Source organism: Bufo gargarizans, chromosome 4 (genome assembly GCF_014858855.1).
Source record: "Bufo gargarizans isolate SCDJY-AF-19 chromosome 4, ASM1485885v1, whole genome shotgun sequence".
NCBI lineage: Eukaryota > Metazoa > Chordata > Amphibia > Anura > Bufonidae > Bufo > Bufo gargarizans.
In genome coordinates this window covers 466145446-466289624 of record NC_058083.1, presented here as the reverse complement: position 1 = coordinate 466289624, position 144179 = coordinate 466145446, and the positions used below count along the sequence as shown (strand labels likewise).

At 42.8% G+C, this 144179-nt stretch overlaps 1 protein-coding gene across 1 annotated transcript; it reads right to left on the bottom strand.

Annotated features, from left to right (window-relative positions):
- Window positions 1-29634: 29634 nt before the first annotated feature.
- On the bottom strand, window positions 29635-85511 carry ISM1 (isthmin 1). The gene is made up of 6 exons (XM_044292218.1): window positions 84825-85511; window positions 49512-49733; window positions 37980-38244; window positions 35816-35959; window positions 30929-31018; window positions 29635-30327 (listed from the first exon to the last, which is right to left on the bottom strand). The coding sequence occupies exons 1-6, from the start codon at window positions 84939-84941 to the stop codon at window positions 29810-29812; spliced, it is 1356 nt and encodes a 451-aa protein (XP_044148153.1). The 5' UTR covers window positions 84942-85511; the 3' UTR covers window positions 29635-29809.
- Between the last annotated feature and the right edge of the window lie 58668 nt (window positions 85512-144179).

Below are 144179 nucleotides of genomic sequence, written 5' to 3'. Positions count from 1 at the left end.
CAAAAGGGAAGGGGGGTATGTGAGACAGTGACAGGTTTCACGCAAGTTGGAGGCAAGGAAGGGTTGGATAGTGCGGTCCACGCCCCTATTTCACCACAGGTGAGACCAGATGGAGGTACTCAGCCTGGCATAAAGCACCTCCCAGAATGTCAGCAAGGGGGGAGTGTGTTACCTGTGGATAGAGGCCTGGAGGCTCTGTCAGTGTGCTCTCAGCTGGGCAAGGCTGCGGGACCACAAGTCTGGGAGTTGGGTGACAAAGCGACGCCTGGGAGGGTCGCAGGGCTATAGTCGGGCGAACTACTAAGCCCCAGTCCCCCACAAGAAACACTGAACTGAAGACAGTGGGCGTACTGGACTCTGTACAGCCAGGAGGCTGTGGGACATTGACAAAGCCGCATGGGTTCACAGGGTGTGGACTGTGACTTAGGTGAGTCCGAAACTTCATGTTCAGTTAAAGCCCAGCAGGGCAGGTGTTTATTTAGTATTTATGTTTGGTTTGCTGAGGCGCAATAAATGCACTGTTTGAACCTGAAACCTGGTGTCCTGAAGCCGTATCTGTGAGAATGACCCCTGGAGAAGAGCTAACCCCCCACAACCCATTGACTTCAATAGGTCTGCGGTCAGCAGTTTGCGGCCAAATTCCAGGCATGTTCTATCTTTTTGCAGAACGGACATACAGATGCGGAAATATGCCTAAATGAGGAGTATTTTTGGCGCAGATTGTAGCACAAAGGTTCTGCAATCTGAGACTTTTCCCTGCTCAAACCAGGTTTAAAAAAGTGGGTGTGGTGGGGAAGGGGACAGGCCAGCCAGGAAGCAGTCTTACATTTAGAAGCGACGGTGCATCTGCCGAAGTTATGGATCTGCTCCTCTTTATAGCTCCTACGGATCCACAGCCAGGTATAAGGCTTATTAAGACTGGGGTCTAAAATGCCAGTCTTAATAAATGTGCCCCTATGTCTACAAAATACGGAGATTGAGCAAAACTGGCGTAAAAGAAAGCTGGCTTAGGTGCCCAGAGCAACCAATCAGATTACACCTTTCATTTTTTCAGCGCTCCTTTTGAAAATAAAAGGTGGAATCTAATTGATATGGTACAGTTTTCCTTCACGCCCGTTTTGATAAATCTACCCCTGTGGGTCTGCAAATAAAATGCGGACAGCACACGGACCGCATTTGTATTTTGTGGACCACAAAACTAATATGGTCGTGTATATGGGTCCTAATGATGATTTTTGTTGCAGATATGTTTTATACCATTATAAAATCAATATTCTACTTGATACTACACAGAAGGGTAAAGTAAATCCACCCTGGCAAGGGAACATGATATTGTTTTAAAGGGCATCTGTCAGCAGTTTTGTACCTATGCCACTGGCTGACCTGTTACATGTGCACTTGGCAGCTGAAGACATCTGTGTTAGTTCCATGTTTATATATGTCTGCATGGCTGAGAAAAATGATGTTTTAATGTATGCAAATGAGCAATGGGGATGTTGCCATTACACCTAGAGGCTCTGCAATTGCCGCACCCTCTGCATTTTAATTGACAGGACCAGGCGTGATGGTGGTATCACTACCTGGCCCTGCCAATCAAAGTGTAGAGGGTGCGGCAGTTACAGAGAAAACTGAGCCTCTAGGTGTAATGGCAACGCCCCGGGTGCTCCTAGAGGTTCATCTGCATATGTATAGGCTTCTGTATAGGCCTTATTCACGCATCCGTGTTTGGTCAGTGATTTCCATGATTGTGATTTCCGTGACTGTAAGCCAAAACCAGGTGTGGGTCAAAAACACAGAACAGGTACAAATCTTTCTATTATACCATACCTTGGTAGAGGATCCACTCCTGGAAATCACTTAAAAACGCTAAGGGCTCATGTTGCGGCCCGCAATGCACAGGCACTGACTATGTTGCCGCTGTATGCGGATGTGGACCCATTCACTTGACGGTCCACACCGCAAAAAAGTAGTGCATGCCTTACTTTTTTGTAGTTCTGAGGCACGGACAAGAAACCACAGAAGCACTCTGTAGTGCTTCTGTGGGTTTCCAATCCATGCCTCTGTTCCGCACCGTATCTTCTGGATTGGGAAACCCATTCAAGTCAATAGGTCCATAGCGTGATACGATGTGCACGCAGCCGATGCCTGTATATTGCGGACCCGCTGTTTGCGGGCCGCAATACAGGCACAACCGGGCAACGGCCCTAACTATGTGAATTAAGCGTTACGTTAGACTGTTTTTTGGGGGAACTGAGGAGTTTTCTAAACATTTTGGGAAAGCAGGGACTGTTGGGAAGGTGAGGGAGTTTCTAATTTCCTGAAAAAATTTACACTTTTTGTATTCACATATGATACTGTTCATTTACTCAAACACATCATATTATATAGCGAAGGGTACGCTTTAAATAATTTAATACCTACTAATCATGCTCAACAATATATAGACCACTGATGATACACAACCAGATCTAAATGATAACATTAAATACTCATAGCTTGTAGCCTATATGACTATGTAAGGAAGTAAGTGTCCTCCAATACAAGGCTATCTGCATCAGTAGCTACCCTTGCAATTGCAGTTTTCCTGCTGATCTGATGACCTATTCTATGGTCCGCTATACTCCGCTCCAACAACATTCTCTGACATTGTGATCTTTTCCTTCTTTCTCCAGCTGCGAGGGTTAAGAAACAAACCGACTCTTCACGCATATAATAACTAGGCAGAGAATAGAAAAGGTTAATACAATGGAAAGCCAGGGATTGTACTGCTGAAATGTGCACTAAAGCCTGCTCTGCAGAAAGTGAAGTTGGCTGCGGAGCTTTGATCATGAAGTTAAGACAGATAAGGCCTTTTTTCCTTGTCCATGGGAACCATCCCAGGTGCAACGTTTGATCCCTGGCAATCTTAAATGCAGAACAGACTGGAGTACCCGGTGATCAAAAGCAGCACTCAAGCAAATGTATGGACAACCTCAAAAGAATTAACACAGCATAAAAAATAAAAATAAAACTTGCAATAACTACTCCTTTCAGTAAGTGCCACATGAGCTCAAAGCCTTAGGGACATGAAGGGCTCTTCACCATTATCTGCACTAGGATGGGGTCATAACAGTGACCCAAAAATAGAGTAAACTAAAAACAAAACAAAATAAAAAATCTCATACGTTTTATGTACGTTTCTATGATCATCCAATAATCCAGAATATTTTAAAATCTGGTTTTCATTTATGCTAGATTAAATGAACTTTATTTTCCTTTCCTTCCTTGGCTCCTAATGAATATGATTTATTAACAGGATGAGACACATTTCCTAAGACTGGCTTTTTACTTGTTAGTATCCTCCATGGACTGCCGATATATGCGTCTATTTTATGATGAGGCATGCACCTCCTCATAAATTAGGAGCATCTGTGACGCCTGGCGTACAACATTTGCGTCAGTTTTAAGGCATAAATGTTAGTAAATTTCTAACTATTTTACGCCTTGATATCTAATATGTAAACCTTTACGGGCACATTTTTTAAGACCAGTGGCATTTTAGACACCGCTCTTAATGAAGCCCTATAGCTGGTGGAGGATCCACTAAAGTTATGAGGAGGTGCCGGCCGCTACATAACTTTGCCGCATCCAGCGCCAGTTCACACTTTTGCCTCTCCCTGTATCTATATTATACAGTAAGAGATGAGTGGGAGGAGGAGGGGATGATGCTACAGTCTCTCTGTACTCAAAGATGAGTCCTCCCATTTAGCATATTTTAAGAAAGAACAGAAAAGGAAGGAAAATACCCCAAATCTGCACAAAATTACTAGCTGTGGTGGTTCGGCCAAAGCTGCCTATTTTTTTTTATTTTGCTGTGATGATTACTTGCGCAATTACATACTGCTTTTATACACTGCCTGTCCAAAAAACAGTCGCCGCCCAAAAAAAAGTCCCACACTAATATTTCATTGGACCGCCTTTAGCTTTGATTACGGCGCACATTCGGTGTGGCATTGTTTTGATAAGCTTCTGCAATGTCACAAGATTTATTTCCATCCAGTGTTGCATACATTTTTTACCAAGATCTTGCATTGATGATGGTAGAGTCTGACTGCTGCGCAAAGCCTTCTCCAGCACATCCCAAAGATTCTCAATGGGTTTAATGTTTGGACTCTCTGGTGGCCAATCCATGTATGAAAATGATGTCTCATGCTCCCTGAACCATTTTTTCACAATTTGAGCCTGATGAATCCTGGCATTGTCATCTTGGAATATGCCTGTGCCATCAGGGAAGAAAAAAATCCATTGATGGAATAACCTGGTCATTCAGTATGTTCAGGTAGTCAGCTGACCTCATTCTTGGAGCACATACTGTTGCTGAACCTAGACCTGACTAACTGCAGCAACCCCAGATCATAGCACTGCCCCCACAGGCTTGTACAGTAGGCACTAGGCATGATGGGTGCATCACTTCATCAGACTCTCTTCTTACCTTGATGCACCCATCATTCTGGAACAGGGTACATCTGGACTAATCGGACCACATGACCTTCCATTGTTCCAGAGTCCAATCTTTATGCTCCCTAGCAAATTGAAGCCTTTTTTTTCTGGTTTGCCTCACTGATTAGTGGTTTTATTATGGCTACACAGCTGTTCAGTCCCAATCCCTTGAGTTCCCTTCGCATTTTGCGTGTGGAAATGCTCTTACTTTCACTATTAAACATAGCCCTGAGTTCTACTGTTATTTTCCTTCGATTTGATTTCACCAAACGTTTAAGTGATCGCCGATCATGATCATTCAGGATTTTGTTCCTGCCACATTTATTCCTCGAATACGATGGGTCTCCACTATCCTTCCAGTTTTTAATTATGGGTTGGACAGTTACCAACCCAATTTTAGTAGTTTCTACAATCTCCTTAGATGTATTCTCTGCTTGATGCATGCCAATGATATGACCCTTCTCAAACAGACTAACATCTTTTCTACGACCACAACCATCTTTCGACATGGTTGTTTAAGAACTGAGAAGCAACTCATTGCACCAGTTGGGGTTAAATAACTTATTACCAGCTGAAAGATAATCGCCCATGCAATAATTATCCAATAGAAGGCTGATAACTATTTGCTTAGTTAAATCCAGGTGGCGACTTTTTTTTTGGACAGGCAGTGTATGTCAGTCTTTTTGAGGATCACACATGTTTGAGGTGGCACCTCAACCTTCCACTAGAGTACCAGCATGGGATTTCTTCATATCATCTGTAGTCAATTGGTTTTGAACTGGTTGAGCAAATTAGAATTTCTTAGAACTGTTTATTAATACAGCAAATGCTTCCTTCTGGATGTAGAACACGGTATCAAAGCTATGGCAAGAACATTATAAAAACAAAAAAGGCCAGAACTGGTCCTAATAACCAGGACCAGCCAGCAGCAGGCTTTCCAACCTTTCATGTACTGTTGTGTTGACTGTTCTCTTTACTTTTTCTTCTGTTTTGATGCTCTTGTGGCTTTTTGTTGGTTAGTGGACATATCTTTTCTTCTTCTGGCATATTTCTTGTGTTTTTGAAGGTTGTATGCCAATTTTTGCTTCTATTACTGTGAGTTATATTGAACAGATGGTAGTCATCTCATGAATGTGTAAACTACAGGGATGCGAGATATGAGACGGGGTGAAATATGGCGTGCTTACGTGCAAACAAAGAGATTTTGTGTAATGAGAGAAGTCAAAGCTTTAATTGGAGTAGACATTTAGTCTTCGGACGTTCTTGATTCCTTCATAGCTTTAAGCTAGCGAGCTCACGCACCATAAAGATTGGTGTACTCAAGCAGATTCTACCTAAGAAAGAATTGTCCAGAACAATGTAATTGTGTACAGCAACCCTTAACTATTGCTGGGGTGATTGTGCTGGAGATGCTCTGCACACTCTCTGGATCAGCCGCCTTATGAGAAGCCCTTGTTTAAAGTGTTGAAACCACTTTCAGGGTACATCCACACAAGATGCCGCCCCAGATTTGTGTATAACCGAAACAATTATCACAAAGATGAAAAGCTATGTGTGAAAATATACTCAATATTACCAAAAAAACAGAGACACACATACAGTCCTGATCAAAAGTTTAAGACCACTTGAAAAATTGCAAAAAAATCTTATTTAGCGTGGCTGGAGCTTAACAAGGTTCCAAGTAGAGCTTCAACATGCAACAAGAAGAAATGGTAGTGAGACAAAACATTTTTTGAGCATTCAATTTAATGAAAACAACGAATAAACTGAAACAGGCTGCTTTTCAGCTGATCAAAAGTTTAGGACCACATGCCTTTTAAAAGGCAAAATCTGTGCAAAGATGTGGATTTATTGTCATTTTCTGTAAGGTAGTCACACGTTGTGATGGCAAAGGCAAAAAACTCCCTTTTTGAACATGGTCGGGTTGTTGAACTGCATAAGCAGGGTCTCTCACAGCGTGCCATCGCTGCTGAGGTGGGACGCAGTAAGACAGTCATTTGGAATTTCTTAAATGATCCTGAGGGTTATGGAACAAAAAAGTCAAGTGGAGGACCCAAAAAAATTTCATCAGCACTGAGCCGGAGGATCCAATTGGCTGTCCGTCAAGACACTGGACGATCCTCGACCCAAATTAAGGCCCTTACTGGTGCTGACTGCAGCCCCATAACCATCAGACGGCATCTGAGATTTAAGGGCTTCAAAAACAAAATGCGTCTTCAAAGACCTCGTCTCCTTGAACGCCACAGAACTGCTCGTTTGGACTTTGCAAGAGAGCACCAAACATGGGACATTCAAAGGTGGAAGAAAGTTTTATTCTCTGATGAGAAAAAATGTAACCTTGATGGTCCTGATGGTTTCCAACGTTACTGGCATGACAAGCAGATACTACCTGAGATGTTTTCTACTCGCCATAGTGGTCTGGGGTGCTTTTTCCTTCAGTGGAAAAATGGAGCTTCAGGAAGTGCAGGGGCGTCAAACGGCCACTGGCTATGTCCAGATGTTGCAGAGAGCATTCCTCATGACTGAGGGCCCTCATCTGTGTGGTAACGACTGGGTTTTTCAACAGGACAACGCTACAGTACACAATGCCCGCAGGACAAGGGACTTCTTCCAGGTGAATAACATCACTCTTTTGGCCCATCCTGCGTGTTCCCCTGATCTAAATCCAATTGAGAATCTTTGGGGATGGATGGCAAGGAAAGTTTACAAAAATGGACAACGGTTCCAGACAGTAGATGGCCTTTATGCGGCCGTCTTCACCACTTGGAGAAATGTTCCCACTCACCTCATGGAAACGCTTGCATGCCAAAACAAATTTTTGAAGTGATAAACAATAACGGCGGAGCTACTAATTACGGAGTTCATGTTTGGAAGTTGGATTTCTGTATTTCGGGGTTTTTTTTTTTTTTTGGAGGTGTGGTCCTAAACTTTTGATCAGCTGAAAAACAGCCTGTTTCAGTTTATTCATTAAATTAAATGCTCAAAAAATGTTTTGTTTCACTACCATTTCTTCTTGTTGCATGTTGAAGCTCTACTTGGAACCTTGTTAAGATCCAGCCATGCTAAATAAGATTTTTTGCCATTTTTCAAGTGGTCTTAAACTTTTGATTAGGACTGTATATGATAATAATACATTTTATTAGATGACATCATAAAAGACAACATATAAATAAATAATTGTATGAATATTGAATAGCAGCAATGCAGTTAACTATGCGAATCAGCAGCTCACCAGTAGGTGCACAAGGTAACAATACCCCCTAAGAACCACTGCTTGGCTTAGTAGCAACATGCATGAGAAGACCTCCTCAACAAGCCAGAGGAGGGAGTATGTTGCAATAATCCAGGTAAAAAACAATGCAGGCAAGAACCACAGAAGTTACAACAGCCACAGAAGGGTAAATAAATAATAGCATCGAAAAACAATTGCATAATGAGACCCATATAAAGCCTAATAACAGCAGATAACAGATCAATACCTGATAAAGTAGGGGAAGAAACCTTGGATCTGGAGAGCGCACCCCGACGCTTTCGCTCTGATTTTTCAAGGGCTGCCTTATGAGAATTGTGTGCAGCAAATCCGCAACACTTTAACAGTACCAGCAGGGTGAATGAGATTTTAAAGAATCACATCCACATGATGTGAAAAATTAAAATCTGCAGCATAAATTGGCCATGTAATCTACAAAAAAAATCTGCGGCTACATACATACCACCGTCTGTATTTTGTAGTCTGCAAAAAACAGATGACGGTTGTGTGATGTCTGTTTTGCATCAGTTTTTTTGCAGACACATTGGCTTCAATGGGTTCACGAACCACATTTTGTGGCCAAGTATAGGACACGTTCTATTTTTTTGCAGAACACTAATGATCCGTGTGATTTCGGCATTCCGTTCTGCAAAAAATAGAACATTTCCTATACTTGGCCACAAAATGCAGTTCACTGACCCCCTCAATTCAATGAGTACGCAAAACCCACTTATTTATCACAAAGTGCCCACACGCCAATTTTAACCTGAATACTACGGTTCAATATAGTATATCTTCCATGTACTTTATCATTTAGCTATAATAGCCTGCCTGCATTCAATGAGCTGCCTGTGCTATTCATAGTGCCCCTGAGCTGATAAATGGCAGGAAAAGTCTAAGGCATACTGGTACACAATAGACTTTTTACAGGATGCAGGTGCCCACAGAGAGGGCTCTGAGTGCCGCCTCTGGCACCTTTGCCAAAGGTTCGCCACCACTAGCATAGGGTGATGTATAGCAAAAATAGTGTGGTACCGTGTAAGACTGCTTTCACATCACCATTTAGTATTTCTGTTCTTCTGCTGTATTATAGGAAAATAACAGAAGTGCTGGATTTGGCACATAACTGACATGAACGGAACCTAACAGATCTCATTGACTATAATGGGATCGGTTCGGGAGGACTTTTCTCTCTGCCACTTTTCACAATTTCTGTGACAGAAGCCCCAAAAGGAGTCTTAGCCAGAAAAATCTATGCAATGTTAAATAGTTTTGCGCTAAAAAAGACAAAAGTACTATAGCAGTGATCCCTATATTGACTAACCAAAGGCTCCTTCGTCAGGCTATACAGGTCCTTCTAAAAAAAATTGCATATTGTGATAAAGTTCATTATTTTCTGTAATGTACTGATAAACATTAGACTTTCATATATTTTAGATTCATTACACACAACTGAAGTAGTTCAAGCCTTTTATTGTTTTAATATTGATGATTTTGGCATACAGCTCATGAAAACCCAAATTTCCTATCTCAAAAAATTAGCATATCATGAAAAGGTTCTCTAAACGAGCTATTAACCTAATCATCTGAATCAACTAATTAACTCTAAACACCTGCAAAAGATTCCTGAGGCTTTTAAAAACTCCCAGCCTGGTTCATTACTCAAAACCGCAATCATGGGTAAGACTGCCGACCTGACTGCTGTCCAGAAGGCCATCATTGACACCCTCAAGCAAGAGGTTAAGACACAGAAAGAAATTTCTGAACGAATAGGCTGTTCCCAGAGTGCTGTATCAAGGCACCTCTGTGGGAAGGAAAAAGTGTGGCAGAAAACGCTGCACAACGAGAAGAGGTGACCGGACCCTGAGGAAGATTGTGGAGAAGGACCGATTCCAGACCTTGGGGGACCTGCGGAAGCAGTGGACTGAGTCTGGAGTAGAAACATCCAGAGCCACCGTGTACAGGCGTGTGCAGGAAATGGGCTACAGGTGCCGCATTCCCCAGGTAAAGCCACTTTTGAACCAGAAACAGCGTCAGAAGCACCTGACCTGGGCTACAGAGAAGCAGCACTGGACTGTTGCTCAGTGGTCCAAAGTACTTTTTTCGGATGAAAGCAAATTTTGCATGTCATTCGGAAATCAAGGTGCCAGAGTCTGGAGGGAGACTGGGGAGAGGGAAATGCCAAAATGCCTGAAGTCCAGTGTCAAGTACCCACAGTCAGTGATGGTCTGGGGTGCCATGTCAGCTGCTGGTGTTGGTCCACTGTGTTTTATCAAGGGCAGGGTCAATACAGCTAGCTATCAGAAGATTTTGGAGCACTTCATGCTTCCATCTGCTGAAAAGCTTTATGGAGATGAAGATTTCATTTTTCAGCACGACCTGGCACCTGCTCACAGTGCCAAAACCACTGGTAAATGGTTTACTGACCATGGTATTACTGTGCTCAATTGGCCTGCCAACTCTCCTGACCTGAACCCCATAGAGAATCTGTGGGATATTGGGAAGAGAAAGTTGAGAGAGACGCAAGACCCAACACTCTGGATGAGCTTAAGGCCGCTATCGAAGCATCCTGGGCCTCCATAACACCTTAGCAGTGCCACAGGCTGATTGCCTCCATGCCACGCCGCATTGAAGCAGTCATTTCTGCAAAAGGATTCCCGACCAAGTATTGAGTGCATAACTGAACATAATTATTTGAAGGTTGACTTTTTTTGTATTAAAAACACTTTTCTTTTATTGGTCGGATGAAATGTGCTAATTATTTGAGATAGGAAATTTGGGTTTTCATGAGCTGTATGCCAAAATCATCAATATTAAAACAATAAAAGGCTTGAACTACTTCAGTTGGTGTGTAATGAATCTAAAACATATGAAAGTCTAATGTTTATCAGTACATTACAGAAAATAATGAACTTTATCACAATATGCTAATTTTTTGAGAAGGACCTGTATACAAAAAAATGTATGTGCCTGATGAAGGAGCCTCTGTGCTCTGAAAGTTTGCAAAAATAATTGTATTGGCTAACCAAAAAAGTATCACTGCTATAGTACTTTTGTCTTATATTAACAGAAAACTATTTAAAATCACAATGCATAGGATGATATCAACAGCAAATCCGCAACAAAGCATAATATAAGGGCTTGTTCACATTACCGTAACGTTTTTTGTGTTCCACAAAAAACAGATGCTGCCCGTGTGCCTTCCGCAATTTGCAGAACGGAACAGGAGGCCCATTATAGAAATTTCATTCAAATAAACTGATTTCCAGCACGAAGGAGATAAGATCTTACATGTTCTTGACTAAGAGTCGGCTGGCTCGAAACATGTCGGTCTGACCAGGGACATGGAGGGACCTCTTTCACTGCACCGTGTGTACATTTGGAGGCCGCCAATAGCAGTAGCAGCAGGATACATGGAGCTCCCGGTGGCCCTGCTCCGCCTAGCAGTGTGGAGCGCCGGCAGGAGGGAGGAATGATGAAGCAGAGAGCAGCTGGATGGCTCTCTGCTTCATCATTACAAGCAGCTGTCTCTGCTTCCTATGGAAGCAGGGACAGCTGCCAGAGAGTGGGACATACATCCCCCGTACCGGGACTGTGGGACAGCCACTTAAATCCAGGACTGTCGGAAGGTATGTGAGACCAAGATGACACCTAACAATTGATCAACACTACCTCGCCATTGCAAGGCTTCAAGCAGGATGTTCTCAGACAGAAGTGGCCATTGAGCTTAGAGTGTCACACAGTGTCATCAGCAGGTTGCAGAAGAGAAACAGAGAGACTGGAAGAATCACAAAAAGGCATAGTAGTGGACGTCCTTTTGCCAAATTCCACACTGATGACTGCTTCATTGTGAACAATGCCCTGCAGAATCGGATGATGAATGCCACACAACTCCAAGCATATTTGCGGGAGGTGAGAGGCCCCCAAGTGTCACGTCAGACCATTCGAAGCCGTTTACATCAGCTTGGTATACGTGCTATACGAACTGCAAGGGTACCTGACCACATCAACAAGCACAGGAGTCATCGTCTTGCATGGGCCAGGGAGCATCTACACTGGACAAGGGACTAGTGGGCCTCAGTGCTGTTCCCTGATGAAAGTCGATTCACGCTGAGCAGAAATTATAGTCTCCAACATCGTTGGCGACATCAAGGAGAGCACTATGCATCAGCCTCAAATGGAGTGGCCTGCACTTTCTCCAGACCTGACTACCATTGAAGATCTATGGAATCAGCCGTGTAGAGGCTCGTAACTCTGTACCCCAGAACCTCAATGACCTGAGGGCCACCCTTCAAGAATAGTGGGTTGCCATGCCTTAGCAGACGATAAGTCGACTTGACGTCGTACGATAAGTCGACTTGACGTCGTTATCAAGCTGTAATTGATGCTCAAGGTCACATGACAAGTTATTGAGACATAGACATTTTTTGTGGGGGTATACCCATCACTGTTGTTGGCTTTTGTTTCAATAAATTGTTCTAATTGTAGCCTGTTCTTCTACTTAACTGCCCTACTTTCATGAAATAATATCACTGTAGCGTGAAATTTTTACGCTTTCCATAAATTTCATATGAAAGCAAAGTATCCCTAACTTTTTGTGATGAGTGTGAGTAAAATCAATAAGTAAGAAAGTTCCACGAATTGTATATTTGTGGTGCAAATAAGGATTTATGCAAGCAAATGCAGGATGATGCTCTACAACAGGGATCAGCAACCTTTCCGCACTCCAGCTGCTGTGAAACTACAACTCCCAGCATGTACACTTCCTTGGCTGTTCTTGTAACTTCCATAGAAGTTAAAGGAGGATTCTGGGAGCCAGTGGCGTACCGCCAATATAGGTAGACCACGCCGTTGGTACGGGGCCCACAGCACAGGGGGGCCCAGAGCGCCCAGAGCGCGCCCCGTCCCCTATATCTACTGTGCACAGACAGTTTATTCATCATAGTTAATATTGGCCGGCGTTGAGGCCTACCCACTTGTATTCCTTCCCACTGCTGGCTGCGCATGTTCCTGCGCTGCAATCTGATACCCACTCACTTTTAAGTTACTGTTTGCTGTGGCCAAGACATCTAAATGGGATGCTGCTTGCTTGCAGCCAGGATGCGCTGCCCGCCCTGTTATCTCTGTGGGACTGACTCTGTGGGAACACACTTACCTGCGCACCGCCAGTGCTGCCATTAGGGAGACTTCGTGGGAGAGTGCAGAGAGCACCTGAGCAGTGAGCAAACCGCATTGACTGCTGTCAGTACTATTAGTGCCAGTAAGTTTTGGGGGTAAATAATGATGGGCTGCTGCTTGGACATAACATAAGATGAATAATAAGTGATTTGGTGGAGTGGGCATGATAAAAAAAATAATACAGTGCCATATAATTAAAGGGGTTGTAACATCTCAGACAATAGTGGCATATCGCTAGGATATGCTCCCATTGTCTGATTGGTGCAGGTCTCACCTCTGGGACCTTTACCTAAACCAAGAACAAAGGCTTGAAAGTCACGGTGGGCACAGGGCGCTTGCGCGGCTACTGTTCTCATTAATTTCCATTGGACCGACGAAAATAGCCGAGCCAATGCTCAGCTATTTTCAGCAGCCCCATAGAAATTAATGGAGGGCAAAAAAATTCCAAATGAGGTGGAATTTGAAACACAAACGCAATTCCTCCACCGTTTTACGTGTTTTGTTCCTACGGCATTCCCTTGGTGGCCAAACTGACATGTGACCTTCATTCTCTGGGTCAGTACGTTTACAATGATATCCCATATGTATAGGTTTTTTATGTCAAAATAGTGTAAAAATACATTTAAACTTTGAAAAAAAAAAATTATTTACTTTTTTCAATCACCAGTAGGTCATGTATAAATTTCTTTATTAGCAAATGGGGGTGTGGCAGGGGAGGAGCCAGGACAGGAGGTGGGATGGACCAGGGGTGGGTAGTGGGCAGGGTTAGGGGGCCCAATTCAGATTCTTGCTATGGAGCCCAGTGATTTCTATGCGCGCCTCTGCTGGGAGCTGTAGTTTAAAAACAGCTGGAGTGCCAGAGGTTGCTGATCCCTGCACTACAAGCTCAGAAGTGTACTATACAACACAGCACATGTGGACTTCAATAGGGCCCTGGTGTATTTCACCATACATGTCACTGATACATGCACTGAATGAGTTATTATAGAGATATCCCCCCTCTAGAAGCATTGCTTCTAGGGTAAAATATGTTGTAATATGTTGCCGTACAGAAGTCCCCATATGGCGGCATACAGATTGTCTTCAGCTCCACATTCTATAGCTGTTTGTACATCTCATATTTAACTGTAAGAGCTAATTTGGGCAGCACCAAATAAAATGACATATAAGATAATTAGTCTTATTTTTAGTGTTATGCCAGAATAACCTATGAAGCATTTGATGCTAGCTTTGCCAAAAGAAATATTTATTTTTGAAAGGGAGAAAACATAGGCCGAGTTGTAAGAAGTTTACCCTCCTTGCTTCCTCCAAGGTTTCTTTTGGCTGCTATATATTAGAAACAGTCATAGTCTTCATTCATTTTCATGGTCTGCTTGGGAGGGAGACTTTTGCATTAAGTGACTGGCAGCCTTTAAGCTTTATGTGTTTGAATGGCCTCTCTCTTTTACGTACACAAATTGCAGTCAAGAGGATATAAAAATGCAGAACACATCTGCTCACAACTGACAAACAAACGTTAAGTGTTCCAGATCTTCGGGATAATTTTCTCACTATGTCAAGTAAAATACCAAGACGTTAGTGAAGCACTTTCATAAACTCTGTCCATCCATTGACCTGCAGCTCTTCTAGAACATCCTCCTTTTTTTTTGTCTTTTTTTTTACAAAGCTTGGAGCTTTGTCAAGAGCCAAACAATTCTGTAAAATTCTTTGGCCGGCAATTGTTTGATGGTGACGTTCCAAGCGCTTTTACTAGCAATGCAGTTTGGAGTCTTCAAAGCTAACTATTTCTGTAGCTACTCCAAAAACGACCTACTCACATTCCTTTCGTAAATTTGCTGCAGGTGATTTTGTAAGGATACGATGGATGATATTGTCAAAAGTTGTGCAATTGCTCTCCATCTTGTACTTTTAAAGAATTATTAAGTGTTGAAAAATGGGAAAAAAATGATACAGTAATTCTGTGCTCACAGAAAGGATTTTCAGACCTGGATATTTAAAGGGGTATTCCGGTAAAGTAGCCTAATTTTGGAAAAACTGCATTAAGGCTGCAAGCTGTGACTCAACCAGAACCCATACCTATATATATATATATATATATATATATATATATATATATATAAAACCAGAGCTTCAATTTTCCTTCCATTTGTCTAGATCCTGTGTGAGCCTGCTACACACTGATAGTATCATGGTGCCTGATCTTCCCTCACAAAACTTCAAAGACTACAATCCCCACAATCCCTAGCTTTCCTGCTGTGAGTGTTGATCTTTACTGATTGGCTGCCTGATATCCAGTCCGGTCACGCCCCCTTTGTTTCACAAGACATTTAGCTAGAGAATTAATAGCAACACACTGAGCATGCTCGACCTGACAAAGGCTCAGAACTACAGGTCGATGCCATGGTAATTTATGAGGAAACACAGTGGGTAGCAGAGGAAGGAAACTACTTTTATAACTAATGAACAGTAAATATGTGAAATTTACATTATATTAGGTAATTATTTATGATGAATTAGTCTAAAACATAAGTTTTATTTATGATAACCGGAATAACCCTTTAGGCAGAGCAGTCGACTTTCCCTATGTATTAAAGGGGAACATTGATGACATATAGCTGGCATATGCCACCTCTGGGACCTGCTGCTATCTCTACAACAGGGCCCCAGGAGTGATGGAAGAGCAGCCGTGCATGCATAGACACCCTCCCTTCACCGCTATGGGAGTTCAGAAAATAGCCGAGTTCTGGCTTGGTTATTTCCAGCAGTTGCATAGCAGTGAATAGAGAGGAGGCTGCGCTTGCGCTGTTTGCTCTCTATTTACCGCTATAGGACTTCCTAAAATAGCCGGGCCAGCACTCATCTATTTTCGGAACTCTTATAGCGATGAAGAGGAGGGTGATTGTTATCAGAAGTCCTATATCAGTCAATGGAGAGGAAGCTGCGCATGCGTGGTTCGCTCTCCCTTACTTCAGGACTTTGTTCAGGAGATAGAAGGGATGGCATATCCTAACAATATTTCTTCAATGTCCTACATGAGAATACCCCTTTAAATGTAAAGGTATTGAAGATATGTTTAAAAGGAATGTATTATCAGAAACTGACCGATTATTTAAATCATGCTTTTATTATAAACCTTTTTAATATTTGGTGTTTTTAGTTTTTTTTTTTAATTTTATAAATTTTCAAAAATTCACATCTGGCAATGGAGCACATCCTTTATACTTTACTTTCATGATCCACTCCTGATTTTACCTTTTAAAAACAACATAAAAAAATCTAAACGTGTGGAGGCACCCTAAGGGTATGACCACACAGAGTTTTTGGGGCGAGGTTTTGAGTCAGATTTACCTGCAGCATTTTTTGCCAAAATCAAAAGTGGATCTGAACGGAATCAGAAATATAAAGGAATGATTTATACTTCTCCTTCCTGGTAAATCCACTTTTGGCTTTGGCTGAAAATCCTGCAGGCAGATCTGCCTGAAAACCCCATCCCAAAAAACTCTGTTGACAATTTTCTGTCCATTAACTCCCATTTATTGCAGTTGCCATAAAGCATATGCACCCTGGTATGCAACCTTTGCATAAAACGCATTGTATTTTTCGCCAGTATGGTGATTACAGCAGCCTCTGCACTGAGCCGTGCAGTATATGTCCGTGTACTAGGGAAAGAGTAGAAATAGAAAGCGTAATGTGATCTAGCAGGCTTGTAGAACTGGTTGACTGGGCTTATTTTCACTGTATCTGTGACATGGCAGACGATGATAATTTCCTGAAATTAAAGGATAGTTCTTAGTTCTGCAGCACAAATGGCTAAGCTATGAGGATCTAAGAGCACTGTAAGGTTTTTTTTTTTTTTACTTGACATATGCTTTAAAGTGCCCAGATCATAGGTGCATTAATGCCCTTTTTAATATAGACTAAGCATTTTAGCATCTGTTTCAAACCCGCACTGAAGTAAATGGGAACTGTCACTTGGTACATTTTATTATTGTACAAAAAATAAAGCTAAACAGCTAGCAAGAACAAGGCTTTACAAAATAGGAACAAAATTTAGTATTCAGAGGTGCAGAAAGATAGATTTATGGATGAAGTCATGTAAGCTGCTTGTAAAGTAAAAAATAAAACAGATTTTTTTTTTTTACCGTCCACAATGTTTTTTTCATTTTTTTTTTCCTAATGTACATTTCAGTACTTGCCATCAATTTATGTTCTTTGCGCATGCAATTCTTCGAGAGTAGGAAACCTGTCAATCATCAAAGCATTTCCAGAGTTTGTTTCCAAACAGTCTGAATTGCTCTTTTACAAATGCAGAGATCCATCAGCAGCCCGAGAGTGTGGCCGTCATTAAAATAGTTTTACTGGTGTTACCAGTGTAGTCGTACAGGAGTCGGCGAAACACAAGAGCACTCTGTGTCATGGACTCATGTTCTAGTAAGATATTTTATGGCTCTACCTGTGTGCTTTATTTTTCCTTCGCTGCATAAAAATGGATTCTGAAATATGAATGGATAAACGAGATGAGGAATGACTGGCTGAACGTCTGAAGCCGGAAAGGTAGAAAAAATAAATATGAAGTATAAAATCAGTCATTTCCACTTGAAACAGAAAGTTTGCTGTCACACTGCCAACAAAAATACAGGGAATGTTGTTTTTACGGAACAGAAATCTACTTTTATTGGCAGAAATGCCTTTACTGTGAATAAGGGCGTGATTGTCGTGTTAACGTAATACATGGAGGAATATATACAATTATCTATTAAAAGGGTGTAGGAAAGAAACATACACAAAAACATCACATAATGATACAAACCTGTAAGAGGATCGAAGTGGTTTTGCTTTATTTTTATTTTGTGGCTACAAGTATCTAAACTGGATGACCACTCAGTGTCCTATAGAGTCCCACCCCATCCCATCATGAATGGTCACAGTTGGTTACCCAAGGTCTGATCTCCAGATCAAAATAAATCAGATTTAATCATTAGCTCAGGATAAATACCATCAGGGATGTCTAGGAGACACTCGCATCTCCAGATTGTTTAGCTTAAAGGGAATGTGTCCATGTGAAAATGATCCTATGTTTAAATCACATTTTATGTTAAAGTGCATCAGCAGATTGGTCCCTATGACACCGGCTGACCTGTTACATGTGCGCTTGCATATATTAAATGAAGATTTAATATATGCAAATGAGCCTCTAGGAGCAACAGGGCATTGACATTACACCTAGAGACTCTGCAACTGCTGGGCCCTCTCCATTTTGACAGGGTCAGGCAGTGAAAACATAATAATGTCTGGCCCTGTCAATCAAAGTGCAGAGGGTGCAGTAGTAGCCTCTAGGTGTAACAGCAACACCCCAGTTGCTCTAGAGCAGGGGTTGCCAACCTGCTGCTCGCGAGCTGCATGCGGCTCCTCGCACCTTCATTTGCGGCTCGCAGAGGTGCGAGCTCTCCTCTACATATGCGGCTCGCAGGGAAGCGGGCCAGCTATTCCTGTACTAGGAATGTTGCAGGTATCAAAATATCAGCAGCACAGGGGAGAAGGAAGCAATCCCCCCCCTCCCCCTGTGGTGCTGCCGCCGCCGCTGCCACCAATGAGAACACGGAGGGGAGGGGCTGTGGCCACTGCCGCCAATTAAGTTAACTCACTCATTTATTCAAATACAGGAGACGGGTGCTGGCTGCAGAATCATATAGCCTGCACCCGACCTCTATGAGAGGTAGCTGAGATACACGGCAGTGCATCCCCTCTTAATACATGGAGGCCCACGCTCTGACCTGACGCTGTGCACATCAGGTCACTGTGGAGAGGGCACCACAGTCCTCAGAGCAGCAGCAGCAGCAGAGGTAGAATAAGCCTCCGACACATTATTTTTTTTTTTTATTAAAGTACTGATCATAGGGGTCTTATCTGACATGAGGGTAGTATGAGCTCAGATAAGCCCACAAAATAAGCCTCACATAAGACACCAAAAATCAGACACCCCATACTCACATCTCACCCACACCCACACCCACACACGATCTAAGAATGGGGTAGGGGTCATCTGAGCATGGGCAGGCAGTCATCTGAGCATGGGCAGGCAGTCATCTGAGCATGGGCAGGCAGTCATCTGAGCATAGGGCAGTCATCTAAGAAATCTTGAAACACATTGTGAAAAACAAAGATTGGCAGAAGTCTAACTAAGGCCTCATGCACACAACCGTAGTTCCGTGATCCATGTCCGTTTTTCCTTCTGTGGGTCTTCCTTTTTGGAGGATCCACGGACATGAAGGAAAAAGTCGTTTTGGTGTCCGCCTGGCGGTGCGGAGCCAAAGGGATCCGTGCTGACTTACAATGCAAGTCAATGGGGACGGATCCGTTTGACCTTGATACTATATGGTGCAATTGCAAACAGATCCGTCCCCTATTGACTTTCAATGTAAAGTCAGGAGTCCCTATTATACCATCGGATCAGAGTTTTCTCCAATCCGATGGTATATTTTAACTTGAATCGTCCCCATCACCATGGGAACGCCTCTATGTTAGAATATACCATCGGATTTGAGTTACATCGTGAAAACTCATATCCAACAGTATATTCTAACACAGAGGCATTCCCATGGTGATGGGGACGCTTCAAGTTAGAATATACTACGAACTGTGGACATGACTGCCCCCTGCTGCCTGGCAGCATCCGATCTCTTACAGGGGGCTGTGATCCGCACAATTAACCCCTCAGGTGTCGCACCTGAGGGGTTAATTGTGCATATCATAGCCCCCTGTAAGAGATCAGGGGCTGCCAGGCAGCAGGGGGCAGACCCCCCCCTCCATCCCCAGTTTTAATTTCATTGGTGGCCAGTGCCGCCCCCCCTCCCTCCCTTTATTGTATTAATTTCATTGGTGGCCAGTGTGCGGCCCCCCCTCCCTCCACTGTATTAATTTCATTGGTGGCCAGTGTGCGGCCTCCCCTCTCCCCCCCGCAGTAGCGCCCTGGTTGCCATGGTTACCGATCGGAGCCCCAGCGATTAAACTGGGACTCCGATCGGAACTCTCCGCTGCCACCAATGATTGGGGGGGGGGGAATGGGGGAGGCTGCACACTGGCCACCAATGAAATTAATACAGAGGAGGGAGGGGGGGGGCCGCACACTGGCCACCAATGAAATTAATACAGTGGAGGGAGGGGTTAATTGTGCGGATCGCAGCCCCCTGTAAGGGATCGGGTGCTGCCAGGCAGCAAGGGGCAGTCATGTCCACAGTTCGTAGTATATTCTAACTTGAAGCGTCCCCATCACTATGGGAATGCCTCTGTGTTAGAATATACTGTCGGATCTGAGTTTTCACGAAGTGAAAACTCAGCTCTGAAAAAGCTTTTATGCAGACAGATCTTCGGATCCGTCTGTATGAAAGTAGCCTACAGACACGGATGCCAATCTTGTGTGCATCCGTGTTTTTTCACGGACCCATTGACTTGAATGGGTCCGTGAACCGTTGTCCATCAAAAAAATAGGACAGGTCATATTTTTTTGACGGACAGGATACACAGAGGCGGATGACAAACGGTGCATTTTCCGAGTTTTCAACTGACCCATTGAAAGATAATGGGTCCACAGAAAACGGAACAACGGCCACGGGTGCACACAACGGTCGTGTGCATGAGGCCTCAAGCTGTCTACATTACAGGTAGGAAAGGTGGTTTAAATACACTTTTAAATGTTTGATAACTGAATTGCAGTAAACTGTCGTGTGCACGCATATTTGTGTAAATGTATAGCTTGTGGCTCCTGGCAGTCATACGTTGTTTTTTTCTGGCTCTTTGTGTCTGTAAGGTTGGCCACCCCTGCTCTAGAGGCTCATTTGCACATATTAAAACATAGTTTGGCACATATGACCATGGAACCAACACAGGTGCCTTATAGATGAAATAACATTTTACTGACAATCATCTGTCTGTATGGCCAGCTTTACCTTACCATCAAATACTCTCACCTGGTAGATCCTCATTTTCAAATAATTTCCTGGCCAATTAGTATATAACACTCAGAACTTCTTTTCCCTGTCTCAAACATAAACCAGTTTTGGGGTAAAATCCACATTAAGGTGTTGTCCAGGTTCAGAAGGAAACCAGACCCCCAGGTCAGCCTGAAATAAAAATAAAAAAAACAGGCAAATACTGACTGGCCTCAGTGGTGCACATCATGAGGCCAATGATTGGCAGCAGTGTCGTCAACGTGCGTCACTGCTGCAGCCAGATAAATACAGTGGAGGAAATAATTATTTGACCCCTCACTGATTTTGTAAGTTTGTCCAATGACAAAGAAATGAAAAGTCTCAGAACAGTATCATTTCAATGGTAGGTTTATTGTAACAGTGGCAGATAGCACATCAAAAGGAAAATCGAAAAAATAACTTTAAATAAAAGATAGCAACTGATTTGCATTTCATTGAGTGAAATAAGTATTTGAACCCCTACCAACCATTAAGAGTTCTGGCTCCCACAGAGTGGTTAGACACTTCTACTCAATTAGTCACCCTCATTAAGGACACCTGTCTTAACTAGTCACCTGTATAAAAGACACCTCTCCACAGAATCAATCAATCAAGCAGACTCCAAACTCTCCAACATGGGAAAGACCAAAGAGCTGTCCAAGGATGTCAGAGACAAAATTGTAGACCTGCACAAGGCTGGAATGGGCTACAAAACCATTAGCAAGAAGCTGGGAGAGAAGGTGACAACTGTTGGTGCGATTGTTCGAAAATGGAAGGAGCACAAAATGACCATCAATCGACCTCTCTCTGGGGCTCCACGCAAGATCTCACCTCGTGGGGTGTCAATGGTTCTGAGAAAGGTGAAAAAGCATCCTAGAACTACACGGGAGGAGTTAGTTAATGACCTCAAATTAGCAGGGACCACAGTCACCAAGAAAACCATTGGAAACACATTACACCGCAATGGATTAAAATCCTGCAGGGCTCGCAAGGTCCCCCTGCTCAGGAAGGCACATGTGCAGGCCCGTCTGAAGTTTGCCAATGAACACCTGAATGATTCAGAGAGTGACTGGGAGAAGGTGCTGTGGTCTGATGAGACCAAAATAGAGCTCTTTGGCATTAACTCAACTCGCTGTGTTTGGAGGAAGAAAAATGCTGCCTATGACCCCCAAAACACCGTCCCCACCGTCAAGCATGGGGGTGGAAACATTTTGCTTTGGGGGTGTTTTTCTGCTAAGGGCACAGGACAACTTATTCGCATAAACGGGAAAATGGACGGAGCCATGTATCGTGAAATCCTGAGCGACAACCTCCTTCCCTCTGCCAGGAAACTGAAAATGGGTCGTGGATGGGTGTTCCAGCACGACAATGACCCAAAACATACAGCAAAGGCAACAAAGGAGTGGCTCAAGAAGAAGCACATTAAGGTCATGGAGTGGCCTAGTCAGTCTCCGGACCTTAATCCAATCGAAAACCTATGGAGGGAGCTCAAGCTCAGAGTTGCACAGAGACAGCCTCGAAACCTTAGGGATTTAGAGATGATCTGCAAAGAGGAGTGGACCAACATTCCTCCTAAAATGTGCGCAAACTTGGTCATCAATTACAAGAAACGTTTGACCTCTGTGCTTGCAAACAAGGGTTTTTCCACCAAGTATTAAGTCTTTTTTTGTTAGAGGGTTCAAATACCTATTTCACTCAATGAAATGCAAATCAGTTGCTATCTTTTATTTAAAGTTATTTTTTCGATTTTCCTTTTGATGTGCTATCTGCCACTGTTACAATAAACCTACCATTGAAATGATACTGTTCTGAGACTTTTCATTTCTTTGTCATTGGACAAACTTACAAAATCAGTGAGGGGTCAAATAATTATTTCCTCCACTGTATATCCTGGCCTGGAGAACCGGAGTGGGATCTTTATTTCAGGCGGATCCGCAGTCTTGTCTGGTTTCTTCCTGATATACAAGAGCATCTATATTAGTAGTACTAGTAATAAGTCAGAGCATATGGATTTGTTGTATTTTTTCTTGAAAACATTTCACTAGTGATCAGACTGTCTTTCTCAGTTTGAATGACTAATGCAAGAAATCTCAGGCATTAAATAATTAAAGAGGAGCATGCAAACTCAGTGTAGTTACTACCCATATCAGATTAAAGCCCATGGATAGTTATTCAGTTTTGCGGTATCTGATGGCACTGGGTGTGGAACCACTGTGTCAACCAACAGTTTGACTTTGGGCTAAACCTAAGTGCTTTATTCTGGAAGTTCCCTGGTATTTATCCTTTAACCCCTATACAGGGATCTGGACTTTGCTGCTGGGAGCCACCAGGCCGCCACCCCCTGGTGTAGTCCTGGTGTGGTTGAAAGCTGACCCATGGGGGTCAGAGACTCCGGTGTGAAGGGACCAGGCAAAACTTGCAGTCCGTTACAGGCCGAGGTCAGGGAGGGCAGAGTACGTGCGAATCTGAGAAGTAATCCAAAAGGTCAAGGTCAGGCAGAAGTTGGTACACGGGCAAACAGATACAGCCCACCTTTGCAGGAACAAGCAAGCTAGACAACCTATTGCTCAGCCACCCACCCCTAGGGGAAGGTGCCTTAAATAGCCAGAGGTGGTCAGCCATAACAATACTTTGAGGGGTGATACTAATCTCCAAAGGGTGTTCACCTCTTTATACTGTAAACCTGGAAATGCTTTCCTCAATGCACGTAGTTGCCACCTAATCCAAACCAATAAAGCTATCCCCACAGTTGAATATACAGTCCTGATCAAAAGTTTAAGACCACTTGAAAAATGGCAAAAAATCATATTTTACATTGTTTGATCTTAACAAGGTTCCAAGTACAGCTTTAACAAGCAACAAGAAGAAATGGGAGTGAGACAAAACATTTTTTGAGCATTCAATTAATTGAAAATAACGATTAAACTGAAAAAGGGCGGTTTTTCAGCTGATCCAAATTTTAAAACCACATGCCTTTTAAAAGGCCAAATCTGTGCAAAGATGTGGATTCATTGTCATTTTCTGTCAGGTAGTCACACGTTGTGGTGGCAAAGGCAAAACAACTCTCCCTTTTTAAACGTGGTCGGGTTGTTGAACTGCATAAGCAGGGTCTCTCACAGCACGCCATCGCTGCTGAGGTGGGACGCAGTAAGACAGTCATTTGGAATTTCTTAAATGATCCTGAGGGTTATGGAACAAAAAAGTCAAGTGGAAGACCCCCAAAAATTTCACCAGCACTGAGCCAGAGGATCCAATTGGCTGTCCGTCAAGACACTGGACGATCCTCGACCCAAATTAAGGCCCTTACTGGTGCTGACTGCAGCCCCATAACCATCAGACGGCATCGGAGACTGAAGTGCTTCAAAAACAAAAAACTTCTTCAAAGACCTCGTCTCCAGGAATGCCACAGAACTGCTCGTTTGGACTTTGCAAGAGAGCACCAAACATGGGACATTCAAAGGTGGAAGAAAGTTTTATTCTCTGATGAGAAAAAATGTAACCTTGATGGTCCTGATGGTTTCCAACGTTACTGGCATGACGAGCAGATCCCACCTGAGATGTTTTCTACGCGCCACAGTGGAGCGGGCGCCATAATGGTCTGGGGTGCTTTTTCCTTCAGTGGAACAATGGAGCTTCAGGAAGTGCAGGGGCGTCAAGCATGCCGAAATGAATCTTTGAAGTGATTAACAATAACGGCGGAGCTACTCATTACTGAGTTCATGTTTGGAAGTTGGATTTCTGTTTTTGGGGGGGAGGGGGGGTTATTTTTTTGAGGTGTAGTCGTAAACTTTTGATCAGCTGAAAAACAGCCTGTTTCAGTTTATTCGTTGTTTTTATTAAATTGAATGCTCAAAAAATGTTTTGTCTCACTCCCATTTCTTCGTGTTGCATGTTAAAGCTCTACTTAGAACCTTGTTAAGATCCAGCCATGCTAAATATGATCAAGTGGTCTTGAAAAATGCATTAAAACGCATTGCACCCGCACGGAAAAAACTGAACGCAATCGCAGACAAAACTGACTGAACTTGCTTGCAAAATGGTGAAAATTTCACTGAACACACCCTGAACACATCCAGAGCAAATTTGTATCGTAGCCTTCACAAGCGGCAGATTTTGTGGCAGAAAATCAGTTCTATTCACCTAAATGGGGCTTACTGAAATCCATGTGCTTGCTGCCCCATTTAAATGAATGGAACCGATTTTTAATTGTGGAATTTTCTGCCACAAAATCTGCCGCTTGTGAAGGCACCCTAAAGAGGTGAAGTCAGGGCTGGCAGAGTTCATGTAAATATGCGAAACAGGTCTGAGGTCAGGGCTGGCAGCAGAGGCTCACCACAGTAAACAGGCACAGGTCGGGTCAAAATGCAGTAAACAGGCAGACGTCGGCGCATGGGCAGAAAATAGGAATAAACTCCTTATCAAAGGAACATGTAACTGATGTATATCGACATCACATGACCTAGTTGTAGCTCAGCCCCATTGAAGTGCATGGGGCTGAGCTGCAATACCAAGCACAACCACTATACTATGTACGGCGTTGTGCTGGGAAAGATTCCAGTGAGAACAGCGGCTTCCTGGAACAGTTGATTGGTGGGGGTGCCAGGACTCGGACCCCTGCCAATGTGATAATGATGACCCATCTATCATCAATTCCTGGATAACCTCTCTCCTAATAATTAAAAAACATTTTGCAAACTAAAAGAACCTCAGAGTTCGGAGGGGTAATATACGAAAATGAAGCATATCTGTGTTGAATGGGGTTTTGTATCCCATGAATGAGCCGTATATCAATAGCCAAGGACGGTCCAGTCGTGTGAGATAAGAAAACCGTACATTGGGAGACATGTTACATGATCTTGCACAATGAACTCCAGTCTAGTAATTTGTTCTACACGTAGAGCTGTAAACTGGTTGTGTCCAGATATCTTCAGAACCCTGAACCAGAATGTGCACTGGTAGACTTCTCAGAACCTCTATACTGAGCTGCTCCAAGGTAACTAGCAAGTCACATTGCCATCACGTATAGCACCCCGCTTCCAGTCTGTAGAAAATACCGTATTCTGGTTTCTTGGCCATATAATTGCCAACCAGATCTGCTTGCTCTGTGGTGAAGTGCCAATAGTAGTTTTCACTATTCGTCAAAGAGGAAGACACCGAGGTTAACCATGTGGCGTATTGTAAGCACTCTTTCACATGAGCGAGTTTTCCAGCCAGATGCAATGTGTGTAGCAAATGCACAGCATCTGGACTAAATTCTGACCCGTTCATTTCTTGGTCTGTGCACATGAGCGTTGTTTTTTTAGGCACTAACTTTGCATTCATATAAATAAATAAATAAATAAATCAAAAAAAATGTAAAAAAAAATTAAAAATAAAATAAAATCGCAGCATGTTCTATATTGTGCGTTTCACATACAGCTCTGGCTCCATAGAAGTGAATGGGGCTTGCGTGAAAAACAGAGGGCATTGTTATTCTTCACACGCGTGAAAAACTCATGATCCGAAACTGAACGGAAAAAAAACACACAGACACTGAACGAAATCACAGAAAAAAAAATTAATTAAACTTTACTGCAAACCATCCGTTTTCTCTTTGAACAGATCCTGACACAATGCAAATCGCTCATGTGAAAGAGGCTTTAAAAGGGGTTGTGTCACTTCATTAGTTATGTAGAGAAAGTTACTACAAGGCACTTACTAATGTATGGTGATTGTCTATATTGCTTCCTTTGCTGGTTTCATTTTTCCATCACATTATACACTGCTCGTTTCCATGGTTACAACCACCCTGCACTCAATCAGCAGTGGCCGTGCTTGCACACTATAGGAGAAAATGCCAGCCTGTCTGGTGGCCAGGACCATGAGAGCTCACATAGGCTGGTGCTTTTCTCTATAGTATGCAAGCACGATCACCGCTGATTGATTGAAGAATGGTCGTAACCATGGAAACCAGCAGCGTATAATGTGATGGAAAAATAAAGCCAGCCAGCAAAGGAAGCAATATGGAGATTCACAATACATTAGTAAGTGCCTTGTATTAACTTTCCCTACATAATAAATGCTATTTGTTGAAGTGAGACAACCCCTTTACTGTTCTTTTTGAACAAATTTCTAATTCTTGAAGGCATAGTGTCAATTTGAATGAAAACTTTGAAAAGATAAAAGATGCAAAAACAAAAAAAGGCAAGGGGAAAAAAAAAGACTGAAAAAACTCTTTGGGTGAATTTATTTAGCATTGTGTCTTAATGGACATCAAAAATAACAGATGGCCAGCTTCAAACTTGGTGGTTGTGTCCCACATATGTGATCACATTCCAACAGAGGAAAAATAAAAACAAAGCAAAAAAATAAAAACATTAAATCACAATACAATAGACATGCGCATCGCATGATATAACTACAACGTAATAAATACTTTACAAAAATATGGTAGTATTTGTAAACAGCAAGAACAGAAGAACCCCACACACTTTCCAAATAAACTCTTCTCTTAAACTCCATTTGGTTGACGCCTACCCAAAAATAAAATGTGAGGCCTAAAACACCAAAATAATGTAGAACAAGACAAAAACACTGAATTTACTGTCTTTTTGAGAAAGTGCCACTTTTCTTAATTTTTTTTTAGTCCCTGAAAAATAAGTCACATGTAATGAGCTACCCTGAATTCCTCCAGTTGTGTATAATTAACCATGGTGTGGAGTACATTTTGAAAAAAAGTAGCATGCTGTAGGTCACCCACTCTAATAGGAAGAAATAAAAAAAATACAGACAGACAATAAACTTTCCCTTCACATATTTTGTTTAAAAAAAATAAAAAATCCACTTTGAAAGCTAAAATAATTCAAAGATTTGGATGGATCATTTCCAAAGAAATGGAAGTTCCATGGAAAAGACGACTAAACCTGAAACCTAAGAGTCGTATATGAATGATATTTTAAATATGTACATTTTTCATTAAACCTCTCAGACCAATGAGTAGGTTTTAAAGATGTGGCTGGAAGAGAAAGGATATTTTACATAGTAACAAATAGGAACGTCAATAGTTTTGTAACTAAAGGGGTATTCCGGTTATATCAAGTTCTAACTATTATCTGTGGGAAGTCTGACCACTGGGACCTCCATCTACCACAAGAATGGGGCAGTTGTAACCTGCAGGCCCACCCGAAATGAATGGAGCAGCAAGTCGAGAATGCATACTGCCACTCTATTCTTCTCTAGGGGACTGTTAGAAACAGCGGAGTGCTCTACTCTGCTATCTCTGGCCATCCTAAAAGAAGTGAATGGAGCAGCACAGTGCATGCTCAACCTGCTGCTCCATATATTTCAGAGGGCCCCAGTTCCTGTGACTGGCGGGGGTCTCGTGGGTAGAACCTCCACAAATCTAATAGTTATCCTCTGTTCTTTGCATAGAAGAATAACTTGATACAACAGAAATACCCATTTAATAGCTTGTTAAAGGAGTTATCCAACATCGATAAAAAATTTGTGGCTGAAAAAAACATCACTCCCTTTTTCAAGGTCCCACCATTCTAGCACCACAGTTATCATCCCGGCACGTGACCTCTAAGCCTGTGCCTCACCACTTCTGGGCCAGTGGGGACATGGGCCGCAGTACTGGAATTGTGGGACTTTGAAAAAGATACAAAAAAAAACAACTCAAAAAAGTACTCCTCTTTGGACACACTATCCAGCCAGCTACTCATTTTTGATGGATGTCAGACAATCCATTTAATACTTTGTTTTCAATTTTACTTGCCCATTAACTGGGATGAGATGTATAAATAAATCATCTATGGGCTTGACCCCCAACAGAAGTCTGAAAATTAGATTTTACTAAACCAGACAACCCCTTTAAGAGTTTATAAATACCCTATTAGGGAAATATGAGTTAATTGGGGGGGTCTTCTGTTCAGGGTTAACACCTATTAGTCACCCATTGCTCTAGAGGACCCAACCCAGCCATCCCATTGACTTCAATAGGAGCTTTGTAGACTACCACTTCCAATCCCATTCCCTTTAAGACGACATTCAAGTCAGTCAATTATACACGTTATATTTATGGGGGCAGCCAGATCTCCAATACTGATTACTTGGTAGGGAGCAGAACATTTTTCTGTGAGAATGAAAGGACGGTGGGATGCTTGAATGCTGATAATTAGCCTAGTTATAAAGAAATATGCCAGGGCAACAGGGGCTTAAAGGGGTTTTCTTGTTATAATGACTTTTGAGCAAGTACCTGCAGTTCAGGCATACGCACCTGCTCCATGCCAATCCATCCCTCTGTGCTGCCTCCATCTTCTGGTCCCAGCACGGCTTACCGGTAGTGCATGGGCATGGTCATATGCACTGCTCCAGCCATGACTAGCTTCAGCGGTGATGTCCACTATGCTCATGCACCACTGGATGTAAACAGTGCGGGAACAGGAAAATGGAGGATCACAGAGGTGTGGAGCTGCTTCAGCAGGCAGGCTGCGGGCACTTGCCTAAAAATCATTATAACTGGAAAAACCCTTTAATGGGCAAAGTATAAACAGCCCATGTGGTCCTTAAAATTAGGACTTCTAACAGTAAATCTCATGCAGCAACTGGAGGACTATCTGGCCATTGTGGCAGCATCACAGTCAGTCTATGCAGCAGCAAGCAATGGCAGGTCATCGGGTTACATAACCAAAAGCTGTCTTCTACACAGAGCTCCAGCTTTAACAGGGCCAGTATAAGCAAAATGTAATTACGTAAATAATTCACAGGATCGATCAAAAATTACCATCTGCCATTTTTTTTTTTTATAGAGATGCCTAGGATAGTCTAGATACAAACATGTATCCACATTGGTTACAAATAAGGTAGATATTTGCACAAGTCTTGTACACCCCAAGACAAGAATGAAGATGGTGACCCCATCGTGCTATACATATCTTTCCATCATGGCAAGTGTCTAGAATTCTTGGGCCTCTTGGAACTGTTTTAAATAGTCTTCTTCTGAGGGGTTCTCTGTGCATTTTTGTCCATTGTTCGGAGGTCGCACCTCATTATACCGACTCCAGTCACCTTTGCACATGATCCATGGTAATATGTCCACCTTGTAATGCAGCTCTGCAGAAAACTCTATGCTGATCAGATTTGGGGAGCCTGCGCCTTTACCCCGAGTGATTAATTGCATGCTGTCATCAAAGCAACAGTGCTGGGCAGCTAGAGTTGTGCTATCCAAAGAAAGCATTGACCGTATGCAGTACCGTGCTGTTGGCTTGTAAATCTCAAGTTTCTCTTTCGGACCACTTGCATCCTTCCAGCGAAATTCTTTCCGTTTAATGCGGTCATATATATCCGCGGTGCTGTAGGCAACTTCTGTAGGATAAGAGCAAGGACAGCTTGGAAGATCGTTGGCTACTTTATGCATATACTTCTTGAGGAACTCGCTTTTGCAGTTCATCCAACGTTCACAACTGTCAGTATCTACGAACAGAGAAAAAGAAACATTACAGTTGATAGACTGACTTGTAGTGAACACAAAATAGATAATTGGCAGGCATAGCCTACTAGTATGGTTGCTAAGGGACTACGGTCTACTTAATATACTATTAGCCATTGCACAATTTGCCCACCATGCTTTTAGGGCGTTTCACAAAAACATTACAAATTCAGTGAAATGTCTTTAAGACGAGCTGAAAATAATGCATTGAAAAGTGGTCTTCTGGGGGTGTTCTTCTCAAAGAAGCTGGCCAACATGCAGGCTAGATGGGGGAGATCTGTCGAGGAAAATCTGGATAAGGGATGGCCCTGTCAAAGAGGTGGACAGCTGTAGACGTTGTACTGTATATTGGTTCCTTCTCCTACAAGGTGTCACTGGAAGATCCAGCATGTACATGCATTACATAAAAAGCCCAATAAAGCCCAACAGGCACCATGTAATACCATGTTTCACCTACAGGGACCTTAAATATTTGCTGCCGTTCCCTCACAGATTACGCCTCATTTATGGGGGATCTCTGCAGTTGGGCACCCTGTGAAGAGTTTAACATCAGGATAACCCCTTTAAAAACATTATACCACTTACCAACTCCAAACAACTTTGTGGCATTAAATTCTTCACTCCCGGCGAGGAGACTCACTTCTGTTGCTGCTGTTCTAAATGTGTCTTCAATTCCTGGTGAAAGAGAGCCAGTTAATAAAGGGCAGTGAGAGCCTTTCTTGTAGACCGTGCACATAGAAATCTGATTTGCACACAAGTATTTGCAGGTGCTTTAAACAGATCAAAGCAGGTGGCAAAGCATGGCTTTCATTGAGTAGGGGGCACAAGGGTCACCCAGAACAAACATTAAAAACTTGCATCATTTTTTAAGTGGCCTTCACTGTACAAGCTATAATTCAGTCAAAAAGCCATCCCTGTCACCTGCATACCAGGCAGAGAGTATTAAAACAAGGTGCATATAACAAGTCTGTACGGTATGGTCTAGCCGCAAGTTAATAGCATTGAAGCTTCTAAGGCTATGTTCACATATATGAAAAACAGGGGAGCGGCACTTCTGTTAGTCCGTAAAACATCTTCACTGTAGCATCTTAAAATCATATATTGATATACTGATGCCCAGATTTTAAGATGCTAGAATAAACTTAATAGTTTTATGGATTAACAGAACCGTCGATCCCATTCAATTGTGTTTTTTTCTAGTAGTTGCATATTTTATTTTTTTTTACAAGTGAAACCCCATCAAAAACACATAAAACTCCTACGTGGTTTCCAGTTCTTTCAGTAGAAAGCTGACTGCTGGATCCATCACACAACTGATACCAGCTGCTCCTAATAGCCCCACTCACTTAGGCCTCATGTAAACAGCAGATCCGCAATATGTGGTCACCGGCCGTGTGCCCACCGCATCACGGATGCGGACTCATTCACTTGAATGGGTCCACAATTCGGAAGGTGTGGTGCGGAACAGAGACATGGAACGGAGTGCCTTCGTGGGGTTTCTCTCCGTGCCTCCGCACCACAAAAAAAAGTGCATGTTCTATTTTTTTGTGGCGTGGACGGATCACGGACCCATTCAAGTTGAATGGGTCTGGATCTGTCGCGGCAGCCACACGGATAGTGCCTGTGCAAATTTCAGTCCCAAATGCACAGAACGGCCGTGTGCATGAGGCCTTATAATGAGGTCAGTGGTGACCAGCATTTTGATAGGAATAACAGTGCTGCATGCTGGGCTATTCTTCCCGTCAAATATGACTGAATCTGGGATGGAGGCTCCTAGTGGAAGCTCTGACACAGATGTGAACAGAGCCTAAAGCTACATTGACAGTGAAAAACGGATGTATGACAACTGTTTTAAGAACCAGGGCAGTCTATGGGGTAATTGACACACAGGTTTTTTTGATGGCCAGTGAATAATGGACACAAAAAAATAGAACGTGTTCTATTTTGTCCATTTTCAGGGACCAACAGCCCCTATACAACTGAAGGGGACCGTTTTTAACATCCATTTCTCAGAAAGGCATCAGTGAAAAAAAAGTCTGTTAAAAATGGTTTGGAACTCAGATATTTGCCATCCTCTGGGCAGTGGCAGGTGTTTCTGGCTTACAGTGTAATGCCCACCGCACTGTACAGGCACATGGGTTTACGTCATGGTACAGCTTCTTTGAACTGGTTGAAACAGTTGGACAGCAAAGAAATCAAAGCCAATATCTTCTAACTGTAATAGTTGCAATTTGTGCAGTAGGCTCAAAACTCAAGTTGCAGAACAGTTTTGTGCCCGGAAAGTAGCCAACACCAGAAAAATAAAAGCTGCCACCTGGCATTCCGCAGACAGAACATATTTTGACCCACAAGAACTGGTGACATGATATTAAAGGATCCATAAATACAGGACCTGACCTGGGCAAGGTTAAATCACAACTTTATTTACAAATGCCTATAAGGGCAATGGAAACCTATCTTGGCCCAAGTGCAAACTAATACTTTACCTTTATTATAATAATCATTAAAAAAAAGTGTCACTAACTGGTTGTGAATCACATGTAATAGAACACAGACAAAAACAAAATAAGCTACTAAGGTGTTAAAAACACAGTCTACAACCACTAGGAGAGATGATGGGTATAAACAATTGGAGACGATGTAAACATTCGCTCACTCCAAAAGATGTGAGGGCACCCCTTGTGCTACCATGGTTGCAAATGTTGTTGACTGCTAGTCATCAGCTGTATATGGTTGTCAATTTTTTTTTGCCCTATATTAGTGGTGGGAGACTTATGCCATCAACCCACTATATGGCTTGAGATGCTGTTTCGCAGCTGACAATTATTGCAGGCGTTTGCAACACACCCATGTTACTCCTATGTGTGCAGCCACCTAGAATGTATAGCCTACTAGTGGTACCAATCAGATGACAGTGAACCAACCTGACCCCTGTTTATCACTGCCAGGGTAATTGGTACAAGAGGCTATGAGATCAACCTCTTGCCGTCCCACGTCTGTAACTGCTAGTGCCTGCTCAAACTGGTCATCAGAAGACACTAGTTTTCAAGTTATTGTCCTCTATTGGTAGTAGGGGATTTGTTACAGCAACCCACTACACGACTCAGAGTGCTGTTTGGCAGCCGACATTCAATACAGACAGTGGCAACACTAAGTGTGCAGCCTGCTGGTGGTGCCAGCCAGGTCACAGTAATCCAGCCGGACTACTATTTCTTTCTAACAGTGGGAACATGACCGCTTATTAAAACCTAAATCTGCCCCCGACATGTTTCGCCAGTATCTCTGGCTTCCTCAGGGGTAACGGGCAGCGATGAATGGCCTCCGATACCGGAAGTAAAAATAGGGTGTCCACAATTGACAGGTACTACCGCCCTATCAGTGACAGGGGCGGGACCTACCACCAACCGTGGTAGCACAAGGGGTGCCCTCACATCTTTTGGAGTGAGCGAATGTGCACATAGTCTCCAATTGTTTATACCCATCATCTCTCCTAGTGGTTGTAGACTGTGTTTTTAACACCTTAGCAGCTTATTTTGTTTTTGTCTGTGTTCTATTACATGTGATTCACAACCAGTTAATGATATTAAAGGCTTACAAACTTCTCTGCCACAAAAAAAAAAAATCCCAAAACACACTAGTAATAGACAACTACTCTGCTACAGCTCCGACATATGCAGATTTGGAGTTCTGTACTCCAGGACTGATAAGCAGCCATATTGAATTTAATATTTTTGTTTAGCTTGTGTGGGAATCTGTGTCGCCTGTAGTCATTACGAAAAATGCAGAAAATAAATTTAGTCTTTTTCATTGATTTTCTAAGGACTTTGGACAATGCTCCCTTATGAGAACAGCGAACAGCAATGGTGGTCATATTGGTAATCACCCAAGTTTTTTTGAATCGTAGACTTAACCAAGAAATAGTTGAATAGAATATTTCAAGACTGCACACAAGTGGACAGCTCAAGGACTCCAATTTTATGAAGTGTATACAGTTTCATTATAAATATAACAGCCTTCCCTAATTTTAGCAACCTCAATGGGTTGACGCCAGGTGACGCCGGTGGTAGATTAGCTACAAGTGTAGTGAACCGAATACTGTGAGATTTCCTGTCCTTATGTTATTTCTGTGATGATGCCAGTCACAAAGAGACAACAAAACGATTCGCCCTTATAATTGGTGTGACAAGGTACAGCACCGCTTAATTGTACCCAGACGTGTTCGGTCGTTAGCCAAAGACAGCAATCTGTGTATTAGTACAAAAATCACCCCTAACCCTGCATCCTGTGAAACATAAAATCAAACTTACTGTAAATGTATTGTGCTGGAAATGGCAGCTTTGTAAAAAGCTCAGAGGCTCAGAGACCACACAGAACTTTAATTACAAACACCTCATTAGTTATGAAACGCTACACTTTTCTTACCGACTTTCGGAAACGCCCTTAACTGCCAAAAAATGACTTATTTGAAAGGAATTAAGTGGAACTGGACTTTAAGTGAAGAAATAAAATAAAAATGTTATACCAAATCCTCCATTACGCCTGCTCTACTGCTGCTGTGTAAAATCTGATCACCAGATGCCACCTGTGCTCCAAATGTAAAGAGTGCAAAATGGCTTAATAAGGCTACTTGCACATCTGCGGCACTGCAATCCGGCCGCCAGTTCCGCCAGAGAATGCTGGGATCAACCGGACACAAACCACAATCCAGACTATTCTCTGCATATTTGCCGGACCTCCACCGGACCCAATTATATTTATCTTGGAAATTTTTGGGGATTAAAACGAAGCCATAGATGGCTATAGTAATTTATTACATCTCTAGTGATTTAGGTGGGCATAACTCACGCACTGTGACCTTCACAGCTGCACTCTTCGACAGGAATGGGATATGGACCAAAATATCAAGCCACATCATTTATTTATTAGCCAAAACATTGCAGGTTTTGCACACTAACCAAATTAACAGCAAACATTTTAAGAAACATACTAGCCACATATACATGACATGTCCCTTTCAAAGTGAAAAATTGCAGCAGAAATTGTCAGATTCTGCCTCTAATATCCAGTGTGTGTACATACCGTAAGGCTTCATGCACACACCTGTATTATGAACCTCAGTAACTTTGTAGTAAGAAAGTAAGAAAATGTGTACACTCAGTATACAGACGCCTATGAAGGTTCTCATTCATCCAGGTCATGGTATATCAGTAGTAAAAAAATCAAACTGGACTTGTCATTTTTTCCCCTCTTAAAGACGTTTTGACTTTCTTAATCATAATAATTTGTACAAAGAATCTCCGGCATTAAATCCTGAGTCACCACAATTTAACGTTGGAGATTATTTGTTATTCTGAGAAAGCCAGTTGGACGACTAGCAAAATATCTTAAAGAAAAAATACAAGTCCAATTGCTTTGGCTTACTACTGATTTAAGTATAAATATATTAAGGCCACAAAATTCTTTTTGACAGACCTGGACAATTTGGCATATCACACGTCCTGGACTCTGTGGCTGTGCAGGCATATCCGCAGGACCTGGTACGTTTCTGGTTTCCACTACCACATGTAACACTGCAAACAGACCATGTGCTCCAGTCACCTTCTCCATCTGCATAATCTATGGAGAAAAGCAAAAATAACATTATTTTTGAAGGGCTATAACTAGTGAAAATGAATAAATGAAATCATTATTATATTTGAATGCAATAAAACAGTGACACTAACTAACTTATAGGTGGGGCCATAAAACCATGGAGCTGTCTAAGACTGAAAACTCCATAATGCTGCTGGTCATAAAAAAAAAATAAGAAAAAAAAAGTACAAAAACTTTCCAAACACCTATCTGCATCCTGGTTCCCCCATTGCCAACTCTGCTTTGATGAAATGACCATTCAAAGAGACATCACAATAGTAGTCTTGCTACTACTTTTTTATAATCCTTGGGTTAAAGAAGGTCAGGGTGGGCTACACAGAATAGAGAAATACTGACCCTAATAAATTCCTATAAAGCTTATCCTAATAATATCTTCCATGAGGGAAATTGGGGGTGCAGCCCACCGTGGTTTTACTGCATTGAAATAAGTTTAAAAAGGTACCTAGCTATTAATGGCTATCCACATCTAAGAACCTATTGGGAGAACCTACTCATGGGCAGATAACACCAAATTTGATGAGCCTCAAAAATGTGCTGTAGCCCAATTAACCTTACATACAACTGAAAATATACACTGAACAAAAATATAAACGCAACACTTTCGGTTTTGCTCCTATTTTGCATGAGCTGAACTCAAAGATCTGAAACATTTTCTACATACACACAAGACCTATTACTGTCAAATATTGTTCACAAATCTGTCTAAATCTGTGTTAGTGAGCACTTCTCCTTTGCCGAGATAATCCATCCCACCTCACAGGTGTGGCATATCAAGGTGCTGATTAGACAGCATGAATATTGCACAGGTGTGCCTTAGACTGCCCACAATAAAAGGACACTCTGAAATGTGCAGTTTGATCACACAGCATAATGCCACAGATTTCACAATGTTTGAGGGAGAGTACAATTGGCATGCTGACTGCAGGAATGTCTACCAGAGCTGTTGCCCGTGGAATGAATGTTCATTTCTCTACCATAAGCCGTCTCCAAAGGCGTTTCAGAGAATTTGGCAGTACATCCAACCGGCCTCACAACCGCAGACCACGTGTAACCACACCAGCCCAGGACCTCCACATCCAGCATGTTCACCTCCATGATCATCTGAGAGCAGCGACCCGGACAGCTGCAGCAACAATCGGTTTGCATAACCAAAGAATTTCTGCACAAACTGTCAGAAACAGTCTCAGGGAAGCTCATCTGCATGCTCGTCCTCCTCATCGGGGTGTCTGGCACGTTGGAGAGACGTTCTGTTCACGGATAAGTCCCGGTTTTCACTGTTCAGGGCAGATCGCAGACAGCGTGTGGCGTTGTGTGGGTGAGCGGTTTGCTGACATCAACGTTGTGGATCGAGTGGCCCATGGTGGCGGTGGGGTTATGGTATGGGCAGGCGTATGTTATGGACAACAAACACAGGTGCATTTTATTGATGGCCTTTTAAATGCACAGAGACACCGTGATGAGATCCTGAGGCCCATTGTTGTGCCATTCATCCACGACCATCACCTCATGTTGCAGCATGATGATGCACAGACCCATTTTGCAAGGATCTGTACACAATTCCTGGAAGCTGAAAATATCCCAGTTCTTGCATGGCCAGCATACTCACCGGACATGTCACCCATTGAGCATGTTTGGGATGCTCTGGATCGGTGTTCCAGTTCCTGCCAATATTCTGTAACTTCGCAATATTCTGTAAGTTCCTGCCAATATTCTGTAATATTCTGTAAATTCCACAGGCCACAATCAACAATATTCATGCTGTCTAATCAGCACCTTGATATGCCACACCTGTGAGGTGGGATGGATTATCTCGGCAAAGGAGAAGTGCTTATTAACACAGATTTAGACAGATTTGTGAACAATAATTGAGAGTAATGGGTCTTCTGTTTATGTAGAAAACCTCTCAGACTTCTGAAATACACAGACTGTACTGTATTAACCCCTCATCTGTGTGTATAGGACGAGCCGTGTAATGTGAACTTACCATACTCTGGCTGTTCCTTCAGATCAAGTGTACGGTGACTGGGAACTTGCCTGTTCCACCCACTCAGAGGGTTTAAGAAGTTGCTATCCTCAGTGGTGCTGTCATATTTGTAATCCTGGCCTCCATAATTTATCCTGGGTAGTGTTGATGACCTCTGCCACCAACTTCTCCAGTCAGGTGATGGAACTGGCCAGCTGGGCTTGTTGTCCTTTGGCATTTCATTTTCCGGCTCTATGTCTGCTCCGTCAACTACTTCAATTGTAACCTGAGAAAGTACAAAGTAATGGGGCAAAAAGTGAGGCCAATTTCATGTACAAGAGGAAGCTTGCCATTACAGTGATCAGTTATAATTTAGGTTTGGCATGTATTCTTTCGTATTACATGTACTAGGTCCTCTTTAGTGTCAAGTACATTGTTATATGATCACCTCTCCTGACAAGTCTGATTTAGTAATTACTTGCATTTCCCATCTACTAACAATACATGAGTAAATGCTTATAAATGAATAGCCAGCAGTCTGCAATAAAGTTCCCACTAGGTGTTGCAGGTTGGCGCATGTGTCCTTTTACAGTCTGCCAGTGGCTTCTGACTGTGTAGGGGGGACAAACTTCCCTCCAAGACTTTGTAAGTAGTTACCAAATGCGCATATACATGCGACGATGGAGCAGGCAATTATTGGGAGGGGACCATTCCTTCCTAATAAATGCCTGCTCATCAACATGCAGAAATCTCCAGGGATGAGCGATGGCTACTGCCATCGCTCGTCCTTATACAGATTATTTCTGGGCAGCAGATTACTGTTCACACAGCAGGATCTGCTGCCCGGAAACAATGATTTATAGTGCTGCAGGAACGATCATTTCACTTGATGAATGACTGCTTTGCTTGTTTATCAGTTGATTGGAGCACCTTTACATGGGCAGATTATCAGGAACGAGCATTCGTAGTAACATTGATGGCATCCAGTCAGAACAGGGCCCCCAATGTGAAGGAGAGCACACCACGCAAGCCGCGACCTGCTTTCCACTAATCACTTTGGGAGTTCCAAAAAATAGCCTAACAAGAACGCACCACGCAAAGGGCCACCTTTCCATGTGCTCAGCTGTTTTCGGAACCGTTTTCAGAACTGTTCTCTGTTCACTTCGGGGATCCCGTTCTGATGAATATCCTTTTAAAGTTGAGATTCCAATATGACTTGTGTTTAAAATATTTGTTTGTAAAAAAAAAATATATTTTTTTATTATTAAGTTTTTGACAAAGACAAACTATATATATATATATTAATGAAACATTATATGAAATTATAGAAAACATACAACAGCTATCTGGAAGGGGAAAAATGCATTTTCAGCTCATTTTACATTATGGCCCATTGACAGCAGGTAAATTTCCACAAGGAGAGTTGGGAATTTGGGTTTTATTATAATAAAGCTTAAACGGCTTCTTTGGTTTAATAATGATTTTTTTGTTCTGCCCAAAGTACCCCAAACAATGGATATTTTTACCCTTTATACCTTTTTTCATGTTGGCACTTTACTTCCCTTTTCTGAGTATTACTGAATCTTGGCAGGATGCTTACATACAGAACTTCCTGTTTTAATCAACTTTCTGCTGGGTTTGCTAGCCAAACCCAGCATGTTTTGCTCTGTAGTGTTTCACTGGGCTTGCTCCACCTGGCTGACATAGAAAGGATAGATGTAGGGGGGCTACTACTGCAGAGGGAACAGTGTGGCAGGCAGAGAAAGCATTACAGAGCAAAGCATGCTGGGTTTGGTTAGAAAAGCCAGCAGGAAGCAGATGAAAACAGGAAATTCTGCATGTAAACATCATTCCAAGATGAAATGATGCAGAAACCGGGAAAAGGAAAGTGCCGACTTGAAATTCAGGTACATGGGTCAAAAATATGCAGTACTGTAGGCGAAAATAAAGTTTCATTATGAATCTGGAGAGCCCCTTTAATCACTGTTCTACAACTTTTTTATATACTTTTGTGTCATTAATTAAAGCCGCCATTTTGTATGCAGGTCTTGATATCCCCTGCAGCGACGGAGGATGCACTTAATTTAAAGGGGTTGTGCAGTGATTTATATAGATGACCTATCCTCAGGGATATCAAGACCTGCATACAAAATGGCGGCTTTGATTGACAGGGGTCTCGGGTGTCAGCTGTTTGAAAAAGAAGCTGGGCTCCATGCAAGCACTGCTTCATATTAGTGATGAGCGAGCACCAAAGTATTCGGCCCGAACACATTGCTATATTCATGTGCTCGGCTGAGCACAATGGAAGTCAATGGGAGACAACCAGGCACCCCCTGCTCAGAAGAGAAGAGGGTGCCTGGTCCATCAAAAAAGGTTAGAAATTGATCGAAACCCAATCAAAATGGTTTGGAAACAGCATTAAAAGGATAGCTGGATGAGTCTTAGACTCCTATTAGGTACAACATACAATAGACAACCACACAAAGGCTGTATGCCAAAAGCCAGGTATGTGCAAGCCATCAATCTATCCATGAGACAGATAACAGGCTTAGTCAGCATACCTTACCATGGCAGCCTTGTACACTATGAGATATTCCAAACCAGCTCTCATCTGACTGAGATCCAGTAAGCCTCAAAGTTATTTTGCATCTGTTAGATGGCTTGGGTGGACCTGCACACCTAGATCAATATCATTAGGGTGACAAAATGTTTTCCAATTGTCCTAACATAATATTCAATAACCTTTCGATACAGTTTTGTCATGTAAAAACTAATTTGCATAAACATGGGCATATGGGAAAGACATGCAAATGAGCAGAATCTGCCTTGTTTTTCAGCTGTCATAAGACTGTGAAAATCAATAGAGGGTGCTATTGAGTTATGAACAGCGCCCTCTATTGGTTTCACAGTCTTATGACAAAACAAATATTCTTGTCAGAAGACTATGAAACCAATAGAGGGCGCTGTTCATAACTCAATAGCGCCCTTTATTGGTTTCATAGTCTTCTGACAAAAATATTATACTTAGTGTGGCCTTTTGCATGGAAAATTTGCGATTAGAATATTCACAATCTACACTAGGATGATATCTGACACTGGGAAAGCTGGGTAATAACTCAGTGATAAAATCTGACACTGGGAAAGCTGGGTAATAACTTGCAATCTACACTGAGTTAATACCCAGCTTTTCCAGTGTCAGATATTATCACTGACTTACTACATAATTATTACATAATATTTGCTATATATTAGTTTTTTTAGAATATTCGTAATATTCTAAAAAACGAATATATAGCAATATAGCGAATATTATATAATAATTATGTAGTAAGTCAGTGGTAATATCGGACACTGGAAAGGCTGGGTAATAACTCAGTGTAGATCGCGAGTTATTACCCAGCATTCCCAGTGTCAGATATCACCCTAATGTAGATCGCAAATATTCTAATTGTCAATTTCCCATGCAAAAGGCTACACTAATAAGCTTTTCATAAGAATCAGTATAATATTCTTGTCAGAAGACTATGAAACCAATAGAGGGTGCTATTGAGTTATAAACTGCGCCCTCTATTGGTTTCATAGTCTTCTGACAAGAATATTTGTCTTGTCATAAGACTGTGAAATCAATAGAGGGCACTGTTCATAACTCAATAGCGCCCTCTATTGGTTTTTATAGTCTTATGACAGCTGAAAAACAAGGCAGATTCTGCTTACATGACAAAACTGTATAGAAAGGTTATTGAATATTATGTTAGGACAATCGGAAAACTTTTTGCCGCCCGAATGATATTGATCTAGGTGTGCAGGTCCACCCTAGCCATCTAACAGATGCAAAATAACTGAGGTTTACTGGTTCTCAGTCAGATGAAAGCTGGTTTGGAATATCTCATAGTGCACAAGGTTGCCATGGTAAGGTATGCTGGCTGTTATCTGTCTCATGGATAGATGGATGGCTTGTACATACCTGGCTTTTGGCATATAGCTTTTGTGTGGTTGTCTATTGTATGTCGTACCTAATAGGAGTCTAAGACGCATCCAGCTATCCTCTTAATGCTGTTGCCAAACCTTTTTGAAGGGGTTTCCATCAATTTCTAACCTTTTTTTATGAACCAGACACCCTCTTTTCTCCGAGCAGGGGGTGCCTGGTTGTCTCCCATTGACTTCCATTGTATTCGAGCACCCAAATTATTCAGACGAGCACTCGGATCTGCCAAGCATAGCGATGCTCGCTCATCACTACTTCATATACATTACACTGCACTTCCGAGACAAGTACTCGCTTCATTCACTTTAATGCTTACAAGAGTACTTGTAATTACACTATGCCGCCGCTTCACAGGAGATGATGTGTAGTGTAAAGACCAGGAAGTGGCGCTCACATGGAGCACCGCCTCCTCTTCAAACTACTGATTGACGGGGGTGCTGGGTGTCAGACCCCTGCCAATCAGATATTATCCTGTTGATAGGTCATCAATATAAATCGCTGCACAACCCCATTTAAGGCACATTCTCAGGCAGACAGTGCACCTAGAATGAAATCTATGTCAGGTGTGAGCTGGTATAAATGATGACAAATGTTCTGGGACCAATGACCCTGCCCACACAACAGTCCCTTTTTGGAAAAGGTAAAGACGGCTCCTAAACTTAGATTCAGACCTCAAATTAGACCCCAAAACTCATTAACTAGCTAAACAGGCCACTAAAATTAATTAACAACGCAGATCACACCTCTAAAATTAATTAGACCTACGACCTGCCCCAAACCACTAAAATGAATCTGAACACAAACCCCTCAAATCCAGCACCCAAAATTAATCAGACCCCATCAGTCTAAGGGTATGTTCACGTGATTATTAAGTCATGTTGAAAATTTAGATGCAGAATCTGTCACAGAAACCTGAGGCTGACCCTGTCGCAGATTTTCAATTTGAATTGGTGCTATTTAATGGGAGCATTCTGCGTGTGGTTACTCCTCTGAGGAAACTGCTTCAAGAAGAGACATGTCACTTCTTGATGCCAATTTCAAATCTTTTTCTTTTCTAGACCTTCTACAATATTCTTTTAAACATTGTATTATAGGATAGATTGATAGATACACATTACATTGAGATATTATGGATCTCTCTATTGACAAATACATGTGCATCACAGATGTTTTAGAGTACCAGCAATTTCAAGGACGGTAACATCTGCTATAAACCCAGGATGTTTAGTACGTGTGCGCATACACACCTAAGGGTCAGACAGTTCTCACTAATAAAAGAAGGTTTTGGATATCACAAAAAAGCAGACATAGAAGTGAATATGTTCCTGAGACTTATCATAAAAATATGATCTGGGAATTGTATGGCTGAAAGCTAGAACAATTCTTGCATAATTTCGCTGAACTTGGTGCCAAAAACTGAGAGCTCAAAGACAACTTCTTCATCCTTTATTGGGAAGCCAAAACACCTTCACACGTGATTAAAGGTAACCTGTCATCAACTTTATGCTGCCCATACTAACGGCAGCATAAAGTAGAGACATGTGAGTTAATTTCAGAGGTCTGTCATTTATAAGTCAAAAGTAAGTGGTTGCCAAGAACCAACATAACTGCCACCTGAGAAGAGTCCTGGTTATTCATGAAGTCCTGCTCCCCGCCCACCTGCTGATGACTGACAGTCTTCTACCTAGTTTTCTCCCTTTCTCTCTAGGAGAGAACTGCCAATCATCAGCAGATGGGCGGCAGAGCAGGAGATTATGAATAACTGACTCTTCTCAGGTAGATTTGACTCTTCTCAATGATTATGATCCTGGTTCTCAGCAACCACTTACATTTAGCTCATGAGTGACACACCGCTGAAATCAGCAGTTCTGTCATTATTTTATGCTGCCCACAGTGAGGTCAGCATAAAGTTGAGGACAGGTTCCCTTTAAAATTCAATTGAACCCATATTTAGTTACCCTAAACCAGATTCTGGTGTAACCAAAGGTTATCCTGAACACTGTGGCTTACCACCCCTGTGGTTAACATTCATTTGTAAGTTTCAAGCACATTTTGAGGTCTTAAAGGGGTATTCTCATCTTGGGCATTTATGGCATATCAATAGGATATGCCAAAATGTCCAATAAGTGTGGGTCTCACTTCTCGAACTCGTTTCTATTGCAAGAACGGGGCCCCAAAGTAAAAAGAAAGCAAGCCATGCATGCATGGCCACTCCTTCATTCAGCGCTATGGGACTTCTGAAAATAACCGAGCGATTATTTTCAGGATACCCATAGCAGTGAATGAAAAGGACGCAGCGCGCGCAAGTTCCCTTTAAAGCTTCTGAAAGAATTCTCTAAGGATATGAACCTACAAAATTTAGTCTTGGATAGCGAGAAACTAAACATACTTCTAACTAATGTCAAAAATACATTCAATGATGTTAAGGGCTTTGAGTTGGTTAGTTCATGTTCTGAGAACATTGGGGCAGATTTACTAATAGTGTCATACTTTACAATGTCTACGAATACAAATTACAGTCTTTATATTGGACAAATTTACTAATCTGGCGCATGGACCTTTATAAATTTGGAGTATCATAAATCCTGCACAAGATTCAGGTTAGAATTCCTTCAGTTCTGTTTTCTGTGTATCAAAAAATATTTGCCGTTGCGCCATTGCCGTTTGGCAGACAAGACATAAAATGCTTAGAAAAGTGTGTAAAACAGTTGGTAAAAGTGATGCAAAGCATGTGCACTAGGTTTTTAGCACAAAATGTGCACAAAAACTGGCGTATTTGCAACAGTAAATATGCACCACTTTTTTATACAATGGAACTGAGGATATTGAGCGATATGCTGAAACTTTCTACTCATTGGCATTCATAATATATTAAAATAAATCTATTCCAGATATTACTCTCAGACATACGTAGATACCCCATCATGGATGATTAATTGTTTGAGATATGGGTCAAAAAGTTGTCTTCCTGTAGTAGCATACATATTATCTTTGGTTACGTATAAAAATCTTAAATTTAGACCCTGTCCATGAAGCCACATTTGAGGAGCCTAGTCTGTGTTCTAGTGTAAATGCTCACTTTGGTTGAGGCCTCCAAGTAAAGTTGAGTAGACAGCTGCGTTGAAGTTTCTTCTTAAAGTGGAAGGATGGACAAATTCTTTTGACTCTTTTAAAGATCTAAAGCAAGACTGGAGTTTGAGGTTTCCCCAATCTTTCAAATATTAATGGACTACAACCCAGATCCATGGTAATAGGTTGCAGTACAAGAATATAAAAAAGCGATGCAGTTCTGAATTACATCCAATTTCAAGTAAAATATCATTCAGACGTAACCCACTTCTTATTCCTATTCAAGATAAACTGACCCGATTAAAGAAATTACAGGCATTACTGAAATAACTGTTTACATTATTAAAAGGTAGGAAATTGCACTCAAAACAAGATGTTCAAATTGTTAACATCTGTATTTAGCTTTACTGGCTTGAAAAAAATTGTGCTATGTCTAGTCTACAATCCAGTTCCCAGTAATTCAGAGCAAATACTAGCCAGGGGAAGAGGAAGTAAATGATTATAAGTTTATAAAATTATTAACACTACAAAACATAATTTATTTTTTATTTGTCAAAAATTCTAGCTCGACAAAAATAAAAATAAATTATGTCTTGGTCACAATGCATACAGTATATATAAAACGATCCCTCAAACTTGTTCTGTCCGTTTTGGAAGCGGTGACAACAGCCACTAACTGAGCTTCACTCGTTTTACTTAAAAGGGGCTCCATGGGTGCTTTCTTCCAGAAGTAGTACCACTCTTGCCTGTGGACTGTGTTTGAGATTGCATCTCAGTCCCGCTGACTTGAATAGGGCTTTGCTGCAATACCATCCCCGTCCTATGGACAAGAATGGCACTGCTTTTAGACGCAAGCATTTCTGTATTTTCTACAAGATCAACACCTGAAATTGTTGAAAATTTGAATACATCTGAAAAATATCTTAATTGCCTTCTCTGGAGTTTTCACTATGTATAACCGGCCCCCCCTCCCCCCAAAAAAAAAAAAATACTGAAATCTTATAAATTTTCACCCTTGTGCACTCAGAGTACTAAATAGCTTGTTGATATGATTTTTTTTCTACAATAAACATTTTGGAATTGAAAATTAGAAGGCAAAATGACATTTTTTAATACTTTGTGACTATACAGTTTATGAAGCTTCATATCAACTAAAATGGAAAGGGAGGAGCATGCAGAAGGATTAAGCTAGGCGTGCCAATCCCGATTCTATAGAGAGGTGATCATTTGGCTGTACAAAGGAGAGGTAACAAGCCATATAGAAGATGGCGTTCCATTACATACACCCAAGACTCAACAGATAACTTAAAAAGCTAGTGGTTCTTGACAAAATTATTTCATTATCCCACAACAGCTGTTAGAAATTCAGGATCTCCAGCTGCTCATTTATACATTTGCCAGCAAGATAAGAAATGAGACGGTTCTAAGTGCAGTGCAGCAATCTTACGTCAACTGCTCAACGTGTGTTAACCATTCTGCAGCATGTTATGCATCATCAACAGAATCGAGACAGCTGTTGTAACTAGTATCCCACACAGATCACAAAATGATCTGCTACTCACGTCAGCACATGTAAACTAGTATTCATGAAACGGCAGTACCAGGTCAGCAGCACGGAGGAGACCCAACAACACAAGAGAATACAGCTCATACGGGGTAATGCATCATGCGGTTAAGGGTACTTTCACACTAGCGTTATTCTTTTCCGGCATTGAGTTCCGTCCTAGAGGCTCTATACCGGAAAAGAACTGATCAGTTTTATCCTAATGCATTCTGAATGGAGAGCAATCCGTTCAGGATGCATCAGGATGTCCTCAGTTCAGTCTTTTTGCCATTTCAGGATGGAGATAATACCGCACCATGCTACAGTTTTCTCTCTGGCCAAAAAAAATGCCCACTTGCCGGAATGCCAGATCCAGCATTGATTTACATTGAAGTGTATTAGTGCCGGATCAGTCATTAAGTGTTACAGCAAAACTGATCTGGCATTCAGCATGCGCAGACCGGAAAGAAAAAAAAAAAATGCAAAAAAAATTTATACCGGATCCTTTTTTCCGGATGACACCGGAGAGACGGACCCGACATTTCAATGCATTTGTCAGACAGATCCGCCTCCGGATCAGTCTGACAAATGCCATAAGTTTGCCTACGTTTTGCCGAAATCCTCTGCCGCAAGTGTAAAAGTACCCTAAGGCTACTTTCACACTTGCATTTCTGTTTGGTCCTTATGCATTCTGAATGGAAAGAGATCCGTTCAGGATGCTTCTGCAAGCTTTGGTTTTGTATCAGGTCATAAAAATGGGAAAAAAACGATCCGGCACTGAAAACAATGTAAGTCAATGATGACTGATCAGTTTTTTTTAGGAGCCTAAAAAACCGAATCCGTCACCCTTTGACTTTTAATGTATTTAGAGGCAGATCTGTTTTTTTTCAGTTTTGATTTCACACAACCGCATCCTAACGGAACGGATGCAATCTGATGTGTAAAATCAAAATAGATCCCTTTAATTCCGGTATTGAGATCCTCTGCCGGATCGCAATACTAGAATTAACAAAGCAAGTGTGAAAGTAGACTAGGACACTGCAATCACTTCATTGTATTAGTCTAGTCCAAGGTCTCCCTCCGTGCTACTTATTTGCCACACTGCACAAAGGAAGGAGTAGTTTAGCGTATATAGCACCAGATAGGTGTTGCATCAGGTAGGGAACAGTGCAGACCTAACCTCCACCAAAACTACTTGGAGGATCTGCCCTAAAAGGCGGCTGCCCACTAGGCAACAGCCCCAGACCTGACTAAGTGCGCAGGACCTAGTTAGGGGAAGTCACACACACACACAGAGTCAAAACCAGAAAATATCATCAGAAACAAGGAAGAGACAAACACAGAGTAATACACCAAGCAGGGTCAAAACCAGGAGGTAATGTCACAACCAGAATCAGCAGCCAGAGGCAAAGTCACTAAAAGGCAGAAGGTCAGAAATCCGGTAATCCATATGAAACACAAACTAAGCATGTGAAGCAAAAAAAAATAAAAAATCACAGGCAACTGTGGCCAGAAGTTGCCTGTTTAGGTATCCTGCCTTCAGGAAGAACATGACACTGGTGCTGACCCCCATAGGTTTAAGCTTCACTTAAAGGATAACGGTCATATTATTATTATTTTTTGTGCTAGTTTATTAGAGCTAGGCATTATACTGAAATTAGTCTGTGAATGATTGCCAAAAGATCTGTAACTAATTACCTCAATAATAACAGCTTTCATTAATGTCTCCTGTCCCTTTCCACTGCTCCCTTAAGAGACTGTTGCTATGGCTCATCTGTCTTCAGCTAGGAAGACGGAGGGGCGGTCCTTCACGCTGCATGCCTGCATTAGGCTTCAGAGTGAGGAGGTGTGTCTCTCAGTAATCCAATCTGATTGGCTACAGCAAGTTTGTATGTGACCTGAGGGAATGCAGTTTTGGCCTCAGAGAGCCGGCAGAGGAGCCATCTTGAGAAGATCCTCATAATGTAGGATTCAAAACAGCCGTAACTGAGGGGGAAACTCAAGGAAAACAGTGGTAAGTGAAGAAACTAAAGATTGCTTTATGCATAATGCTGCTGCAGCGGTAACATATGCTAAAATAGATTTTTTTATGAAAATATGACAGTTATCCTTAAAATTTATGACATGTAACCACTCAAATTTTTGACACTCTAAGACATTATGCCGGGATAATTGTTTGCTTCTTGAAACAAAATCACTGTGATAAGGAATATCACAGTGAGAAAAGTTTGTTTATCTTTACAGTCCACAAATACTACCTGCAGAATCCGGCAATCCGTACCCAAACTGATGGCATTTGTCAGACGGATCCGGATGCGGATCTATCTGACAAATTGATTGAAATACCGGATCCATCTCTCTGGTGTTATCCGGAAAAACGGATCCGGTATTATTTTTTTTTGCATTTTTAAAGGTCTGAGCATACGCAGACCGGAAAGCCGGATCAGTTTTGCCGGGAAACTTAATTCCGGATCAGGCACTAATACACTTCAATGTAAATTAATTCTGGATCCGGCATTCCGGCAAGTGATCAGTATTTGTGGCCGGAGAGAAAACTGCAGCATGCTGCGGAATTTTCTCCGCCCAAAAAACTTAAGAGGGACTGAACTAATGCATCCTGAATGGAATGCTCTCCATTCAGAATGCATTAGGATAAAACTGATAGTTTTTTTTCCAGTATTGAGCTCCTGTGACTGAACTCAATACCGGAAAACAAAAACGCTAGTGTGAAAGTACCCTAAAGCAGCCCTTGGCAATCTAGTTGCATACTATGAGGTTTCGTTTTTAGCTACTGTATATGGTTGCAAGACTATACTGTGTAGAATATTGCTATATATGAAATACTGGATGCAGCTGCCATAGGACTCGAATGAAGCTTCCACATTTAGAATGATGACCAAGCTAGTGGCACTATGGACCACCGCCTACACTTCCAAATAAATGAGTTGCCTTTTACCTGAATGTTTGGATTTTGACCTTCAACATCAGCCTTGGACAGGTCCGGAAAGTTTGGGAGATCCAAAAGGAATGAGCCTGGTCCATCTCTTTGTAAAGAGGAGTGTCCATTGGTCATAAGATGATGTTTAGGTAGAGACCTACGTGTAGCCTGGTCTTCTAGATATTCTTGTCTTTCCCCATTGGAAAATGGAAAGCTGGATTCTGAAGATGACTCACCATTCTGCAGAAGAAATCCCATACAAGTCGATGTTAATAAGTTAGAAAAAACAAACTTTAGTCACATATGCAAATTAGTTTGCAAGCGCTCAACAGGCGATCCCAAGCATAGAAATTTTATCAGCTCTCTTAATTGAACCCTCCACAATATAGCACCTGATAGCGCCAGCCCTTGGCTACATCATTGTGTGTGGCATAGAACACTAGAGCCAAAGGAGTGGCCTTGTGGAGGGTTCAATGGGGGCGAGACAGAGCAGAACAGACAGAGCTGTGCTTGGGACCATCCACTCAACATGTGCAAGCTCATCCGCATATGGGAATATGGCGCTGTCATTGCATTATTAGTCATAACCGATCGGGGGAATGGGATGAGCAGTCGTAATTAAAACCCAAAGCTTTTATAAAGGAGACAACATGCATGTAATTTTGAAGAATTAACACTCTTATGAGCAAAGCTACCCCTTTAAACAGTTGAAAGATGAGGTGGAGCAGGAATCAGGCCCCCCGACCTGATATTGATGGGCCATCCTGACGATAGGTCAACATCAACCCACTGCACAACATCTTTAAAATGGATTGTACAATTTAAAAGGGCTTTTCCAAGGTTTCATTTTACTGACCTATCCTCTGGATCTGATCTGATCTGATCAGTGGGGTTCTGACACCCGGGACCCCTGCTGATTAGCTGCTTAAGGAGGAACCGGAGCTCACAGTAGTGCCCCTTCTCTCAGCTCACCAGGCACAGCGCCGTACATTGTATAGCGGCAGTGCTTGGTATCACAGCTCAGCCCCATTCACTTCAATGGGGTTGAGCTGCGCCCAGGCCATATGACCGATAAATGTGATGTCACATGGCTCAGGGAAAGCTGTGAGAAAGTTGGGGTGCTACTGCGAGCACCAGTGCCTTCACCAATCAGATACTGATGACCTATCTAGAGGAAGGTCATCAGTAAAAAAAAAAACGGGTCAGAAAACCCCTTTAAATTAATATGTTCCGAGTAGCGGCAAGTGTGATAACATAACACAGGCATGCTCAACCTGCGGCCCTCCAGCTGTTGTAAAACTATAACTCCCACAATGCCCTGATGTAGGCTGTTCGGGCATGCTGGGAGTTGTAGTTTTGCAACAGCTGGAGAGCCGCAGGTTAAGCATGCCTGACATAACAAATGTAGTCATACTTACCACTATTCTCTCCTGCTTCTTCCAGCACCGTGTCTGGTCCTCCAGCACTAACGTCATCTTCCTGGCCTCAGTGGCAGTCCATACACACCAAGTCACCGTGCAGCCAATGACTGACCTTAGCGGTATACAGGACATAACTGCTGAGGCCGGTGATTGGCTTCAGCAGTGATGTGCACGAAAAGTCATGCTGCAGCCAGGAAAACAAATACATATGAGGAGAAACCAGAGCATGGTGCGGGAGGCTGCAGGGGAGAAGAATGGTAAGTATGACTTCTATTGTTATTTTCTCACATTTACTGCTGCTGGGACAACCCCTTTAAGCCTCCTGCATATCACATTTTAGAGACTTGCTCTTCCATACATCATTTCATAACAAAAGGATGACTGAGGCAGAAGAGAGGGGGAAAAGAGTCCCTTACTGTGATCTGCAATGATCATAATCCATTAACAGTTTTCTACATCTGCAAGGGATGCAGCAAATGAGATTTTTAGAAATCTGGTCCTGCTGCAGTAAAATACAAAGGTGTCCCGAATGTGAAAAAGCGTTGCATTATTCACTATAAATACAGCCACACTGTACTTTTTACGCCCCTTGACACTTCGATAGAGGAGACACAGAAGAAGAAAGTGGGACAATTACGTCTCTGTGCTGACAAATAAACATATCACGGCATAGACTGTCAGATGGCAATTCCTGCACTTTAAATGAGGAGTTTAAATAACCTTGCCCCAACACACAGGAATGACAGGAATGTCAGAGGCGGCAGTGTACAGTGCACCCTGCCGAGTGTATTAAAGTGATGTCCACGTTAAAGCAGCAGAACTGGGAACAACTCAATCAATTTATACAGCAACCCCCCCTAGGGGGCAAGCCATAAATGTGGTACTTAGCCGACCGCTCAATCCTCTACCCTGGGTGTTATAATTTACAGATTCCATATTCATGTCAAATTTGAAAAGAGAATGTTCATTTAGAATAGCCATGGGTTACGGCATAGCAACAGCTCAAGTGACAATAAGGTGACTGCCATCGTGTGTTTAGGTTTCAGTGTATTATGGTGGTCACCTTGCTTGGCTTACAAAATTGTGTATATCACCGGAATATTTGGATGGGTTTGCGATTTTTTTTTTAACAATCACTATCCCAGAATTACTGAATTCTCTTAAAACATAACTTTTACTAGCATTAATTTAGAAAATAGCCCCATAACAAAAATAAATAACAATTCGGCTTGTGCCAATAGATAATGTGGAAGAGCCTTCCTTTATCTTGGATATGATGATCCCAAATATATTAAGCAAAATATTATAACTTACAGTTTTGAAGACAGCTGATTGGCACACCAGATACTAGAGAAGTAAGGTCAGGGCAGGGGTGGAGGGGGGAACTTTACCCTACATTAACCCTCACACTACCCCTGCCTACAAGCAGAGCACCCGCCCCGAAAGGAGCGACCCCACTTCTCGCTGGCTAAGCCCTCAACTGTCACCTGTAGGTAAGCAAGGTATAATCCTCCACGGTATATTCGTCCCTCATCCCGACCAGTTTCCCCAGTCAGTAAAGGCTGGTTCATCAGGGGATCACAGATGAGGTGAAGATGGCAACTATGATAATTGCATTATGGTCAGGTATTGGTGTCAAGATAAAGTAAAGCACACTGTTAGACTAAAGACCATATCTTAAATAACTCACATCGGGCGCCAAAAGGCGAGTCCGCCCTCTTGCTGAGCCAATGAGCGCTGCTGGCTTCCTAATCGAGCCAATTCCAGTATTTGAAATGCACGCCCGCCATGTGGAACGCATATGTGCGTCCGAAACCGGAAGTGACGCAAATGTGGTCCCCATGTGATCTATGATGCGCAGAACACATTACAGGTAGTATGAAGCTATCCGATCTTTAAGAAGGAGCGGAACTAAGTGTGAATAAAAGCTAAGATAGGAATAGAAATATATTGTCTGTTGTGAGCTGTCTGAAAACAAGCCAAACAATACTGACACTCGCGATATTCAAGGTATTAAAGTCACCATTATGTACTTCTAAGACGTGGCGTGCAATGGGTTTATCGCTCCGATTTCTAACATTGATCAGGTGTTCGCCTACTCGTCTTCTGAGTTTGCGTTTGGTCTTTCCCATATAATTAAGTGGGCATGCACAGGTGCATAAATAAATGACACCCTGTGTGCGACAGTTAGAAAAGTTGCGCATCACATACGTTAAACCTGTGCTCGCACTGGAGAAATTTATGGACTTAAGAATGAAAGGGCAGCAGATACAATTACATTTATAATGTAGTGTCCCACTAGTTAAAGGTGGGCACTACACAAGGGTCAATTTGGCCACGTGGTACTCTTACTCCTGAGGGACAGTGGTATTATATTTAACTATGCATTTTAATGTATTTTCTATAGGTTTTTATATGTATTGTTCCCCTGTGACATGTACAGCAGGCCTATTGGGGTATAGTGTAGCATCCTACACACTAGAGGGAGATAGGGAGCCCCTAGTATACATGTTCAGGCCCAGACAGGGAGGAGTTAGTCTGTAGTCAGGAGTCTGTGGAGACAGAAGTGAGAAGGTACCAGCCAGAGACAAGCTGAGGGCCGCCTCCTGACATGCAGCTAGACAGCCCAGGCTACTAGTTGCTACCAGGAGGCTAGTGGAGGGATCCTAGCCTGCCTGAAGATTTCCTGAGTCTATGTCAGCTCAGAAGATTTACCCCAGTAGAAGAGATGGGCCTCCTGGGAGAAACCTGCAGTACCCACAAGCCAAGCAGAGCCAGAGTTCCAGCTAAACTCAAGTAAGCTGAAGGGCAGAAGAGTCAAATATAGAGCAGGGATAAATACGGGAGGAAGATTATTTGCCAAGGATAAAAGCCAGCATCTGGGCGTCCGGGCCTTGGGATAGTAACCAGACAGGAGTTCTAGGAACAGTTTACTCTATATCTGAGGAGAAGGTACAACCTGATCTGAGTGTGTGTGATTATTACCCTCCGAGTATCTTACAGGCACTGGCGTCACGATTCTTAAAAGGGACCTTGCCCCAGGCACATAAAACACCTGCAACATCCAGGGCACCTCATCCACCATCAGGCCTGGTCCCAAAATACAGAGTGTGCCCCAGAGGACCCCTGTGCCAGCCTCTCCTTCACTGCTGTACGCTTGCCCTGGGTTTTTCTACAGAACTGTGAGTAACCTTTGCTTGCCCATAAACCTCACAATCGCAACACGCTGCAGGTCTGGCGTGCTGCAATAAGTACCCATTGGTTTATTAAGCCATGTTTTTTCACTTGCCGGTTTCTGATAATGGCTATGTACAAGCCTATCATTCAGTGACCTACCACGTCTATAAGTTATGGCAGGTGAGGTGGATAGAACATCACGCAAATCAGGATCAGTAAGGAGAATGTCCCAATATCTTCTAAAGATATTCCTTACTCTATTATTCTCATAATCAAATGTTCCAATAACTCTAATGATTCTTTCTGTGTCTTTATCTCGTTGTCTCTAAGTAGCGTTAGTTAAGAGGGAATGTCGATCCTCTCTGGTGGAATGATGGAACAAGTCCTTGGCTTGTGTATAAAATGACTCGGAGGAGGAGCAGTTCCTTCAAACCCGAAGGTATGGCCCTTAGGAATGCCACGCTTTAAACTCTGAGGGTAATGACTGTCTCATTGTAAAAGGATATTTGTGGCCGTAGGTTTCCTGTAGATTTTTGTGTGCAATTCCCCTTGATGCTTGGTAATACATACATCCAGGAATGCAATACTGTCTTTATCAATCTCATAAGTAAAATGTAAACCTATTATGTTCACATTTAGTTGGGCCACAAATTCAGAAAAAGAGTCCCTGGTACCGTCCCACAGGATAAAAATGACGGCAATGTATCTCCCCCAGAATAAAATCCTGGGGGTCCATTGACGACAAGCCTCATTAAAGGCAATAGTGTCCTCCCACCAGTCCAGGAACAAATTAGCATAACTGGGGGCACATGTGCTCCCTATAGCTGTACCCCTGAGCTGGTGAAAGAACAGTGTCTCAAATATGAAGCAATTATAGGACATGCTGAACTCAAGCGCATCAATAACGAATGCATTGTGTAAATGGAATTGTGTCCCTCGAGTTTTTAAAAAGTGTTTGACCGCCATTATGCCCCATTCGTGCGGAATACTCGTATAGAGAGCTTCTACATCAACAGACGCCAAGAGTACATTCTCGTCCACGTAGATATTTTCAGTTTTGAGCAATAAATCTGATGTATCTCTAATATACGACGGAAGACATGAGACAAAAGGGCACAAAATGATGTCAACATACGTGCTCGTACTATGAGAGATGGATCCTACACCTGACACTATTGGTAGTCCCTTAAGGGGGGGGATACCCTTTGTGAATGGCATAAAAAGTGGGATCCTTTGAGAGTTTACCATTTTCAAAGGCCTCACAATCATAGACTTCAATAGATCAGAAAACTGGACCGTAGGGTTAGATACAAGAATGGAATAACATATTCTATAATTTGAAAGACTCAGGCACATATTACGATATGTAGGGTGATCCAACAGTATGACATTTCCTCCCTTATCTGAAGGTTTGCATACAATAGAGGGACCTGCTTCCAATTTTCTCAATGCATCCATTTCTCCCTTGTCTAAATTATTAATCCCTCTACTCTTTTTTATTTGTATTTTTTCCAACTGGTCTATTACAAATTTGCTGAATAGATCTAAGGCTGGAGTATCTTGTGGGGGTGGCATCCTAATGCTTTTCAATTTGAGATCCGTAAAGGGACCTTAATCAGGGTTTCGTTCATTCTCGGTTAAGAGTGAGCTCAACTTAGGCACACCCTCCAGATCCTCCATGGCAATCCATAGTTTGGCACATTCTTCCCTATCATGTGTTTTGAAGAATTTATGCCATTTTAAATTTTCGGGTAAACAGACTGATGTCCTTAATCCAATCAAAGGTATTGAATGTGGTTGTGGGTACAAACTAAAATCCCTTTACTAGAAGCTTCTTTTCCTGATCTGTTAGGGACCTAGATATAAGATTGATCACCTGAGTGGAGAGTGCTAACACTTGTTTTTGTTAGACCTCTGTGCCGGACCACCCTCCCTGTCTCTTAATAGATATGGGAATGTATTCTGTCCGCCTCCTGTCTCTAAAAAAAAAGTAGTATAGGGAGCTTGAGATGCCAAAGTAGGTAACGACAAGGGTAAAGAGGAGGGAGCGGAAGCTTAGGACCCGTGTGACAGATTTGGTAGGGCACTCTGGGGGTTGGAAACCTGGTATGTACCTTGGTACCCCCCCCCCCCCCCCCCCTGTATTGTCCCTGAGGCCATCTTCTCTTGCCTCTACCCCTGAACCTATTTCTTCCCCTAAATGGAACAGTCCTTTTTTCCGTATCAGAGGAATCTGGATCTATCGATGAGATATCTGTGTTAGTGTTAGTTGGTGCACTGGAATTTACTACATAAAATACTTGTTTCTCACGAAATTCTGACAGGTCTCGGACAAATTGCCTGTGTTTCCTATCTTTTAGAATTGTTTAATATCTTTCTACGTTCGTATGGAAGATATTCTCTCATCTGTTATAATCAGGATCTGAATTGAGTTTAAGGGCAGTTTCGATAAGACTATTGAGATGTTTTGATGTTCTCTCAAGGATAAGTTTCTCCTCTTCCCATAAAAGCTGCATAAAGCGTATTGAGCTAGATAAAAGCTCCCGTTTCCACTAATTGTTAGGAGCGTGGATGCCCTTCCTAAAATTCACAAAGGGTATGCCCCCTTAAAGGACGACCAATAGTGTCAGGTGTAGGATCCATCACTTCATAGTATGAACCCGTATGTTGACAATATTTTGCACCCTTTTGTCGCATCTCTTCCGTCGTATATTAGAGATACATCAGATTTGTTGCTCAAAATTGAAAATATCTACGTGGACGAGAATGTACTCTTGGAGTCTGTTGATGTAGAAGCTCTCTATATGAGTATTCCGCACAAATGGGGCATCATGGCGGCCAAACACTTTTTAAAAACTCGAGGGACACAATTCCATTTACACAATGCATTAGTTATTGAGGCGCTTGAGTTCATTCTGTCCCATAATTACTTCATATTTGAGACACGGTTCTTCTACCAGCTCAAGGGTACAGCTATGGGGAGCCCATGTGCCCCCAATTATGCTAATTTGTTCCTGGGCTGGTGGGAGGACACTATTGTCTTTAATAAAGCTTGCCGTCAATGGACCCCCAGGATTTTATTCTGGGGGAGATACATTGCCGACATTTTTATCTTGTGGGACAGTACCAGGGACTCTTTCTGAATTTGTGGCCCAACTAAATGTGAACATAATAGGTTTACCTTTTACTTATGATTGATAAAGACAGTATTGCATTCCTGGATGTATGTATTACCAAGCATCAAGGGGAATTGCACACTAAAATCTACAGGAAACCTACGGCCACAAATAGCCTTTTACAATGGGACAGTCATCACCCTGAGAGTTTAAAGCGTGGCATTCCTAAGGGCCATACCTTCGGGTTCAAAGGAACTGCTCCTCCTCTGAGTTATTTTATACACAAGCCAGGGACTTACAACATAGATTTGAACAACGAGGATATCCCCCTGAAGTACTTAGGGACTTGTTCCATCATTCCACCAGAGTGGATCGACATTCCCTCTTAACTAACTCGACTCGGAGACAAGGAGATAAAGACACAGAAAGAATCATTAGAACATTTGATTGTGAGAATAATAGAGTAAGGAATATCTTTAAAAGATATTGGGACATTCTCCTTACTGATCCTGATTTGCGTGATGTTCTATCCACCTCACCTGCCACAACTTATAGACGTGGTAGGTCACTGAAGGATAGGCTTGTAAATAGCCATTATCAGAAACCGGCAAGTGCAAAAACATGGCTTAATAAACCAATGGGTACTTATTAATGTGGCAGCGATTGTATCTGCTGCCCTTTCATTCTTAAGTCCAGTTCTCCTATTTTAATTAACCTTTACCTTGCCGATAAATCCTTCCAGAACTTACTTTATCTGAGAGTGCCTCTACACAGGACACAGTATTGATGAAATAAAAAAGGCACAAATTGTGGAAAAAATAATCTATGATTATTGAATTTTTTAAAAATATACTAGCTTCTAATTGAAGTGTTCCTTTAAATCCACTCTCCTAGATCTTCAGAGAAAAAAGAAAAAAAAAAATGAAAATTAATAAAAATAAACAAAATACACAGCAAGAGGCTGGCTTTTTTTAAATGCATTTTTCACTAATTGCTGAAAATAGCTGATCTGCAGCTTCCACAAATTTGAGATTGATGACCTAATCTGGAGGACAGGACATCAGTACTTAAAGGGAACCTGTCACCAGGATTTTGGGTATAGAGCTGAGGACATGGGTTGCTAGATGGCCGCTAGCACATCCGCAATATCCAGGTCCCATAGCTCTGTGTGCTTTTATTGTGTATAAAAACCGATTTGATACATATGCAAATTAACCTGAGATGAGTCAGAGCTTGAAAATATGACTCTTCTCTGGTCACACAAGTAAGATATGACTCTTATGTTAATTTGCATATGTATCAAATCAGTTTTTTTTACACAATATAAGCACACAGAGCTATGGGGACTGGATATTGTGGATGTGCTAGCGGCCATCTAGCAACTCATGTCCTCAGCTCTATACCCCAAATCCTGGTGACAGGTTCCCTTTAAAAAGGTGGACAATCCCCTAAAATGAGAATGTTTGATTGTTTTTTGGATCGTGGGAGATCAGCACAGTGAAGGCAATCCGAAGGAAGAGCCATTGTGGCAATGTAAATCTTAAGGGTGATGCAGATGCTCAAGTGAAAACTGCAGCCCCTTCACAATGCTGATTGGCTGGAATTCAGACCGCCACCAAACACTGATAGAAAGGAAAGGACAAATATTACAGTTTGACCGTTTTAAGAAGGGATCTGACCACCAGGTTGTAGATGATTTTCGATCAGAAGAACTGTGACTGCAGCTCTGAACTTCGGTATCGGATCAGTGCAAAATGTACAGTACTTTTATAAAGTTACTCAGCTTTTTATGTATATTATACATGGAGATTACATTTTTAAATTTCAAGTTTCATTTGTATACGATTAGCATTCACTTTCAGGTTAATTTGGAAAAGTTGAGATTTATTTTTCCAAATTGATGTGAGTAGGTGAATTAAATGGAAAGTGACCAGGCATGGACACATACTTCTATTCTTCCAGCAAGAAGATATTTGAGAAACTCTTTACCTTATATTTAACATAAAGCTAGAATTTCTTTTAATCCCCAAGGATATTAAAGCCTTCCTATATTAGAAGCTTGTTTAGTTTTGATAATTTAATATATGTAACACTCTTTAAGCCTTTTACAACCAAACTCTTTTTGGGAGTATCGAGTGATGCACATTTTCCTGATCGGATTTCCTTAAAATCTAAGTTAGTGGTTCAGGATTTCGTTATTGACCATGTTCCTGTACTTCGGCCTATACATTCCAGCAGCTTTCCATCCACACCCTCCTCACAATTATCACCAGGAAGCATTATAGTACCGCCAGATAGGAACAGTGCCGATCTCAGACACTGGTCCCAAGTAAGTAATGGATAGGCCTCTGAGGAAAAAAAAGTCTATAGGGCTTCACTTCAACAGTCAAAGCGGCTTTCTACAAAAGTGTTTCAAGTAGTTCCAAATGTCTAAGTTTTTTGTACAAAGCTCATTTCTTTATACATAAACAATTATTCCATGTGAGTAAAGATGATCACAGTAATAGTTCCACAATCTATAAAAACTACAACACAAAAAATATATGATCAAAGCAACCTAAAATAGTCACTCACCAAAATAATACAAACAGATTACAGGCTGCCGTAAAAGTCATGTACGAGTAATTTTATAGATAAAGCGATTGTCTCATGGTCATATTTGCCGAGTAGTGGCCGGATCCTATTATAATCAATGAGGTTCGGCAGGGAGGTGGCAGTGTCCGGCAATGCCGGATCCAGAGAACTCTGGGTCCCCCTCTCATGACCTATACGAGTCTAAAGGGAGAACAGCTAACAACCAGCTGCTCTTGCAAACCTTATGGGACACTTCTATCAGAAAGGGGTATTTGTTTTTTCATTCAATATTCATAGAAATTATATTTTTTATATATTTTTTTTATTTGTTTTTCTTTTCAACAGTAGTATGCCATTGAAAATTAGATATAACATTTTGTCCTTCTGTAGTCTGTAGTCAACACAAATTATAAGACCTGCTACATATATGTCAGTTCACTGCTGCTGTGAGGGAAGGATGTTATCTGAAGGGTAATCCTCATCATAATGGTTAATGCAGAATTGGGTTAAGGCCCTTTTCACACAGTCAGTAATTTCCATCAGTGATAGGGAGCCAAAGCCAAGAGTGGAGGCTACACAGAGATAAGGTATAATGAAAAGATTTCCACCTGTTCTGTGTCTTGAACCTGCACCTGGTTTTGGATCAAATAACCTATGTAAATTATTGATCAAACACTGACTGTGTGAAAGCGGCCTTACATGATGGCAGCTCTTTTGCCAATTGCTCATGTAGCATCCCTGCATTGATAAGGCTAGGTTCACATATGTGGCAGAGGATATGGCAAAAAAAATAAAAAATATACTGCAGCATGCAACAGAACTTTGTCCAACGAAATGCCAGTATTTACACCGGAAACCCAATGGACACCATTATAGTCAATGAGATCCTCCAGAATATCCTGGATCTGGTAATTCCAGTTTTCTGTTCCTATACCACATGTAAACCTAGCCTTAGTATAATGTTTAATACCCTGAGTCACTCCCTTCCATCTGTGGCCAGACAGAGTAAAAGTTGGCATTACACCGACAGATGAGACAGACAATTGTCGGGAAGGAAGCATTCCATCCCAGCAATCTCCTGCTCGTCAGTGGAGGAGACTGCTGTTATTACATGCAGCGATCTTCAAAACAGTATCACTAATGCCATCGCCCGTCCCCATACAGAATCATTATTTTCCGCCACAGATCGTGATTAGACAGCACGATCTGCTGCCATTGATTTTTTAACCTGCTTAATCAGGTAATCATTTTACAAAGACTGATCACCGCTAACAAGTGTTCCTACGAACGTTTCGATGATCTGCCCAACTATCACCAAGTCTAATTGGACCTTAAGAGAGACTATCTGTCTAAATGTCCAAAGAGGGAGGTAAAGAGCAAGGACTAAAAAGGTAGGATACATGGAGCGACTTTAAATGATTAAATCCAGAAAACCATCCACCAGCTTTTTTTTTTACTATAAAATGACATAGAATATTTACATACAGGTTGTCCCTGTGAAAAGTCCCTTTAAGCCAATCAAATGTGATGAGACAGCCCCTTTAATTTGATGACGCAATGTAGTCTTGGAGCTTTACTTTGAGGAATATGGTCAATGTCAACATGCGAAATGTTTCACAGTTCATTTTCGCTTACACATTCTAATAGGTGCTGCAGAGGTACAGAGATTGTGCTGTGTAGAGAAGCCATGGCGGTAGTCAAACAAAGAGTTACTGCAAGGGCTCTCTTGGTATTCCTCAAGGGCCCTAATCTTACACCATGTCAGTGTTCTATTGTTACAAGATCAAAGACTCCATGCTGCGAGAGACGGTCATTGTGAAAAGGGTGAACAGTGAATTTACTGCTTGACTTCATTCCCTTTAAATAGGACAGTCACACTCATCAACTCCTAAAGAAAGGTCTGTCCGGTATAACCTCCCGTTAAGATCCTGTATGAAAACTCTGCTTACAAAAGAAGCACCACACGGATACCAGAGCAAAGCCCACAGGAATACGGAGTAAGGTTTTCCATAAATCCCTCAACGTCCAACATAGATTATCGGAATGTGAAATATCATTAGTACCTTCAGTCTACAAGCGTGGACCTTGTAAAGTGACTGAAAAACATTAAGGCCACGTGTTTTTGTGTGTTTTGCGTGTTTTACGAGCGGATTTCCACGCAGAAAATGTGCAACTTTATACAGTGCCAGCTAAGACTTTTAAAATCTCATCTACACAATGTGGAAGTTTTCCACGCAGAAATTGACCTGTGGTGCCAATGTTGAAATCCGCAGCATATCAAAATGACTAAATCTGCAAGTAACAAAAAACAAATAAAAAAAACACGCAAAATCTGCACGCACATTCTTACAGAAAATCTGCATTAACTACACTCCATTTGCATTTAGCCTCTGGGAACATGCACCTTGGATTTTCGTGCCGATTTCATTGTGTTTCCGCACCATGTGTTACTTGCAGATTTCGTCACACCCTTGCCCACAGATTTCACCCTTTGCATTGCAAAGGTTTAAATTTGCACTGAAAATCCACACAAACGATTAACATGCAGTGGATTTCAAAATCCACACCTCAGGACAATTTCTGCACTGAAAATTTCTGCACCAGGTTGATGAAATTTTCTAAATCTTATCTATGTAGCCGGTACGAAAATCTGAGCATAATACGCACCGTGTGCGTGTAGCCTTAGGGTGCCTTGTCTTCTCATTCTGTATGGCAGCAGTATGGTGGCGTAATGCTGCAACGCAGTTTCTGTCCATATAGCATCGCAGGTAAAACGGGTTTAAAGTCCTTGTCTCACCTGTATAAGCCACAGAGATGTATCAAACTGGTGTAAATTAGAACTGGTTTAGTCGCCAATAGCAACCAACCAGATTCCACCTTTTATTTTGCAAAGAAGTTCTGAAAAGTGAAAGGCAGAATCTGATTGGTTGCTATGGGCAACTTAACCAGTTCTAATTAACACCAGTTTTCGCTGCAGGGGACAGGCTTGGTAGACATCTATGGGCCCATATAATTTCCTCATTCTAGAGATCAAAGGGGATCTCAGCACTCAGACACCCCCCACCCCCCAACGATTTAGGCTACTTTCACACTGGTGTTTTGGTCTCCGTTTGTGAGATCCGTTCAGAGCTCTCACCAGCGGTCCAAAACGGATCAGTTTTGCCCTAATGCATTCTGAATGAAAAAGGATCCGCTCAGAATGTATCAGTTTGCCTCCGTTCCGTCTCCATTCCGCTTTGGAGGTGGACACCAAAACACTGTTTGCAGTGTTTTGGTGTCCGTCTGATGAAAATGAGCCAAGCGGGTCCTGGCACACAATGTAAGTCAATGGGGACAGATCTGTTTTCTATGACACAATCGAAAAGGAATCCGTCCTTCATTGACTTTTAATGGTGTTCAAGACGAATCGGTCTTGGCTATGTTAAAGATAATACAAATGGATCCATTCTGAACGGATGCAGGCGGTTGCATTATCTGAACGGATCCGCACCAAACGCGAGTGTGAAAGTAGCCTAAAACTTTTAAAATCTCTTTGACATATCAAACCTTTTTTTGAAAACTCAGTGACCCTTTTCATTTACATTCCCAAGAACCCTTTGATCCTATGCCCTCGCCCTGTCCTTCATTTTAGGCTGGAGCCAAGACACATTGGGGCAAATTTACTAATCTTAAAGACGGTGTAAGCTTAGACAGATATTCTAGAACTGCACCAAATTTATCACAGGGGCTCAGGCTGGATGATAAATGTGGTGCAGGGATACGAAGTTCTCTGACTCTATACCAGCTAATGATTGGCTTAGGGCTGTATTAAATTAAAAGATCAGGAAGACTTCCCTCCCGGCAATCACCCGCTCGGTATTGGAGGAGACTGCTGCTATTACATGCAGTGATCTCCTTCACAGAATGGGGAGGAGAGCTTGCTATACCATCGCTTACTCCCATACTGACTTGTTGTTTGCTGGCAGGAGACCGTGATTAGACAGCACAATCTGCCGCCAGCAAACAATGTTTTTTTTTTTTTAAGCCAGATGAAAAATCCAGACTGCTCGATGAACGATTTGCTTGTTTGTCGGGTAATCAGCGGCAGCATTCCACTGCCAGATCATCAGCCAGTGTAATACAAGCTTTAGGCCTCTTGCACACGAACGTATTTTCATTCAGTGTCCATTCAGTTTTCTTTGCGGATCATATACGGAACAATTCATTTCAATGGGTCCGCAAAAAAAAACCAGAAGGTACTCCGTGTGCATTCCGTTTCCGTATTTCCATTCCGCAAAAGAATAGAACATGTCCTATTATTGTCCGCATTACGGACAAGGATAGTACTGTTCTATTAGGGGCCAGATGTTCCGTTCTGCAAAATACGGAATGCACACTGACAGCATCCGTATTTTTTGCGGATCCGTTTTTTGCCCACCGCAAAATACATACGGTCATGTGCAAGAGGCCTTACCCAGAGACAGATTTTTATGCCAGAATTGTGGTGCAATCTTGGCACATCTTAGACCCTGCCCCTTTCTCCAGAAAGCCTCAACCCCCTTCCGCAAGACCCCAAACTTCTGTCAAGAATGTTGGTAAAAAGTGTAGAAACCCTAAACGTACCAATTCTTTCCACTTTTTAGACAGATTTTTGGCAAAGACAAATTAAAAAATGAAGGCCATTTTTTGGGCTGCAGTGGTGATGCTCTGTATACTTCAGTGATGTCCCTACTATGTACGGTGACACCTGTGAATTAGGTAAACCGGACTTGTCTGGTGAGATGACAGGCATTGCCACTTTCCGACCTGTATCGCATTGAGTATACAGAAATGGAGAAGGCAGAGATGGCAAATAAAAATAAACATTCCTGCATGGGGCTCCCGGTTCCTACATGATTAGCGTCAGAGGTGGACTGGGAACTTTAAGTCGCCCTGGAAAAACTAAAAGTGGCACCATGTTGTAGGTGGGACTAGACTGACAGAAGGTGGGGCAACAGAAGTAAGCGGTACCAACAGAAGTAGGCAGGGCCAACAGTACCATAGTGCAGCATAAAATACAGTCCCAGCAGAACCAAATACCACAGTGCAGCATAAAATACTGCTGCCCGAGCCACAGTATTCAACTGTATCTCTGTTCTGATGACAGAAATAAAGTTGAATTCAGGAGGGCAGCTGCAGTACCTGATGCTCCTATCATTAATTAATGCTGAGAGAATTAGACTGATATGAACCCGGTCCTGAGGAGAGCTTAGATGGCCCCCTGGGCATCGTCCCACCGCGGAATTTCCCTAAAGGGTCTATGGCCAGTCCGCCCAATTAGCATGCAGATGCAATCTTTGCAAAGATGTTTAGAAATTCCTCGTAGAGTAAAGTATGAAACGGCTCAATGTTTAGACTCTGTGGGGAGTCCAAAAGTGGTAGTGAGGGGAGTGTGTGTGTGTGTGTGTGTGTGTGTGTGTGTGTGTGGGGGTGTGTGTGACCAAATTAAGGAAAACTTACATTATTATTCCGACTCCCTTTCCCAGGTTACAATCCTGGATCTAACCCTGCCTACGATGATGCTACATGTAGAGACCTTGTTTTGAAAGTTGACATGGCTGGAGGCGAGTGAAGTCCTTCATTTCCAACATGTTTTGTGGGCACAAGCATATTCCATATTCCAAACAGCAGATCTGAATAAAACCTCAAGTGAGCCTGAAGGGGAGTTCTAGATGTATTTTTGTTTTACTCTGGCAGAGTACCTGAGACTGTATTCTTCCCTTCCTGAACCCCTTCTGTTCAAGTGTCACCACTCCTGGTTTTGCATAATATACCTATTTCTACATGGAACTAGATCATTAGCCTGCGAATGTACAATGATGAATGTCTCACTGTTCTATCTGATTATCTTTGTATACTGTATGTGTATGCTCACTTTTCAATCTCACAAAACTCAATAAAAAGAGATTTGTTGCAGCTGCGATGACGTGCTCTATATCGAAAGTGGTCACTGCAGCCAATCACCAGCCTCAGCAGTATACTATACAGCATGCAGTAGCGGACTTTCCCACCCCACATACCCCAAAAAAAAAAAAAAAAAAAAAAAAAAAAGTGCCTAAAGAGGAAGGACATACAGCTTGTGCAGCCAATTCAGCTGCACCTGGAACCAGCTCTAGAGCAATGGAAGAAATGTTCAAGCTACTAAGCTAAGAGTGGGGTTTAGTGGGTTAACATGGCAGAACTCAGAAGTGAGGTGGGGCAAAGCTTCGTTCTGTGACAGGGCGCAGCTTATAGATGCAACCGGTTCCACTAGAAATACTATATCTGCCCCTGACGGCACAACACCACTGAGGCCAGTGATTGGCTGCAGCAGCTACATGCCGTATGCATGCACATCACTGCTACAGTCAGGAAAACAATCACCGCTGGACAGGATGGAGTGGTGGCGTGGGAATGGAAGTTCGAAAAGGTAAAAAAAAAAATATATATATATATATATATATATATATATATATATATATATTTTTTTTTTTTTTTTTTTTTAATTCAAGCCAATATATTTTTTTTTAAGTAGCAAGGAATCTAATAGCCAAGTCCTTTAAGCTTTGCAAACTGCATTTGGTATTTACTTGACTTTTATGTTGCTCAAAACCATTTAATGACATACACAAGTCTAAAACACAAATCCTCAAAATAATGCAGATTGTATAAAAGAACTAAGAACATTATATACACAAACAAAAACAAAAAAAAATAATCAAGGACCCCTTCTGCATGGTTACATACATTATCTGGTATGAGCTTTAAATTTGAACCAGGATAACGCCTTCAGATCAAGGTGGGTCAGTTTAAGAATGAAACAATCCTTAAGAAATATGGGAACCATTACATGTGGCAAACATATAAAATGCTGCAGTTTAAAAAGAAATACGTTTGCCCAAAAAAAATATAAAAAAAATAATAATAATTGTAGTCAGACAGTATCTGGTATATTTTCTGAAAAGCAGATTTTTTTTTTACCACAAATAAAAATTAATCATGCTTTAATAAATCTCATTTGAGCATTTTACAATCTTCTATATTTTTTATGGTCTGCCAGCACCTGCTTTAGGATGGAATGGCACAGCGCTAGAAAATCTATTAATTGCAACAATTTAAACCACCTGGATAAACCAAGAAAACCCCAAAAACATGTCCTTCAGGATATACTGGGAGGTTTAAAATGGGATTAGTGGAACCGTTTTACAATTCAAAGCATCATGAGAACTCCTAAAACCTATAAGGCTGGAGGTTGAAGGGTTATTCTGGCTGTTAAAAGTTATCCCCTGTTCCCCAGTGATCACGACAATGGGTGCCCCACGGAGCGTCCCGAAATGAACGGAGCAGTAGGTCGGGCATGCAAACTACCACTCCATTCATCTCTATGGAAGTTCTAGAAATAGCTGAGCGTTGTAGTCAGCTGTCTCCAGATCTCCTGTACAGATGAATGGAGCATCAGTACATATGCTCGACTTGACTTTCTATTCATTTCAGGGTTCTCATTCTCTTGATCGGTGGTGGTCCCAGTGGTAGGATCCCCGCCTCATAATTAGCCTCTATACTGTGGATAGGGCATGACTTAACAACCAGAATACTCCTTTCAGACATTGAACCTGTGATGCCATGAGCATTCATATTAAGAAAGACCACTACAGTCCACTAAATAACTCAACATTTTCACAATTTTTATAACCATGAAGGTTACATGCTTAGTCTACTTCTAATCTGACACAACCAACACTACAATCTTATTTTTCTAGGACAACAGGTTAATCAATGAGCCTATGTACGGTAAAGTCCACTAAAATGAACGGAGGCACCAACACAGATGACTCTAACACCGTGCACGGCCCTCATAATAAAAACAGCAACTGGTCAAATTGTACACGATGGGTTTACTAATCCATACTTTGGAGCAAAATTCTGGTGTAAGGTTAGCCAACTAATAGGTGGCATAAATATAGGACCCTTTTACATGAGTCAATACTCAGGGCAATCAATGATCGGGAACCAACCAACCATTCATTCCAGATTATTGCCCGCTCATTCTGCTTTTACATGCCACCATCACTCCCATACACATCCAATGATCTTCAGCCACACTTCCCCGTTTACACAGGGTGACGTGCTGCCCACAAATGAGAAGCTTAGGTTCCCCCCTTTACACAGGACAATTATTGAAAACAAGCATTTGTATGAATCTTTGTATTTGACAATTGGTGTAAAAGAGTCTTTAGACTAAGTCTAAGGCCTTATTCACACAAATGTATTGTTTGTGGATCGGAATGTGGACCTGTTCTTTTCAATGGGGCTTCAAAACATAACGGGTCTGGTTCCATTGAATGTAGGCCACTGCATAACTTGAAAGAACATCCCTTACACCTCAGGCAATCTCACTTGCCTGAGATTCCATTATTTAGGGACCTTAGATTCTGACCTGATGCAATGTTGTCATTGTAATTCACCTGGTCATCTGTGCAAAGAAATACTGTATGTGACCTTGTCCTTAGAAGATGAGGCATTACTATACCCGAGAAGAGGAAGCAGGCCAAGAGAAGTAGAGATCTCCAAACAGAAGTCTCAGTGTAGTCGGTCACCCCTTATTTCACTTCCTGCCTTCCAGAAGAAATACATTTTTTATTATTTTTCCATTCACATAGCATTAGGGCTTGTTTTTTGCGAGTCAAGTTGTACTTTCGTAGAACCATTTTATATTGCAAAAAAAGTAGTGGGAAGCTGTAAAAAAAAAAAATGAATCCAAATGGGGTGAAATTTAAAAGAAAACAAAATGCACAATTTTTATGGGTATAGTTTATGGCGCAGTATGAAGTAAAACTGACCTGTTTCCTTTATTCTCCAGGTCAGTACAATTAAAACAATAACAAATTGTCGTTTTTATTGTGTTTTAATGCATAAAAAAAATAAAATCTTTGGAAAAAATAAATTTTTCTCTCACCATGGAAAAATATATTTATTTAGACCCCCATACTTATACTGAGCTGTGTGAGGGCTCAGTTTTAGTAGGACAGAGTACAGTTTTCAGATATACCATTTTGGAGAGTTTATGACTTTTTGAGCACTTTGTATTCAATTTTTTGGGAGGTGATGACCACTACTTAAAGCGAACCTGCTACTGTGCATGACACATACAGTGCAACCTGGAGGTAGCTGGATATAGAGCAGGAGGAGCTGAGCACATTGCTATACAGTTTTATGGGAAAAGTTGCAGTATAAGGGCTCATGCACACAACCGTAGTTTCAGTCCGCATTTTTTGAGGATCAGATGTAGACCCATTCATTTCAATGGGTCCCCAAAGATGCTGACAGTACACCATGTCCATGTTCCTTGGCCCCGCAAAAAGATAGAACATGTCCTATTCTTGTCTGTTTTGCGGACAAGAATAGGTATTTCTAACAAAGGGAAGGACGTGCTAATCAGCAAAACGTGGAACACACATTGCCACTGTCAGTGTTTTGCGGACTGCAAAAACATACAGTTCTGTGCATGAGGCCTAACTTGTAATTAATTGATTTAAATCTTTGCTCTATGCCTAAGAGTCCAGAAAGTGGTCTTGTCAGTGACTGACTGCTATCAGTGTATGCTCATTTTGTGGAACGGCACAGCCAGCCCCAAATAGAACAGTCCTATCCTTGTCCGTGGCCAATAATAGGACATAGGGCTAAAATGATTACTCGACGGACATAACAAAAAAAAAAAAAAAAAGTATACATATTAGGTATCGCCGCGTCCGGGACAACCTGGTCTATACAAATACCACATGATCTAACCTGTCAGATGAATGTTGTAAATAACAAAAAATAAAAACGGTGCCAAAACAGCTGTTTACGACCACATATGGGGTGTTTCTGTAAACTACAGAATCAGGGCCATAAATACTGAGTTTGGTTTGGCTTTTAACCCTTGCTTTGTAACTGTAAAAAAAAAAAAAATTTAAAGGGAACCTGTCACCAGGATTTTGGGTATAGAGCTGAGGACATGGGTTGCTAGATGGCCGCTAGCACATCCGCAATACCCAGTCCCCATAGCTCTGTGTGCTTTTATTGTGTAAAAAAAATGATTTGATACATATGCAAATTAATCTGAGATGGGTCCTGTCCCTGACTCATCTCACATACAGGACTCATCTCAGGTTAATTTGCATATGTATCAAATCTTTTTTTTTTTTTTTACACAATAAAAGCACACAGAGCTATGGGGACTGGGTATTGCGGATGTGCTAGCGGCCATCTAGCAGCCCATGTCCTCAGCTCTATACCCAAAATCCAGATGACAGGTTCCCTTTAAATGGAAAATCTGCCAAAAAAGTGAAATTTTGAAATTGTATCTCTATTTTTCATTAATTCTTGTGGAACACCTAAAGGGTTAACAAAGTTTGTAAAATCAGTTTTGAATACCTTGAGTGGTGTTTATAGAATGGGGTCATTTTTGGGTAGTTTCTATTATGTAAGCCTCGCAAAGTGACTTCAGACCTGAACTGGTCCCTAAAAATTGGGTTTTTGAAAATTTCAGAAAAATTTCAAGATTTGCTTCTAAACTTCTAAGCCTTGTAACATCCCTAAAAAATAAAATATCATTACCAAAATGATCTAAACATGAAGTAGACATATGGGGAATGTAAAGTAATAACTATTTTTGGAGGTATTACTATGTATTATAGAAATAGAGAAATTGATACTTGGAAATTTGCAATTTTGTTTACAAATTTTGGGTAAATTTGGTATTTTATTTTTTTTTTACTTCATTTTACCAGTGTCATGAAGTACAATATGTGACGAAAAAAAACTCTCTCAGAATGGGCTGGATAAGGCAAAGTGTTTTAAAGTTATCAGCACTTAAAGTGACACTGGTCAGATTTGCAAAAAATGGCCTGGTCCTTAAGGTGAAATAGGGCTGAGTCCTTAAGGGGTTGAAGCAAAAAGTTAATTTATTCCAATAAAGGTTTGCTGCAAAACAAGGCAAGTCAATCCCTAGAGACCAAAAACTTGTAGCTTCCCCATCATAAACCATTAATAGTCTCTACAGCTGAGAATTTACCTTTCATGCAGCATCCATGCAGGTACATGCGTCAATGATCTGATTATGTTGCACCCCCCTCCAATAATGGAAGCTAATAAGACCAGACTTTATAATTATCAGAAGGAAACGTCGGGTCTGGAATATTTATAGACACAAAGCATTTATAGTACCAGTAATGCCACCTGACACTTGTTAAATTGATTGCTCCGGGAAAAAAAACTTAGTTTAAAATACTTGTGGTAAACAAAAAAAACAAAAAAAAAAAAAAAGTCTTACAGGGAATAAGCCAATAACACTTTGCAGCTACAGACCGAGTTTCATTTGTATATAGGAGAGTCTTAATGTATTGCCAGCTATTTGTTCAATTTTAAACATCATTTTACAAAAAAAAGACCTCCATGTGCCTCTATATATTAGAAGCATACAGAAGTACAGTAGGGACTCTATGGCCACATATTGTATACAAAGCTGAGACGTCACATGGCCATGTGCATTGCTTAGGCTACTTTCACACTAGCGTTTCTATTTTCCGGTATTGTCAATGGGGACAAAATGTAACTGAACAGAACGGAATGCTCCAAAATGCATTCCGTTCTGTTTGGTTGTGTTCCCATATCGGAGAGCAAACCGCAGCAAGCTGCGGTTTTCTTTCCGTTATGGGATGCGAAGTCAGATGCATCCGGCATGACCCGCAACGCAAGTGAATGGGGATGGATCCGCTTAACTCTGACACAATAGAAAACGGATCCACCCCCCATTGACTTTCAATGGTGTTCAAGACGGATCCGTCTTGGCTATGTTAAAGATAATACAACCGTCTGCATCCGTTATGAACGGACCCGGTTGTGTTATCAGTAACGGAAGCGGTTTTGTTAAGCCCTGCCGGACGCTACTGTGAAAAAAACGCTACTGTGAAAGTAGCATAAATCCATGACAGAAGCTAAATTATAAGTCTAACATACATAAAATACACAAAAAGGGGGGTTAGGAGTTTTGAGATCACCTTTAGTAGGTAATGACAGAAGTTACAAAAGAATGGGCAGCAGAACATGACCTATAGTTTATATCAAATCTTCATGTTAACGATGTTTTAAAAATTGTTGTTGTTAATTTCTTTATGTTGCTATATGTGCTGTAGGCTGATACCTGTAGGCTGTTCGGGCATGCTGGGAGTTGTAGTTTTGCAACAGCTGGAGGGCCGCAGTTTGAGGATGCCTGGCTTAAACAGCAGAAAATACACCTTCTGGAGTGGCCCAGTCAGAGTCCTGACCTCAACCCGATTGAGATGCTGTGGCATGACCTCAAGAAAGCGATTCACACCAGACATCCCAAGAATATTGCTGAACTGAAACAGTTCTGTAAAGAGGAATGGTCAAGAATTACTCCTGACCGTTGTGCACGTCTGATCTGCAACTACAGGAAACGTTTGGTTGAAGTTATTGCTGCCAAAGGAGGTTCAACCAGTTATTAAATCCAAGGGTTCACATACTTTTTCCACCTGCACTGTGAATGTTTACATGGTGTGTTTAATAAAAACATGGTAACATTGAATTCTTTGTGTGTTATTAGTTTAAGCAGACTGTGATTGTCTATTGTTGTGACTTAGATGAAGATCAGATCACATTTTATGACCAATTTATGCAGAAATCCATCATTCCAAAGGGTTCACATACTTTTTCTTGCAACTGTATATGCTCATGCAGTTTCCAAACTGGCAAATTCCTGTTCTATGCAGGTACCTTTCAGTAGCTATTGCATTATCATCACAGCCATGACAACACATAATCCACCATTCACAACAGATGATATCACAGCTTATCTACTCCCTCCTGACCTCTGCACAGGTCACAGAGCATGCCTAGAAAACTCTCCTATAAAAGTCAATGAGTCCAAGTCTTGACATAGTTTAGACCTAGTGGTCAATGTGAATACTGCACCATTTTAGGATTATTTTTAAATATAGACAGGGATATGGAAAATGAAAAACACACACAAAAAAAAAAAAAGTTTAACATAAAACCTCAATTTAAACAACTTGTCATTACACATTCCCTTTAGGTCCAGTAGAATTGTGGATGTACTATGGTCATCCGGGCAACTTGCTCAGTTTAAGCCAATTGCTACTGAACCACCATGTGTCTCTGGCCTCATGCACATGACCGTTGTGTGCATCCGCGGCCGTTGTTCCGTTTTACTCCGTGGACCCATTGACTTTCAATGGGTCCGTGGGGAAAAAACAAAACAAAAAAAAAAACAAAAAAAAAAACGGAAAATGCACCGTTTGGCATCCGTGTCCGTGATCAGTGTTTCCAGTCCGTGGAAAAAAAAAAAAGACCTGTTCTATTTTTTTCACGGACAACGGTTCACGGACCCATTCAAGTCAATGGGTCCGTGAAAAATCACGGATGCACACAAGATTGTCATCCGTGTCCGTGATCCGTGTCCGCTTTTTCCTATCATTTCAAAGGCAAACTTGACTTAGATTTTATTTTTCATTTTTCATGTCCGTGGATCCTCCAAAAATCAAGGAAGACCCACGGAAGAAAAAAAGGACACTGGATCACGGAACAACGGAAACCGTTTTTGCAGACCGCAGAAAAAAAACGTCCGTGTGCATGAGGCCTCTAGGTTTTGGATTAAAAATATTTGCCCAATTAAGTGAGCATACCTTAAAGGGGTATTCCAATACTAGCATCTAATGACGATGTGTTGTCCAAAGCCTCGCATTGATGGTGTCTGTGAGCTGCTACTTCTCTCCTCAAAATGTCCCGAATCAACCTCCGATTTTAAAGCCACTTGTTTGGCATACGGCACTATGAACACAGATTTTTTTTCCTTTTTCAAGTTTATAACAATTTTTTAATGATACTTTTATGCTGTTGTAACAAGTCCATTTTCTTAAAAATAAAAAAAATCTATAATTTTTTCTTGTAAAGACTTGCAGAGCACCTTATCACTGCAATTCCAGAGCTGCCTGTTATGGGGAAGGGAAAGAATGGAGGCTGTTGACGAAACCCTTTAAATATTTATATATATTTTTTGCATAAATAAAGAGAGACGAGACATAGCGATCATTCCTGGAACATGCACGCTAAATAGTGATGAAACACAACAGCGCGGCATAATGAAATATCAATAGAGCTGCCATATTCATTATAGGGTGCGGAAAGAAGGCCCTGCATTGTGATCTCAAATATCACACACCACGGCACATGCTACCTCAGAAGAAATCCACTTCAATGCCGCACAGATGTTCACTTAAATTGTCAGGGGAAAATCAATGATCTTTTCAACAGAAGGATTTTGTTCGGGGATGGTCAGTGGTTTTCTTTCTAGAAGTGCCATCATTTCTTTATCACTTCTCCAGCTGTGACTGCTCTTCTCCAATTCATCAGGAGCAAAGTCAAGTTCAAAGCTACTGGCAAAATCGCTTAAGGAAAATCCTCCTGTATATCCCCAGACTAGGTCTACTCTTAAATAACGCTGAGCACACTTCCAAAATCAAACATTAGTACTTCCTCCTTCAGCCTTATGATCACTTTCTTACAGCAGCGGTGGTTTTCAGATCTTTAGGGTATAGGTCACGACGTCATTTTTGGCACCTTTTTTTTATTTTTTTTGCAAAAAAAACAAAACAAAAAAAACAGCACAATTCTTTACTGGGATAAAAAAAAAAAAGTTTTGCAAGAACAAACCTCCTCCTTTGTACATACGGAAGCAGAACATTCTACATTTTTACTTGTCGGACTACATAAAAAAAATTAAAAAAAAAGGACAGCAATATGCGGCCACCGGCCATGTGATGACCGCATCACGGATGTGGACCCGTTCACTTGAATAGGTCCGCAATCCGGAAGGTGAGGTGCAGAACGGAGGCACGGAATCACAACGGAGTGCTTCTGTGGGGTTTTTCTCCGTGCCTCCGCACCGCAAAAAGGTAGTGCATGCACTACTTTTATGCAGTGCGGATGGATCACTGACCCATTCACGTTGAATAGGTCTGGATCAGTCTGTGGAATCTGCATGGATGTTGCCTGTGCATTGGGGTTCACACATTGCAGTCCCTGATGCAGGGAACAGCTGACCAATGGCCATGTGCATGAGGCCTAATAAAAAAAATAAAAAAAAAAGAAGGATAAAACTACAAAAATAAATAAATAAAAAAGAGAGAGATACAGGATATTTAAAGGGTAACTCCACCTTATAACAAATTCCTGACCTAGTGATTTTACTTATTTTTTTCGTTCACATAGCCGTATGAGGGCTTGTTTTTGCGGGGCAAGTTGTACTTTCTAATGCCGCAATTTAATAATGCATACAATGTAGTGGGCAGCGTCCCAAAAAATCCAAATAGGGTAGAATTTGCAAAAAAAATAAATAAAAATAAAAATAACAATTTCGCCACAGTTTTATGGGTTTTGATTTTACAGAGTTCACTATGCGGTAAAACTGACTTGTGCTCTTCATGCTCCAGGTCAGTGCGATTATGATGATACCACATAGGTATGGTTTTTCTTGCGTTTTAACACTAAAAAAAAAAAAAAGGATCTGTAGTTTTTGCCAATACCATTTTGGGGTGTGTATAATGTTTTGATCACTTTTTATTCAATTCACCGTATGGGATTTTTTAAAATATTTTAACAGCACGTGCGTTTTCCACATGGTGATGCCCATGATGTTATTTTTTTGGTTTATTTTTATTTTGGGGAAAGGGGAGTGATTTGAATTTTTATATATATATATATATATATATACACATATATATATATATATATATATATATATTATATATATATATATATATATATATATATAAAGTAAATAACGAGGCAGCACTTCCAGCTTTTGGTGTACGGGTGAAGACCCCAAACTTTAATCCAAGTGACGTTTCGGCCTGCTCAATGAGGCCTTTATCAAGCTTGATAAAGGCCTCATTGAGCAGGCCGAAACGTCGCTTGGATTAAAGTTTGGGGTCTTCACCCGTACACCAAAAGCTGGAAGTGCTGCCTCGTTATTTACTTTGTATATCGTGGAGGAAGAGCCTACCTCTGTGGGGATTTGCACCCAGTCCATCTACTCTGACTGTGCTGCTGCATTATCTGTGTTATATATATATATATATATATATATATATAAATATATTTTTTTTTATTTTGTTGGACCTCAACTTGCAGTCATCAGATTGCAATTTGTATAGAATAATGGAATTTGCTCCATTAGGGCTATTTCACAGGAGCATTTCACAGTCCGGAAATCACACTCCGAGTGTGATCCTCCGTTCTGGACACTGCTCGTCTTGCAGGAGCGCACGGCATTGTACTGATTTATAATGCTATGTGCCTTTGCTCAATCTTTTTGCTACAGAATCACAGTGACAGCGTTATTTCAGTATGATTCTGTAGTAAGTAAGGTCATGCATTATAAATCAGTATATAATATAATGTTGTGCGCTCCTTCTACGAACAGTGTCCAGAATGGAGGATTACACTTACACACAGAGCAGGATTTCCTCTCTTGCGGGAATCACGCTCTGTGTGAGAGGGATCATGCTATATAAGATGTGCCATGAATCTTGAGGGGCCCAAGAAAGTGTAAAGAAGTGTTTGTACTTGCTCGTGTACCTTTAATTTAAAGGGGTTATCCATTTTTCTCATATTGATGACCTATAGTCAGGATAGGTCATCAATATCAGATTGGTGGAGGTCTCACTCCTGGCACACCCACCAATGAGCTGTTTGAAGAGAACATAGCACTTGTATGAGAGCTGGGTTCTCCTCACTGTTTACCTTCTCGCTGTTGACATTGCAGCGGCAAACTGGTGTAATTACAGCATCTCCGTTCCATTCAAGTGAATTCAATCATCCGGGAATCGGACCCCCGCTGATCTGATGAGGATGACCCATCCTGAGGATAGGTCATCAATAAAGGTTAAAATGGACAACCCCTGTAAGTCTTTGAAGATATGGAAATGGCCAAGTGAACAGCCTGTGCTCTCCTATAAACCTCAATCAGGAGCGACATGCTCGCCTTGCCGCCTGTTCACGCCTCCAGTCAGACATTTACTGCATATCCCATCAAAGTGTCATAAATGTCTCTTAGAGCTCATGCACACGAACGTATTTTCTTTCCGTGTCCGTTCCGTTTTTTTTGCGGACCATATACGGAACCATTTATTTAAATGGGTACGCAAAAAAAAAAAAAAAAAACACACGGAAGTTACTCCGTGTGCATTCCGTTCCGTAAAAAAATAGAACATGTCCTATTATTGTCCACATTACGGACAAGGAAAGGACTGTTCTACTAGGGGCCAGCTGTTCTGTTCCGCAAAATATGGAATGCACACAGACATCATCTGTATTTCTTGCGGATCGCAAAATACATACGATCATGTGCATGAGGCCTTATGAGAAGTCCCCTGTAGGCTCCACATGAAACTTCTTATAATACCAAGGGTAAGCTCCACAGCCCATAATGATTTGATGGTGGTTGTAATCATGGGCCATGTTGACATGGTGCTAAATCAAGGAAAAATTATTCTGGTTTTCTGGTAGAGAAACTCCCCAGAAGTACAGTAAAATGTAAGAGAAAGTAGTTTTCCGAACGCTCTTTCCCACACTATGGAAGTCAGTAGCATGCCCCTATCTGTGGTGGGTTCCCAGGAGAAAGGAAGATCGTATCAAAATCTGCAGGATATTCATACTACACCATATAAGAACCCACATCTTGCAGGACTTCAAGAAGTACATTCAATCTTGATAACATTTGGCATATGTCATTTAAACTTCGGTCAGTTGCTCCTCAGCAATCAGACTGGCTGGTAACTGATGAGAAAGTGGTTGTTGCCAAGGAGCAACCGAACAAATTTCAAATGACATTTAGTCCTTTATAAAGGGCTATTTCATCACACATACCCCAATTACATGGTCTGTTTGCCAGGGAGCATGTGAGGAAGACCTGCGGTAAAGAGCTGATTTTCGCCATTTTGCATTAAATGGCTGGAAAAAATTGCAGATAGTCTGTCTTTGAGGGTTACAGCTCAAAAAGGCCCATAGAGGTGTTAAGTCCTTACAGTTGCAAGAAAAAGTATGTGAACCCTTTGGAATGATATGGATTTCTGCACAAATTGGTCATAAAATGTGATCTGATCTTCATCTAAGTCCCAACAATAGACAATCACAGTCTGCTTAAACTAATAACACACAAAGAATTAAATGTTACCATGTTTTTATTGAACACACCATGTAAACATTCACAGTGCAGGTAGAAAAAGTATGTGAACCCTTGGATTCAATAAATGGTTAAACATCCTTTGGCAGCAATAACTTCAACCAAACGTTTCCTGTAGTTGCAGATCAGACTGTGCACAACGGTCAGGAGTAATTCTTGACCAATCCTCTTTACAGAACAGTTTCAGTTCAGCAATATTCTTGGGATGTCTGGTGTGAATCGCTTTCTTGAGGTCATGCCACAGCATCTCAATCGGGTTGAGGTCAGGACTCTGACTGGGCCACTCCAGAAGGCGCATTTTCTCTGTTTAGGCCATTCTGTTGTTGATTTACTTCTATGCTTTGGGTCGTTGTCCTGTTGCAACACCCATCTTCTGTTCAGCTTCAGCTGGTGGACAGATGGCCTTAAGTTCTCCTGCAAAATGTCTTAATAAACTTGGGAATTCATTTTTCCTTCGATGATAGCAATCCATACAGGACCTGACGCAGCAAAGCAGCCCCAAACCATGATGCCCCCACCACCATACTTCACAGTTGGGATGAGGTTTTGATGTTGAAACAACTGAACTTTGGTTTCATCTGTCCACAGAATATTTTGCCAGTACTGCTGTGGAACATCCAGGTGCTCTTGTGCAAACTGTAAACATGCAGCAATGTTTTTTTTGGACAGCAGTGGCTTCCTATGTGGTATCCTCCCATGAAATCCATTCTTGTTTAGTGTTTTACATATCATAGATTCGCTAACAGGGATGTTAGCATATGCCAGAGACTTTTGTAAGTCTTTAGCTGACACTCTAGGATTCTTCTTCACCTCATTGAGCAGTCTGCGCTGTGCTCTTGCAGTAATCTTTACAGGACAGCCACTCCTAGGGAGAGTAGCAGCAGTGCTGAACTTTCTCCATTTATAGACAATTTGTCTTACCGTGGACTGATGAACAGCAAGGCTTTTGGAGATACTTTTATAACCCTTTCCAGCTTTATGCAAGTCAACAATTCTTAATCGTAGGTCTTCTGAGAGCTCTTTTGTGCGAGGCATCATTCACATCAGGCAATGCTTCTTGTGAAAAGCAAATCCAGAACTGGTGTGTGTTTTTTATAGGGCAGGGTAGCTGAAACCAACACCTCCAATCTCATCTTATTGATTGGACTCCAGTTGGCTGACACCTCACTCCAATTAGCTCTTGGAGATGTTATTAGTCTAGGGGTTCACATACTTTTTCCACCTGCACTGTGAATGTTTACATGGTGTGTTCAATAAAAACATGGTAACATTTAATTCTTTGTGTGTTATTAGTTTAAGCAGACTGTGATTGTCTATTGTTGTGACTTAGAGGAAGATCAGATCACATTTTATGACCAATTTGTGCAGAAATCCATATCATTCCAAAGGGTTCACATACTTTTTCTTGCAACTGTATATGCCACATGAAAAGGGATAGTCCAGGCAATCCCTTTAAGAATGGAGAGTGCTCATGGCCAGATTCTTTCCTCATACCAAACAGACTCATTACAAGGTGCTGGCCGTTCATTACATGGTTGCACAGTCAGTGGACATTTAGCTCCCGTGCAGTATGCTTCTTGATTGTGTCCCAATCCGTATGCAGTTTCAAAGGTAACACTTTGTATTTGAAATGAGAAATTAAATTCTATTTAAAGGGTTATCCTGGAAAAGATAATGATGACTTATCCTCAGGATAGATCATTATTATTTCATTGGTGAGGGTCCGAGTACCGGGATCCCAGCCGATCAGTTGTTTCAGCAGCTTTCCAAGCACAGCGCCGTTACGTTGTATAGTGGCAGTGCTTGGAATTGTGGCTCAGCCCCGTTGAATTGAGTGGGGCTGAGCTGCAACTAAGCCATGTGACTAATGTACAGTGACGTCACTGGCCTAGAAAGAGGCTGCGGCGCTCATGGGAGCTCCAGGCCTCTTCTAACAGATGATCGGCGGGTATCCCTAGTGGTGAACTCCCACAGATCTGATACTGATGACCTATCCTGAGGATAGGTTATCAATAGCTTTTCCCAGATAACCCCTTTAATCTTCAGAATTGCAATACCATAGTCGGCACTGAGCAATGAACTGGGAATGGATTAAACCCATAGAAGATTTTAGCATCCTTGGGATTATCCAATTTCTCAAAACCCCCACACATGTGCCAGGCCCCTCACCGGTAATATACTTACCCGGCTCCGCTCCTGGTCCCTGCACCTCCGCTGCTACTTCTCACTATACACGGATGAAAACATCCGATGTCGGGGGGGGGGGGGGTGGGGGGGTAGCAGCGGAGGTGCAGGGACCAGGAGCGGAGCCGGGAGTGGGGTAAGTATATTACCGGTGAGGGGCCTGGCACATGTGAGGGGGGGGGGGGTTGAAAAATTGGATAACCCCTTTAAAATAAAGGGAATGAAAGGAGGCACCTCTACTCTGCCCATCAGCATCCATGAAGACAGTGGTATCTGTGCGGACATTGTACCAAAAACTTCATCAGTTTATGGTGGAACATAAATCTCTGAAATGACCTAATACTTCTCTATATACTGAGCAGCAACAACATCTGATTTTTTTGTAAGACCCATAAAACGTTGATACAGGATTATGTACATTAATGTGCAGAAGTTTAAGGCAGGTGTGGGGGGAAATGCTGCAAAAAAAGAATGCTTTCAAAAATAGAAGTGTTAATAGTTTAAATGTAAATTTATTCTGCAGCAGGACAACCACTCCAAACATACAGCCAATGTAATTAAGAACTATCCTCGGTGTAAGGAAGAACAAGGAATCCCGGAAGTGATGACATGGTCTCCAAAGAGCCTTGATCTCAATATCATCAAGTCTGCCTGGGATTAGATGAAGAGACAGAAGGATTTGAGTAAGCCTACATCCACAGAAGATCTGTGATTAGTTCTCCAAGATGTTTGGAATAAGGCTACTTTCACACTAGCGTTTTTTGCGGATCCGTCATGGATCTGCAAAAACGCTTCCGTTCCAATAATACAATCGCATGCATCCGTCATGAACGGATCCGGTTGTATTATGTCTTCTATAGCCATGACGGATCTGTCTTGAACACCATTGAAAGTCAATGGGGGACGGATCCATTTTGTATTGTGACAGAGAAAACGGATCCGTCCCCATTGACTTACATTGTGTGCCAGGGCAGATCCGTCTCCCTCCGCACCACATCGCGGACAGAAAAACGTTGCAGGCAGCGGTTTGGTGTCCGCCTCCAGAGCGGAATGGTGACTGAACGGAGGCAAACTGATTCATTCTGAGCGGATCCTTTTCCATCCAGAATGCATAAGGTGATCCGTTTTTGACCGCGTGTAAGAGCCCTGAACGGATCTCACAAACGGAAAACCAAAACGCTAGTGTGAAAGTAGCCTAAGCTCCTTACGGAGTTCCTTCAAAAACTGTGCGCAAGTGTACCTACAAAAACTTATGTTGTTTTGAAGACAAAGGCAGGTCACACCAAATATTGACTTGATTTAGATTTCTTTATTCACTTTGCATTTAATTAATTGATAAAAATAAACTATTAAAACTTCTATTTTTGAAATCATTGTTACTTAGCTGCATATTGTCCACACCTGCCTACAACTTTTGCACAGTATATACAGTATGTATATATGATGGACCTTATATTTATCATTACAATTTACGGTACAGTTATAGAGCCAAAACCGTTTACTTGAAAGGACTCGAGGAGATAGAATTACAAGACTGAAGCTTTCAAACCCTTTTACATTGAAGAGTATAATTTAAACCATTCAGTACTATAGGGAAGATTTTCAAGTTGAAGTTTTTAGGAATGTCAGGGTGTATTGGAGTAGATATAGTATATACCAAGAGCAGCATTCAAGTTTCAGGAGGTGGGGGGGGTTGACTTTCTAATAATAATCTGCTTTACTGTTAGGAGAATGCTGCCTAAAGGTCAAGACCCTGAGGTCGCCTTGGTATGGCTGATCTAGAAGAGCATGGACTTTAAGAACCATCGTCAGATTATATTTTTATAGCTATGTTTTCTATGTAAAGTCTTCTAATCTTTGCAGTCTTGTATATTTGCATCTTTATTCTGTACTGTTTATGTGCCATAAACTTTTTGACCTATGGTGCCCAGGAGTCACCGGTGTTTAGGGTGATCATGTATGAGACAACAAGCTGGACCTAGATCCAGTAATACCCATCATATGTACAGTACATTGCTCATGTTCTAACATGGAGACAAGGGGTGACCATGTTACACTTTCACTGGCATCTAAGCAGTGAAGTCGCGCTCCAGAGTTTTTGTTTTCTAATTTCTCAATGCTTTGCTGTCACCCATTTCTTCTGGTTATCTTTCAAGATTGAGGACCCTTAGGTTAGGGGTCTTCAACCTGTGGTTCTTCTACGCTTCTTAAAGTTAGAACACCCATCACGACCAGAGAGTCATAGGTTGAATGCCACCTCCTTACATTATAGACATGTTAGAAGAGGTTATTGAAAGGTTGCATGAGAACAGATCCCTAGGAATTGCTAAGACAATAGGGATGAGGTGTCCTCATGAGAAGAGTGTCCCATCTGTTGGCTTTACTAGGAGATTTATGAACATATGAATGAAGGAGCTTCAATAAAATCAATAGGAGTGTAATGCCAATTAGCATCAGTACTTGAAACTTTCTAGCAAGGCTTTTATTTTGGGTGGAAGCTCAGATCAAAGAGCTACCACCAACAATGTCTTGACATATCAGATGATTGTGAAAGGTTCACAAAGCATCATTGAGTCATTATACATTTGGTCCAGTAGGGGGTACAGTGAAAAAGGGTCTCTAAACATCTGCCAAATATTATAATCCAAAATAACTAAAGATACAGGCACATGTCCTCAAGACAACAGAATGAGCATACAGGGTGCAGCCATGGTTGCCAACCATCCAAAAATAATTCCTGGACAGTCCGGAAAAAGAGGACATCCTTTTTTCACTAGAGGTGTCCATGATTTTTTTGAGGCTGGTAGTACTTCAGCAGATCACAGTGACTGTAAATATTTTATGGCTCACACTAAATACTGGTAATGAGTTCTTATCAGTCTATTGAGCTACAGACATCTATTGCTTATAGTCTTTATCATTCATTATGGTTTTCAAATTTGTCCATACATTTTTTTGGCTTTTCTGGACTTTTGGATAAGATGTCCAAAGAAAAATAAACATTCAAAACTGGGTGCAGCTATTTTGTATAACAGTTCTAGAAATAGGATCTACATTGCTTTCTAGATCAGTGTAAAGGTAACACAAGAGATGAGCACACAGTAGTAGCTGAACCTCGCTGTGTGCGCCTTTCAACTTCCTCGCTACAATTGCTTCAACATGTGTTCAGAGTGAATGGGAAGGGGGAGGACGTGCACATATACCCGATACGCTGAAACAAGGCTATATAGTCAAAAGTCAGGGACTACTTGCCCAAGGTTCAATCCCTTATCAAGAGTATGAGAAATCTGACTCTTCAGGTATCAAGAATTGGCATCTATCACCTCAATGTCAAGCTGATGGGGATACAGCATAAACATTTTCATCCAATCCACTTTAGATAGACATTACAATCCTAAATACTGTATTCCAACCACCACACTAGAAGATCTTCAATGTGTATTCTGGATCTAGTATTGAAGATCGTCATCTCAGCTCATATCTACAGTTTTCAACAGTAGAAAATAGGACCAAGTTCTGGAACAACACACATTAATCTGATGCCAACTTTTCCAGTGTTTCACTGTGAGGTTTTTCTAAGATACATGGGATGAATATTACTTTTGGGCCATCTCCGTGCAGAAGATAGTTCTTTCCTATAGAAATTAAATGTAGTATCTAGATGTTCTGATGGTTTGGGTAATGGGTTTTGTAAAGTGCTAGTAATATATAGACTACCCACCAGGATATTTGTTACACTACAGAGCAGATGTCACTACTTCATGGCTGACCTGCAGCAGATTTCTAGATATATCATCTCCTCAAGATTTACCCATTCGTTGCTTATGGTGACGGTAAAATAACAGTTCCACATTACAAGACAGATTTTGGGTTTGTGTAGAAGGATCTGCCAAGGTATATTTTCAGCGGGGAATCTTCGATAACCCATAGAGGAAATTATTCTTGTCTCTGATAACCTTATTTGTGGTTGTACATAAGACTGGATCTAAATCTTAACCTCAAAGCTTTGCCCAATCCATACAGTCCAACAAAGTCGGTTCTGCTACACAACTTTAGTAGGGGATCTTCTCTACTTCTGTGATCAGACCCCTGAATCCAAGCATTGATCACAAAGCTAACCACATCTCCCTGGCTCAGGCTGGCATTAGTACACTGGTTTTTATGCCAGGTCTATCGTACTGGTCACCAAAGATGGATTGCCTTGTACCTGCAACATACCACCAAGTATCTGCCAAAGCAACAATTAGGAAATTACACAATATACCAGCATAATAATAATCATATATTTACACAAAAACTGAACCTCACACAGGCAGATCCTTCACAACCCCAAGAGATGTTAAGAGTAGGGATTATGCAGAATTGTGATGATGGAGGCTTGATCATAATAAAATACATGTCAGATGTCAATCACAATGCATGGCCTATGGCCATGGACAATATTCTCTATTCCAACCCATAAGAACTACACCAAGTAGCAGAGCTGGATCTGGTTTGTAGTAAGTTTACCTGCAGAACTAGGTACTGATATAAAGTTATGCAGAGGGTTCCTGACAAAGGACACAGTCAGCTCTGCTGGGCAGTGCCCTGCTCTCACCTGGTGCTGGCTGCTGACATTGGCAGGGCTGGCAGGGCTCCCTCTCAGCACAGTGATGTGCAGTGTGAGCAGCACAAGTCCCAGCAGCAGCAGGAGCTCCGCTGCCAGCCGCACCATCCTCTTGATGCGTCCAGTTTTCAGTGCCCGCTCGCTGGGGCCAGCTGAGCCCCCGTTCTCCGGGTCCAGGGGCGCCGGCTGGGTGGAGGAGCCGCCGCCAGCACCGCCGCCACCACCGCAGCAGCAGCAGCAGCACTTGGGAGCCACTGCGGGACAGGAAGGAACAAAGCCCCAGGGAAAGCTTCAGGAGAGGGAGGAGGAGGTGAGTCGGGGTCTCCCCAAGCCGAGGGTGGAGGCAGATCAGCAGCGGAGCTCCAGATTCAACATGGGCTGCACCCCACGACGCCCGTATCCCCAGGTGTGCAGTACCGCGGTCCACCAGCTCCAGCGCGGGGGTCGCTGTGCAGCTCGGTGCAGGAGGTTAGGACACTGTTCGGCTCCCAGCTGGCTGCACCGCATCCATCCCGCACGAGTCCATCCGCTCGCCTACCTGCCGCACGTAAAAAAGTTCCCCGTGCAGCACAGCGCCCTCCTCCGGTCAGCTGGCCCCGTCCCCACTACTACTAGTACTACTACTCCTCCTCGGCTCTGCCAGTCTGTCCGCACAGGCGCCCAGCGTGTCAAATGGTGTTTATAGTGCAGTCCCCGGGCTGCAGTGTGTGTTCCCCCTCCCCCTGTCATTACCCTCCCCTCCGCTCAGTCAGGGACAGTTTACAAACAGCCTCCCTTCTCCTCGGCACAGGAGTAGGATGCTGCCGCCTCTCACAGCCCTGTATGGCGGCCGGGGGGTGGACAGGGTCAGGGAAAGCCTCACATGTCTGCAGTGTAATGGGGGATGCACTCAGCTGCTGCAGAACCTCTCTATTAGGCCCCCTTCACACGGGCATCGCGGGGGTGCGTTCAGGGAGCACGCAATTTCAGTCAGTTTTGACTTCCATTGCGTTCCATTGTTCAGTTTTTCAGGCGCAAGTGAAATGCGTTTTGCACGCGCGTGAGAAAAAACTAAATGTGGTACCCAGACCCGAACCCGGACTTCTTCACTGAAGTTCGGGTTTGGGATCAGTGTTCTGTAGATTTTAATTTTTTTCATTATAGCAACACAGATTTTCTTTGAAAATAATTAGATGTGAGGTTCATGTTGATTTTGCTGCAGAATACCTACTGTCATCCATCTTAGGCTACTTTCACACTTGCGGCAGTGTGATCCGGCGGGCAGTTCTGTTGTCGGAACTGCCCGCCGGATCCGCCGATTTGGATGTGACTGAAAGCATTTGTGAGACGGATCCGGATGCGTATCCGTCTCACAAATGCATTGCAAGAACAGATCCGTCTCTCCGCTTGTCATGCGGACAGTCGGATCCGTCTTGTATTTTTTTTCCACCTTTTTTTCAGTATGTGCAGGCCGGAAAGACGGATCCGGCATTCCGGTATTTTGAATGCTGGATCCGGCACTAATACATTCCTATGGGGAAAAATGCCGGATCCAGCAAGTGTTCAGTTTTTTTCTCCGGAGAGAAAATCGTAGCATGCTACGGTTTTCTCTTTTGCCTGATCAGTCAAAACGACTGAACTGAAGACATCCTGATGCATCCTGAACGGATTACTCTCCATTCCGAATGCATGGGGATATGCCTGATCAGTTATTTTCCGGTATAGAGCCCCTGTGACTGAACTCCGTGCCGGAAAACAAAAACGCTAGTGTGATGTTAAATGCATAGTTCAAAGACTTTTCACCGCAAGCATTGTCAGTGCCAGTGCGCAGTGTGTTTGCAAAAGGGGAGGGACATTGAAATGCACCTTTGTCTTTAACCCCTTCACGACTGCCATACGGCACCTTTGTCTTTAACCCTTTCTACCCCAAGCCAGTTTTCACCTTTCTGCCCAGGCCATTTTTTGCAAATCTAACATGTGTCACTTTCTGTGGTAATAACTTTGGACCACTTTTATTTATCCAAGCCATTCAGAGATTGTTTTCTCGTGACACATTGTACTTCATGATAGTCATAAATTTGAGTCAATATATTTCACCTTTATTTATGAAAAAAATCCCAAATTTACCAAAAATGTTGAAAAATTCTCAATTTTTGAAATTTCAATTTCTCTGCTTTCAAAACAGAAAGTGATACTTTATAAAATATTTATTACTTAACACTCCCCATATACCTACTTTATGTTGGCATCATTTTGTAAATGTCATTTTATTTTTTTAGAACGTTAGAAGGCTTAGAATTTTAGAAGCAATTCTTAAAATTTTTAATAAAAATTGCCAAAACCCACTTTTTAAGGACCAGTTCAGGTCTGAAGTCACTTTGTGGGGCCTACATAGTTGATACCCCCAGATTTTCCATTTTAATAAATTTTTTTCTTTAACACATCGAGGGTTAACAGCCAAACAAAAAGCTCAATATTTATTACTCTGATTCTGCGATTTACAGAAACTCCCCACATGTGGTCGTAAACTGATGTAAGGGCACATGGTAGGGCGCAGAAGGAAAGGAGCGCAGTATGGTTTTTGGAAGGCAGATTTTGCTGGACTGGTTTTTAGATGCCATGTACCATTTTAAGCCCCCCTGATGCACCCTTAGAGCTGTTTCACACGAGCGAGTCCATTGTGGGAATCACTCTCCGTGTGAGTGTGATCCTCCGCTCTGGGCTTGCAGGAGCGCACGGCATTATCATGATTTATAATGCTATGTGTCTCTGCATGGCCTTTTTTCCACAGAATCATAGTGACATAAAGCTATCAGTATGATTCTGTAGAAATAAGGTCAAGCAGAGACACATAGCATTATAAATCATGATAATGCCATGCGCTCCTGCAAGCCCAGAACGGAGGATTACACTCACACACGGAGCGTGATTCCCGCAATGGATTAGCTCGTGTGAAACAGCCCTTACAGTAGAAACTCCCAAAAAGTGACCCCATTTTGGAAACTAGGGGATAAGGTGACAGTTTTATTGGTACTATTTTGGGGTACATATGATTTTTTATTGCTCTATATTAGGTTTTTTGTGAGGCAAGGTAACCAAAAAATGGTTGTTTTGGCACCGTTTTTTATTTTATTTTTTACAACATTCATCTGACAGGGTAGATCATGTGCTATTTTTATAGAGCAGGTTGTTACGGACGCAATGATATCAAATATGTCTACTTTCTTTGTTTGTTTCAGTTTTACAAAATAGAGCATCTTTATCTCTATTTTCTGTACGGCTTATTTTTTATTTATTTTTCTGCCGATCGTCTTGTGCAGGGGCTGATTTTTTGCAGGAAGAGTTGCCTTTTTTATTGGTACCATTTTTGGGTACATATGATATTTTGATCATCCATTACTACATTTTATGGGGCAAGGTGACCATAAAATTGGTAATTTTGGTACATTTTTTATTTTTTCCAGCGTTCACCTGAGGGGTTAGGTCATATGGTATTTTTATAGAGCAGATTGTTACGTACGTGGCAATACCTAATATATATTTTTTTTCTTATTTATTTAGGTTTTACACAATAGCATTTTTGAAACAAAAAAATGATGTTTTAGTGTCTCCATAGTCTGAGAGCCATAGCTTTTTTTTTTTTTGACCAATTGCCTTAGGTAGGGTCTCCTTTTATGCAGGATGAGGTGACGGTTTAAATGGTACTATTTGGGGGGGGGGGCATATGCCTTTTTGATCGTTTGGTGTTGCAATTTATGTGATGTAAAGTGACAAAAATAGTTTTTTGGGCACAGTTTTTTTTCATTTTTTTTATTGTAATGCATTGCCTGTTAGTGTATTACACAGAGTAAGGCCTCATGTACACGACCGTGCTGTTTTTAGCGGAGCGCAAACCGCGGATCTGCAAAAAAACGGAAGCCGTCCATGTGCCTTCCGCAATTTGCGGAACGGGCGGCCCATTGTAGACATGCCTATTCTTGTCCGCAAAACGGACAAGAATAGAACATGCTATAATTTTTTTGCGGGGCCTTGGAACAGAGCAACGGAGGCGGACATGCAGGACTTTTAGTCCGGCGGCCTTTCGCGTGCACTGCCGTACTGCGCCGGAGCGCCGCCCCGTCCTGATTATAGTCAATGGGGACGGAGCGGCGGTCCGGCAGCAAGGCAAAACAGCGCAAGGACGGATCCGACAGGGTGAACAGACTGTCGGATCCGTCCTGCCGCAAGTGTGAAAGTGCCCTTAGCCCACTTCACCTCAAAGTCATAAGTATGGCCGGACTAGGGCGCAGCTAGGGGGAGGCCAGCATGATTAGGGTTGGTTGTGAGGGTCAAGGAGGTTAGGGGTTAAGAGTTTTGAATGGGTAGTTAGCTGAGGGGTGTGTTGCTTAGGGAGGGAGGGGTTCGAGGGGCCATTTATAGGGGTGTTGTGAGGTGAAGGGGGCCATTTTGTGAGCTGAGAAAAACCTGACAGGATGTCTCAGACTCTGACCGTGGACGATATGCTGGCCAGGCTCAGGGAGGCATCGGCGGAGCGGGGCCATGAATGGTTAAGCTCCCAGATGGCCGGCATACTAAGGGGGGAGGAGGCGGGACCTGTTAGCTCGCCGCCGGAAGCAAGACGTATGCAGCGGGTACAGCCACCGGCGCACCTGAGTCCCAGTGAGACCCCCCCTCCCGTGCGGCGCCGCGTCAGGAGCCCCTCCGGGGACCCTCCGCCACGGGGGGATGCAGGGCAGTCTACAGCCTCGTCCTTCCGGCGTGGTAGGAATCCGTGTGGCAGGCGGCACCCAGCGCAGGGCAGGAGGGCCCTCCCCCTGCCCTCTCCGGCGAGCATCGAGGGATCTGGAGCGGGAACGGCGGGATCCTCACCTGCTAGTAGGGTCAGGAGGCCTGTTCAGCGAGGGATGGATCGGCGGCAGGTGGCACACGAGGCTGCGCAGCAGGAAGATGCTGGGGAGCGCAGGCCTCAGGAAGAAGTGGTGCCGGGAAGATCTGCGTCTCTCCAGCGCCCCCTGGTGGACAGAAGAGAGGAAGGGAGCGCACCCAGCATGGAGTCTGCTGGGGTGCAGAGTGTCAGCGTCTGTCAAGTCCCAAGACGGAGTGCGGTGGCCCAGATGGATGACGGACGTCAGGATGCAGAAAGTTACGCTGCGGGGTTCACAGCGCCCGGGCAGCAAGGTGAGAACCTGTGGGGATCCCTGAATTCGCTGTTTAGTGCCCAAGGGGGGAGCGGGGTTGGGGGGGGGTCAAGGAGAGTTAGTTGGCGGTTTGGGACAGTTGCTGGGTAGCCTGGCGGGGTTGGGTAATGCGGGTAGGCCCCCATTGCAGGGATGGGGGGTCGGGGCAGAGAGCGTCGGTGGGGCTGGCGAAGTGGCATCGCGGGATAGTGGGGCGGTTTCTGTACAGACGCAGGCAGGGGTGAAGAGGTGGGGGAGAAGGTCGGGGATGGGGCTCAGGGCGAGGTGTATGTGTGTCTTGAGGGGCTGTTAGGGGCGCATTTGAAGCAGGAGATAAAGGATAGGATCTGGAAAGGGGAATACGTGGAGATTTTTTTCTCTCCTCCCGCTGGAACGGTTTAATCTAGATAGAGAGCGGAAGGACGAGAAGAGGAAGGATGAGGATGAGAAGCGGCAGTACAGATTGATACCGCGTACTTTTGGGAATTGGTTGCAGGCGTTTGCAATCTTGGCGAGCGTGATAGGGGAGAAGAATCCGGAGTGCTGCTCGACGTTGTTCTGTTACATGGATGCGATAGGGGAAGCTTACCGTGTTTATGGTGGGATCGGATGGTTACGGTACGACGAGCAGTTTCGGCAGGGGAAGGCGGTCCGCCCAAATATGCGGTGGGACCATAAGGATATTGGATTATGGATGAGGGTGACGGCGCCGGGGAGGCAGGTGCAGCCCTTTCAGGGGGAGGCAGGGGGGTCTGGGCAATTTACCTTGGCGTCCGCGTCCGCAAAGGGACAGTGTTTTCTGTTTAACGAGGGGGGATGTAAGTTTGCCGCAAAGTGTAGATTCAAACATGAATGTGCCAATTGCGGTGGGAATCATGGGGCTAACAGGTGTTTTAAGGGGGGTAGACAGAAGGGGGATGCAGAGGGTGGTTGAAAAGGGTCGGACGCCGGTGCGGGTGGAAAGGATGGGTCCGTTCTTAGATAGATATCCTAACTGGGAGGTGGCTGGAGTGGTTGCGGGTGGGGTTTACGGTGGGGTTTATAATTCCGTCGGATCCTTTGCCGGCGGTTTGGGAGGTAAGAATTTGCCTTCTGCGTTGGAGCATGCCCACGTGGTGGCGGATAAATTGGCGAGGTTCGGTTGGGAAGGATGGATGGGCCTTTTGATGCACCTCCGTTTGAGAATTTGAGGGTTTCACCGTTGGGGGTGGTACCAAAGAAGGAGCCGAATAAATTTCGGTTGATTCACCATCTTTCCTTTCCGAAAGGGGCGTCGGTCAATGACAGTATTGATCCCGACATTTGTTCGGTGGTTTATACGTCACTTGATGCGGCTGTAGGCTGGGTGCGGAAGTTGGGTCCTGGGACGCTATTGGCTAAAACGGACATTGAGGCAGCGTTTCGTCTGATGCCGGTTAGTCCAGATAGCCTTCATTTGTTGGGGTGTTGATGGTAAGGGAAGTTTTTCATGGATCGTTGTTTGCCTATAGGGTGTTCGGTGTCTTGCGCGTTTTTTGAGAGGTTTAGTTCGTTTTTGGAATGGGTTGTTGTGGATGTAGGTTCATCCATCATTCACTATTTAGATGATTTTTTGTGTTTGGGTCCGGCGAGTTCGAGGGTGTGTGCGTTACTGTTGGGTACGTTACAGGCGTTTTTTTTCATCGTTCGGGGTCCCTTAAGCGGTGGATAAAACGGTTGGTCCTACGACCGAACTGAGTTTTTTAGGGATCACGATTAATACGGTTACCATGGAATGTAGTGGAAGTAGCTGGTCGGCACTCGCTTGTTGCACGCCGCGCGGGATCTGGATCAATCTCCACATGCAATAGAGTAAAGGATCCCAGCAGACGTGTCTTTAGCTTTTCGGCTATATTAGCAGCCTTTTTCAACAGAATATCCATCGTGCAGCACAGGTTTATATACACCTATAATGCCAGGGATAGGGTACCGCCCCGTGACATCAGGCCCCAAAAAGGGGTGGTACATAGGAGGTAACCAAAGAGTAACAAAAAATACATTTTGTATATATCAAAAGAAAACCATGTATAACGGCAACACTACGTGTTATTATATATAATAAAATATAGGTATCATCTCAGCTGAGAGATTCTTCAATGAGTAGAGCAGGGGTGCACAACGTTTCCTGGCTGGGGGCCACATTGCCTGACTGAACCAATGACGAGGGCCAAAATTAAAATTTAAAGGTGTATTAACTGAAATTTTGTACTTATTGAACACACATTATATACCATTAATGTCTAGTTACACTTCCAGGACTCCCATCAAATGGGAGAAATACATGAAAATTACATGTAAGCAGCCACAAGACATAGGCATACATGTCTTTTACCAGATGGTTTGGGGGCCGCACAGAATGGTATCAAGGGCCGCATGTGGCCCCCGGGCCGCAGGTTGTGCACCCCTGGAGTAGAGGATGTCTAGAAAAATAATGATAATAATAATAATATATATTAGATCACAGGATTAGACAGTAATAGTGCATTGATTAGCATGGGATCCTAGATATGTGTAATTTCATAGTCCCTATTCAGACCTCTAGGATGTAGGGTATCTAGGGTATGGATCCAATAGGCCTCTCGGCGTAATAATAGCTTCTTCACATCACCTCCCCTTCGTGGTCTCATTACCCGTTCTATCACCTGAAATTTTAATTGAGCAACAGTGTGTTTGCATTTTTCAAAGTGGGAGGGAATCGGAAGCAATAAATTCTTAGTCCTAATGGTGGACTTATGCTTCCCAATGCGATCTCTAATTGTTTGCATGGTCTCACCAATATATAATAGCCCACAAGGACATTTAATTAAGTACACAACATTAGTGGACTCACAAGTGAAAAATCCATTCACTGGGTATGTTCGTCCAGTATGTGGGTGATAGATATTGGATCCCTTGATTATATTTGAGCACTGGAAGCAGTGCAGACAGGGGAACGTGCCCTTCCGCTGTGTAGCTAGTACGCTCTGCTTGAGTATGCCTCTAGGGCTCCCCACATCAGCGTGCACTAACTTGTCTCTATAACTCGGGTTTTTCTTATTACAAATAAGCGGGGGATTTTTGAATTCTTCAATCTGGGGGTATGCTCTTCCCAACAGAGGCCAGTGTTTCCTCACAATATTGTCCAGTTTAAAATTGAAAGGGTAGTATTTATGGACCAGGGCCACTCGCGGGGTATCTGTTTTATCAGGTCTAGGATTGTCTAAATCACTCATAGTTTTCCTCAAGGTTAATGGGGGATAACCTCTCTCCTCAAACCTCCTAGTCATTTCCTCAAACCTGAGACCCCGTATAGAGGGGTCTGAGACAATACGTCTCACTCTCTGGTACTGGGACTTAGGAATTGCCTTTTTCAAGGAGTGAGGATGAGCACTGGAAAAGTGGAGGATACTGTTCCTGTCTGTCTCTTTTCTAAATATATCTGTAGAGAGATTACCATTAGGATCCTTAATTACCCTTGTATCTAGAAAACTCACTGTTTGGCTATCACACGTTAGTGTGAATTGTAAACCAGCACATGCATGGTTCAGATGTAAAAGGAAGAGGTCAAGGGTCTCACGTGGCCCCGCCCATATGCAAAAAATATCGTCAATAAATCTTTTCCATAATAGAATGTGGTTATGGTGCCACTCAGTGTTATATACAAATGTATCTTCAAATTTTGACATATATGCATTCGCATAGGGCGGAGCCACGTTCGACCCCATCGCGGTCCCCCGCCTCTGCAGATAATAGGTGTCTTCAAACAAAAAATAATTTTCATACAGGACGAGATGAAGGAGTTGTACAAAAAAATCACATTCAATAGAAGAGTAATCACTCTTTTCTAAGAACGACTGTACAGCCTGTATACCCCCACTGTGTTCAATGGAGGTATACAGGCTGACCACGTCAATGGTCACCAACAAACTCTCGGGTGGAATAGGTCCTAATTGAGCTATAGTGCTGAGAAAATGTTGTGTATCTGCCAAAAAGGATGGAATGTCCTTTATTAAAGGTGTAAGAATCTTCTCAAGCACTATAGCCAATGGTGATAAAATAGATCCCACCGAGGCCACAATGGGGCGTCCAGGAGGGTCAATTAGAGTTTTATGGACCTTAGGGAGCACATAGAAAACCGGTGTTATTGGTGTATGGTTGATCAAAAAGGTTTACATATTTTTATCAAAAATGCCCAATTTGGCAAAATGGTCAACAGTCCTCATGATTTTCTCTTTGATATGGAGAACCGGATCCCCATTCAAGGGTTCATATGTGTTAGAGTCCGCAAGCTGCCGCTTAATCTCTGCTACATATTTTATTTTATCCATGAGGACAATAGCGCCCCCTTTGTCCGCTGGTTTCAAAATTAAATTCTTATCATCCACCAAAGAGTTAATGGCTGCCCTTTCTTCAGATGTCACATTCTGTGTGAAACGTAAATTGCCCCTCTTCATCTCATCCATATATTTATTAATGTCTCTAGTCACTAGTTGGACATAGGTTTCAATAGGGTGGTAAAGTTTAGGAGGCATATATTTGCTAATGTTCTTCAAACCTAAGTCTGCCAGGCGTAAGCCGCATGATCCCTCCCCAACATCCGAACTTACAGTCCTGTTTCCGGGATCACTAAAATGGGCTTTAAGTCGCAACTTTCGAAAAAATTGATTTATATCAATATCATATTGAAATGAGTCAAAATTTGTAGATGGACTGAATGAGAGTCCTTTCTGGAGGGCAGACATTTGTATGGGGCTCAGGATTTTAGAAGAAAGGTTAATCACCAACGATGTGTTCTTACCTGCGAACGGGTCTGAATTGCTTGGCTCGGTCCCGGCCTTGCTGTAAGGTTTGAGGTGCTTGCGTCCTGCACGCCTCCTCCGCCGCCTCGTGGGCGCCGATTGCCTCTCCGTAAAAAAGGACGGGAATCTTGCGGTCCAGTGGATTTGTTTCCGGAGCTGGAGGTAAAGGATCCGGGTCTTGACGGTCTTCTGTAACCTGGTTTCTGGCGCCATGTCGGGTCTTGCCATCTGTATACGCGGTTCAGGTGGTAATCTTCGCTATTGCGCAAAAACTTGGACCTTTTCTTCTCCTCCGTATCTCTTTTATAAGTAGCAATGTAGGTATCCACGGACTCTTTAAGTTTCCCAAATTCTTCGGAAGTTAGAGAATCTCTCAGCTGTTGTTCGGTTGCCAAGATCTGTGTCTGGAGTTCCGTCACCGCCGTTTGTATGCGATTGATCGTCAGTAAGATAAGGTCATATGAGCATTTGTTTATAATCTTTTCAAAGTCTCTGCTATAATCAGGATCATTAGGAAAAAAGGTCGGGCGTAAGTGTACCCTCAGACCTCTAGGGATCCTTTTGACCTTATAGTACTCAGCCAAAGTAATCGCATGTAGTTCATATGCGGTGAGTCTTCTACGTTCACGTTCCCAGTGCCGCTTCTGGAATTCACTTGTTGGAATATTCAAAAAATCGGATGTCGATGTCACTTGAGACAGTATCCTCTCGGCATCGGTATCCGCAAAACTTAATGTTGTAGTATCGGAAGTCATCTGGAAATAGCGGTGCGCGTTCCTTCAGTCAATTAGTGGAAGTAGCTGGTCGGCACTCGCTTGTTGCACGCCGCGCGGGATCTGGATCAATCTCCACATGCAATAGAGTAAAGGATCCCAGCAGACGTGTCTTTAGCTTGTGAAGGTCTATTATTATTATTATCATTATTTTTCTAGACATCCTCTACTCATTGAAGAATCTCTCAGCTGAGATGGTACCTATATTTTATTATATATAATAACACGTAGTGTTGCCGTTATACATGGTTTTCTTTTGATATATACAAAATGTATTTTTTGTTACTCTTTGGTTACCTCCTATGTACCACCCCTTTTTGGGGCCTGATGTCACGGGGCGGTACCCTATCCCTGGCATTATAGGTGTATATAAACCTGTGCTGCACGATGGATATTCTGTTGAAAAAGGCTGCTAATATAGCCGAAACGCGTCATTGTTACTTTGACAAATGTTATTTTGACCATGGAATGTAGACTGCCGGATGATAAGGTACGGGATTTCCGGGTAGTGGTGGAAAGGGCGGGGAGGGCAAGGAAGATTAGATTAAAGGACCTTCTATTGCTGTTGGGGAAGTTAAACTTCGCTTGTCGCATTATGCCGATGGGTAGAATTTTCTGTAGGCGGTTGGCGGCGGCAACGGCAGGGGTTGTGGCTCCGCACCATTTTATTAGGTTAGGGAAGGAATTGAAGACGGATTTGGAGGTGTGGGGCTGGTTTTTGCAACATTTTAATGGCAGGGCATCGGTCCTGCCGGCGGTGAGGGATAATTTTGATTTTGAGCTATTTTCAGATGCGGCGGGGGGGGGGTTTGGGGTGTATTGCCAAGGGCATTGGTGTGCGGGCAGGTGGCCGGAGGCATGGGTGAGTAGGGGATGGGTGCGGAACTTGGCGTTGTTGGAGCTTTTCCCGATAGTGTTGGCGGTGGTGTTGTGGGGGGATGAGTTTAGGGATAGGAGTATACGGTTTCATTGTGACAACTTGGAGGTGGTGCAAGCGATTAATTCATTGACCGCTTCATCCCCTTCTGTGGTGAGGTTGTTGCAGCATATGGTGTTACAGTGTCTGTCTATTAATGCGTGGGTGGTTGCGTGTCATGTCCCGGGGGTGTCTAATTCAATAGCTGATGCTCTTTCTCGTTCGCAGTGGGAGCGGTTTCGGCTGTTGGCACCGGAGGTGGACCTGGAAGGTTTGGTTTGTTTCGCGTCACTGTGGGAGATCTTCGAGGTACTGTAGCGGGATTGTTTAGGGCATCCTTGAGTGAGGGGACATGGGCGGCATATGAGAGGGCTTGGGCTGGTTGGGAACGGTGGTGTGTGGCGGGACTAGGAGTAGGGGAGGTTCCTTTGTTGTTATTCTTGGGACAAATGAATGAGGAGGGGTGGTCGGTTGCGCAGGTTAACAGGTGCATAGCAGGATTAGCCTTCGGGTTCAAGTTCAGAGGTTTAGTGGATTGGTCAAAGACATTTTTGGTTAGACAGGTTTTGAAGGGTTGGAGGCGTGGTAGGCGGTATCAGGATGGCAGGAGGCCCATATCGTTTAAGTTACTGTTGGGTATTGGGAGGCAGGTGGAGGGGGTCTGTGTTTCGGTATGGGAATGACGGCTGTTCAAATTGGCTTTCTCATTGGCGTTTTTTGGAGCTTTTAGGTTGGGCGAATTGGTGAGCGGGAGTGTGAGGTATGTGGGAGGTTTGTTGGTGGAGGACGTGGATGTGGGGGGGACAGGGTGATAATTTGGTTGCGAAGGTCCAAGACGGACATGGAAGGTAGGTGCTAGTTTTGGGGATGGCCCCTTGCTCAGGCATGAGGACTGATCATTTTTATCTAGGTTTCAATTTGTGGCAGTGTTGAAAAGGTGTTTGTCAGGTATGGGGGTGGATTCGGCGAGGTATACGGGGCATTCCTTTAGGATCAGGGCTGCGACTGAAGCGGCTAGGTTTGGGCTGTGTGATGAGCAGATTATGAAGATAGGTAGGTGGGAATCTGTGAGGTTTAGATCATATGTCAGGTTGGATAGTTTGGTGTGAGAGGGGTTAACGGAGGGCAGGATGTTTAATATGTTTTTTTGTTGTTTCAGGTTCATCAGCAGCTCTGGTTTGGATTCTCGGACACTCCTTTGTGTGGTGGGGTGCGCTTATGGCTGATGTTAGAAAGCAGGGTCGACAGTTGGGGTTAGCGGAGGAAGTGGCAGTGGTTAGGGTTTCGGGGCATGTTATGGGGGGGGGGGGGTGTTGCGGGAAATACATAGATTTGCGCGGTTGGACAGGGCCCCGGATGTCCTGGTGGTGCATTGCGGGGGTAATGATTTAGGCTGCTTTCACACTAGCGTTCGGCTGTCCGCTCGTGAGCTCCGTTTGAAGGGGCTCACGAGCGGACCCGAACGCAGCCGTCCAGCCCTGATGCAGTCTGAATGGAGGCGGATCCGCTCAGACTGCATCAGTCTGGCGGCGTTCAGCCTCCGCTCCGCTCGCCTCCGCACGGACAGGCGGACAGCTGAACGCTGCTTGCAGCGTTCGGGTGTCCGCCTGGCCGTGCGGAGGCGTGCGGATCCGTGCGGATCCGTCCAGACTTTCAATGTAAGTCAATGGGGACGGATCCGTTTGAAGATGCCACAATGTGGCTCAATCTTCAAGCGGATCCGTCCCCCATTGACTTTACATTGAAAGTCTGGACGGATCCGTACTAGGCTATTTTCACACTTAGTTGTTCTATGCTAAAAATAATGCAGACGGATCTGTTCTGAACGGAGCCTCCGTCTGCATTATTATAAGCGGATCCGTTCAGAACGGATCCGCCCGAACGCTAGTGTGAAAGTAGCCTTAGGGGTTACGCCGGTGCGTGACCTGATTCGGGATGTGAAATTTGATATGCTGAGGATTTGGTTGCTGTTTCCAGGAATTTTGGTGGTGTGGTCGGACATTGTTCCGCGTAAGAAGTGGAGGGAGGCACGGTCGGTTGATAGAATCAACAAGGCTTGTATAAAGGTGAATAGGGCTATCGGGAAGTTTGTGGCGAGGCATGGGGCGGTGGCAGTAAGGCATAGGGAGTTGGAGGACGGTGTGGAGGAATTTTGGAGGAGGGATGGAGTTCACTTGAACCCATGGGCATTGATTTATGGTCACTGGGGTTGCAGGATGGTATCGAACGAGCCCTGATTGTGTGGCGGAACGCGCAAGCTTGAGTGGGGATGAGGGGTCAAGTTGCGCGTTGTTGGCGGCAGGAGGTACTGGAAGCTGGGTTTGCGGTTGAGAGGGCCCCTTTATGGTGGGGGCTGGACTCTCATGGTGGGACTTACCTGTTTGGTTTGGTGAGGCGTCCACCACCGGGTGTCTCCGAGCTAGTATACTGCGGCTGGAGGCAAGGTGGATTTGCTGTGTGGTTGTGCAGGTGGACAATTTGGGGGCTTCCAGGACCTCCTTCGTCTGTGGTTATGTTTTATATATATATATATATATATATATATATTGTGAAAGAGTCCAGCTGGAGCACCAACCAAGAAGCGGGTGCAATGTCCACAGGGGCCGCGGCAACACCCCAATATTATGGCTTGTAGAAAATGGACTGCACTCCAATTAAAAGTGAAAAAATAGTGAACTTTTATTCACCCATATTATGGCAACTTTTGCGACATTTCGGCTCACAAGAGCCTTCTTCCAGCATAGAAACAGTGAAAATGAGAGCATATAAAGGTATATCGCAAATGAATAACCGATCACCTTAGTTAGTAACTTGAGATATACCTTTATATGCTCTCATTTTCACTGTTTCTATGCTGGAAGAAGGCTTTTGTGAGCCGAAACGTCACAAAAGTTGCCATAATATGGGTGAATAAAAGTTCACTATTTTTTCACTTTTAATTGGAGTGCAGTACATTTTCTACAAGCTATATATATATATATATATATATATATATGTATATATATATATATATATATATATTTATGTTATGTATTTATGTTAATAAATGGCTGCTGTGGCCAATTAAATCCATTGGAGGAGTTATGTGGTTATTTCGGGGATAATGGTGAGGGGATCCGGGGGGAATGAGGACAGGTGGAACATGGTAGGTAAAGGAAGAGTGGAAGACCCGGGATATCAACCAATACCTTAATCATGTACCCCAAAATGGTACCATTAAAAACTACAGCTCATCCCACAAAAATTTAGCCCCTACACAGCTCAATCAACAAAATCTATTTCAGCAAATTCCATTAGAAAATGCAGATACTGCTCCTTTCCTTTTGAATTCTGCCGACTGCCCATACAGCAGTTTACGACCACGTATGGAGTGTTGTCGTATTCAGGAGAAAATGGGTAACACATTATCGGATGCATTTTCTCCTGGTATCCCTTCTTAAAAGTGAGAAATTTGGGCTTGAGCAACTTTTTCTTGTAAAAAATGTGTTTCTAAATATTATGAAACGCCTGTGACAGTGATCAGTGAACCTCTCAATAAATTATTTGAGGGGTGTAGTTTCTTCTGTAGGGGTGCCTTAGTGTGCCTTTAAATATGACATGACACTCAAAAGCAATTCCAGCAAAATCTGCTCTCCAAAAACCATATTTTGCTCCTTTCCTTCTGTGCCCTGCCGTGTGCCCATACAGCAGTTTACGAACATAAATGTGGTGTTTTTGTAAACTGCAGAATCAGGGTAATAGATATTGAGGTTCATTTTGCTGTTAACCCTTGCTGTGTTATAGGAAAAATTGGATTTAAATAAAAAATCTGCACAAAAACTGAAAATTTTAAATATTACCTCCATTTTCCTTTAATTGTTGTGGAGCACCTAAACGGTTAATATACAGGGTGGGCCATTTATATGGATACACCTTAATAAAATGGGAATGGTTAGTGATATTAACTTCCTGTTTGTGGCACATTAGTATATGTGAGGGGAAGAAACTTTTCAAGATGGGTGGTGGCCATGGTGGCCATTTTGAAGACGGACATTTTGAATCCAACTTTTGTTTTTTCAATAGGAAGAGGGTCATGTGACACATCAAACTTATTGGGAATTTCGCAAGAAAAACAATGGTGTGCTTGGTTTTAACGTAACTTTATTCTTTCATGAGTTATTTACAAGTTTCTGACCACTTATAAAATGTGTTCAATGTGCTGCCCATTGTGTTGGATTGTCAATGCAACCCTCTTCTCCCACTCTTCACACACTGATAGCAACACCGCAGGAGAAATGCTAGCACAGGCTTCCAGTATCCGTAGTTTCAGGTGCTGCCTATCTCGTATCTTCACAGCAATTGTCTATGCTGCGAAGATACGAAATGTGCAGCACCTGAAACTACGGATACTGGAAGCCTGTGCTATCATTTCTCCTGTGGTGTTGCTATCAGTGTGTGAAGAGTGGGAGAAGAGGGTTGCATTGACAATCCAACACAATGGGCAGCACATTGAACACATTTTATAAGTGGTAAGAAACTTGTAAATAACTCATGAAAGAATAAAGTTACGTTAAAACCAAGCACACCATTGTTTTTCTTGTGAAATTCCCAATAAGTTTGATGTGTCACATGACCCTCTTCCTATTGAAAAAACAAAAGTTGGATTCAAAATGGCCAACTTCAAAATGGCCGCCATGGTCACCACCCATCTTGAAAAGTTGCCCACCTCACATATACTAATGTGCCATAAACAGGAAGTTAATATCACCAACCATTCCTATTTTATTAAGGTGTATCCATATAAATGGCCCACCCTGTAGTTTGTGAAACCAGTTTTGAGTAATCTGAGGGGTGTAGTTTCTAAAACGGGGTCATTTATGGGTGGTTTTTATTATGTAAGGACCTCAAAGTAACTTCAGAACTTAACTGGTCCTTGAAAAAGTTGGTTTTGAAAATTTTATAGAAAATTTGAAAAATTGCTTTTTAAAGGGGTTCTCCGGGCTTTTAATATTAATGACCTATCCTCAGGATAGACCATCAATATCAGATATACGCCACCCCCGCTGATCAGCTGTTTGAAGAGGAGGCGCGCGCCGTATAGGAGCGATCCGTCCCATTGAAATGAATAGGACGGCTTGGGTGTAATTACACCTGCTCACCGCTGCAGAGGCGATGGCGAGAAGGTAAACAGTGAAGAGAAGGCAGAGCTGGCACGGCGCATGCCTCTTCAAACAGCTGATCGGCGGGGGTGCCGGGTGTCGGAACCCTGCCGATCTGATATTGATGACCTATCCTGAGGATAGGACATCAATATTAAAAGTCCGTAGAACCCCTTTAAATTGTAAGCCTTCTAACGTCCTAAAAAAATAAAATTGAATTTTTAAAATGATGCCATAAAGTAGACATATAGGGAATCTTAAGTACAAACCGGATTCCAAAAAAGTTGGGACACTAAACAAATTGTGAATAAAAACTGAATGCAATGATGTGGAGATGGCAAATGTCAATATTTTATTTGTAATAGAACGTAGATGACAGATCAAACGTTTAATCCGAGTAAATGTATCATTTTAAAGGAAAAATACGTTGATTCAAATTTTCACGGTGTCAACAAATCCCCAAAAAGTTGGGACAAGTAGCAATAAGAGGCTGGAAAAAGTAAATTTGAGCATAACGAAGAGCTGGAAGACCAATTAACACTAATTAGGTCAATTGGCAACATGATTGGGTATAAAAAGAGCTTCTCAGAGTGGCAGTGTCTCTCAGAAGCCAAGATGGGTAGAGGATCACCAATTCCCACAATGTTGCGCAGAAAGATAGTGGAGCAATATCAGAAAGGTGTTACCCAGCGAAAAATTGCAAAGACTTTGCATCTATCATCATCAACTGTGCATAACATCATCCGAAGATTCAGAGAATCTGGAACAATCTCTGTGCGTAAGGGTCAAGGCCGTAAAACCATACTGGATGCCCATGATCTCCGGGCCCTTAAACGACACTGCACCACAAACAGGAATGCTATTGTAAAGGAAATCACAGAATGGGCTCAGGAATACTTCCAGAAACCATTGTCAGTGAACACAATCCACCGTGCCATCCGCCGTTGCCAGCTGAAACTCTACAGTGCAAAGAAGAAGCCATTTCTAAGCAAGATCCACAAGCTCAGGCGTTTTCACTGGGCCAGGGATCATTTAAAATGGAGTGTGGCAAAATGGAAGACTGTTCTGTGGTCAGATGAGTCATGATTCAAAGTTCTTTTTGGAAATCTGGGACGCCATGTCATCCGGACCAAAGAGGACAAGGACAACCCAAGTTGTTATCAACGCTCAGTTCAGAAGCCTGCATCTCTGATGGTATGGGGTTGCATGAGTGCGTGTGGCATGGGCAGCTTGCATGTCTGGAAAGGCACCATCAATGCAGAAAAATATATTCAGGTTCTAGAACAACATATGCTCCCATCCAGACGTCATCTCTTTCAGGGAAGACCCTGCATTTTTCAACAAGATAATGCCAGACCACATTCTGCATCAATCACAACATCATGGCTGCGTAGGAGAAGGATCCGGGTACTGAAATGGCCAGTCTGCAGTCCAGATCTTTCACCTATAGAGAACATTTGGCGCATCATAAAGGGGAAGGTGCAACAAAGAAGGCCCAAGACGATTGAACAGTTAGAGGCCTGTATTAGACAAGAATGGGAGAGCATTCCTATTTCTAAACTTGAGAAACTGGTCTCCTCGGTCCCCAGACGTCTGTTGAGTGTTGTAAGAAGAAGGGGAGATGCCACACAGTGGTGAAAATGGCCTTGTCCCAACTTTTTGGGGATTTGTTGACACCATGAAAATCTGATTCAACATATTTTTCCCTTAAAATGGTACATTTTCTCAGTTTAAACTTTTGTTCCGTGATTTATGTTCTATTCTGAATAAAATATTAGAAGTTGGCACCTCCACATCATTGCATTCAGTTTTTATTCACGATTTGTATATCTAATGAGGTATTCCTATCTGCCTTTAATGTGTAGAAATTCTAATTTAGGCTACTTTCACATTAGCGTTCGGGGCTCCGCTTGTGAGTTCCGTTTGAAGGCTCTCACAAGTGGCCCCGAACGCATCCGTCCAGCCCTAATGCATTCTGAGTGGATGCGGATCCGCTCAGAATGCATCAGTCTGGCAGCGTTTGGGCTCCGCTCCGCTCAGCAGGCAGACACCCGAACGCTGCTTGCAGATTTCGGGTGTCCGCCTGGCCGTGCGGAGGCAAACGGATCCGTCCAGACTTGCAATGTAAGTCAATGGGGACGGATCCGTTTGAATTTGACACTATATGGCTCAATTTTCAAACGGATCTGTCCCCCATTGACTTTCAATGTAAAGTCTGGACGGATCCGTCTGCGGCTACTTTAACACTTAGAATTTTTTCTACAATATAATGCGGACGGATCAGTTCTGAACGGATCCCATCGTCTGCATTATATGAGCTCTGAACTCAAGTGTGAAAGTAGCCTTAGAAAATACAATTAGTTCCAAATTTTCAGAAAATGTTGTATTTGTTTTTTATATGAAAGGTAAAAGTTATCGACCCAAATTTACCCCTAACATCAATTACGAGATGTCATGAGAAAACTTTCTCAGAATGGCTTGGATAAAAGCATTCTAAAGTTATCACCACATAAAGTGACACGTGTCAGATTTGCAAAATTAAGCCTGGTTGCGAAGGTGAAAAATGGCTTGGTCTTGAAAGGGTTAAATAATGCAAAATACACTTGCAATTTCGCTTGTACTGTTACTAATCTGTGTGTATCAAACCTCTGACTTTTAATTTATAGGAAACCTGTGAATTTTCAGTTATAGGCCTAATAATAAAATGTCTGGAAAACAGAAGAGTGCAAAACGAAAGACCCAGGCCTGGTCCTCCCAGAGTCAGCGTGTGGGTAGGTGGAGCAGTAGCAACAGCAGCCATCCTGCTAGTAGTAGTAGGCCAGATTGCGGACTGTCTTAGAAGCCCTTCATGTTCTTTCTTGGCATCGGCTGCCCGAATGACAGCTCTACTACCATTAAGGCCTCTTTCACACTTGCGTTGTCCGGATCCGTCGTGTACTCCACTTGCCGGAATTACACGCCGGATCCGGAAAAACGCAAGTGTACTGAAAGCATTTGAAGACGGATACGTCTTCAAAATGCTTTCAGTGTTACTATGGCAGCCAGGACGCTATTAAAGTCCTGGTTGCCATAGTAGGTGCGGGGAGCGGGGGAGCGGTATACTTACAGTCCGTGCGGCTCCCGTGGCGCTCCAGAGTGACGTCAGAGCGCCCCATGCGCATGGATGACGTGCCATGCGATCACGTCATCCATGCGCCTGGGGCCCCCTGACATCACTCTGGAGCGCCCCGGGAGCCGCACGGACGGTAAGTATGCTGCTCCCCCGCTCCCCACTACACTTTACCATGGCTGCCAGGACTTTAGCGTCCCGGCAGCCATGGTAACCATTGAGAAAAAGCTAAACGTCGGATCCGGCAATGCGCCGAAACGACGTTTAGCTTAAGGCCGGATCCGGATCAATGCCTTTCAAAGGGCATTAATTCCGGATCCGGCCTTGCGGCAAGTCTTCAGGATTTTTGGCCGGAGCAAAAAGCGCAGCATGCTGCAGTATTTTCTCCGGCCAAAAAACGTTCCGGAACTGAAGACATCCTGATGCATCCTGAACGGATTTCTCTCCATTCAGAATGCATTAGGATAATCCTGATCAGGATTCTTCCGGCATAGAGCCCCGACGACGGAACTCTATGCCCGAAGAAAAGAACGCAGGTGTGAAAGAGCCCTAAAGGGAATGTGTCATCTGAAAATGACCTATTGTTTAAAACACATTTTTATGTATAACATATTTTTAGAGAATTTTTGGTGACGTTATTTTTTTAATTTTCCATGTCAATATCTACCCTACATTTAAACAAAAAATTCAGCAGTTTTCGCACTGGCCATTAAGCCTAATAATAGGCGCCACTTCTTGGTCTGTACAGATGAATTTATTGCAGTTACCTGCTTATTTATACACAGAGGTGATATAATTACAGGCAGGATTAGAATGACAGATAAGACAGGATCCACCATTCACAATAGTTGATGGTCAAAACAGGGGTCAGATTTCAGTGGGAAGTTCAAATATGGATTTAACTTGGAATCTGCACCATGAATAAACATATCACTTTTTTTACCATGCTGCGATTTTTAAAACCGTGAGCGAAAAAGAACACACCATGTAAGGCCTCTTTCACACTACCGTATGGCTATTTCAGTGTCTTGCTGTCCGTTTTTCAGGGATCTGTTGTTCATTTTTTTAGTTTCCGTTGTGTTTCCGTTCCATTTTTCTGTATGGCATATACAGTATACAGTAATTACATAGAAAAAATTGGGCTGGGCATAACATTTTGAATAGATGGTTCTGCAAAAACGGAAACGGAAGACATACAGTTGCATTTCCGTATGTGTTCCGTTTTTTTTGCGGACCCATTGACTTGAATGGGGCCACGGAACGTGATTTGCGGGCAATAATAGGACATGTTCTGTCTTTCAACGGAACGGAAAAATGGAAATACGGAAACGGAATGCATACGGAGTACATTCCGTTTTTTTTGCGGAACCATTGAAATGAATGGTACCGTATATGGAACGCATAAAACGGCCCGCAAAACGGAAATAAAAAACGGTAGTGTGAAAGAGGCCTAAATGTGATTTTTCCATGGAAATCAATGGGAAGTAGAATGGATGCATTTTCTGTGCAGATTGTAAAAGCAGAATATGTGCCAAAATCCGTGTAGATAAAAAGCTGTGTGAACGTGCCCTAAAGAATCTCATCCACACGTTGCAGTATATAATCACACAGGAACTCCCATAGAAGTCAATGGAGAGAACATGCGTAGTGCTCTCTCCTTTGCTTTTGGGGCCTGTTCTAGAGACAGTTGTGGGTCCCTATTGTACATTGATGGTATATCCTAGCGATATGCCACCAAAGTGCGAGATGGGCTAACCCCTTTAAAGTCTTACGGTGCCTGGACACATCCTTAGAACAGTTCTGCATTCCGGTGTTCTGTCAAATCTCTATACCTTGCCAAAAGTCTATACCAGAAGTGACGCAGCCGCACCAGAAGTGACGAGATCGCCAAGGAATCAGCTGGAGGAGGGAGTGCGCTGCGCAAGCGCACATCCACCAGTTTAGCAAATAATTATTGCAGCGCCGCGATAGAAGCACTTCGTACACCGCGCGTGCGCACTTAGGGGTATAGAGAATTTGCAGCGCAAAATGTTGCATCAGATCTCCCTACCCATAAGTGCGCAGGCGCCCAAAAATCATCAGTTGCAGTTCAGCTCTACTATGTGGTGAGCTCTGTATCCAGCACTCAGCTCTGCGATAAAGATGAACTGCAACTGATGATTTGTGGGCGCCTGCGCACTCAGGGGTAGGGAGATCTGATGACACATTTTGCACTGCAAAATCTCTATACCCCTAAGTGCGCACGCGTGGTTTACGAAGTACTTCTATCGCGGCGCTGCAATAATTATTTGCTAAGCCGGTGGATGTGCGCTTGTGCAGCGCCGCGTACACCCTCCTCCAGCTGATTCCTTGTCGATCTCGTCACTTCCGGTGCGGCTGCGTCACTTCCGGTATAGACTTTTGGCAAGGTATAGAGATTCGGCAGAACACCGGCATTGAAAATCCCTCAAACAAGAATTGAAAGACTTTTGACTACAAATAGCATTTACAAGCTGTGATACTTACCAAAGTGGGTGCTACTAGGTACTAACCATGCAGGGTGCCCAAACATTTGCTTTGTGCCCTTTTCCTTTTGTTGTGGAAATTTGATTAGGATGTGTTTCTAATATATTGTATATTGTCATCATGTCTCTCAGTGTCAGGGTAAACCAGTGGAGTGGATATCTTCCTGTGTATGTCCTGTCACAGCTGCTGGGCGCAGAGGTCTCCGTCGGCGAATGGTCCATGTGCTAAGCACTGGGGGAAGACTGATGTGTTCAGCAGAGCAGTGTTTTGTTGGCTGATGTATGGACGCCGGCTAGGGCCCCCGCGCAAGACGCAGATTTATTGGCTTGGCGTGGATGCATTTTTTAAGAGAACAATATATGAAAGGAACGTGCGTTTGTTGTCTCTAGTGCGCCTGATCGGCCGCTGGAGATAATGACGTTGTCCTGTAAATAAACATACATGAGGATCATAGTAACTTTATCTGGCATTGATCACTGAGCAAGGCTGGATAAAGTTCACTCCAGTGGTTATAGGATACATGTGTTTGTTAGCTGGCTATTGCAAGAAAACTTTGACTAAAACCTTCAGAATCACAGGTGCATATCCATGAAGCAAACATAATTACAAAAAACAAAATGGCTGCACCCCATTGTATATACAAACAATAGAGCTAAGAAATGGGGGTCATTCTAGATAAAAGTGGTACAATACCGACTATAAATGAGTATAAATGAATGATGAAAGCTCTTAGCGCACATACGTGTCGGGCCCATCTACCAGGCGTCAAGGTGGCTTCCGCAAATGGGTCCCTATCACTAAAGATACTGCCTCACTTTGGACTTACTTAAGCCTACAATATTCAGGGCAGTCTAGGAACCAGGTACAAACGTACTCTGCTCAGAAGTCCCAGATAGATGGGCATGTCCTGTCTAAAACGGGTGCCACCCCCAACATATTGCAAGAAAATTTTGACTAGAACCCTCAGAATCACAGGTGCATATCCATGAAGCAAACATAATTACAAAAAACAAAATGGCTGCACACATGTTATATATACAAACAAAAGAGCTAAGAAATGGGGGTCATTCTAGATAAAAGTGGTACAATACCGACTATAAATGAGTATAAATGAATAATGGAAGCTCTTAGCGCACATACGTGTCGGGCCCATCTACCAGGCATCAAGGTGGCTTCCGCAGATGGGTCTCTGGCTATGTTATTCTAAATGAGGTGGCTTGTCTTCCTATGTCATCACTTCCTGCATGTCATCACTTCCTACATGTCATCACTTCCTGTATGTCATCACTTCCTGCATGCTTGTTACATGAAGTAAGTGGTCGGGTGATGGGCCAGCCCCTTTTCTATTGTTACTGTGACTAAATAAAAGGTGAGCAGACTGTGGAGGAGGGGCAGTTGCTCAGAAGAACTCAATATGGTAACACCTTTGCCTGTCCTTACACAAAGTCTGATGAGAGCGGATTTCTAATATTAATATTTCTACAACACTTTTTTGTTATTTTGAAAATGTAAAAGATTAAAATACATTTTTTTTTTAGCTTAAAATGGACCCCTCTGAACCATCTTGCTAGCTCCACCTTGTGGAAGTAGCTCCCTATGAGTCAACATCTGATGCTTAACTAAGCCTTGGGATACGACAAGGGAATATTGCCAAGTGCTTGCCACTTATAGACATTTCTGCCTGTCCTAGAGAGCGTTTTTCACACGTGTTAGAGAACTGAGGTCTGAGCAGCTTAAATTTCCAGTAAGAAAAGAAGATTCCATTTAATACGTAAATAAGAAATGACAGGCCAGCATACCTACGGCACATAGACCGTAACATCAGACACAGGGGCGCAACACATTTCAAATCAGTGCATCAAAAAATAAACTGTAGGAAACAACAGTGTGAAAGGTCAGTGAGGTCCACCCTGGGCAGCGCATGCACAGGAGCCTCATTGTGGTTTGTGTAATTTTTGCCACATGGTTTCCAAGTACCATCTCTGGAAGTGTTTTGTGGGCGTTCTTAATAGGAACGGAAATATGAATAAGAAGTGGGAATGTGGCCCCTGCTCTTTGGGATTGTAAAAAGGATTTGCAGATGGTGCCTGGGCCAAATGGCATTATAAACAGAGGCGGCGGGTTCATCCTCACGTTCCGAGCATGCTGACTAACAGCAACTGACTTTCACATAAATATGGTAACTCATAACAAAGGAATGCTCCGTGCATACTTAAAAGAAAATCACTTTTTCAGCGGGGACAATTTTGGTGCCGTGAGGAAAGCGGAAGAAAAGCATAAAATATCTGTGTATATTATAAAGTACAATCAGGCCCTTGCTTGTGATCCCAAACGCCATGTGAGTCTCATGACCTTAGGTGATACTGAGTTATTTACTAAAATGAGTAGCACACTGTGGTGTAACTGTAGGGGTGCAGAGACTGTGGTCATCCTGGTGCCTGAGGGGGCCATATCCGTTTTGCCACATAAAAGGACAGCAGTACAACGAAGAATAAGTTATGTCTGGAGGCCGAGTCTTGTGCAGCTTGCATTCTTTCCTTAAAGACGTCTACAATACAGTATTTGCATCCGTGGATGGAATTCTGTGTCAATAGAGGAAGGTCCCCAGCTATGAGCAAGACTTGAGTTCGGCTACAAAGAGCATACCTTGTTCAGGAGAACTCATGACATCTGTACATACATTACATTAACAATCCAGGGATTTCAATAAGTACTGGTCCACAGTAGTGGGCCCCCCAGCTCATCTTCAGGAGATCCTTCTAGCTAAAGGATATCACATGAGCCAGCAGTGGTCTGACCTCCCCGACACATGCACTATGCTTGGCAGAGCATGCATGTGTTCTCAATACGTAGAGGGAATAGGCTGCTGCCAAGCACCTTTGTCAATGGCTTATCTTCCTTAGGGCTCGTTCACACGAACGCGAGCTGCCCGTCGCCGTATTGCGGACCGCATTTGTGGATACGCAATACACTGGCACAGTTCCGTGGCCATTCCGCATTAAGGATGCGGACCCATTCATTTCAATGGGTCCGACAATCCAGAGATGCGGAACGGAAGAACGGAACACTATGGAGTGCTTTCTGGGGTTCCGTTCCATACCTCCACACCGCAAAAAGATAGAACTTGCTCTATCTTTATGCGGAACTGAAGGATCGCGGACCCATTCAATGGGTCTGCGATCCCCATGTGCCTGCCCCACGGACGGTGCCCGTGCATTTGCGGACCGCAATTTGTGATCCACAGCACGGGCACGGGCTTCACATGTTCGTGAGCGAGCCTTTAAAAATAAAGGATGGGGCATATTAAAACACAAATTTGCCCAAACCTTCCTTCCCCCAACATCTGCTGTCAAGGTAGATTCTGGAAACCACCACACACACTGAATGGCAGCTTTTCTCTAGATTTGCCATTATATGGTGAAGATCACTGATGTAATGCCAAATGAGCCAAAGGGACCATCAATCATTGGTGCATCCAACTAAAGGGCCCTTTACACAGGCTGAGAATGATCGGGCGGTGTAAATATACTGCCGATGAACTACCCGATGAAGGAGCGATCGTTTGTGCGCACACAAAAATAATCATTTACCGGCAGCAGATAGTGATGTGTAAAGACAGTCTACTGCCGGCAAACGAGTCCGTATGGGGAAAAGTGATGGCGTTAGTGATCGTTGCTCCCCATAATCCCCACGAACGATACAGATTGGCAGTCAGTTTTGTCTGCGATTGCGTTGAGTTTTTTTCCGCACGGGTGCAATGCGTTTTGACCCAGCATGTTCTATATTCTGTGTTTTTCACACAGCCCTGGCTCCATAGAAGTGAATGAGGCTTCAGTGAAAAACGCATTGCATCTGGATGTAATCGGGACGCAGTCCGGGGGCAATACATTTTTCACTGATGGTTGCTAGGGGATGTTGTTTGTAAATCAAAACGCATTGCACCCGCGAGTTTTACTGAACGCATCCTGACACAATCCGTATTGTTCGTGTGAAAGAGGCGAAAATAAAATGCAGTAAGCTCTTAAGGGGGTTGTCCAAGATTTGAAGAAATTGAGCCAATCGGAGGACATGCGCCGGTGGACTCTGCCAATTCTCTACATGACAGCATCACAGGCCAGCGATTGGCTGCAGTGTCCTTGTGGATGTACCGATGTCATCGCTGCAGGAAAATAAACAGTGACCCCCTGTGACCAGAGGTGCTGGAGCAGTGGGAGTTTTAACAGGTAGAATTGTTATGCAGAAGATGACAACTACTCTACAGTAACTCTCATTTTGGTTATATATATTATAGGCATTGTCCCGGTATTTGATACTGATGGCCTATCCTCATATTTGATTGGTCATCAATATCTGATTGGTGGGGGACAGACTCTTCACGCCCCCAAGGATTAGCTTTTTGAATAGGCTGCAGTGCTCCGGTGAGCTCTGCAGCCTCCTTATAGCAAGCACAGCGCCATCCATTGTATAGTGGATGGGCTTGGTATTGCAGCTCATGTCCATTTACTTATTCACTGGGACTGAGCTGCGCCTCGGCCACGTGACCAATAAACATGACGTCACTGGCCTACAAAGAGGCCGCAGCGCTCACAGGAGTGCCTTTTCAAACAGCTAATCAACAAGGGTGCCAGGAGTTGGATCCCCACAGTTAGATATTGACCTATCCTGAAGACACTCCATCAGTATCAAAATCCTGGACAACCCCTTTAAATTTAATATAATGAATCAGTTACATAGAATTTTTACCAGCTCGACAGAAGAGGACGACTCAAGGGCTTTATTTGAATGGGAAATGCTCATTGGTAATACCTGATATCAAGCACTCCGCTGCTGATATACTGATCTGCAACTTCAAAGAAATATGCAGCCAGTTTATAGTTTAATCTTTTCATATTTCTTTATATTTCCTGACTGAATTTTTCCAGGCAGAGAAATCAGTAGGTTAAAACATTATTTATATGCTGGGTATGGCTTCCACAGTCTGCAGTTTTATAGGTATGCAGAAAATGTATGTTAAAAACTGAAATCTTGGTTTGTATTCCTTAGATCTGTCTAAATATTATAGACGGAGGTCAGGAGGACAGTATGCCATATGCAGCAATACTTAGGCTTTTTATACACAGGGAAAAACTTTGGAAGCACAAAAATAATCCAATAAAATTATAGGGCGGAATTGATCCCTTTTCAAGAAGGAACAATCCTAGAATAATTTACTGTACTGCTGGCAAATTAAACATCCCTGCAGGTACCTAGCAGCAGCACGCAAGTCTACAGGCATCGGTCGTCATGATGTCTGGACAAAGGTCACACAAGCTGCCAAATTCTGTGCTGATTAATTTCATGTTATATCTTTTGATGGATTGAAACTAATTTAGTCTGGTAACTTATATAACCATAGAGTTATGTGAAAAAAGCCTGGCTGCCTGCAGCCACCACCAGGGGGAGCTGAGTTGCTCCGATGCAGTCAATCAGAATTTTATTATTCACCTCTATGGCTAAAAAGGGAATTTGCTAAAAAAAAATAGAGCTTAAACCCTTATACTGTACACATATATTAAGAAATGTGTTACCTCAGAATGATCTAAAAGACAGGCATTTACTTTTAGGTGGAACTGTTAAAGAGGTTGTCCAGGATTTTACTATTGATGGCCTATCTTCAGAATAGGCCATCAATATCTACTGGTAATTGGTGGGGGGTCCAACACCTCCACCGATTAGCTGTTTAGTTGACGGAAGTTGGAACCTACACATCTCCAGCGCTCCATCTACTACACCGAACTTAGCTGAACAATGGGGTTGCCGTGTGTCAGAGCCCATCGTTCAGATAATTGAGGGTAGGCTATCAATAGTAAAATCCTGGACAACCTCTTTAAAAGGTTATTCCAGCTTTTTTAAATCCATGACTTATCCTCCAGATAGATTACCAGTATCAGATCCATCAGGGTCTGACACAACCGGCCCCCACACCAATCAGCTATGTTGACCAGCTGTTGGCTCAGGAAACTAAACAGTAGATAGAAGCAGATGCAGAAGGCTCCTTCCACTGTGTAGTAGCCATACTGGTGTATTGCATCTTCGCTCTCATTCCATACTTTTCACAGAAAGGGTTTCTCTGATGCGACCATGTCATTCTGTGACAGGGCTCGTTCACACGACTGTATGAATAGATCCCCATTCGTTCCGCAATGGGGCCGCAAAAGAAGCGGACAGCACACCACGTGCTGTCCGCATCCGTTGCTCCGTTCCGTGGCCCCACCAAAAAGATAGAGCATGTCCTATTCTTCACCGTCCAAGAATAGGCATTTCTATAATGGGCCAACCGCGGAGCGCACATCCATGTTTTTAGGATCCACAATTTGCAGACCACAAAACACGGCGCGGTCATCTGAATGTGCCCTAAGTGACATGGCCGCAGAAGGAACTGAGCAATGTACTGGTTTGTGTACTGGGTGCTAGTGTGGAGATCATGTATGGACCAGGCACCAGTGCTCAGGTCTTTGGATGGCAGATAGATTTTTTTAATAAATGTAATTTTTTAATACAATTTCAAAAAAATTTAGACAAATTTTTTTTTTTATGAAAAAAGTATTCATGGAACACCCTTTTATGGGCACGGCCACACGATCAGGTTTCCTGATGCAATTTGGAGCCAAATACCAGGCGTGAATTCACAAACGAGAAGTCGTAGCTCTCATTTGTACTTTCTCCCCTTTTATGATCCACTCCTGATTTTGGCTTCCGAAACGACATCAGGAAACCTGGCCGTGTGGCCGTACCCTACGGTCTGTAGCCCTGCGTGACTCTATGCTGTCAACTTTATTTGAACAGCTAAGCAACCTGTCAGTTGTAACTTGTACATTGTGCACTGTATATAGCAGTCATCACAAATGCAATGGACAAATATTTTTTTTTTCAAATCTTTGTAGCCGTCCAGTTCACTGTTGTAAGAAGATGAAACTGGCAATGACAGAAAGGAGCTCATCACTCCAGCGAGAAAGATATGTCCTGCAAATGGTGTGCAGACAGAGTAACCTGTACTTTGTCATAACATACTTCCCATTAAGCCCGTATATACAGACACATTGGAAACCATCTACCATCGTGTGACCCCTTGCACTGTCAGCACCATATGTACTGAATGCCGAGCACCATTTCAGGACTTGTTTGCTCTTGTTGTGTCACTAAGGCAACTGGGTGACACTTCATATACTTTTGTGCCTTTTACTATGCCTCAGAAGGGTCAAGAAATATTTATTTGTCTGTCCAGAGGTTGCTGGTAAGAAATGGGACACTGTTGGGGAAAAAAAAATCAAAAAAACATTGTTATAGTAGGTGGAACATTTCAGAGTACATGTTAAGGGAAATATTAATTATTGAAATTTAGGGTAATCTCAATAATTAATTTTCATAAATGGCGTGAGTCGTATAGTGATGACTCCGCCTATTTTTACCTAAAATAAGAATGAGCTCTCTAATTAGCTAATTGATTACCTAACTAGCTACCTCTGTTGCCTCACACTACACTGAACTATGTGCAACTTACGGTACTACTACTATACTACGGCGGTCACAACAAAAGACTATACACTGTATGTTATGAATAAAGAAATATTTATTACACAATACAAATACAGTCTATTACGCTATATCTATATATATTTATAGATCAATGGTTATGAATATATACATATAGACGCACACACCACAGTACAGCAATATCACTACAATAAACACAATACAAACCTAACTACACTACACAATACACAATTCCCATTCCACCCCACACACTATCAATACATTATTACTCTCACACACACACACACACACGTAAATACTAGCAACCCACCCGCCTGGCTACTCCCTGTCCCTACGGGGTACAAAGGGTAAAACACAATTGTGGCACTGCAGAGGTTAAAATACATGCAGGCCAAGGAACACAATGCAGGCCAGGGGTAGGAGTGGCACTTGCAAGGGTTAACACAGGGTTCTGGGAATGCAGGGGTTAAGGACCTGCAATAGGGCAAGGGTTAACCCAGGAAAGGGTTAACAGCTGACGGACTGGGGTACAGGGAAAGATGGGTTAGCAGGGGACAGCAACAGGGGTACTTAGAATATCCCTGTTATACTCTCCACTGAGGCCACAGGGGTTACTGCAGTGCAGGGACTGCAGCAGTAGGGGAAAGGGTTCAGGGCAGATTAGTTACAGTGGGTATCAGCCCAGCAAGGGGTTAACGCTAGGGATGAATGCTGGGGAACACAGGGGTAAAATGCAGGGGGAGGAGGCAGGTCAGGGATACTCAGACAATCCAAGATTCCTGCTCCGGGTTCTGCCTCCCTCCTCCTGAGCACTGCTTCCTCCTGGTTCCTCTCCTCCAGCGCAGCCTGCGCTTTCCTGGGGCTGGGGGCTGCGCTCTCTTGTGGGGGGGTACCCTACTGCGCTATCCTCTTCTGGGGCTGCTGGCGGGGGGTCCGGAATTCTGTCTTGCAGCGCAGCCTGTAATGCTGCCTGCACTTCCGGGCGGTCGGGGGGGTATCTCTTCTGAGCGTCGGCTGCTCTCTCCTTTCTTACATCTGGGGGGTGCGGGGATAGACTCCCTGAGCGCTGCACGGCCGGGGTATTTAAACACGCACACCTGCAGCCCAGTCCATGTGGAGCGCGCTTCCAGGCAGGGAATGAATAGAAGTCTCCCGCTTGTGAAGCGCCTGCATACCTCCTGGTGCTGTAATTACAACACCGGAAGTATGCCACCTACAGGGGCAGGGGAGCTCTTTGTTCCCCCACCTTTGTAGGGCCTTGTCAGAGATGTTATCAAAGGACAGAGGATCTAAATTGATTCACTGTCCTTTGAAGTGGCCAAAACTGGACATAATTGTCCAGTTGTCGGCCTCCTTTCCTGCAGGCGCATTCCAGAGGGGAGGGGGGCACCCATGATGGTGGAATATTTTGGCCACATTATACATATACAGTACAGACCAAAAGTTTGGACACACCTTCTCATTCAAAGAGTTTTCTTTATTTGCATGACTATGAAAATTGTAGATTCACACTGAAGGCATCAAAACTATGAATTAACACATGTGGAATTATATACATAACAAAAAAGTGTGAAACAACAGAAAATATGTAATATTCTAGGTTCTGCAAAGTAGCCACCTTTTGCTTTGATTACTGCTTTGCACACTCTTGGCATTCTCTTGATGAGCTTCAAGAGGTAGTCACCGGAAATGGTCTTCCAACAGTCTTGAAGGAGTTCCCAGAGATGCTTAGCACTTGTTGGCCCTTTTGCCTTCACTCTGCGGTCCAGCTCACCCCAAACTATCTCGATTGGGTTCAGGTCCGGTGACTGTGCAGGCCAGGTCATCTGGCGCAGCACCCCATCACTCTCCTTCATGGTCAAATAGCCCTTACATAGCCTGGAGGTGTGTTTGGGGTCATTGTCCTGTTGAAAAATAAATGATGGTCCAACTAAACGCAAACCGGATGGAATAGCATGCCGCTGCAAGATGCTGTGGTAGCCATGCTGGGGCGGTCCGCATGTGAGCCAGTTTCTATGTAGCGCTTGATGGTTTTTGTGACTGCACTTGGGGAAACTTTCAAAGTTTTCCCAATTTTTTGGACTGACTGACCTTAATTTCTTAAAGTAATGATGGCTACTCGTTTTTCTTTACTTAGCTGCTTTTTTCTTTCCATAATACAAATTCTAACAGTCTATTCAGTAGGACTATCAGCTGTGTATCCACCTGACTTCTCCACAACGCAACTGATGGTCCCAACCCCATTTATAAGGCAAGAAATCCCACTTATTAAACCTGACAGGGCACACCTGTGAAGTGAAAACCATTTCAGGTGACTACCTCTTGAAGCTCATCAAGAGAATGCCAAGAGTGTGCAAAGCAGTAATCAAAGCAAAAGGTGGCTACTTTGAAGAACCTAGAATATGACATATTTTCAGTTGTTTCACACTTTTGTTGTTATGTATATAATTCCACATGTGTTAATTCATAGTTTTGATGCCTTCAGTGTGAATCTACAATTTTCATAGTCATGAAAATAAAGAAAACTCTTTGAATGAGAAGGTGTGTCCAAACTTTTGGTCTGTACTGTAATTCCACATGTGTTAATTCATAGTTTTGATGCCTTCAGTGTGAATCTACAATTTGCATAGTCATGAAAATAAAGAAAATTCTTTGAATGAGAAGGTGTGTCCAAACTTTTGGTCTGTACTGTATATATCTATATATATATGCCCACCTGACTTCTCTCTACAGTACATTTGTTTCCGTTTATGTATAATGACTCATTTTGTTTAGACTGACAGATCCCAAAAATCTCCGGTTTTATTACTATTATTATATGTGGTAGATTTATTTATTTAAAAAAATATTTTCACATAATCATGAAAATATAAAATATAAAAATATAAATTCAAATCCAGTGTATGAAAGTTTGACATACTATTCTTCTGGATGGGTTTTGTTAAAATGTGATTCATCAATATGTGTTAAAGGGTTTATCTCATGCAAAAAATTTAAACCAGGCATCATATAGTACATCACTGTGTAACAAACCTACGTAGAACCAGCCTTATACTTTACACGAATCCAGAGATCCTTCAATTCATTGCTCCAGTTGCTCTGCTAGATTTATTTCATGCTGGCAGCTCATGGGGTGTGTTCTTTCTCAAGGGGGTTCTCCTTTCTTAGGTGTGCCCTTCTTCAGGGTGTGCGACTTTCTTCTGCAGCTCTCTCCCTGTAACTATCACAGCTTATAAAAGAAGATATTGGTAGTAACAGTTGAAAGAACTGAACATGTGCATCCACCTCAGCACGGTTGACAGATGGATTTAGTAAAAATCAAACAAAAGATGGCGCTATACAGATAGATTTTACTTAATAGCGGCTATACAAAATATTTATTTACATGCAATTATCAGATCCAGGTGCTGGTTTGAAAAATGTAGATTATTTTTCATATGACAACCCCTTCAAGATTATGAATTAATTAATTATTAAGATCATTTATTTTTAAAACTAAAAAAGGATAGAACTTTTTGTTCATCCCCATAGTTGATTTAGGAGCTTTAATAGTAGTTAGGTAGATACCAATATTAGGACATTCAGTGCGTTTATTTTATTTTTTTCCAGAGCAATTAAAGAAATAATAGATGTATTATGATTGGTTGGCTATGGGTGGTCCGTTTTTTATTAACCTGCACATGGTATGGCGCATGGTCCTGGACTCCACTGTATATGTATGCCGTGGATGTAAAGGAGCAGGATTGGACTGGGGACCCCAAGAAGTAGATAAAAGTGGTTTGTAACTGTCTTTTCTACTGCACTTTACACAGTGGCCTGGGGAAGTATCTCAGCAAGTTCCTGGGTAAAAAGTGTAATAAAAGATGGATATCAGCAAAATTTTGGCAGACCCCCAACCAGAAAGATTCAAAGTAACATAGTAACATAGTACATAAGGCCGAAAAAATACATTTGTCTATCCCGTTCGGCCTGTCATCCTGCTAGTTGATCCAGAGGAAGGCAAAAAAAAACCCTGTGAGGTAGAAGACAATTTTCTCCCCTTTAGGGGAATAAAAAATTCCTTCCCGACTCCAATTAGGCAATCAGAATAACTCCCTGCATCAATGACCCCTCTCTAGTAGCTATAGTCACACATTTTTGTCAAGACTCAACAAAATCCGAGAAGTAGTAGCTACTCTCCTAGACAAAGGAGTTCTAAAACCCGTCCCAAGGGAAGAATCAGAAAAGTGGTTTTATTGAACTCTATTTCTGGTACCCAAACCAATCAGTTCCCTGCACACAATTATACATCTAAAGGACTTAAACGTCTTTCTGTCCTAACAGAGGTTTCGAATTGAGTCAATAAATTCAACTATTCAGTACCTATTCCAAGACTGTGTCATGGCGTCAATAGATATCAGGGACGCAGATTATCTTGTTCCAATTCATCCTGCTTCTCAGCAATTCCTCAGGGTAGTGATGCAGTTGGTTCAGTTAATCCAAGAGGGGACAGTGCTTAGTGTGGACCACCAGATTTACTATCACTTATGCCAAAAACTGGTGCAAGTTATAGCTCAAGTCTGCACCAGTCCCTAGCTGGCGAAGATTTGAGTTCCTCGTGCACATAGTGACAGAGATGTTTCTAATTTATTAAAGGCATCTGCCTCTTTATATATTAGGTGCATCCTACTCCAGCACATAGGTGTATGGGAACATCAGTTTTGAAAAATCTCCCCAATCATGTTAAAAGTTAATACAAAAAAGTACAAAATAATAAATAAATAATGAAGAAAAAAACGTATTGTACAAGTAGCCTTTAGAGATTTAGCATAACTTGTAGCTTGATGATTGAATTCCCTGCTGTTGCTTTAGGAGTCCAGGGGGGAGTCCTATTCACTGGCTGACAGCTATCTCTTCATGCTCATACAGGGAACGCTGTCAGTCATTGAGTCACTCCATCCACTGTGCTCCTAAGCCCAGAATGAGCAGGATTTCAATCAATGCTTTCAATCTTTTTACACTAATCTATATATGTATCTGCTCATCTCCCCCTGCTCTGTTACAAAAGGCCAATAGATTGGACTGCATTTTCATGGTGACATATTCCCCTTAAAGGGGTTGGCCACTTTCTGGCTACTATAGACAAATGTGTTTGTAATCTGACACTTACTAATATAGCCTTTGTTGAAATTATGTGCCTTTTCTGCATGCTGCAGTTTTTGTCCGGCCGCCTCTCTGCATGTTTGTCGTACTGCGGCCGGACCTCCGGCACGCCCCCAATATAGTGAATGTGGCCGGAGGGATTTCCGGCAGCACACATGGGCTAGCGTTAGTATGGATCCGGAAGGGGAACAGCCTGCCGAACCCTGCTAACGCTTATGTGAAAGTAGCCTAATACAACTGGATCCGGCCAAAACTGAGCCTTAAGGATGTATTAAATGGAGTGTATCCTTTACATTCAGGTTTCGAGATCCTCTGCCTGATCTCAAAACCAGAATTAAAAATGCAGATGTGAAAGTAGCCTTAGATGCTTTCAGAAATCAAAATTTTAATAGTTTTAAAGTGAATTTATTCTGCAGCAGGACAACTACTCCAAACATAAAACCAATGAGAACTATCTTCAGCGTAGAGGAGAACAAGTAGTGATAATACAGCCCCTACAAAGCCCTCATCTCAACAGCATCATGTTTGTCTAGGATTACATGAAGAGACCGAAGGATATGAGCAAGCCTACATCCACAGAATATCTGTGGTTAGTTCTCCAAGATGATTGAAACAGCCTCCCTGCCGAGTTCCTTCAAAGACTGTGTACAAGTGTACCTAGAAGAGCTGATGCTGTTTTGAAGGCAAAGGCAGGTCACACCAAATATTGATTGGATTTAGATTTCTCTTTTGTTTATTCACTTTATATTTTCTTAAGTGATAAAAATAAACTTTTAACACTTCTATTTTTGAAAGCAATTACTTTGCAGCATTTTTCACACCCCTGGCTAAGACTTTTGCACAGTATTGTATGTTTTTATGTAAACCCCAAATCATATTATTAGCTTGTGGATTAAGGTACTTCTCACTTGTTCCAGTCTTGGTGTCTTCACCATATCTGTAACATTTTGTTTTTACATGATGGAAAAGGACCTGCTGTTTAATTAGACAAGGACTGATGAGTCATGGGTTTTGGGCATGGTTGTCTGCACACTATTGACCCACTGATTGGCAATTTGTCTAATTGTGGCATTTACACTGGCTTAAACAATTCAGTTCGGTTCCTTTTGTTTGAAGAAGTTGTTTCCAGTCACAGGAATGGTTTTGTTGTGGTTTTTTGTTTGTTGTGTCATTTTAGTTTAGACCCTTGAGTTTGTTGTGTGTTAAAAGCCTCAAAAAGGAAAACATTTTTTTTTAAACATTTGAAAGAGCACACCTGGCATTTACAATGAGCCCATTCTTCAGTCTTTTACCAGTGCTAACCTGCACAATAACTGGTTCCTTAAAGTGGTTGTCCAGGTTCAGAGCTGAATCCGGACATACCCATAATTTCACCCAGGCAGCCCCCCTGACTTGAGCATCAGAGCTCTTTTATTTACTATAACACACTGCCGGGCGGAGGCTTCCACCCAGCAGTGTGTTCGGTGAAGTCACCGGCTCTAATGGGTGGGCTTTAGATGCTGCCCTAGCGCTGTGCTAAAGCCTGCCCATCAGTGCCGGTGATGTCACCTGGGCTCACTGCTGGGCTGAAGCCTCTGCCTGGCAGCCTGAAGGAGAGCCAAGTATGTTACAAAATGCCTTTGCCCTGTGCGATTCAACGCACGGCAAAGGAAAGCATCGGAGCATGAACTGCTCTGATGCTCTTGTCAGGAGGAGAACCCCTTTAAGTATCGGTGCACACCTCTAAAAACAAGACCATAAGTATATCACTTTCTAAATGTTTTTTTTTTTTTACCCTTTAACCCAATAACAGATTTTAAGTTGTATTTCTGGATAGGACAACTACAATATGTGGTTAGATGGAAACAGATTCGACGGTATGCTGTATATCATGAAGACCACTAGGGGACAATTTTCTCTTCTTTTGAAATGTGTTGGAGTTGGGCCAGTTAAAAGAAAAAAAAAAAAATTTTATTACACTTTTCAAACTCATGGTTCATATAATGGTAAAAGTTTTAAAAGAGCCCTTCAGATTACAAGTGCATTCATTTTTACCCCTTTATTTTATAATGTGCATGAGGTGTAGATATTGAATCAGGGTTATTTTGGGGGGAGATATGGATTGAAATAACTTTCAAAGTGTTTTGATGATAAGCTTTAAGAGAATTTAAGTGTTTTTTATGAAAGAATATTGCATTTTGTTAAACATACAGAAAAAAATTATTTTCTGTATGCGGTTGTAAATGGTGAAAAATTTGCTTAACTCTGTAAAAGTGAAAGGACCAGTTGCTAGGATTTATTGAAATTGGTTACATAATGATGAGTGGGATGCACAACATCACTAGGAGGAAATGGTTCCGTGTAATAGGACACTCACACTATGTTTAATGGGTGGGGATTATTCTGTTAATTTTTTGATGTGTCATTTAAGCCGGGTCCACATGACATTTTTGTCTTATGTTGAATTTATACTAAGACATATACGTTAAAAGAATGTCTCTGACGGATGCTATACTGAGTTCCACTGTAAAAAAAAAAGTTTATACGGTAACGTATAGGTTTTGTACTAGACTCTGCAGGATAGGAAAGCGTGGTGTGCTATGTTTTTGTAACCTTTCTCCAACGTATATGTTAAATGTAAGGCAAAAATGTGATGTGAACCCAGCTTTAATAAGTTACATTTAATTATTCAATTTTTTAAATTGTAAACAGGCTCTGCTATACTCCTAAGAGATTGGAAAAGTCTAAGAATGATAGGAGTTTTGCTGTTTTAGATGTATTATACCCAGTGCAGATTTTTTTCCACATAGGTATTTCTTAACATATGTATTGTCAAGATATAAAACAATTCGGTATAGATCTCATTAGTAAAGTATAGCATGCTATTAATATTATGATACTTAATGATGCATCAATTTGGTTTTTGGGGAATATGAAGCAGACCCAGGCTCTGGCTAACAGGAAGTTGGTAATTGACAAATATTTTTGGCAAGATTTACCAGTAGATGGATACTGTAGTTTCTCCACTCGGGATAAAGAAAATTGTAATAATTAAATACTTGAATATTGAATCTGGCATTTAACCTCAAAGGAGGTCAGCTAAACATTGTTTATCTCTCTTATTAATCTTCACTGTATAAGACCTGTTGGTGGCAGTGACATTACCTGCACTACATCCCCTGTATAATGTTTGCCCGACCTAAATATCAGTGACATTCAGTCTAATTTATTTGCGCATACACTTACAAAACCTGCGCTACTGTATTTGGGACATACTTGCAAGAATATATACCATTTAATATGCGGTAGGCGAGCATTAAGGGACGGGGAAGTGGCCGTGCTGCTGATGGTGCACGCAGAGGCTGTGGCCCTGGGTGGGGTGAAACTGTGCCTGCTGCCAGAGCACAAGAAACACACTCATCCACGATACCTAGCTTCATGTCCAAGTTTGCAGTCGGCGCAGGACACCACTCTCAATGTCAGACCAGTACGACCAGGTGGTCGGTTGGATTGCAGCAGATAATGCTTCCAGTCGGTTAAGCCAAGAGTCTGATCAACAGAATCCTCACCCTGATCCTCCTTCCTCCCATCATGCAGAGTCTTGGCAAATAAGTGATCCCACACTCGGATATTCTGAGGAGCTCTTTTCATTACCATTCCTTAATTTGGGCCTCTCGCCAAGCCCACTTCAAGAGGGACATGAGGAGATCTTGTGCACTAATTCCCAAACTCTTTAGCATCCACGGTGTGGAACGGCAATTAGTGTTTTACAAGGTGGATGATGATGATGAGACACAGTTGCCAATAAGTCAACCGCATTTAGTGTCTCAAGAGGTTCTGTCACGGCCACGGTTTTGGCCGTGACTCCTTGGGAGCCGCATACTGTTGCCCGCGGTTTGGTTGTTGTTTCAACCGCAGCTTGAGGCATTATGTTACTTGTCTCAGGTGCGGTTGCCGCGGACAACAGGTGTGTGTGCAGTCCCTTTGGAGTCTGTGTGCGTGTATGTATGCACCGTTGTTTGTGTGCACTCTGTGTATTGTGTGGTGTGCACTGACACCTTTCCTGCACTGTGGTTGCCCGTGGCAACGTTTGGTGATGTGTACATGTGGTGGCAGTGTCCCGGCCTTTGGGCTGACTCCCAGGACACGGTTGCCACCCATGTCGTTGCCAGCGGTAACAACCACAGTGTGTTTGTTGTGTTTGGACACGGTTCCTTTAAGTTTTCTCTTCTGTGGTTTGGAAGGGTTAACTCCCTTTCTGTGTGTGTGATGTCACTGGGTGTGTCTGACCGGTGGGTGTGGCCACTTAGGCCTATATAGCTTCTGTCTTTGGCATGGCTCAGGAGGTTGCTTCAGTCATGCTTTGCTGTAGCAGCCTCCTGTGATTCCTATCTCCTTGTAAGGGCCACCCTTCCGGTCATATGTTATTATTGCATGATTTGTTGTTGATGTCCTGTGTCTTTGCTTTTTGTGCAGCTATGGATGTCCTGGTCCCTGTGTGTCTTCATGTGTGTGCTGTTTACCTTTGTTTGTGTGGACAGCATTTGCACGGGTTCCAGTCAGCTAGGCTGAGACAGGTATGTGTGGAACTGTTAGGGTTCACCTGTCTTATCCGTAGTCCTGTTTATGTACCCCATCTTCATGCTGCTTGGCCAGTGAGACTCCTGCTCCTCCGTTCCTAGGAGGAGTGGGTTGTCTTACCCTGCTCCTTAGCCCAGGGACCGGACGGAGGGTAAGTCAGGGCTCCGAGGTTCCTGCGCATGGGTCCTCCTACCATCAAGGTCGGCCCATGCAGGTAGGAGACAGGGTCAGCGTTAGGGACGCAACAGGAGGTGACCTGCTCCCTAATTCTGTGTTCCTGGCGAGTAGCGACTGGACATCTTCCGTCACCGCACGGCTGAGGATTTCCCCCATCCTCAGCCGTGACAGGTTCACGATGAGGAGGAGACACAGTTGTCAATAAGTGAGGTTCTTGTTTGGTCAACAAGTCAGGAGGCTGACCAGAGTGAGGAAGTAGAAGAGGAGGTGGTGGACGATGAAATCACTGACCCAACCTGGGAAGGTGGCAAGCCGAGTGAGGACAGAAGTACAGAGGGGGAGGGATCCGCAGCACCGCAACAGGCTGGAAGAGGCAGTGTGGTGGCAAAAGGGAGAAGGCGGGACATACCAAACAGCCCGCAACTGTTCCCCGGAGCACCCCCATGCGGCAATCTCCCTTGCCAAGGGGTTGGTGTTCCGCAGTCTGGCGCTTTTTTGAGGACAGTGTGGACAATAAAAGAACTGTCATTTGCAACCTGTGCCGTACCAAAATGAGCAGGGGCGTGAACACTAGCAACCTCACCACCTCTAGCATGATCCGCCACATGGCATCAAAGCACCCTAATAGGTGGACCGAACGCCTGGGTCCACAATCAGTGTCTGCGGGTCACACCACTGCCTCCTCTTCCCCTGTGTTACGTGCTGGCCAATCCCCTGTCCAAGACGCAGGCCCGGATGCCTCCCGCCCTGCACCTGGATCTTCGAAATCACCATCATCTACCACATCCACTTCTGTGTCCCAGCTCAGCGTACAGAAGTCCATACCCAAGGCCTTTGAACAAAAGCGCAAATACCCAGCCACCCACCCACATAGCACTAAATGCGCACCTTTTCAATTTACTGGCCCTGTAAATGTTGCCATTTAGGCTTGTGGACACAGAGGCTTTCCGCAGCCTGATGGCGGTGACCGTCCCTCATTACTCAGTCTCCATCCGCCACTATTTTTCCCGGTGTGCTGTCCCCGCCTTACACCAGCATGTGTCCCATAACATCACCCGTGCCCTGACCAACACAGTTATCGGGAAGGTCCACTTAACTACTGACACATGGACATCCTGCTTGTGGCCAGGGACGCTACATCTCCCTGACGGCACACTGGGTGAACGTTGTAGGGGCCGGGAGTGAGTTGTACTCTTGGATGGCACAGGTGCTACCGACGCCAAGGATTCCGGGCCCTACTTTCATTAGGATTTCTGCCACCACCTACATTAGTGGCTGCAACCCCCCTTCTCCTCCTCCACCTCCTCCTCCACTTCCACCTCTGAATTCTCATCTTGCAGCACCAGTCAGCCATCAGTTAGTAGCTGGAAGCAGTGTAGCACTGCAGTGGGGAAGCGGCAACAGGCCATTGTGAAACTTATTTGCTTAGGTAACAAACAGCACACTGCCGCAGAGCTGTGTCAGGGTATAAGGGACCAGACTGAGCTGTGGCTCTCGCCACTTAACCTACAACCAGGCATGGTTGTGTCTGATAATGGCCGTAACTTGGTGGCGGCTTTGGAGCTCGGCAAGCTCACACACATACCATGCCTAACCCACATGTTCAACTTAGTGGTTCAGCGGTTTCTCAAAACCTACCCCAATTTGCCTGTGCTACTGGTGAAGGTGCACCACGTGTGTGCCCATATCCAAAAGTCATCTACAGCTGCTGCCAATCTGCAACAGCACTTGCAATTGCCAGCTCACCGACTGTTGTGCAACGTGAGGACGCGCTGGAACTTCACGTTCCACATGTTGGCCAGGCTTTGTGAGCAGCAGAGGGCAGTAATCGAATACCAGCTGCAACATGGTCGTCGCCTTTCCAGTCAGCTTCCGCTCTTCACAAGTGACAAGTGGGCATGGATGTCTGACCTGTGAGGTTTTACACAACTTTGAGGAATCAACACAGATGGTGAGCAGCGATGCCGCTATTATAAGCGTAACCATCCCACTTCTGTGTCTACTCAAACGCTCGCTGCTCACAATGAAGGCGGATGCTTTGCATGTGGAAGAGGTGGAAATGGGTGAAGACAGTACACAGGGTGATAGCCAGACCACCCTCCGTTCGTCTTCTCAGCACGAATCGGATGATGATGATGAGGAGCAGGAGACGGTTGCCTCCGCTACAGAGGGTAGTACCCATAGCAGGTTTATTCCATCTGTTGAGCATGGATGGGCCAAAGAGAATGATTAGATTGAGAATCATCCCCCTGATGAGGACAGCAAAGTTTTTCCTGTTGGGACAGAATTTAGAAGGACAGATCAGCAGACACTCACCCCTAATGTTTTAAATGGTCAGATCAGCAGCAGGCCCTTGCCACTAATGTTTTAGATGGTCAGATCAACAGCAGGCCCTCGCCCCTAATGTTTTAGAGGGTCACCAGCAAGCCCTTGCTCCTAATGTTTTTGAGGGTCACCAGCAGGCCAACATCTGACGTAGGGGAGGTGGGCAGCCAATGCCAGGCGGTGACAGGAACGAGCCTCCCTAGCATCACCCGCGATGCTAGGGAGGCATACCCGTCACCGCCTGCTATTGGCTGACTACCCCCCCTTCCCCGACGCCAGGTGTTTTCATTTGTGCAACAGGGAGATGCAACAGTGGCTGTGCGGGTGTCAGAAGCGACGCAGGTGCCAGAGAGTCAGGTAAGTACTTTGTGCATGAGGGTCCCAGGCATATGGGGGGCCAATTCAGGGGTCGGATAACCCCTTTAAGGCTGTATTGTTCCTGATGATTTTTTGGCAGATGGTCACTAACGAGTGTTTGTATGAACGCTCGTTAGTGATCATTTTGCAGTGTAATACTGCCGCCAATTGCCAGATGAGTGAGCAAATTCTCATTCATTGGGCAATTGTGATTTTTCAAGCACACTTAAAAATGATCGTTTGCCAGTAGCAGATCATACTGTCTATCGGCCTGTGTAATAGAGGCTTTACACGCAGAACAAACAACGAGCAAACAATGATATTATCATATTATTGAAGTATATTAGAATTAATAGAACATTGAGTCTCCATTTTAGAGTTTTGTATTCTGTTGAAGTATCGTTTGATAATCTAGGACTATTAGATCAGGAGGAATTCTAGATTATTGGGCTATAGACATATTGGAGTTCTTGATGTGTAAATGAGATGTGTAATGTGGGTTTTGGGATCTGGTGGTCTCCTAATTTTCAAGTACATTGTATTCTACTGTGATCCTGGACAATGAAACTAGATTGTTCCTCCAACACCTTGTACAGTTTGATGCACATAGACGTATGCCTGTTGTAACAGTAACGAATTCTGAAGAAATAACAAAGCACAATCAATTCTGTGACAAGATTGAAGAATGCTTTAGGTGCTCCAAATGCTCTCAAGGTCATTGGTCCACATGGATGTCTTCTTCTGGGACACTTGTTACAGGACCATCACAGTATTTGAGCCTAGATAATGTTGCATTTGGCTGTAGTCATTGTGTAAAATTAAGCGTAGCTTGATATATCAACCCTGAAAACTGAGCTGCTTTCTCCCTTCCAGCAGGTATTTTGGCTCTTTGAGACAGTGAACTGTAAAACCTATCACTGTGTTTAAGTGCAACCAAGTAAAAAAAAAAAACAACTACACAAAAGCAGATGGATAAGAACTACTAATGGTTTACCATGGGACATAAAAAACCTTTTGTGTAAATCAGCTTTACTTTGAGGACAGGAATTGCTTGGATTACTACAATAAAATCAACTTAGCCAGGAATATACGTAAGTTAAATTACAACTTGCAATGCTCCCATTGAAGTTTTGCAAGAATTTTAACGGCTATATACACTCACTATAGTGTAATCCAGGTCATTCCTTTTGATAATATGAAATTCAAGAATCTGGATACATGAATATTTGTAGATGTGAGCAAAGGGTTAGCCAACATTTTAAAGCTACAATGTGAGTCATAGACACGGGACAATATTTATTCATAATTTGTCAGAGTTAAACAGCAACATATACATGTCCAGACAAAATTGTCCCTGGGTTATTGAGCAATAGAATTAATCACCGCAACATGCCTATGCGAAACAGAATCATTACAATATACTACAAATAGGTTCTGAGAGGTTTATATGTGCTGAGGGAATGAACTTAAAGAGCCTCTGTCAGCCTGATCAACTCCACAAAGTCAGGCATATTGCCTGGTAGGGTTGATCATGCTGACTTAATTTTTTTTTTCCCCTCTAGGGTTAATAACTGCCAACATATATGAATTTTTATATTTATGTAAATTAGTTATTTATGTGGGCTGGCCATAGTACTAGGAGCACCGCTAGCTCAATGCCGCCTGTGCTCTCTGTAGTCCCCCCTCCCCTTTGAGTGACAGGCTGGACATCTTGTAATAAAAAGACCAGCACTCCATAATTTCTTTGCTGAAAGGGAACTTCTTTATTCGTCACCCATTTGTGACGCGCGTTTCGGCACAAGTATGTGCCTTTGTCAAATAACAGGTGATGGTAGCTACCATCACCTGTTATTTGACAAAGGCACATACTTGTGCCGAAACGCGCGTCACAAATGGGTGACGAATAAAGAAGTTCCCTTTCAGCAAAGAAATTACGGAGTGCTGGTCTTTTTATTACAAGTATATGGGGATTCGACCTGCTGACCGCGCACCTGGATCCTAAAGGAAAGCACAGTGCCGTCCATTTGTTCTTAATCAATAGGCTGGACATCTTGTCCTGTTGCTTCCTGAGCTTGAGAAGCAGCAGAAGAACCATTCTGCAAGCACCAAGTCGACTCAGTGACTCTTCGCCTGCACAGTGGATCTAATGAACGCTGCTTTTTGAGCTCATCAGATATACTGGGCAAGCTCTGAGCCACTGAGCCTCGGTGCTGCCACAAGAACATACTGTACTTGATTTTACATAAATATAAAAATTATTATTTTCTTGCTTTATTATGGCACTTATTAACCCTAAAGAGGAATAAAATATATTGTTTTACTCAGCAATGGAGTCTACATTGCCCTGAATTTTGTAGGACAAAAGCCCAGGAGAGGCAAGTCTGACAGTGTAGGTCCCATCTGTTGGAAGCCACTTTGTCGCTGGTAGATGGGCCCGACACAGTTTTGATAAAAAATGTGCACAAAGAGTTTCTCATCTTCATATAGTAAGTATACATATAGTAAGTATAGCAGTAATGCATTCACATTTATTCAGTTTACAGTGTTTGCATGTGTCTTTGCTCATGGCAGTGTGCTGCTACTTGTAGTCCTTGTGCTTTTACATGCAGCCATGGTAGTGTGCACCTGAACTATTTTTTCAAATTTTTTGGAGGTTCTGATCTAACTTAGTTTTTTTGCATTGCTCAGCGTGATCAACCCTAGCAGGCAATATCACTGGTATAATAGGGTTCATCATGCTGACAGAGGTTCTTTAAATACTAAAAGGGGTTGTCGAGCCTAAGGCCTCATGCACACGGCCGGGCTGTGGCCGTAATGCCGCCCGCAAACAGCAGGTCCACAATATGCGGGCACCGGCTGTGTGCTCCCCGCATCACGGATGCGGACCCATTCACTTGAATGGGTCCGCAAACCAGAGCTGCGGTGCAGAACGGAGATACGGTACCCCATGGAAACACTACGGAGTGCTTACCTGTCTGTGCCTCCGCACCACAAAAAAAATAGAACATGTTCTATTTTTTTGCTGGGCGGACAGATCACGATTTGTCCCGGCCGCCACACGGACGTTGCCTGTGCATTGGGGACCGCAAATTGCGGTCCCCAATGCTCTGAACGGCCGCACAAAGGCCGTGTGCATGAGACCTTATGCTAATTTTTAAGTAGCTCTATCAGCGTGTTGCCACTAGGGGGAACAAAAAATCATACTCCTGTGCTTCCTGCTGCTCCGTTCTTGACTCCATTCTGCAAAATTCCGGTCTCCGGCCTGTAAACTTCTGGACAGGGTCACATGCAGCGCTACAGCCAATCGCAGGCCTTAGTGGTGATGTGTCTCCAAGCAGAGACATGTCACTTGGGAACACATCACAGCTAAGCCCAGTCATTAGCTGCAGCGGCACACGTGACGCCATCTCGAGGTTTAAAGGCCAGAACAGAGGAGCTGGAAGCAGACGAGTATGATTTTTTCTCTAGGGACACCACACTCTGCTGCATTAGGCTGGACAACCAGTTTAAAGGGCCTCCCTCATCAACCCTTATACTATGTGTGACCTTAAAGGGGTTCTCCAGGATTTTAATATTAATGACCTATTCTCAGGATAGGTCACCAATATCAGATTGGCGGGGGTCCAACACCCGGCACCCCCGTCGATAAGCGGTATGAACAGAAGGTGCGCACAGTGCGCACGTGTCGTCTCCCGTCTCTCTTCCTGCTTGCTGCTGCTTTGCCATAGACATAGGAGCAGCGAGAGAGACAGGCGTGTGCGTGTGCCGTCTCCTCATACAGCTGGTCGGTGGGGGTGCCATGTGTCGAACCCCTGCCGATCTGATATTGATGACCTATTCCTGCATTTATATGGGCGTCATAGCAAACCTCATCTTTTTCTTTATATACAAAGAATAATACACTGATACACTGTATACAAAGGAATTTAAATAGATTAATGGACCCGCTGACAGGTCATCTTTAACATAGTGAATTCTGAACAGATGTAGGCTGAGAGCATGTATATGGTTATTAAGGAATGTTTATTAAAAAGGAATTTTACCTTACACATTATATAAACAAGTGATGTCATTGATGGGCATCTGTGGGCTGGTATCCCCACCATTAACTACAGCAAACAGAGTGTAGGTCTCAGACCCCTTTAAGAGGGTCTGTTACCTCCAAAATTGGTTTTTCACTAAGCGTACCCCCATGTAGAGTAAGTACCCCAATACATTGCCATACCTTTCTTGTGAAAATCAAGCCCCCCAATCCTGGGAAATGCTTTTTTATGCAAATAAAGTTTTCATTGCACTGTGGGTACCATGCCCATGGTGCACTGAAAGCCTTTCCCAGGAAGCATTTCCCAGGATTAGAGGACCAGACTTTTATAAGAAATATATGCTTATGTATCAGGGTACTTATCCTACAAGGTACTATGCTTACTTTGAAACCAATTTTGTAGATGACTGATGTCTTTTAAAGGGGTTCTCTGGCCCTACCTGAAAAATGGAGTCGGAATCAAACCTGTGTAGAGAAGATTTGGACCCCCAGCAGCAGCAGCAGCGTTTCCACAATCCTCTTCATGGTCACGTGACTGCTCCTGCAGCGTTTCCAGGGCTTAGGCTCCATTGCCTTCTTCTTGTTTTCCTCTGTGGATGACACTGTTATCTGGGCGCAGTGGATGACACTGTTATCTGGGCGCAGTGGATGACACTGTTATCTGGGCGCAGTGGATGACACTGTTATCAGGGCGCAGTGAATGACACTGTTATCAGGGCGCAGTGGATGACACTGTTATCAGGGCGCAGTGGATGACACTGTTATCAGGGCGCAGTGGATGACACTGTTATCATGGGCGCAGTGGATGACACTGTTATCATGGGCGCAGTGGATGACACTGTTATCAGGGCGCAGTGGATGACACTGTTATCAGGGCGCAGTGGATGACACTGTTATCAGGGCGCAGTGAATGACACTGTTATCAGGGCGCAGTGGATGACACTGTTATCAGGGCGCAGTGGATGACACTGTTATCAGGGCGCAGTGGATGACACTGTTATCTGGGCGCAGTGGATGACACTGTTATCAGGGCGCAGTGGATGACACTGTTTTTAGGGCGCAGTGGATGACACTGTTATCAGGGCGCAGTGGATGACACTGTTATGGGGGCTCAGTATCAGTGATAGGGCTCATGAAAATGACTCTATGCTTTAGATACACAGCTCAGCAGGCAGTATTATACAAGATAAGATTAGATACACAGCTCAGCATGTAGCATCACACATGAGAATCTTTGAATAGTAGACCTTATCACAGATGATAGATTCAGATATAGAGGCACAGCAGACAGTATCTGATATGATAAGCTTAGATACACACCAGACAGTCTCATACAAGATGGGATTAGATACACACAACACCAGACTTTATAGTACAAGATGGGATTAGATACACAGCTCAGCAGGCAGTATCGCACACAACAAGCTGTGTATCAGGCACAGTAGGCTGTATCGTACATGATAGGATTTGATTTGCTTGCTGATTCAAGCTGTTTATTTCACTAGTGAGGGAAGAGCCTGTGGACTGTCAGTGATGTGATGTAGAGACACTAGCAGGATTCATGTATGGTTGTAGTAACATGACCACATGTGGTGGGAGTAGCTCCTGCAGACTGATCAGTGGGGGTGGGGCCAGCCTGTGACTCATTACTCATGATTTATTAGGAGCACATAAAAAGAATTTCGATTTTGGGACCGGACAACCTCTTTAAGCAAGATTTTAAAAAAAATTGGCATGGATCAAGGGACATGTATATATATATATATATATATATATACAGTACAGACCAAAAGTTTGGACACACCTTCTCATTCAAAGAGTTTTCTTTATTTTCATGACTATGAAAATTGTAGATTCACACTGAAGGCATCAAAACTATGAATTAACACATGTGGAATTATATACATAACAAAAAAGTGTGAAACAACTGAAAATATGTCATATTCTAGGTTCTTCAAAGTAGCCACCTTTTTCTTTGATTACTGCTTTGCACACTCTTGGCATTCTCTTGATGAGCTTCAAGAGGTAGTCACCTGAAATGGTTTTCACTTCACAGGTGTGCCCTGTCAGGTTTAATAAGTGGGATTTCTTGCCTTATAAATGGGGTTGGGACCATCAGTTGCGTTGTGGAGAAGTCAGGTGGATACACAGCTAGGAAACCACTGCTAAGGACAGGCAACAAGCAGAAGAGACGTGTTTGGGCTAAAGAACACAAGGAATGGACATTAGACCAGTGGAAATCTGTGCTTTGGTCTGATGAGTCCAAATTTGAGATCTTTGGTTCCAACCACCGTGTCTTTGTGCGACGCAGAAAAGGTGAACGGATGGACTCTACATGCCTGGTTGCCACCGTGAAGCATGGAGGTGTGATGGTGTGGGGGTGCTTTGCTGGTGACACTGTTGGGGATTTATTCAAAATTGAAGGCATACTGAACCAGCATGGCTACCACAGTATCTTGCAGCGGCATGCTATTCCATCCGGTTTGCGTTTAGTTGGACCATCATTTATTTTTCAACAGGACAATGACCCCAAACACACCTCCAGGCTGTGTAAGGGCTATTTGACCATGAAGGAAAGTGATAGAGGCTGCGCCAGATGACCTGGCTTCCACAGTCACCGGACATTAGCTGGACCGCAGAGTAAAGGCAAAAGGGCCAACAAGTGCTAAGCATCTCTTAGCATCTTACTTTTTTATGTATATCATTCCACATGTGTTAATTCATAGTTTTGATGCCTTCAGTGTGAATCTACAATTTTCATAGTCATGAAAATAAAGAAAACTCTTTGAATTAGAAGGTGTGTCCAAACTTTTGGTCTGTACTGTATATCAGATATTATACTATTTCAAAGTCAAACTAGGTTGGCACTGTCTTTCCACACCCTCTGCCATAAAAGGTTCCTTTGTGATCTCTCAGACTATTACACACCTTCCTCTTGGCGTGATATTTGTCGGTCGAACACTCCTGGGGAGGGTAATAATGGTTTTGAATTGTACACAATTTGTCTGACAGTAGATTGTTGGAGTCCAAACTGTTTAGAGATGGTTTTGTAACCTTTTTCAACCTGATGAAAATCAACAATTATTCTTCTGAGGTCCTCAGATATCTCCTTTGTTCATGTCATGATACACTTCCACAAATTTATTGTGAAGATCAGAATTTTATAGATCCCTGTTCTTTATAAAACAGGTTGCCCACTCATGCCTGTTTGTCATCCCATTGAGTGAAAACACCTTCACCTTCAAATCATCTGTTAATCCTAATGGTTCACATACAGTGGGGAAAATAAATATTTGACACCCTGGCGATTATGCAAGTTTTACCACTTACAAATAATGGAGAGGTCTGTAATTTTAATTGTAGTTACACTTCAACTGTGAGAGACAGAATCTAAAAAAGAATCCAGAAAATCACATTGTATGATTTTTAAATAATTAATTAGCATTTTATTGCATGAAATAAGTATTTGATAACCTACTAACCAGCAAGAATTTTGGCTCTCACAGACCTGTTCGTTTTTCTTTAAGAAGCCCTCCTACTCTGCATTACCTGTATTTATTACACCTGTTTGAACTCGAAACTCGTTACCTATATAAAAGTCACCTGTCCACACACTCAATCAATCACATGCCAACCTCTCCACTATGGCCAAGACCAAAGAGCTGTCTAAGGACACCAGAGACAAAATTGTAGACCTGCACAAGGCTGTGATGGGCTACAGGATAATAGGCAAGCAGCTTGGTGAGAAGGCAACAACTATTGGCGCAATTATTAGAAAATGGAAGAAACACAAGATGACTGTCAATCTTCCTTGGTCTAGGGTTCCATGCAAGATCTCGCCTCGTGGGTTAAGGATGATTTTGAGAAAGGTCAGGAATCAGCCCAGAACTACACAGGAGGACCTGGTCGATGACTTGAAGAGAGCTGGGACCACAGTCTCAAAGATTACCTTTAGTAACACACTACACCGTCATGGATTGAAATCTTGCAGGACATGCAAGGTCCACCTGCTCATGCCAGCACATGTCCAGGCCCGTTTGAAGTTCACCAATGACCATCTGGATGATCCAAAGGAGGCAAGGGAGAAGGTTATGTGGTCAGATGAGACCAAAATAGAACTTACTGGTAACGACTCCACTCACCATATTTGGAGGAAGAAGAAGGATAAGTACTGTACAACCCCAAGAACAACGTCCCAACTGTGAAGCATGGGGGTGGAAACATCATACTTTGGGGGTGCTTTTCTGCAAAGGGGACAGGCCGACTGCACCATATTGAAGGGAGGATGGATGGGGTCACGTATTGCAAGATTTTGGCCAACAACCTCCTTCCCTCAGTAAGAGCATTGAAGATGGGTCGTGGCTGGGTGTTCCAGCATGACAATGACCGGAAACACGCAGCCAGGACAACTTAGGAGTGGTTTCATAAGAAGCATTTTAAGTTCCTGGAGTGGCCTAGCCAGTCTCCAGACTTGAACCTGAAAATCTTTGTAGGGAGCTGAAACTCAATGTAGCCCAGAGATAGCCCTAAGACCTGAAAGATCTGAAGAAGATCTGTATGGAGGAGTGTGGCCAAAATCCCTGCTGCAGTGTGTGCAAACTTGGTCAAGAACTACAGGAAACGTGTGACCTCTGTAATTGCAAACAAAGGTTTATGTACCAAATATTAAGTTCTGTTTTTCTATTGTATCAAATACTTATTTTATGCAATAAAATGCTAATTCATTATTTAAAATTCATACAATGTGATTTTCTGGATTTTTTTATTCTGTCTCTCACAGTTGAAGTGTACTAACGATAAAAATTACAGACCTCTCCATTCTTTGTAGATGGGAAAACGACAATGTATCAACTACTTATTTACCCCACTGTAGATATGTGATATTGGATCATTTTCCTTAATAAATAAATGACTGAGTTTAAAATTTTAGACCTATTTGTTTGATTTGGTTATGTTTATCTATGTTTAGTACTTGTGTGAAAATCGGATGTAGTTTTAACTCAAATTTATGCAGAAGTATAGAACAATTTTAAGCACCCCTGTACCTCTCCCAACTTACCCATGCACATACATTCTTGTTATCACCCAGTGCGCATGTGTTGTATATGAGGAGAGAGGCATTGCCAGATGTTTATGGCAGTGGCTTATCTAATGGGTTTTTGGGAAAGTTGGGAGCTCCCCATACACATTAGGCCTCCTGCACACGAACGTGTGCTCCCCGTTGCCTTATTGTGGACCGCATTTGCGGAGTCACAATACACGGGTGCCGTTCTGTGGCCATTCCGCATCACGGATGGGGACCCATTCACTTCAATGGGTCCGCAAATCAGGAGATGCGTAATGGTGCGGAACGGAAGCAGGGAACGGAACCATACTGGAGCACTACAGAGTGCTTCCGTGGGGTTTCGTCCTGTACTTCCGTTCTGAAAAAAGATAGAACATGTCCTATCTTTTTGCGGAACGGCCGAATCGCGGACCCATTAAAGTGAGTGGGTCCGCGAACCACTGCGGCTGCCCCACGGACGCTGTTGCGTTTTGCGGGCCGCAGCACGACCACAGGGCGCACACGTTCTTGTGCAGGAGGCCTTAGAGTGTCGTCCGCACCCACCATTCTCTGTGTGCTCATCTGACAGTACACTAATGTGTATGTGAGGCCTTTGATGGTAAGTAATGGTCATCAAAGCCAATGCCACATTGGGTTACTTAAGTGAGCTGTTTATACTTATCCAACCAATCTTCACTGGTAGTTTTTCTACATGTTTTTCTTAAACTATGATACGGATTTCATGCCTCATATGTCCATGTAATAAGGGAAAGTATGTATAGATAAATGGTAGGATATGCTGCAATTCAGACTTGTTCCACTTCAAACAAAAACTTTGTAAGATGTGTCAGTCATCATCCCACATATCCATAAAATATTTCACAACAATTTCAAGTACACAAAAGTGCATGAATGTAGGAGAGTAAATAGCTGACATAAGTGTTCTCACGTGCAACATATCCCTCCTACATTCTGGGAACGTTTTATGTCTATATCACGAGGCTGAGACAAAGTTGTGTCCTATTCTCAGACAGAAACCATTTCTAATACAAGATTTCTTCTGTCAGAGCTGTCAGAACATGAAGCCATATATCAAATAACAGCTACTGTATAACCTTTCCTATACGGTACACAATTTAATCACTTTATATTACAGTTTCATTCATGAGCTCTAGCTGTTTTTAGCTGGTTTCAGATTTGTAGGACACAAATTTTTACAACCATTGAATCTAATGAATGGAGGCCAGCGAAAATAGGACCCTCACCTATAAGATATTTATAGCGTATCCAGTGGATGTACCATGAATGGCCATGATGAGAATATCCCTCAAATATCTGGTCTAGGAAACCTCACTATTCTTCATCCGCATATGACTACACAAAGGGGATGGTTCAGCTGTAATGTAGACACTTGTTAAATTCGCTGGGCCAAATGTTTAAAGTGAGTAGGCCAAACAACTAATAAAAGCTTTTCTTTCTAGCCCATGTGTTAAATTTCACATAGGTAGATAACGGGGGTTGTCAAGGCAGCTCCAGCCAGTCTTTAGGTGCTGATATATGATAGCAACATGTAAGAGTCTATGTAGCCCATAGCCGGTGAAATAAAAGGGAGTAGAAATCAGATACATTAATACCATTGTCCTCTAATGGGAGTTATAATAATAGAGCTTCTATAGAGGTACATCGACCAATGGGTGTAATGAGTAATTAAGGGGCCCCATAGCAACATTTTAAATGGTGGTCCCCTCTGTTCAGGTAGCAGACTGATATACTGATAGATAAACAACATACACAGAGATAGGCACAATTGCGTATACAATGCATATAAATTTAGGCTCATATATATATGTTCACACACATATGTACAAAGATACAGACAACACACATGCATAAAAACAATATGTACACAAGTATGATTAAACGCTAACAAGCATATACATTAAGAAAGAAATAAAAGAAATATACTCACATACAAATACACACAATCATCTATCCATCAAAAGTGCATATTAATTTATTCCTCCATTCCTAGTATCTAAAACAGAAGGATATTAACCCCTTAGTGACCAAGCCTGTTTGGGCCTTAATGACCAAGCCAAATTTTGGAAATCTGACATGTGTCATTTTAGCTTAGAATAACTTTGTAACGGTTTTGCACATCAAAGTAATTCTGACATTGTTTTCTCGTCACATATTGTACTTTACTTAGGTGGTAAAATTCTACCGATAAAATATGCGTATCCTTATTAAAAAAGTGAAATTTTATGAAAATTTGTAAAAAACTGCACATTTTCCTATTTTCAACTGCAATATTTCATATACATACATAAATACTATTCAATATTTTTTTATCAGAAATTTATTTCCACATCTTTACTTTATTTTGGCTGCACTCACAAAAATTTTTACTTTTTATTTTTTTTTATTTAGGAGACTTTACATTTTAACATAAATGTTAAAAATCTTTAAGTACATATTTTTTCCTGAAACAAGCCAAGTTTGCAGAGGTTTATAAGTGTCAGAATAATAGAAACCCCCCAAAAGTGAACCCATTTTAAAAACTAGGCCCCTTAACGTATTTATCTATGGGTGTAATGAGTTTTTTGACCCACTAGTTTTTTGTAGAAATTAATGCTAAGAAGGTGAAAAAAAATGTAATTTTCATTTTTTACACAAAAGTGTCAATTTAAAGACAGATTTTTTTCTACAGAGCACATGAAAATGAAGATGTACACTCCAAAATGTATCACCCCATTTCTCCTGTCTTCAGAAATACCCCCATTGTGGCCCTAATCTTATGTCTTGACAAACGGCAGGGCCCAAACATAAAGGAGCACCCAGTTGTTTTCAGAACACAAAATTTGCTTGAAAATGGTTTAGGCCCCATTGCACACTTGTAATGGCGTTGAGCTGCCAAAACAATAGAAAACCCCCACAATGGACCCCATTTTGAAAACTAGACCCCCTAAGGTATTCATCTAGGGGTGTAGTGAGCATTTAGACCCCCTAGTTTTTTGTTGAAATTAATGCTAAGAAGGTGAAAAAAATGTAATTTTCATTTTTTACACAAAAGTGTCAATTTAAAGACAGATTTTTTTCTACAGAGCACATGAAAATGAAGATGTACACTCCAAAATGTATCACCCTGTTTCTCCTGTCTTCAGAAATACCCCCATTGTGGCCCTAATCTTATGTCTTGACAAACGGCAGGGCCCAAACATAAAGGAGCACCCAGTTGTTTTCAGAACACAAAATTTGCTTGAAAATGGTTTAGGCCCCATTGCACACTTGTAATGGCGTTGAGCTGCCAAAACAATAGAAAACCCCCACAATGGACCCCATTTTGAAAACTAGACCCCCTAAGGTATTCATCTAGGGGTGTAGTGAGCATTTAGACCCCCTAGTTTTTTGTTGAAATTAATGCTAAGAAGGTGAAAAAAATGTAATTTTCATTTTTTACACAAAAGTGTCAATTTAAAGACAGATTTTTTTCTACAGAGCACATGAAAATGAAGATGTACACTCCAAAATGTATCACCCCATTTCTCCTGTCTTCAGAAATACCCCCATTGTGGCCCTAATCTTATGTCTTGACAAACGGCAGGGCCCAAACATAAAGGAGCACCCAGTTGTTTTCAGAACACAAAATTTGCTTGAAAATGGTTTAGGCCCCATTGCACACTTGTAATGGCGTTGAGCTGCCAAAACAATAGAAAACCCCCACAATGGACCCCATTTTGAAAACTAGACCCCCTAAGGTATTCATCTAGGGGTGTAGTGAGCATTTAGACCCCCTAGTTTTTTGTTGAAATTAATGCTAAGAAGGTGAAAAAAATGTAATTTTCATTTTTTACACAAAAGTGTCAATTTAAAGACAGATTTTTTTCTACAGAGCACATGAAAATGAAGATGTACACTCCAAAATGTATCACCCTGTTTCTCCTGTCTTCAGAAATACCCCCATTGTGGCCCTAATCTTATGTCTTGACAAACGGCAGGGCCCAAACATAAAGGAGCACCCAGTTGTTTTCAGAACACAAAATTTGCTTGAAAATGGTTTAGGCCCCATTGCACACTTGTAATGGCGTTGAGCTGCCAAAACAATAGAAAACCCCCACAATGGACCCCATTTTGAAAACTAGACCCCCTAAGGTATTCATCTAGGGGTGTAGTGAGCATTTAGACCCCCTAGTTTTTTGTTGAAATTAATGCTAAGAAGGTGAAAAAAATGTAATTTTCATTTTTTACACAAAAGTGTCAATTTAAAGACAGATTTTTTTCTACAGAGCACATGAAAATGAAGATGTACACTCCAAAATGTATCACCCTGTTTCTCCTGTCTTCAGAAATACCCCCATTGTGGCCCTAATCTTATGTCTTGACAAACGGCAGGGCCCAAACATAAAGGAGCACCCAGTTGTTTTCAGGACACAAAATTTGCTTGAAAATGGTTTAGGCCCCATTGCACACTTGTAATGGCGTTGAGCTGCCAAAACAATAGAAAACCCCCACAATGGACCCCATTTTGAAAACTAGACCCCCTAAGGTATTCATCTAGGGGTGTAGTGAGCATTTAGACCCCCTAGTTTTTTGTTGAAATTAATGCTAAGAAGGTGAAAAAAATGTAATTTTCATTTTTTACACAAAAGTGTCAATTTAAAGACAGATTTTTTTCTACAGAGCACATGAAAATGAAGATGTACACTCCAAAATGTATCACCCTGTTTCTCCTGTCTTCAGAAATACCCCCATTGTGGCCCTAATCTTATGTCTTGACAAACGGCAGGGCCCAAACATAAAGGAGCACCCAGTTGTTTTCAGAACACAAAATTTGCTTGAAAATGGTTTAGGCCCCATTGCACACTTGTAATGGCGTTGAGCTGCCAAAACAATAGAAAACCCCCACAATGGACCCCATTTTGAAAACTAGACCCCCTAAGGTATTCATCTAGGGGTGTAGTGAGCATTTAGACCCCCTAGTTTTTTGTAGAAATTAATGCTAAGAAGGTGAAAAAAAATAAAAATAGCTCCACGAACCATCCCAAAGGGGTCCCTCCCTCCCTGGAAAGCCCACAAACTAAACAGAAAATGAGAATAAATTGAATTCCTGACCCCCCCCCCCCCTGTTCTTTTTGGTATTAAATAAAATTAATAATTTGCAACCGTATGGTACGTTTCAAAGCAGGGGTAATTACAGAGCCCTGGTTGTGATGGGCAGCTGGGGCAGTAAATCCGGGTGTCCCTCCTCCTTCCATGTTTGCTACACACCCGGCATCTTTTCTGTGGATACGTTTTGCTGGTAGTGGCAGGGACGGGGTGAGGGAAATGGCGTTCTAAAAGCCTTCGAACGTCCTCCGATTCGAAGGCTTGCCTAGGTGCGGGGGACTCAAACAGGAGACTCTCAATCACCTTCTCCTGGTACTCGAGGAAGTTAAGGTTTCCCTGGGACTTTTTGAATAAAATAAAACTATTATAGGTAGCAATCTGGATGAGGTAGATTGCTACCTTTTTATACCAGGCCCTGTTTTTTCGCTTCACCAGGTAGGGGTGAAGCGCTTGGTCCGAGAGGTCTACACCTCCCATAAATTTATTGTAGTCTGTCACACAGACCGGTTTGTGCTTGTCCGCCGTAGCCCCCCTCTCCCTAACTGCCACTGTGGTGTCTGCATGCAAGGTGGTCAGCATGTAGACATCCTTCCTGTCCTTCCACTTCACGGCAAGCAGCTGGTCACTTGCGAGGGCGAAGGATGTTCCTTTCTCCAAACGTTTGGAGACCAGCGGTTGTGGGTATCCAACTCTATTTTTGCGGACTGTCCCACAAGCCCCTGTGTTTGCAGCATGGAGGGATTTATAAAGGGGTATACTAGTGTAAAAATTATCGGTGTACACGTGGTACCCTTTGTGCAGGAATGGTGCCAATAAATCCCACACAATTTTTCCCGATGTGCCAATATTTTCGGGGCAGCCTGGGGGGTTAAGTTGGGAGTCTCTGCCCTCATAAATAGACAGGCCACAGGTGTAGCCGGTTGTGCTCTCGCACACCTTATACAACTTTACCCCATATCTGGCACGCTTGGAAGGAATATATTGACGGAAGGAAAGGCGGCCTTTAAAACTAAAAAGGGACTCGTCAACTGATAATTTTTTCTCAGGGGTATATAATTTCAAAAATAAATCTGTAAGGAGGGAAATAAGGGGTCTCAATTTATTTAGGCGGTCGAAGGCTGGGTCAGTTCTGGGGGGGACTTGGGAATTGTCTGAAAAATGCATGAACCGCATTATGACTTCATAGCGGTTACGGGACATAACTGCTGCAAACACAGGGGTTGAGTGGACAGTACTCGCAGCCCAATAGGATCGGACAGAGGGTTTTTTTACAATGCCCATGTCCAGGGTAAGCCCCAATTATTTTTTTATTTCAGGGACACTTGTGGGGGTCCACCGTCTTACATAAATAGACGTGGGCTTTTGTACAGCAAACTGTGTGGCGTACAAATTAGTTTGCTGCACAATTAACTCCAGGACTTTATCATCTACAAATAAATGAAAAAAATCATAAGGGGTAAAATTGCCGACATCCACATTAATTTGGGGAGTGGGTAAAAATTGGGGTACTTGGGGGGAAAATGAAGTGGCAGGAACCCACGTAGCAGAAGGGACGGGACCGCTGGGTGGAGAATGAGGGGAGGTGGTGACTTCTACCACCATAGGGCTATGGGGTCTGGGGATGGAATCAGAGTCCCCGCTATCTGAAAATATTTCCGCCTCTGAAGCGGTGCCAGATTCAGAGTGGTCAGAGCAGAGAAATTCGTATGCCTGCTCCGCACTTAACAATCTCCGAGCCATTTTTTTTTTCTGTACAGCTCAGAAAAATTCAAATAACTGACCGTCCCTAAAAATGACTGACACCCACCGACTGACGGAGTGACACCCACCGACTGACGGAGTGACACCCACCGACTGACGGAGTGACACCCAACAACTCACTGACTGACACCCACTGACCGCCAGTAACAGACGAACAGGGTCCCTAATAAAGATAAATGACTGTAACTAATAGACGTCTAATGACGGACGCCTAATCACGGACATCCACTGACCGCCAGTTACTGACGGACAGTTTATAATTTGATTTTTTTTCTTTTTTTTTTCACAGTATGTAATCACAGAGCCAGGACAGAAGTCTGATCTCTCTCTCCTCACAGAACAACTGCGCTGAGGGGAGAGAGAAGCACAGCCCCTGTCCTGGCCATGTTTTGTAAATATAATGGATGTGATCTCCATGATAGGTTTATCATGGAGACCACATGATCAGGGACCATTATTATTGGTCCCTGATGGTTACTGTGCTGAAGGCAGATCTTCAGCACAGTAACCAGTGCGCATGTCTGTGCCATTTTTTTTTTTTTATTAGATGGGGGGATGGGGGGGGGGGGCCCTAATAACTTTATTAAAATATATCTAAGGGCCCTATTGCCCCGATCGGGGTGCTGGGGGACCCGATCGGGGTGCTGGGGACCCGATCGGGGCATAACTTGAACTTCTCTCTCCTCTCCTGAGGAGAGAGACCTTACAGTAAGCGGCGGCGGCCGGCTTTCAGTCTGCGCATGCGCCGGCCGCCGCCGCCATCTTCCTTGAGGGTAAGGGGGGTGGGGGGGTGAGGATCGGGACCCAGCTTAGGGATAGAAGTGCTGGGGGACCCGATCCTAGCACCGGAGACTTTCTCCCTCCTCTCTCACATGAGAGGAGGGAGAAAGTTTTAGTTCAGGCTTC

Bases quoted from the DNA above. Each gene is read 5' to 3' on its own strand.
- ISM1 (XM_044292218.1), bottom strand. From the start codon at position 84,941: ATGGTGCGGCTGGCAGCGGAGCTCCTGCTGCTGCTGGGACTTGTGCTG. The intron at 49,734-84,824 runs GTGAGAGCAGGG...TTTCTTCTGCAG, and splicing joins ATGTCAGCAGCCAGCACCAG to AATGGTGAGTCATCTTCAGA. The intron at 31,019-35,815 runs GTCTGTCAAAAA...CTCTTTCACCAG, and splicing joins TGATATGCCAAATTGTCCAG to GAATTGAAGACACATTTAGA.